Below are 103,442 nucleotides of genomic sequence, written 5' to 3'. Positions count from 1 at the left end.
TTCACCTACAACAATCCACCCAAATTCACCTACAACAATCCACCAATTCACCTACAACATCCACCAAAACAAATGGATGGTGGTGGTTCATTCCCAAAGCCTATAAATAGGCTCCTCCATCAAAGAATCAAAAGAGGATTTTTACACACACTTTCTCTACTCCCAAATTGGAAGAGAATTCACACCACACTAAAGACTTGAAGCTTCGAAACTTTGAAGCTCTCAAGCAAATCCCGAAGGATCAAGAAAGCCCTCTTCGTTCTTCGTGAAATCCTCCTTCAAGATCAAGCCCCAACGCCCCCTTGAAGAACTTCCACCCATTCAAGATCAAGCCCCGACGGCCCTTGAAGAAGTTGTTCATCATCCATCAACTGTTCGTCCAAGATCAAGCCTCGACGGCCCTTGGATCAACAACACTACATCTACACGTTTCAAAGATAGAATCAGAGGCTAAGTTTGTAGAAGAGATTGTAACCCCTAAATCATTAATACAAATATTATTTTGTGCACGTGTTCTTGTCTCTTTCGTTTCAGGAATTTCCGTGTTTACAAATTTGGCACGCTCGGTGGGACAGTCTCTACCTCTCATCTCTATCTTTGAATCCGCAACAAGCACAAATGGCGTCAAGGAAGGCCCAAGTTGTTCTCGCTGCCAATGCAAGAAACAAGAGCGTCATCACGACAGGGGGCATCACTTCAGGCATCATAACTCGAAGTAAGGCAAAAGCTCTTTCCGCCGCCTCTTTCGCCCCTTCATCAACTCCGCCGAAGGCACAAGAGCACCCGAGGTTCGAACCGGTGATCACCCTGGCCTCGCTCAGGGCGCCAAGAGAGGAAAGCCAGAGGAAGTACTCTGAATCCTTACTTTCCGATGCCGACTCGAGCAGCGGCATAGCTATGCAAGTCATGGTTACCGGAACAACTTCAATTGAGGAGCAGCTGGCTCAGATGAACGAAGCAATCGCAAAGCTCACAAGGACTGTGGAGGAAAAAGACCTGCAAATCGCAGCACTTGTTAACCAACTAGATGCAAAGCCCGATGAGAAAGCCAGGCAAGGGGATAATCCGGTAAAGAAGGAAAACGACGAGGATGAGGAACCTCCAGTGGAGAACGTCGAAGAGACGCTGAAGCTAGACCAAGCGGCGACACTCATGGGGTCCCTCTCTATCCAGCAGCTGCAGGAGATGATCGCCAACACCATCAAGGCGCAGTATGAAGGAAGCTCACATGATTCCGTACTATACTCAAAGCCCTACTCCAAGAAGATTGACGCTTTGAAGATGCCAAAGGGCTATCAACCACCAAAGTTTATGCAGTTCGATGGAAAGGGGAACCCGAAGCAACATATCGCCCACTTCATTGAAACCTGCAGCAATGCTGGAACAGAGGGAGACTACCTCGTCAAGCAGTTCGTGCGCTCGCTGAAAAGCAACGCCTTTGACTGGTACACCGACCTCGAGCCCGAGTCTATCAGCAGTTGGGATCAGCTAGAAAAGGAATTCCTCAACCGTTTCTACAGCACGCGCCGCACCGTAAGCATGCTGGAGCTGACCAGTACGAAACAGTGGAAGGAGGAACCCGTCGTCGACTACATCAATAGATGGCGTTCATTAAGTCTGGATTGCAAAGATCGGCTCTCTGAAACCTCTGCCATTGAGATGTGTGTTCAAGGCATGCACTGGGGGTTACATTACATTCTCCAAGGCATAAAACCAAGAACGTTTGAGGAGCTGGCAACGCGCTCCCACGACATGGAGCTGAGTATCGCCAATCACGGAAAGAATGAGTCGATCACCCACTTCAAGAAGGATAAGGTGTTCGCCCCGAGTGTGGACAAGACCGGAAAAAAGCCTGCAAAGGAAACTTTTACTGTCAACACTACCCCCATCAAAACCCCATCCGCGCCTATCAAGACCACCTCTGCACCTATCAAGATTTCCTCCAAGACCAAGGCAAAGGAGACAAAAAGAAGTGAGCCTCCTCGCACCCAAGACAAGTATAAAAACACCTTGAGAGAGTTGGAGCAAAAGACGTACCCTTTTCCTGACTCAGACGTGGATGCAATGTTAGATGACTTGCTGGAAAAGAAGGTAATTGAGTTACCAGAGTGCAAGCGCCCTGAAGAAATGAATCGAACGAACGATCCTAGGTACTGCAAGTACCATCGTATCGTAAGCCATCATGTGGGCAAATGCTTCGTCCTCAAAGAACTCATTATGAAGCTAGCGCAACAAGGAAGAATCGAGCTAGACCTTGAGGACACAGCCGCAACACATACTACTACAGTGGCGTTCGGATCCTTCGATCCCGTGCCTCTCCAAACGACACCCAACCATTCCTATTAATGTGCAAGCTACACGGCGCCTTCTACACAACCATCGCCGGGGGCAAACGAACAAGATGCGTATACCGATGATGATGAAGGATGGACATTGGTGACCTACAAAAAAACAAGGAAACCAAAACCACAAGCCACAAGACCAAAGGTGGAACAAGTGAGAAAACACCGTCGCCGCAACAGTAGGAAGCCTAAAAGAAACGTAAAAGTCGATAAGCCAACGTATGCTGGGGAACCCGTGGAGCAAGAGCCACGCATTCCTGTCTCCTTGCGCGAGTACTTCCCGAATGACTTCTTCCAACAGTGCACCATCGCTGCATGCCATATGGTCGAAGTAGAAACGGAAGAACCTTCAAAAAGCAAAGATACCACCACTGAGGGAGAAAAAACTCTCACGCTCGAAGAAGGTCTGCCAACACACTTTAGCATTGAGGAAGCGCTACGATTACCAAAGAAGATGCGAATAGCATTAGCAGCGGCCTTGGAAAGTCCCAATGAACATGAAGTGCAAGAAAGCAAGAACGAAGACTTGAAGCTTCGGCCACATGAATGTGCCACATGTTGTGCCATAGAGGACGCAATCCATTTCACCGACGAAGACTTGCTGCTAGGATCCAAGCCTCACAACCGTCCTCTCTTCGTCTCTGGGTATGTAAAGGGGCACAAAGTCAACCGCATGCTTGTGGATGGTGGATCAGCCATAAACATCATGCCAAAGTCGACAATGATTACAATCGGCATCAAGGCGGATGAACTGTCCCTAAGTCGTCTACTAATCCAAGGTTTTAATCAAGGAGGACAAAGAGCGATGGGCATGATCCGAGTGGAGATGACTATTGGTGAACTCAAGTCGAGCACGATATTCCACGTGATTGATGCAAGAACTTCCTACGGCTTACTCTTAGGAAGGCCTTGGATCCATGCGAATGGAGTAGTACCGTCCACCCTTCACCAATGCTTAAAATTCTACCGAGAAGGAGTGAAGGTGATCTATGGCGACACCAAACCATTCACTGAAGCCGAATCACATTTCGCAGACGCCAAGTTCTACATGGATGAAGACATGGTGCCCGAAGCTCTTCCAAAAGAGATCAAATCCACGGGCAAAGCAACACCTAAAAAGCAGGAGCGACAAGCCATGCCCAAGAAGCAAGAAGAAGAAGTTACGCCGTCTTCAAGCAAGAACGATAATGAGCTGGCTAAACGTGCAACAACAAAGGGGAGTAGGACGCCCTCAAATGGACCAAACACACCCGTCTTCCGATACATCCCGATGTCGAGAAGAAAGAATGGTCAATCTCCGTTCGAAACTGGAGCAAACAAAGCCGACGCACAGGGGGATATGGATAATGTAAAGTTGCTCAAGACGAATGCAGTTTTACCTCTGACACAGCTAGGCGGCACTAAGGTCGCAAGACTACCACAAGGCTTCATAAAAGCTTTACCAAAGGGGGTGGAACCAAGCTTTCTCCCAACCCAGAGGACCGAAGAAGGTTTTGATCCAAACGCCTATAAACTCATGTCGAAAGCTGGCTACGACTTCGCTTCTTCTTCGAATCATGGAAAGAAGGTTTCAAACACCGTTAACAATAAAGAACGTGACCTCACCGAGACTCAAAAGAAGTTGAAGAAGCATGGTTACGGAGTTGATAACAACAAAGCTGGACTAGGCTTCACATCAAATGCACCCGTGAAGATTTCAAGCAAAGCGAAAAATGCTAGCACTCAACACATCAGCGTGAGTATTGAACAAGATCATGATGAGCCTAAATCCACCCCTTGGACGTCAGTCTTCGATAGGATGAATCGTTCAAGACCCAGAATGTCAGCACTTAACCGCATTGGTGGTCAAAACCGAACCTCCGTCTTCAAGAGACTTAACATGCCAGCATCCCAAAGCTCTGTTTTTGAAAGGTTGTCAAAACCTAAGAAGCAAAGCAACACGACTAGCTCTCTTCCTCGTCAGTCAGCTTTGGAAAGACTTGAAGACAACAAGAAGTTTTCTAGAAATAGGAAGACAACTTCAAAGGAAGAAAAGCTCGACATGATAGCAGAAAAATGTGATATTCGAAGCTCGATTCCTTCAAGGATGAAGCGCCAAGCAATCTTGGAGGTGGACACAAATGGACCACTAAAAGTAAGAAGGCGCACCATCATCCACACTGAACAATCTTCATGCCAACCAGCCCAAGAGGACGACACCGAAGAGGAATTCCAAGATGTCTTCCACATCACGATCCAAGAAAGCAAAGAATATGAGATCCCCGAAGAAGATGTCACTGCTGCGCCACCGCAACTTGAGGATGGGGGGCAATCCACGGTCGATGATCTCAAGGAGCTCAACTTAGGCACAAAAGAGGAGCAGAGACCTATCTTCGTGAGTGCGCTGCTAAGTGCGGACGAGGTAGACGAGTATTACCAACTGTTATCAGAGTACAAAGACGTCTTTGCTTGGACTTACAAGGAAATGCCCGGCCTTGACCCTGTCATCGCTGTACATCATCTTGCAGTTAAGCCTGGAACGAGACCGATAAAGCAAACTCAAAGGCGTTATCGATCCGAGCTCATTCCACAAATCGAGGTAGAGATTGACAAGCTAATCGGAGCAGGCTTCATTCGAGAGGTGCAATACCCCAAGTGGATCTCCAACATCGTCATCGTCCTTAAGAAATCTGGACAAATACGTGTTTGTGTAGACTTTCGGGACCTCAATGACGCTTGCCCGAAAGATGACTTTCCCTTGCCGATCATCGAAATCATGGTGGACGCAACCACTGGCCATGAGGCACTGTCATTTATGGACGGCTCTTCTGGATACAATCAAATTCGTATGGCTCTCGAAGATGAGGAACTAACAGCATTCCGCACTCCAAAAGGTATCTACTGCTACAAGGTGATGCCCTTTGGTCTAAAGAACGCTGGAGCCACATATCAGCGAGCAATGCAGAAAATCTTCAATGACATGCTACACAAAAACGTAGAATGTTATGTAGACGATGTGGTGGTCAAAACAAAGAAAAGATCAGATCACTTGAAGGATTTGCGAGTAGTGTTCGAAAGGCTGCGAAAATACAACCTCAAGATGAACCCGTTAAAATGTGCATTTGGCGTCACCTCAGGAAAGTTTCTCGGCTTCGTTGTCAAGCACCGTGGCATTGAAGTGGACCAATCAAAGATCAAGGCCATTCGAAACATGCCCGAACCAAGAAACCTGCACGAGCTGAAAAGCCTACAAGGACGACTAGCCTTCATCAGACGCTTCATCTCCAACCTTGCAGGGCGTTGTCAACCGTTTAGTCGACTCATGAAAAAGGATGTCCCGTTCGTATGGGACGAAGCGTGCCACAACGCTTTTGAAAGCATAAAAAAATATTTATCAAGTCCACCTGTCCTGGGGGCGCCTGTGCCCGGGAAACCACTCATATTGTACATCGCCGCTCAGGAAAGTTCAGTGGGAGCACTCTTGGCACAGGAAAATGAATTCCAGAAAGAAGGAGCGCTTTACTACTTGAGTCGAACACTCACCGGCGCTGAGTTGAACTACTCCCCAATAGAAAAAATGTGCCTTGCCTTGGTGTTTGCCATCCAGAAGCTTAGACATTACATGCATGCTTACACCATCCACTTGGTTGCTAAAGCTGACCCGGTTAAATACGTCATGTCCAAGCCAGTTTTGACAGGGCGACTAGCTAAATGGGCGTTGATTCTCAATCAATACGAGATCATTTACGTCCCAGCTAAAGCCGTCAAGGGACAAGCATTAGCAGACTTCCTTGCCGATCATCCAATCCCAGCCGATTGGAAAATCTCAGACGACTTGCCTGACGAGGAGGTATTCTACATTGACATATTCCCGAGATGGACGATGTTCTTCGACGGATCTGCACGAGCAGACGGAGCGGGGGCAGGAGTAGTATTCATGTCGCCACAAAGGCAAATACTACCTTATTCATTCCAACTAAGCGAATTGTGCTCCAACAACGTCGCTGAGTACCAAGCACTAATCATCGGGCTCCAAATGGCGATCAACATGGAAATCACAACCCTCGAGGTATATGGCGACTCCAAGCTCATAATTAGTCAACTCTTGACTGAATATGAGGTGAGAAAAGACGATCTCGTCCCGTACTTCCGACTGGCAACTCAGCTGCTACAAAAGTTCGAGGCCGTAACACTAGAACACGTGCCGAGAAAAGAAAATCAAATGGCAGACGCTCTCGCTAACCTAGCCTCGAGTATGACACTAGGGGAAGACGAAGCTGCAGATGTGCCAATTTGCCAAAGATGGGTCATCCCCCTCGCCACCGAAATGATACTAGATGATACAAATGTCATCTCGGTACTTCCAGTCGATGTTGAAGAATGGAGACAACCATTGATTGACTACTTGGAGTATGGAAAACTTCCAAATGATCCGAGACACCGCTCTGAAATACGTCGACGAGCACCTCGCTTCCTCTACTACAAAGAAACACTCTACCGGCGCTCTTTCGAAGGAGTACTTCTGAGATGCCTAGGTGAGGAAGAAGCCAATCAAGCCATGGAAGAAGCACACTCAGGCGTGTGCGGGGCGCATCAATCTGGACCAAAGCTACATTTCCAGCTCAAGAGAATGGGTTACTACTGGCCAAGTATGGTGAAGGATTGCCTGGAACATGCCAAAAGGTGCCAAGCCTGCCAATTCCACGCCAACTTCATACATCAACCACCTGAACCATTACACCCTACAGCTGCTTCATGGCCATTCGATGCATGGGGATTGGACGTTGTGGGACCAATTACTCCAAAGTCGTCTGCAGGAGAAGCTTACATCCTAGCTGCAACAGATTATTTCTCCAAGTGGGCTGAAGCCATACCCCTAAGGGAAGTAAAAAAGGAAACTGTTGTCCGCTTCATCAAAGAGCATATCATCCACAGGTATGGTGTGCCTCGGTACATTATCACTGACAATGGAAAACAGTTCTCCAACCGACTTGTAGACGAACTCTGTGAGAAATACAAGTTCAAGCAGCACAAGTCTTCCATGTATCATGCTCCGGCCAACGGTCTCGCGGAAGCATTCAACAAAACATTGTGCAACCTCTTAAAGAAGGTGATCGGCCGAACAAAGAGGGACTGGCATGAAAGAATAAGCGAAGCACTTTGGGCATATAGGACGACGCATAGGACTCCTACCCAAGCTACCCCTTATTCTCTCGTATATGGCGTGGAAGCTGTTTTACCGCTAGAAAGTCAAATCCCCTCACTTAGGATGGCTATACAAGAAGGCTTGACTGATGAAGAGAATGCAAAGTTGCGCCTTCAAGAGTTGGAATCACTTGACGAAAGAAGGCTCGAAGCTCAACAACACCTGGAATGCTACCAAGCACGGCTATCCAAGGCATTCAACAAGAAGGTCCGCCCAAGGTCTTTCCAAACTGGAGATCTCGTCCTTGCATTACGAAGGCCTATCATCACAACTCACAAGACAAAAAGCAAGTTCACATCAAAGTGGGATGGACCGTACGTAATACGAGAGGTCTACACAAGCGGCGCCTACTTAATCATGGCAGAAGACGGCTTGAAGATCGGTCCCATCAATGGCAGATTCTTGAAGCGTTACTACCCCTAAAAGGCGACGACCAGACTCCTAGCCTGCATGAGCCTAAACTGCACACGGCACAGGGCTCCTGGCCCGCAAGAGCATAAACTGTGTACGGCAAAATCATCATCAAAATCACCATAAAAAAAAAAATAATAAATAAAAAAAAAAAAAAAAAAAAAATTTATCGCTCATTTGAACTACGTTATGACTTGATCTCTTCTTTGGGAGAGTACGTAGGCAACTTGAAACTTCAAAACTTCAAGTACAGTCATATCATCACCAAAAAAAAAAAAAAAAAACACAAACACTTTAAAGAATAAAAAGCAAATTCAAAATATGAATACTTTATTTCTTTAAAGGAATGATTTGGTTACAAAGCCGTATTACAAAGGTGAGCATTACGCCAACGTCACCACCGAGGAAAGTTGTGACCAAAAGGCACCACACAGCATAAACTCGCTGCAGTCTTTTGCACAATCCCACAAGGTAAAGGTGACGCACTGGAACAAGCTCCGAGCAGCAGCGGCAAAGAGCCCATGGCAAGCAGCAAGGTTAATGTGCACGGCAACGTCCCCACTAAGGAAAGTTGTGACTAAAAGGCACTACACAGCATAAACTCGCTGTAGTCTTTTGCACAACCCCACAAGTTAAAGGTGACGCACTGGAGCAGGCTCCAAGCAACAGCGGCAAAGAGGGCAGCTATAAGACGATCCTTCAAAGCACGTTACAGTGGCAGAGGAAACCAAAATGCTACGTAAACCCGCAGCGGGGCCCCGCTGCAGTCTCTTGCACAGCTCCACACGGCAGCACACCACCGAGGGAAAACTGTGATCAAAAGGCACTACACAGCGAAACCTCGTTGCAGTATCTGGCACACCCACGACCTGTTACCCCGGCTCTAAAAGCTTCGTGAAGATCCTGGCGTCAAGCTCTGCCTTCTCAAGATCAAAGATTCCTGGCATCATAGCAAACAAATCCATCAGTGGGAGCACACACATCGTGCATATAAAAAAAATAAAAAAATAAAAAAAATAAAATAAAAACATTATATTATGCATGATGATGAAACAAGTGCACGGTTTGGTGAGGGGACAAATCAATTTCCACATACATGTACATGTGTGCACGGTATCAATCACAACCAACTTCCATATATATGTATGCATGCAGAAGGATGGGACAACCGCCAGGCAACTTATATATATATATATATATATGTACGTACAACATGTCAAAAGCATCTCAGGGTTATATAAATATATATATATATATATATATATATATAAGTGTAAGTATGTGCGGCATCCAAGATGAGACAACTAATCTCAAGGTTGTGTATATATATATAAATAAGTGTAAGTGTGTGCGGCTCCAGGCTATATATATGTATAAAGGCTTGCTGTGTGCGGCTCCAGGACATATATATATATAAACGCCTGCTGCGTGCGGCTCTGGGACATATATATATATATGCATGGTGATGGGTTATACATATAAACGGACTCACGAAGTAAAAGCTGCATCCTGCCAGCCGACTGCCTTCTTCTTCCCGTCTGCAGCACCGGTCATCCCCTCCTCAACGCTTTGCACACCTTAAGCTCCAGCACCGAGACTCCCCTTGTCAAGCTCACTTCTGCAGCCTCAGACCACCGTCTCTGTCCATCAATGCGAAGCCAACCCGAACCCGTCGTTCGCCGTCAGGATCCGCATCCTACCTCCTCTCTGCTGCATTTCCTTTCAGCACCGAGCTCAGTAGCAGCAAACGAGGATCCTCCAGGAACAATAGGCGCACTGTTAGTAGCATGAGCAACAGAGGATGCTACATAAGAAAGCCCAGTCGACGAAGATGTAGAGCTGAAAGAGGTAACAAATACAGAGACTTACCAGCTAGCAGACGCGGGGAACGCAGGAAGCAGTGCACGCAGTCGTGATCGCAGCCAGGTAGCAGCTGTGTGGTGAATGTGCAGTGCCCTATGTGTGTATGTGTGTGCGTATGCCTATGTATATATATACAACGATCTCAACAGTTGCAAAAGAAACGGATCCGCATGCGATGCAGTGACTGTGTAAACAGCAATCCGCATGCAGTGAAGAATGCAGTACAGTGACTGTGTAAACAGCAATCCGCATGCAGTGAAGAATGCAGTACAGTAGCTGTGCAAACAGTGATCCGCGTGAAGAGAAGAGTGCAGAGAAGAATGTAGTATAGTGACTGTGCAAACAGTGATCCGCATGCGATACAGTGACTGTGTAAAAAAGCAATCCGCATCCAATGAAGATTGTGATAAGGTGATTGTGCAAGTGAAAAGATGGTCCGCATGCGAGAAGAACGCAATGCAGTGAGGAAGGCCACAAAAAAAAAAAAAAAAAAAAAAAAAAAAAAAAAAAAAAACCAACTGTGCTATCGTCAAGCCACTCACGAGTGTGTATTACTATTCGCAAGTCAATAATGGAAAAGGAAATGGGTGGTGATGACAAAATGATGCTTCCAGTCACCATCTAAAAAGAAATGGGTGCACTAGTCACCATCTAAAAGGAAGTGGGTGCATAGGAAAGTAATGCATCTTAGTCAGATATGTGTTTTGTTTGCGTTTCAACACAACATACCGAATAAAATAAGGCATGTCCATTAATATCTCCGAGAAATTACACGAAAAAAAAAAAAAAAAAAAAAAAAAAAAAAAAAAAAAAGCCTTCACGAATGTCACTTGTGTGAAGCCTCAGTACTTGGAGCCTTGGTACTCGGTGGAACCCTAAAGGAGGGAGGCACTGAAGATAGCTTCTTCGGAGCCTCAATACTTGGTCGAATTCCAGATGACGAAGGCAAAAAGTGCCTCCGGAATACATCCACAAACTTCTGATGGTCACTTTGAATTCGACCTTCGGAGTCCGTCAGCTGATCAAGCTTCCTCTTCATGCTCGTCGAATAACTATTTGCAAGCACATGCAACTCTCTATTCTCACGCTTGAGCTGCCTAATCTCTTGACTAAGAGCCGCCACCTCGGCTGTCAATGATTCAACCTGGCGAGTTCGAGCAAGTAAGCGTTGGCCCATGTTGGAAACAGAGTTCGCACACTGGACACTGAGAGCCTGGGACTCTTGAACAGCTAACTCATCGGACCGTCGTGAAAGTATCCTATTATCTTTAGGAGTGATGAGGTTTCTAGCTACAACCGTAGCCGTGGTTGCATCCCTCATCACAGAGTCCTCAACTGTAAGAGGGCCATTAGAAGAAAAAAAAGACGGGCGCCATACATTACCCTGACGCGGTGCACCTGTGTCACTGCTGAGACTCAAATCTAAGCAAATGTTAAAAGGGGAAGCCATTTTCAAAAATACTAAAAGAAAAGGGTTGGAGGAAGTAAAATCTCAGAGCAGCAGAGATAATTTTTCACGGGCAGGCAATCTTCAAATTGTGCGTGTTGAATACAATTGACACCTCTTTAAAAGGAGAGGCAGCACAACCATTCGTTCATAAATCGAAGAAACACCACTCTCCGAATTTCAAAACCCGGATTTTCCTGCGTAAAGTCCGTCGACACTTTTCAGACACAATCGCAGCTTTCGGCTATCACGTGCAACTTTGTCAGATATCACTGACAAAGTTGAAAACGCGTGAGGTCCATTATGCCAACTACCGCACTTCTGCCGACAAGCGTGGGTGACAAGGCCACGCTCACCCTGCCACTTGATGTTGAGAGCTCACCATATAATTCGACCTCCATCCTATAGCAAGACACACATCCAGCCTGACCCCTTTCTTTCTTGCCGAAGACATCTGCAACCAAAAACTCAGTTTTCTTCTTCCCTGAAAACACATCCAGCCTGACCCCTCTTCCTTGCCGAAGGCATCTGCAACCAAAACTCAGTTTTCTTCCTCGGCAACCAAAACTCAGTTTTCTTCCTCTCTGAAAACACATCCAGCCTGACCTTTCTTTCTTGCCGAAGACATCTGCAACCAAAAACTCAGTTTTCTTCCTCCCTGAAAACACATCCAGCCTGACCCCTCTTCCTTGCCGAAGGCATCTGCAACCAAAACTCAGTTTTCTTCCTCGGCAACCAAAACTCAGTTTTCTTCCTCTCTGAAAACACATCCAGCCTGACCTTTCTTCCTCGCCGAAGGCATCTGCAACCAAAACTCGGTTTTCTTCCTCCCTGGAAGCGCCTCGTCAACCAAGCCACACTAGAGCAAAGGTATCTCATATCACTGGGGTTGAGAGCAAGAGTATCTCATAGCATGCTTTCTCCCTATCCTTTTCTTTGTCCTCCCTCTTCACCGCGAAGACAAGGATAAAGAAAACAATATGTCGGAACCTCCACTCAAGCTCCTGGTAAGGAACCGACTGCTTGGAACCTTCCCTGATTGCTCACCTAGCCGTGCTCTCGAATACTCATCTTCGACATCTTCTGCTTCCTCTTCGTCTACCACGTCTGCCTGGAAAACAGATGATGCAGGTGAAGATGATGCAGATGAAGATGATGCATCGAAGCATATGGAGACAAGCGCGACGAATGCATGTGCTGATCGTCCACTACTTCTTCAAAAGCAAAAGTATCTCATATCACTGGGGTCGAAAGCAAAGGTATCTCATATCATGTTTTCCCCCCATCATTTCCCATGCCCTTGCTCTTGCCTGCAGAACAAGGAGAAGGGAAGCAATCAGTCGGAACCTGAAATTAAATGTCCGATCAAGAACTGATTGCCTGCAACCTTTGCCTGGTTGCCTACTTGGCGTTGCTCTCGAGTGCTCATCTTCAACTGCTGATATGTCTCGAATTCCCTCAGCAAATGCTTCAGGAGTGTGGATCTGTTGACATCGGCTCTTTGCACTGAAGCTGCCAAGCGTGAGTGAGTCGCTGAGAGGTGGTGCTCCGAAGAACCATTTAAAGGCAAAAGGTTGCACACCACTTCAGCTACGCAAGAGAAACAAGCAGAGAAGAATGCAACATAACAAGCTGGAACAAATCATGAAGCACGAAGCCCGCATAGCTGCATAATCCAGACGGACGAGTTCAAGTAAAGATCCAAACTGGACACCGTTGCTCTAACCAAAAGGCTCGAGAAGCTTTAACAACCTTTCGCTGGCACCGTCACCGAAGAGCAAAGTCTCGATAATCCTTAAAGATCAAGTCACCAACTGGAAGAAGAGCCCATCAATCTTGAAGATCATACTGCTGACCAAACTGCTCAGGGTTCATATGAAAATGCTGCGAACTTCCTTGATCTTTCAAAGCATGCATGTCCTGAAACTGCTCGTGGTCACGTTTAAGTTCGAGATCAAGCCTTAACAACCCTGACTCAAGATCAAGTGTCCACCACCCTTGAGTCAAATCCAGTTCAAAATGAAGTCTGTGGAAAGTCCTTTGGAGGAAACCAGAAAACTCCTCCAGCCTAGTTCAAGATCAAAGCTGTGGAAAGTCAACAAGCACAACAAAATACGTGCCGATTCATCCATCATCAAAGCCAAGGATCGTCTTCTACACGAAGCTCCTTGTAGTCCAATTTTATCCAAGATCAAGCCTCAACGGCCCTTGAAGAAACTTCAAACAAAATTCAAGAGCAAGCCTTAACGGCACTTGAAGAAACTCCCAGACCGGTTCAAGATCAAGCCTCAGCGGCCCTTGGATCGACAACTGCATTAAGGGACTTCAAAACGCATCTTCTACATGTAACGAGCACATGTATACAACGCGTCTTGAAGTGGGGGCATTTGTAGACATTGAAATTTTGGTGGCATAAATGTTAGCGCTTGCATTAAGATTACATTTGTAAACATTGAAATTTTAGTGAAATAAATGTTGACCATTGTGTTAAAACTACAACAATCCATCCAAATTCACCTACAACCTCCACCCAAATTCACCTACAACATCCATCCAAATTCACCTACAACCTCCACCCAAATTCACCTACAACAATCCATCCAAATTCACCTACAACCTCCACCCAAATTCACCTACAACAATCCACCCAAATTCACCTACAACAATCCACCAATTCACCTACAACATCCACCAAAACAAATGGATGGTGGTGGTTCATTCCCAAAGCCTATAAATAGGCTCCTCCATCAAAGAATCAAAAGAGGATTTTTACACACACTTTCTCTACTCCCAAATTGGAAGAGAATTCACACCACACTAAAGACTTGAAGCTTCGAAACTTTGAAGCTCTCAAGCAAATCCCGAAGGATCAAGAAAGCCCTCTTCGTTCTTCGTGAAATCCTCCTTCAAGATCAAGCCCCAACGCCCCCTTGAAGAACTTCCACCCATTCAAGATCAAGCCCCGACGGCCCTTGAAGAAGTTGTTCATCATCCATCAACTGTTCGTCCAAGATCAAGCCTCGACGGCCCTTGGATCAACAACACTACATCTACACGTTTCAAAGATAGAATCAGAGGCTAAGTTTGTAGAAGAGATTGTAACCCCTAAATCATTAATACAAATATTATTTTGTGCACGTGTTCTTGTCTCTTTCGTTTCAGGAATTTCCGTGTTTACACTTTTTCTTTGGCCTTGTTCTTACCTGCAAGACATGGAGAAATAAAGCAATTAGTCAGCACTTGGAATCAAGCTTCCAGTCAGGAACTGACTGCCTGGAACCCCTTGCCTAATTACATACATGGCATTGCTCTCAAGTACTCATCTTCAACATTTTATGCTTCCAGAGAAGATATCACATCTGCCTGAGGAACAAATAGGGCAAGTGAGAAGGATACAAGGAAGCATATGGAGACAAGCGTAACAGAACACGTGCCGATACATCCACTACTTTGTCAACAGCAAAAGTATCCCATATCATCAGGGTCGAACATACTCTAGATTTGATGGACTTGTTTTGACCCTCAAATTCTTGAGTCGGCCTTATACTCTAGAGGAAACCAGAAAACCCTCCAGCCCAATTCAAGAATAAGCCTGTGGAAAGTTACTTCTTCAAAAGCAAAAGTATCTCATATCATCTCTTCTCCATTTGCTTCTCCTTATCCTTGGTGCTATTTACGACACAAGGAAAAGGAGAACAATCAACCGAAAGCCGAAGTTAAACCTCCGATCCAGGTTGCTTGCTTGGAAGTCTGATTGCTTACCTTGTATGTTACCTCCTTCGGTAAATCTCCTAACTCGGCGACTTGGGGGACTCCTACTATAGGGTTTGTATCGCACTTGACCAAGCCTGAAACTACAAGTAAGCTTCAAGTGAAATTGATACATTACCTTGTGCATCTTCATCGGTTAAAGATACCACCCCTGGATGGAGGAAAAGTACTTCCAGAGAAGATGCAACATCTACATATGAGACAGATAAGGCAAGTGAAAATGATACCACACTTCGGTACTTAGAAGTTTCGTGATTACTCAATGGCTTGGATCTTGCAAGTCTCCAACCGAGGAGCTTCCCTCACTCGGGAACTTAGGGGAGCACTGTTTGTACCATACTTGACCAATCCCAAAACTACTGAGCACCGGTCAACGTTATACCGTCAAGGACCCAAAAGAGTTTCCCTCCAACCAGGAGGCCAATCACAGCACGACACGTGTCCACATCAGAAGCCAATCATAGCGTGACACGTGTTAACATCAGAAGCCAATCACAACACGACACGTGTCAATGTCAGAATGAAACTAGAAACTTTCTTCTATAAATAGAGATCATTCTCTCACAATATTTCCTAATGTCATTTATACTAAATCATTCACTAGTACTCACTAAAGGAGAGCTTGAACCTATGTACTTGTGTAAACCTTTCACAATTAATGAGAACTCATCTACTCCGTGGACATAGCCAATCTGGGTGAACCACGTACATCTTGTGTTTGCTTCCTTGTCTCTATCCATTTACATACTTATCCACACTAGTGACCGAAGCAATCTAGCGAAGGTCACAAACTTAACACTTTCTGTTGTACCAAAGTCCTCACTGATTTTGTGCATCAACAGTTTTGTTTCCAGAAATTATTGTAATTTAATGAAATAGAAACGAACGAAGGTAGGGGCAAAATGGTCATTTTGCTATGAATTTGGAAGGCTCCATATTTGTGGGAGCCTTGTCGTGAAAAAAGAAAAGAAAAGAAAATGAGCCATGTGAGTGGCTGAAAGAGGGGGAACCAATTAAAAAGGGAGAGGGGAGGAAGAGATCAACTAGGGAGAGAAAAGAGAGAAGAGAGGAAGGAGGAGACCAATGGGGAAAGGAAGATAGGAGGGGAAGGGAGAGAGATCACCGAATCATTCATCATCCCCGCCTATTTCCTTGCGACCCGACCCGACCTGATTGGAAACAATGGAACCGTTGGTTCCTCTGCCCACATTTTGGCGATTTAAGCCATGCCATCACTTGGGAAGTACTCCACGACTATCTCTTTGCCATTTCCACCCAAAATCCGAAGAGATTGGGCTCGAAATCACAAGGAATCACACATGTGGGTGAGACAAAGCACACCTGCAATTGGCCATTTCCGAATGCAAACATGTCGATCTTTTCCACCATTAGACTACCCTTGAGCCCTTAAACAAAGCCCAATTAGTTGTAGGGGCGGCGGAACACCGAGGAGGAAGAATTAAGGCCACCCAAATTATAGGGTTTTGGAGGGTTCAAAGGTTTTTTCAATCACTTCGCGGCCGAACTAGGCTTCGGCTTAGGTATGAAAGTTGTTCCTCTCATTAAGTTTTACTTGCCTGTAAAATTTGGTAATTTTTAGAGTTAGTTGAAAAAATCGGGTTTCCGTTCGTCGAAAACCGCCTCCCGCGGCGACACGTGGCCAGTGGGCCGACACTACCTTTTCATGAAAGTTTTGATATTTTAAATCCTTAATTGGTACACATTTGATGTGATTCAATTGTGAAAGCTAAATGTTGAATAATTCTGTTAATAGAATATTTTCGAAAATGGATAACATAATGGTTGGTGAACTACGAAAGGCTTGATCTCGTTCAAGAGTACGTAGGCAGTCTAACAGGATTAGATGCAGCCTTAAATAATCTAGTTTTGACCTCTTGTTGGGAATTTGAGTGAAAAGAAGCAATTGGTGATAAATTAAAAATATAAACGTGTGTTTTTATAAGATGATTTTGGTTGTAGATTATGTGAGTAATTAAGGAATGTTAAATTAAGAATAGTGTTTAATGGTAGTAAATTAAACAAGAGTTTAATTGGGCCTATCATCGGAATTATTTCCCGAAAATAAATATTTCGGGGGCGAGGCGTTACATTAATGGTGATGTTCCATAAGTCGTTGCCAACGGGCCAAGCCATCACCAAAGGTGATATGGATCCAGGTTCAATTCGGTGAAGGGTGTTGAAGTGTGTAAAGATGAGTGTATTGGGATTTTTTTTTTTTTTAGAGAATAGAGAGCAAATGAGGTATAAAAATGTGGACTGGGATTGGAGGTGATTGCAAGACTGGATTTTTGGGTTGACAATTTTTTTTATTAACTAAGCCTATTGTAATTTTTTTAAATTTAATTATACTTATGTGACCCATTTATGTGTCACATTAGCACATAACATAATTTTTTACAAAATTGTGACAGAATGACTACATTGATTTGAGACACTTACTTGCTGGATTACATTGATCAATTTTCAATTTCATGGACCATTTAGGTATTGCAGGCCAATTTCATGGATCATTTTGATGTCGTGTGTCAATTTCAATGATCATTTGTGAGAAAAAAAGACTTATAGGGCTCATTTATGTGCCACATCAGTACTTAACAGAATTTAACAGAATTTAACAGAATTGTGACGGAAGGACCACCTTGATTTACAACACCTATTTTCAGGGACTATATTGATTGATTTTCAATTTCAGGGACCATCTTGATGGTGAGGGTCAATTTTAGGGACTATTTATGATAAAAACCCTCTCAACATTAATCTGCTCATGAACCTTTTGTTTTGTTTGTTTGCTTTCCTAATTATGTGGGTAAATAGTGGTCTTGCAAGTTATATATTTTGGAAGAAATTTTAAAGTAACAATAACAATACTAAATTATATAATGACATATGGTGTTCTGCTCCGTGTTCTATACTGAAAAATTTCTAGTAGAGTAGACAAAACATTTCCCAGACGCACAACTTTAATTGGCGCAAGGAACCAACTGCTCGTAAGCCATCACGCACAAAAAGCCTACTGCTTTCTGTTGCCAATCTTAAGCTAATGGATGTTGCAATGCAACGCACTTCTTTCTTTTTTTTTTTTTTGGTCAAAGCCCCAGAGAGCAACATTTATTACAAACTAAAAACACAAACTTTACAAACAAACACAAACCAAAGGCCCAAAGGTAGCATATGAACAAGCAAAAAATGGGCCAAAGAAAAACAAACAAAAGCACAGCTTAAGGAACAGTTTGAGCCCAGAACTAAAACAACAGTTCGAGAAATCGACTGCAGCCACCGCTCCAACATTCCAGCACGATCCGTCCAATTCCACTCCTCCGAACTCACTTCAGCTCGTCAATCGTAACATCCAACTCCAAGCACCACTAGGTACACAGCCTCAATTGAAAAAAATTGAACAACCAAACAACCAAATGAAGAAATCCAGATGCCAGAAGAAAGAAGCCCGTGAGAATCCACAGACAACACTGCCGGTGAAGGCAGACAAAGATGAGAAGGTGGTGGTGTTAGGAACACCCGAGCCAGTGCAAGCACCGAAGCTCTACACACCATCTCAGTAAAGCAAGATTGCATATATGAGTAAGGATGAACGAGGAAGAGGGATGCATGTGGGATGAGAAGAAAATGGCAAATCGAAATAGAGAGCAGGGGAAAACGCAGCAAAGGGTAGAAAATGAGACAACGAGAGGAAGGGGAGAACGGTTAACCGACCCCAGCCGAAGCAAGGGTCGACACCACCAGATCTATGCAAATTTGAAGCTCTCACACAGACAGTAAGAAGAATTCTCAAACTGAGAGAAAGTCTCTCACAAGGAGAGAATAGTCTCCAATGCAATGCACTTCTTAACGTAACTAATTCTTCAGTCTTTATTATAATATATTATTTTTGTATCCCCGTACCCTCCGGGTGTGTGTTTGTGTCTATATATAGGAAACCATTAAGGGAAGGAATCCCCATTTTTTTATAAAAATGAGGATTAGTGTAGGGTTCACACCATATTGAACTTTAATGAACCGAACTGTCTATTTTTCAAGTTGCACCTCATAGATCATCTTTACAAAATATTAGTCAAATCCGAAATGTTTAAGACATCTAATTAAGTTCAAATAAATTAACGAATACTTTGTTATATAAGAAATAAAATTTTATCTTGATAATTAAATAAGTAAATGGTTTCAGATTGAATTGAATTTTTTTAAGTATGATCTATGAATCGAGACTTACAAAATGGATGGTTCGGATCATTAAAGTTCAATGTGGAGTGGATCCCACACCTAATCTCTATTTTTTGAAAAAAAAAATGAGAATCCCTTTACATAAAGAGCCCGTATGTATACATATACACACACACACAGAGATATATACAAGCGTGCATGCATATGTATTATAGTTATTATCTTATATAATCCCATAATTATTACCATTAAACTTTGGAACTAACATACGGCAAGAGAGCAGGAGGAGCTGTTTTCAGCAGAGATTGAAAACTGGGGCATTGATTCGAATCCAAATTCCGCCGCTGGATCATTCTTTGTCTCCGTGAAGGTTCGGCACGGGTTGCCGGATTTCGTTAGTTCGGTTAATCTGAAGTATGTGAAGCTTAGTTACAGTTATCTCATCAGGCATATGTTGTGCTAGAGCACCAATTGGAACAAATAAAATGAAAGAAATAACTCACAATTTATTAACTGATTAAGGTAACAAATGTACAAAGAGAATCTCACAAATTTGGCTCATAGAAATTATTTCTACGCAAGCTACAAAACAAATGGTTTCCCTTCTAGTATGTAAAGCCATAAATGTAGTTTGTGATGGAGAGAAAAACAAGGATAACCAATACAAAGTAATTGACCAAGGTTTCTATCGAGCCACATGTCAACAATCTCCACCTTGGAAAGATTCATAATCACAAACATATTCAAGCACATAGTATATGAGCTATGTTCAAACAATGCTCAAACTTGGCAAGTCTGAGCCCTTTCGTTAATATATCAGCTGGGTTATCAGCAATTGTAACTTTCTGAAAAATAATCTTTCTTTTGGACAAAATCTCATGAATAAAATGAAACCGAACATCGATATGCCTTGTCCTCGAATGATAAACTTGGTATTTAGACAAGTAAATAGCACTTTGACTATCACAATGTAGCTCCACCTGCTTTTGATAAATTCCTAGAGTCTTTATCAGTCCATGTATCCCAATGGCCTCCTTTACAATTTCTGCAATAACCATATATTCAGCCTCCGTTGTTGACAAAGCGACTGTGGATTGTAGTGCGAACCTCCAACTAACTGGCCCCTTGGCCATAGTAAATAAGTAGCTAGTAGTTGATCTTCTTTTATCCAAATCTCCAACATAGTCAAAATCAACATATCCAACCACAAAATTCTCAAAATTACTATCACTTTGCTGAAAACATAAGCCAACATCTCTAGTCTCATGTTGGTATCTTAGAATCCACTTAGCTGCTTGCCAATGTTCTTTTCTTGGATTATGTATATAGTGACTAACCAAACCAACAACATGAGCAATATCTGGTCGAGAACATACCATAGTATACATCAAGCCACCAACCAAATTAAAATATAGAATATTTTTCATCAGCAGCTTCTCTTCATTGTTTTTCAGAGATAACAAAGCACTCAACTTAAAGTAAAGAGCCATTGGAGTACTTCCAGGTTTGGTGGCATCATTAACACCAAAACGTTGAAGCAATTTACAAAAATATTGTTTTTGTGTGAGATACACCAAGCCTTTTTCGTGGTTACGAGTAATTTCCATATCGAGTATCTTTTTCGCTTCACCAAGATCTTTCATCTCAAACTTGTTCTTCATCTGTGCTTTCAACTTAACATTCTTTGATGCAATTAACATATCATCAACATACAATAATAAATAAATGAAATACCTATCTTGCAACTTTTTGAAATAAACGTAATGATCATATTGACTTCTTAAATAGTGTTGACCTCTCATGAATTCATCAAACTTTAAATACCACTGTCTTAGAGATTGCTTCAATCCATACAAAGACTTCTTCAATTTACAAACTCATTTCTCTTTTCTAATTACCTAATACCCATCAGGCTGAGACATGTAAATTTCTTCATCAAGATCTCTATGTAAGAAAGTCGTCTTAACATCAAGTTGCACTAGTTCAAGATTAAATTGTGCAACAAAGGCCAACATAATGCGAATAGATGAATGCTTCACAACAGGAGAAATACTTCATTATAATCAATACCTTCCTTTTGTGCATATCTTTTTGCTACCACTCGTGCTTTGAATCTCACATTGTCTTCTCCTAGACAACCTTCTTTTTTAGTATACACCCACTTGCAGCCAATAACTCTCTTGCTGGGAGGCAATTGAACTAACTCACAAATGTTGTTCTTCACAAGAGAATTCATTTCTTCTTCATTTCTTCATCCATAGCCTTACCACAGTCTGTATTTTCAGAGTTGTTCATGGCTTCCTTATAACTTTTTGGGCTTTCTGCATTAATAATAGGAAGAACATAAGCAACATAATCACTATATCTTGCTGGTCTCTTTATGTTTCTCTTGCCTTTGCTTGTAGCAATGCACTATATAACTAGAGGATGTTGGGTACGAGCCTTTTCTTCATCCTGGGAAGAGACATCTTCATCTTCTTGACCTTCATTTACTTTTTGTTCAATCAAAACAGGCAGTGGAGTAATGGTAGCAATCTTTTCAAACTCCACCTCCCGAAAACTTCTCTTAGGAACTTGAGTTGTATCAACGCTTGTCTTTGAGTTGTATCAACGCTTGTCTTTGAGTTGCTTTGTAACATAGAAGTTTCATCAAAAGTCACATCTCTGCTGATTACAAGTTTCTTCAAATCTGGACACCACAAACAGTAACCTTTGACATTGTTGTTAAAGCCCAAAAAAAATAGCCTTCTTGGCTCTCAGATCAAGCTTACTTTGAGTCACATGGAAATAAATAGGACAACCAAAAATATGAAAATAATAATAATTAGAAGCTCGTTTTCCAGTCCACTTCTCAATAGGTGTTTTACCCTCAATTGCAGATGAAGGTAAACGATTGATAATGTGGCAAGCATATGTAATTGCCTCTGCCCAAAATGTCTTACTTAAACCAGATTGAGCCAACATACATCTAACTTTTTCATGTAACGTTCTATTCAACCTTTCAACAACTCCATTTGTTGGGGAGTTCCACGAATAGTGAAATGCGTTATTATACTTTCTTCTCTACAAACTCTGCAAAATGGATCAAAGGTGTATTCACCACCATTATTTGACCTCAAAACTTTAATTTTCTTACCAATTTGGTTTTCAACCATTTTCTTCCAATTTAAGAAAATATTTAACACCTCATCTTTGTGCTTCATTGTATAAACCCAAGATCTTCCAGAGTAGTCATCAACAAAAGTTACAAACTAGTGCTTACCACTCAATGATGTAGTCTTGGTAGGTAGGGGTGGGTTCAAAAAACCGAAAACCGAAAAAAACCGAAAACCAAACCGAACCAAAACCGAAAAAACCGAACCGAACGAAAAAACCGAACCGAATTGAAAAAACCGAACCGAACCGAATTCTTTTGGTTCGGTTCGGTTTTAGTGATCTAGAAACCGAACCAAACCGAACCGAACCGAATTAATTAAATTAATTTTTTTTATTTAATTATTTGTTTTGGGTATTATTTTCTAAACCCAATTTGTAAGTTTAAATGTGCTAACCCAATGTGTTGCCAAACTTTAAGCTCAAAATATTAAAAAAAGGCCTATAAAAACTCTAAACCCTAACCTATTATTTCTCCCCCATATAAGGTTCCGGAACCAAACCTCTTCCCGAAGTACCTACATCCATCTCCATAGCACTGTCTACTTCTGCGCCAACTTTCTTTTCCAAATCTACTCTCATATAACATGTAACATAATCCATAAACATTTATTTCGGGTAGATTACTTGGGTAATTTGTGATGGAAAAGAATCCAACACACACTAAATAAATCCACCCACGCATTACCTTTACTAATCAAGTTGTCAACATGCAGTTACAAGCAAACAACACTGATCTTTGAACAACATCATACAATTTAACTTTTCTAAGTCATTTGTACGATTTTTGTGTGATTTTTGTGTTGTGAGGTTGTTAGTTTGGATTTTGAAAGACTTGATTGATGATTTTAGTTCAACTTTAAATGTTTATTTTCATTATCTTTGATTCTAGTTAGAATGTTTATGTTATGATTGTGTTGGATATGTTAAAATTTAAAATTTCAATGTTTTTCATTTTTTGAAAAAAAAATAAAAACAAAAAACAGAAACCGAACCGGAAAAAACCGAACCGAAAAAAAAACGAAAAAAATTTGAACCGAACCGAACCGAACCGAAATTTTGGTTTGGTTTCGGTTTTGGCAAAAAACCGAACCGATTTAAACCGAACCCACCCCTATTGGTAGGTACCCAAACATATGAATGCAGACAATCCAGGATTCCCTTAGTTTGATGCACAACAGTACCAAATTTAAACAGAAGTCAAGCTTGCAAGTTTTGGCTCCTTTCAGCAATCCCTGTTTCACAAGGGCTTGAAGAGCTTTTTCACCAGCATGTTCAGGTCTCATATGCCATAACTTGGTGTTGTCAGTATCTGGTTTTTCAAAAATTGTGGTTGCACAACCTAAAATTGTTTTCCCCTACAGGAAATATATATTTTGCTTTCAGATTCCCTTCATCGTAACCAAAGCACCTTTAGTAACTTTCAAAACACCATTTGACATATTTACATTAAACCCATTGCTTTCCAAGGCACCCAAAGAAATTATATTTTTTTTTCAAAGCAGGAACATACCACACATAGGCAACTCTTTAACGATGCCATCATGATGTTTCAACTTAACCATTCTTACTCCCTTTTTATCACATGCATAATCATTATCTAATAAAACAGTTCCCGCCTTTACAACTTCTAGATTAGTAAATCAATCTCAATTTGGACACATGATGAGAACAACCAGAATCTAAAATCCGTACATCAGAATCACAAGTAGAAGTAACAGCCAAAGCATAATCAGATTCATCATCACTAAGTGCAACATTAGCATTGGTGTTTCTATTATTCTTTTGCAACTTAGGGCAATCCTTTATTCAGTGTCCCTTTGTATGACAAAATGCACATTCATCTTTGTCTAATATTTTTCTATTTTGTGAATAACCTCGTGGTCGAGACTGAGATCTTCTTCTGTTATTGAATCTCCATCTTTCATTCAATCTGCCTCTAACAAACAAAGCATATGATGCTGTATTCTGGACTTGCTTATCTTTATGTCTAAGTTCATGGTTTATCAATGCATTAGACACATCTTCAAAATTTATGGTGTCTTTACCATAAATTAAAGTAGAAGCTAAATGATCATATGCCTCAGGTAATGAATTTAACAAAATCAAGGCTTTATCTTCATCCTTGACATCTTCATCTAAATTTAACAAATCAGCGATTAATTTGTTAAATGAATTGAGGTGTGTAATCATTTCGTGCCTTCTTTGTACTGGAACCGATACAACTGCTTTTTCAAATGGATACGATTTTCGATGCTCTTTGTCACGTACTTATCCTCCAATTTCTGCCATAGCGACTTAGCTAACGCTTCTCACATGACAAAATACTTTTGAGGCTTTGCAAGACATAAACTAATCGTAGAGCAAGCCATTCTATTTAACATATTCCACTCAACTTCTTCCATATCCTCCAGCTTGTCTTCTAACGTCAGGTCCAAATCTAGTTGAGCCAACACATCTTTAACCTCACATTGCCACATACCAAAGTTATTTGTTCCATCGAACTTTTCAACTTCAAATTGTGCATTTTGAACTATCGTTTTTGCCAAATGCGAAGCATGTGATTCCGGCAAAGGATGTGCGCCTCCTAATTCCAATTGATCACTCATATTTGTCAAACAGGTTTCAAATACAAACTTTGATACGAATGAGCCTAGTGACTCTGATACCAATTGTTGTGCTAGAGCACCAAATGGAACAAATAAAATGAAAGAAATAACTCACAATTTATTAACTGATTAAGGTAACAAATGTACAAAGAGAATCTCACAAATTTGGCTCACACAAATTATTTCTACGCGAGCTCCTTTTATTACAAAACAAATGGTTGCCCTTTTAGTACGTAAAGCCATAAATGTAGTTTGTGATGGAGAGAAAAATAAGAACAACCAATACAAAGTAATTGACCAAGGTTTCTATCGAGCCACATGTCAACAGCATAGGCTCTACTTGTTCACTGCACCACTTCTGATTGTTCTCTTGAGTAGTACTAGTACTGCTGAAATATAGGAAACCTCAAACAGACCATCATCATAGAATATTTGTTTCCAAATAATTATCCAAAATTAGAAAGTGGAAGCTCCTCCTCCTCTTTCTTCTTCTTCTTCGTCTTGGGACCATTGGGAATATTGTTACATATTTATCTAGATTTGACGTCTCGTTCTATATATTTACGTGATTTTGCTTGTTTTCGTCCACCAAATAAACTAGAGGTAATTAATTATACATGCATGTTACATATATTATATACCAACAATAGCTATATTGAAACGTTGTTTGATAACTATTTTCTTTTCAGTTTTCATTTTTTTTAACACTAAAAACTAAACGAAATAATTACCAAATGATCTCTTAAGTATTATAATGTACTTCTACACATACATTTATGTGTTGATGTTCAATGTTATTGATTACTTTTGAAATGTTTTTATTTCATTTCACGCTGGCTCGCTCGTGCACCACTAAATAATCAAAGATCTCAAAGGAGGGGTTCATTGAATTAGTGAGAAATTCGGGCAACTTCAACTATGCTGCCATTGATTTTCAAAAGCGAGTGCTCAAGAGTTCCGGCATAGGCGAAGAGACGTACATGCCCCGAGTGGTATTCTGCCCAGATTACAAGATAAATCTGAAGGACGGAAGAGAAGAGGCAGCTATGGTGATGTTCGGGGCCATAAATGACCTTTTCGGAGCCACCAAAGTCCGCCCAAAGGACATTAGGATCCTCGTGGTGAACTGTGGAGTTCTGAATACGACCCCATCGCTGTCATCCATTGTGATAAACCATTTCAAGCTGAGGCCTAACGTACAGAGCTTCAACCTTGGTGGAATGGGTTGTGCTGCAGGAATCGTAGCCCTTGATCTTGCCAAAGACCTTTTAAATGCTTATCCTGGCTCATATGCACTGGTGGTCAGCACGGAGGCTGTGTGCTATACATGGTACAAAGGCAATGATTTCGATCTGCTCCTTTCTAATTGCTTCCTTCGAATGGGGGCGGCCGCCATGCTGCTCTCTAGCTCCAGTCTCGATCGATGGCATGCCAAATATGAACTCAAACAGGTATATATATGTATATATACACACACGTAGATTTTAGTGATTTGATCTTAATGGTGGGCGATCGATGCAGCTGGTTCGAACTCACAAAGGCATGGATGAGAGGAGCTTCAACAGCATACATTTGAAGGAAGATGCAGAGGGCACACAAGGAGTGTCGATGAGCAAAGACGTGATTCAGGTTGGCGGCCGCGCACTCAAGGCCAACATCACCACTATCGGCCCCCTCGTTCTCCCCGTCAGCGAACAATTCCATTTCCTCACCAATTTGCTCTTCAGGAAGAAGAAAACTAATTACAAGCCTTACATTCCTGACTACAAGCTTGCCTTCGAGCACGTGTGCATATTGGCAACTAGCGAGAAGGTGCTCAATGAAATACAGAAGAACCTAGAGCTTACGGAGGACTACATGGAGGCATCCAGGAAAACCCTGGAGCGATTTGGAGACACTTTTAGTAGTAGTGTTTGGTACGAACTCGCTTACTTAGAGGCAACTTCAAAGATCAAGAGGGGTGGTCGGATTTGGCAGCTCACCTTCGGCTCAGGATTCAAGTGTAACAGCGTCGTTTGAAAGGCTCTTAAGAATGTTGGGACACCCAAGCAGAGTCCATGGTTTGACGAGTTAGATTTAACTCTTATGCATGGCAGCCAGATTACAAAGAGGACAAAATGACAAGTGTTTCTAGTTGTTCTAGCTTAAGGCTTAATAACCTGCAATTGTTTATCAGCATAGCTCCCACAAGTTTTAATTACTCAGCTTGATAATTTGATGCGCACAGCGCAAATGAACGTAATTGATATAAACCAGGGGATGCAAAGCCTGCCATAATCATATACACCATCAGATTCAATTCTCCTCTTCTATTACTCATCCTTCAGAGTCAGAAATTCAACCAAATAGAAACCTCAAAACCAAAATATTTTTTGACACCAATTCCTTATCTATCTTAACAAAGAAATGAAACCTGATAAATACACAGGGCTTACTATATAATTACGGTACCTTCTCTCTCTCTCTCTCTCTCTCTCTCTCTCTCTCACCTTTCTTTCCTATGTTGTTATTCATAACTGTTTTCTTTTCTAATTTTTCTTCAGGGGTCAGTCCGCTGTCATTGGCTGGGTAATGCAACACCTGAACCGGGCCTTGCGAACAGTCGTCATGATTTCTATCTCTGCATGCTCGAGCATTCTCACGACTTCAGTGAAGGATGGCCGGACTTCAGGGTTTGCATCCCAACATCTCGTCATGATCTCACAAAGAACAGGCAAGCAGTCATTTGGAATGATAGGGCGGACACCCTTGACAACTGCAAATGCTGCCTGTACCGCTGTCATGTTCTGGAATGGAAGCATCCCCGTTATAAGTTCCCAAAGAACAATCCCAAAGCTATAAACGTCAACTTTCTGTGTGTAATGCCTATGCTGGATCATCTCCCTGCACTCAACCAATCAAACAATGCAATTAAGAAGCCCACACAAAAAAACTTATAGGTGCATCCATGCCAACAATGTATGTATTGAGGAAACTCAAAACATCCTGCCATGCTATAGTTGCAAACGAGCACAGAAGCTGGTAATAATTGCCAAGATATAAATAAATAAAATAAATAATCAATCGTGCAATGCTACCCATAGTTCATATGATACACTTTAAGGGCATACAACATGCCAAACAAAATAAAAAATGTAGTAGATAGTTAACAGGTGCTAGTTCTATAGATACTAATAGCTAACATTTTCAAATGGGAGACGCTTTTAGCCCCACAGGAACATGACTTATCTTAATTAAAATATGTAGTTAAAAAAATTATTAGGAAGAAGGGGAAAGGATTATAAGAATAAAACCATTATGGAATTTGACATCAATTGTAGATTACATCATATGCAAACACAAGACTGAGTTAGAGAACTTGATCTACCTTAAAATTATAAAATCAATATCTAAAAATTTCCAACAGTGCATCACATATTATCCATATAACTATAGACTCCAGAGTCAAATTACTTTTCCAACATCTGCGTATAGGCTCCAGAGTCAAATTACTTGACCCCAACTTCATATCCACATTGTCACGACCATTACAGTCATAATCCATTCAATAGATCAGTAAGTTGCCACTAGCACAACCACACATGCATCATATGGGTCTCTGTCTAACCACAAGTTTCTTTTTCCTCTTTTTCTCTAAAAAAAGTACACCATACAACTCAGAGCAAGTTATCGAGGACGGTTGTAACACATGCCCTCCTGTGCTAAGAGAAGTACCCAAAGTTCAACCATGCAACCTTTCCCAGAAGTGATGACAACAGTATGAGCCATTGAGCTTAGTATCCTTTCTGAATTCAACCAATGATCCTCATACCTCTTTTCAAACAGTGCATGATACCATCAGACTTTCATGCATGAACTTCATGCTATTCTTACTTACTCCGGAACCAAATTATGGTTCAATTTCCATTGAGTGACTTATGAGTTGCTTGGAAAAAGTTATTCTAGGCTGATTCCTTTTCTTTTTTCTTTTTTTTGTTTTGGGGGGGGGGGGGGGGGGGGGGTTGAATCATGGGCTGAGTGAAATTCTCTTGGTTACTGTCAAACATGGTACGTTCTTTACAGTATACGTGTTTTCACATGTCCTAAATTAGACCAAATCTTACTATAGTATCATTAATATCAAAGGGTTGTTGAAGCAAGTAAATTGTTGCCTGGATATTGTTGTACAAGGATTTAGTTTTACAAGGTAAAAGCAGCAGAGAAACAAACATGTACAAGTCAAAGTCCTTCATTTCAAATTCAAACACAAATTTATTTTTCCAAAACAAAAAAGAAAACAAAGAACCTAAATGTATTGCACATTATGGAACAAGAGAAGAACGTCATATATGATTGAAATTATTATAAGCAGATATTGGAAAATGGCAAATTCATTATTTTTTTTTGAAACATTCCAAAAATAGTTCAATGCTGATTTTACTCATTTGGAGAAGTAGTCTCTAATATAAGTAAACTCAAGAACATCACAAACATAAACACAACTAAATCTCAAAAAAATGCAAGCAAAATATTAACTATTCATCCACCAACAAGGGAAGGCAAGAGTGGACACACGTATAACTTTTTCTTGTTTCAAACAGGGAATAGTAAATATACAGTAACAAAAAAGGGATAACATGAAAAAATCAATTAAAGACAATAATGATATACTTTGTGGCGGTAAATTAAATAAAATACTGAAATAATCATAGTACAGTACTGGGTTCTTTTTAAGTATGCAAAAAGAAAGATTATCCTCATAATTAAGAGTTTGCAACGTATAAGAGGTTAAGGTTAGTTGGGGAAAGACAAAGTGGTAGATACCAAATGAACCTGACATTTTCATAGTGTATAGGAGCAAAACCAACATGATGGTAGAAGAATATATGAAAATTTTCATCTACTTAGATTCTTTTTCCTTTTCTAGCGTTTACACGGAAACGTACTCATACCACCAATTAGATTTGAACCCGAAACTACATACTCATTATGTGAAGAGAATTCCTAGAATCCTGGGATGATTTTCATAGACAACCTGATGTAGGACAAAATAGAGGTTGATTAAAGTGGCAAAAATTAGAGAAAAGACAATGGTGGACGATTGGCAAGAGACGACGCAAGAAAATTCACATTCAACCTTAAAGTATTTTGTGATAAAATATGGAAAGAGCGTATCATTGGAATATTCGGGTTGCTTGAATAGGTTTTAGGAATCGTTGGAATTTCAGCCAATGATAGAAAAGGTAGTAGGTAAATCTTTTTGCTTAAGTTCTGTAACTTACAATTCCACTTTTTGAAATGCTATACACCATATGCTTCTTCTTTTTTTTCTAAGACCGGAAAATTAATAAAAAAAAGTTGCAAGAAAAATCAGATACGGGGTACATGTCTACAAGAAACAACGACAAAAGAACAAGGCAAAGAAGACACCAAATATTAGTAACGGAAAGCTAACGCTTATTTATATCTGCAAGAAAATAAGTACACTTAGCTGTAAGAAATTCATACAACTGTCACATACTGCAATAAATCTTGTCTAATAAAGACCAGACTGAGAATTGAGAATTCAATAGAAGATGACAAAGCCAATAAAAGCCATGAAATGTGCCCACAGATAAAATAAAGCAGATGAGCCAATGATAGAATCAATGGATAAGATATTTCAGCTAAGCATTAGAAGTCTTACGGCGCCATCCAGCGGTATGTCCCAGTCTCCGGAGTCATTCCTTCCGTCTGCACTTCAATACGAGCAACTCCAAAATCAGCAATTTTTATAGATTTGTCAGAAGAAATCAACAGGTTGTCAGATTTCAAGTCCCTATGAATCAGACCGAGCCCATGAACATAAGCAAACCCCCTTGCAACATCTAATGCTTGCTTGACTGCTAATTTCAATGGAACTGATTGGCTCTGCCGCTTCGCCAAGAACTGCCTAACTGAACCCCCCTTAGCATACTCTGTTACAATGCACCAAACCATTGGTTTACGGCAAGCACCGATGAAACGAACTATGTTTGGATGCTTCAAATTAGCCAGCATCTTGACTTCCTGTTGAAACTGCTGCTCCATCACCTGAGCCTTTTCTGGGTCATTTTCCGGACTCTCCAAAAGTTTGATAGCAACATCTTCACCATTGTAGGTACCTCTATATAGCTTCCCAAAAGCACCTTGTGCAAAAGCTTCACCCATGTTTAGCTTTCTTAAGTCAATTGTCCACTCTTCATAATTCTCAAGCCCTTCTGTCGAGGAATGGCTGTCAAGTAGAGCTTGAGCAAGCTGATCATTACTCAGAGCATGTGTGACTCTTCCTCGGTGGTTAACACTCTGTTGCACGGAGTAGTTATCCTTAGTACGTCGCCGCAGCCCTTGGTGGTTCAAGATTCGAGTGTGGGAATCATTAGTATTTGAAGCAACGCTGCTGTTGTCTATAGACATGGCCACAGAGCCTCCATCATTGCTCGTTTGCATACTGTCGATGGACATGTTGGTACCCTCACCCTCATGGAGTTTGAGGTAGAATCCTTGCGACAAATCATCATAGTTGTTATCATGGTTGTTTAGACCAATAATTCCAGTGAATTTGGCACCGCCCTCCAACATTTTCTTCTCTCGGAGAAAAGCAAATTCCTCAAAGTTGCCCTACTTTTTCCACATACAAATATCAAATTTCGAACTCAATACTCCCCCTTCTCTCTTTCGAAACCCTGAAACCAAGATCAAACCACAAAATACCTTAAGTAGACGGTTTTCCAAGTTGAATCAAATGAGGAGCAAAGAGCCCATCATTGGGTTTTGTTTTGGAAGTAAAACTACAGAATTCTGAGATGATTACTGTAATGTCCAATTCAATACCATATACATGTGGAAACTACCGAAAGACACGACAGGACTCCCTACGGCTAGCATCTAATAAGGATGAAATCCCGAAATTTAAGGGAACCGAGAATAGTAGGTTTTAGGTTGACTAAAACCACCAAATCAACTCAATCAAGAAAACATTTATGGAAATTTACTAATTGTTAAGAACAATACGCCAACTGCCAACCAACATATGCGAAATCAAACAACAGCAAACCCAAAACCAATTTAAAGAAAGAATCTGAACAGAATCGACACCTCAGATTATTCAAATGAAAAGTTTTTTTTTTTTTTTTTTTAAAGGAAAATGATTCAGAAGCCGGCATCAAAATTCGAGGAAACCCATGTGCTTGGATAATTCCAATGATCGATGATCAGATGAGAGAAGCACGTACCTCAATCAAACAAAATCGAGGGCAGCAGTCGGATGGAGGAAGATCGAATGGAATCGAGGGCGCAGAAAACAAAGACCTCTTCTTCCTCTCAGTCTCCCAAGTCGTCTTTTCTTCTATCTCTCTCACTTTCCTTTTTTCTATTTTTTTATTTATTACAAGACGGTCGGCGTGCGTGTGAGCACGCACCCATTTCATGCATCAAACTCAACTTTCTTCAAATATGTATTCTGTCTCTATTTTTATGTCCAAATATTCCATTCCTATAAAAACTACTTGAAAAAAAAAAGATTAATGGATAGCTGGATATTCTTCAAAAAAAAAATTTGATAGCTGGATAGAGTTAACTACTAATTTAGATGATAAATATGATCATCTCTTTATTTGGTTGTGCGTAAGGAAGTTATGTCTAGGCTTAACTTTGATATGTGCTATTTAAAGATTAGTACATGATCTTTTATGTTGTTTTAGAAACATGATGTCCCCTTTTTCAAATAGATAGGATGGAAAGCTAATAGAGTTTAGTTGACCTATATTTATCTTATTATTCTCTAATGTGTAGTATATGTAGGGATATAAGTCTTGTTACATGGTATTTTGTTGATGTGGAACAATAAGCCTATCTACTACTTAACTAATATATACATACAACTAGCAATACTTTTTCTCAAGTTGGAGCAAAAATGTCATGCATGTCTAACTTGTCAATCGAATTGAAAAACACACCACTAGACACAACCTTAGTAAGAACATCAACGAGTTGGTCTTTGGGCCCCACAAAGGAAAAAGCAATAAAAAACCTCTCATTCACTTGTGTTATAATATAAGGTTTTTTTTTTCTTTGTTCAAAGTGTTATCATATAAGTTTGTTTTTTTTGTTCAAAGTGTTATCATATAAGTAGGCGTTCAATGATGTTGATCAGTTTTGAAATGTTGTCGCTTCATTTTAAGCTGGTGCTCCAAATTAATGAAAGATGACAAAGGAGGAGGAGGAGTTGATAGAAGTTGGGGCAACAAAGGCAAAGGGACGATCAAATCATGCCATAATCATTACAACATGAATCTAAAGAAAACTCAAAACAGGGGAATACAATGCATGCCATAATCATATACATGATCAGATTCAATTCTCCTCTTTTCTATTACTCATGCTTCAGCGTCAGAAACTCGCTCAACCCAAATAGAAACCTCAAAAACCAAATATTTTTTTAATACCAATTCCTTATCTATCTTAATAAATAAATGAAACCTGATAAATACACAAGGCTTACAATATAATTACCCTCTCTCTCTCTCTCTCTCTCTCTCTCTCTCCCCCCCCCCCCCCTCTTTTTCCCCTTTCCATTTCCTTTTTCCTCTTTTATCTTGCTATTCATTACTGTTTTCTTTTCCAGTCTTTCTTCTGGGGTCAGTCCGCTGTCATTGGCTGGGTAATGCAACACCTGAACCGGGCCTTGCGAACAGTCGTCATGATCTCAGTCTCTGCATGCTCGAGCATTCTCACGACTTCAGTGAAGGATGGCCTCACATCAGGGTTTGCATCCCAACACCTCGTCATAATCTCACAAAGAACAGGTAAGCAGTCATTCGGAATGTTAGGGCGGACACTCTTATTAACAACTGCAAATGCTGCCTGTACTGCTGTCATGTTCTGGAATGGAAGCATCCCTGTTATAAGTTCCCAAAGAACTATCCCAAAGCTATAAACGTCAACTTTCTGTGTGTAATGCCTGTGCTGGATCATCTCCCTGCACACAGACAAAAAATCAATGAGTGCAATTGTGTAGCCGCTTATAGGGGGTATCCATGCCAACAACCTATGTATTAATGAAACTGATAACATCCAGCCATGATAAAGTCACAAAACGAATTAAGTAGTTAGTTAATCGATCCTAGTTTCATAGATACTAGTCGCTGATACCAACATTTTCATATGGGAGACACTTCTTGCCCCGCAGGAAAATGAATTATTTTAACTAAAATATGTAAAATCAAAATTATTATTAAAAAGGACGACCTGAAAAAAATTACAACAACAAAACCATTATGGAAGTGGACTTCAATTTTAAATTCCATCATACGCAGAAAAAATAAGGGTTACAGCACTTGAGCTACCTTCAGAATATAAAATTAATATCTATATATTTCAAACAGTGCATCACATATTAATCATGTAACTATAGACTCAAGAGTCAAATTATTTTCCAACACCTGAGTACACAGTATAGACTCCAGAATCAAAATAATATACCCCAACTTCACGTCCACATGTCACAACCATTGCAGTCATAATCCATTCAACAGTCCAATACGTTCCCACTAACACAACCATACATGCATCATATGTGTTTCCATCTAACCGCAAGTTTCTTTTTCCATTTCTTTCTTCTAAAAAGAGAACAACATAAGAGCACAAACAAAGATGCATCACATGTGTCTCCATCATCGAGAGCGGTTTTAACACATGCCCTCCTGTGATATGAGAGAAGAACCCAAAGTTCAACCTAAAGAGCCGCCTTCTCAATACAACCTTTCCCACAAGTGACTACAACAGTACCAGAAACAGAAACAACCCAGCACCATGACCCACCAGGGAACCAGGGCAGGAACACTGACATTGTGCTTGGTATCCTTTCTGAGTTCAACCGATGGTCCTCAAACAGTGCATGATAGACTCACAATGCACCTATATTCACAACCCACTTATCCACATCAACTCAGGGTTGTAAGATACTAAGATGAATGACGCACCACAACTGCTCTTATGCATGAACTCCATCCCCAATATTATTCTGACTTGTTCTGGAACCAAATTATGGTTCAATTTCAGTTGATTGACTTATGAGTTGCTTGGAAAAAGTTATTCTAGGCTGGTTCTTTTCTTATTTCTGTATTTTTGGGAGGGGATGCAGAAATGTTTTGAATGAGTTTGAGTTATGTGCAACTATCTTGTATAACGGACAGCAATGAATCATGGTCCGATTTAAATTATCTTGGTTACTATCAAACATGCTTCTTTACAGTGTACATGTTTTCACATGTCACAAATTAGATCGAGTCTCCTTATAGTATCAAAAATGCCAAAGGGTTGTTGAGGCAACCAATGCATTGCCAGGCTATTGTTGAACAAGTATTTATTTCAAGGAAACACTAGCAGAGACACAAGGAAAATCTTTAACAAAAAAAGATATGGTTCAGAGGAGACCCACAATGAAAATCATTGAGAGACACAAACACATATTAGTCAATGTCTTTCACTTCAAAGATGTGAATTTATGTTGTCCAGAACAAAAAAAAAAGAAACAAAGAACCTTAGTGTATCGCTCATTATGGAAAAAGACAAGTACTCTCCAATATAAGTTCAAGAACTTCTCTGACATAGACACTCTAAACCTAAATCTCAAGAAATGCAAGCAAAATCTGAACTATCATTCACCAACAAGAGGGGCAAAAGAGGAAGCGTGTGACTTTGGTTGTTTCATGCAACAGGGAGTGGTAAATATCTAGTAACGTACTCTCCAATAGAACTTCATGAATTTCTCAGACAGAGACGCTCTAAATCTAAATCTCAAGAAATGCAAGCAAAATCAGAACTATTCATCCACCAACAAGAGGGGCAAGACACGTGTGACTTTGTTTGTTTCATGCAACAGGGCATAGTAAATATAAAGTAACAGAAAAGGAATAATATGATAAAATAGAGATAATATCTGCAGGGAAGGAAAAGCCCGGGGGGGGGGGGGGGATTAAACAAAATATTGAAATAATCAAAGAACAGCATCAGGTTCTTTTTTAAGTATGGAAAAACAAAGATATTCTCATAACTAAGAGTTTTTCATGTATAAGAGGTTAAGGATAGTTGGGGGAACAAAATGACACAAAATGAATCCCTCGTTATCATAGTGTATAGGAGCAAACCAACATGATCCTAGGTGAATATATGAAAATTTTCGACTAAAAATCTATTTCTGCCGTTTCCATGGAAAAGTACTCATCATACAACCAATTAAATATGAACCCAAAACTACATATTATGTGAGAGTTGCTAGCATGATTTTCATAGACAACCCATTTCAGTCAATGTTAAAAAAAGTTGTCAGCAAATCTTTTTACTTAAATTATGTAACGTACAATTCCACACGAAACTTTTTAAAATGTTTCCAACGTGGTACACGTCTACTAACAAGCAACAAAGAGACCCAATAAATAAAAATAAAAACACGAGAAAAATAGAAGCAAAATCAGATACGGGGTACATGCCTACTAACAAGCAATGACAAAAGACCAAAGCAGAGAACACAACAAATATTAGTAACTGAAAGCTAATGCGCATTTATATCTGCCAAACAAGAAGTATACTTAGCTGGAAGGATTTCATACAACTGTCACATACTGAAATTAAAGTCGTCTAAAAAAAGGCAAGAGTGAGAATTGAGAATTCAATAGAAGATAATATCAAGTGGATGAACCAATGACAGCAACAAAGGATAAGATATTTCAGCTAAAGCTTTAGAAGTCTTACGGTGCCATCCAGCGGTATGTCCCAGTCTCTGGAGTCATTCCTTCTGTCTGCACCTCAATACGGGCAACTCCAAAATCAGCAATTTTTATAGATTTGTCAGACGAAATCAACAGGTTGTCAGATTTCAAGTCCCTGTGAATCAGACCAAGCCCATGAACATACGCAAACCCCCTCGCGACATCCAAAGCTTGCTTGACTGCTAATTTCAATGGAACCGATCGGCTCTGCCGCTTCGCCAAGAACTGCCTAACTGAACCCCCCTTAGCATACTCTGTTACAATGCACCAAACCATTGGTTTACGGCAAGCACCAATGAAACGAACTATGTTTGGATGCTTCAAATTAGCCAGCATCTTGACTTCCTGTTGAAACTGCTGCTCCATCACCTGAGCCCTTTCTGGGTCATTTTCTGGCCGCTCCAAAAGTTTGATGGCAACATCTTCGCCATTGTAGGTACCTCTGTATAGCTTCCCAAAAGCACCTTGCGCAAAAGCTTCACCCATGTTTAGCTTTCTTAAGTCAATTGTCCAGTCCTCATAATCCTCAAGCCCCTCTGTCAAGGAATGGCTGTCCAATAGAGCTCGAGCCAGTTGATCATGACTTAGAGCATGTGTGACTCTTCCTCGGGGATTAACACTCTGTTGCACAGAGTAGTTATCCTTAGTACGTCGCCGCAGCCCTTGGTGGTTCAAGATTCGAGTGTGGGAATCATTAGTATTTGAAGCAATGCTGCTGTTGTCTACAGACATGGCCACAGAGCCTCCGTCGTTGCTCATTTGCATACTGTCGATGGACATGTTGGTACCTTCGCCCTCCTGGAGTTTGAGGTAGAATCCTTGTGACAAATCGTCATAGTTGTTATCATGGTTGTTTAGACCAATAATTCCAGTGAATTTGGCGCCGCCCTCCAACATTTTCTTCCCTCAGAGAAAAGCAAATTCCTCGAAGTTGCACTACTTGTTCCACATACAAAATATCAAATTTCGAACTCAATACCCCCTTCTCTCTTTCGAAACCCTGAAACCAAGATCGACCCACAAAATATCGTAAGTAGACGGTTTTCCAAGTTGAATCAAATGAGGAGCAAAAAGCCCATCATTGGGTTTTGTTTTGGAAGCATAAATACAGAATTATACATATGATGATTACTGTAACGTCCAATTCAATACCATATATATGTGGAAACTGCACTGCAGACGACAGGACAGGACAGGACTCCCTACGACTAGCATCTAATAAGGATGAAATCCCGAAATCTAAGGGAACCAAGATTAGTATGTCTTAGGTTGATTAACACCACCAAATCGACTCAATCGAGAAAAACATTTAGGGAAATACACTAATTGTTAAAAATAATACGCCAACATATGCGAAATCAAACAACAGCAAACCCAAAACCAATTTAAAGAAATAATCTGAGCAGAATCGACAGCTCATTCAAATGAAAAGGGTTGAGAGGAAATCACACAACATGAAAGTATTCTAAAAAAAAAAAAAAAAAAAAAAAAGGGATTCAGAAGCTGGCATCAAAATTCGAGGAAACCCATGTACTTGGATAATTCCAATGATGGATGATCAGATGAGAGAAGCACGTACCTCAATCAAACAAAATCGAGGGCAGCAGTCGGATGAGGAAGATCGAATGGAATTGAGGACGCAGGAAACAAAAGACCACTTCTTCCTCTCAGTCACCAAGTCGTCCTTTCCTTTGTCTCTCTCTTACTTTCCTTTTTCTTGTTCTGTTTTCCTATTTTTCAATAATATGTTTTATTTTATTTTTTTTTTGACATTTTATTACAAGAGGAAGAGGGAAGTCTTGCGTGTGAGCAGAGCATCCACTCTTTCCATGCGTGTAACTCACTTTTAAATATGTTTTCTTTCTCTATTTTTCAGTCCAAAGTAATTTTTATTTCATTCCTTTGAAGGGGAAAGTGCTAAATAGTCAAAATAGTTCCTGAAATTTGCATAACTCAACACTTTGATCTCTAACATTTCAAATCAATAAAAGTGGTCCCTGAAATTGTCCACCATCCAGCATTTTGGTCATTCCGTTAAAAACTCCGTTAAGTGTCCCGAAGCTCTTAGCCGGAAGTTTGGGCAATTTTCAAAGTTTCGTAACTCAATCGTTTCTTAACCAAATTCGACCCATAATATATCAAAATGAAGATTGGAAAGTGTAGAATAAGATTATACCTATTTGGAAGCCCAATGGTTGCCGAAAATGGCTGGAAAATAGCCTTAAAGTTGACTAGTCCAAGGGAAAACTGGAAAACTAGAAAGCTCGCCGGAAACTGGGTAAACATTAAACGTTTATAACTTCTTCAATACTCAACGAAATCAAGTGATTCAAAAACAAAAATCATACTTCTCGATGAGATGAAGAGAATGACACCTTTTTAGACGGCTAAATAGCCGTGGTTTGGCCGAAAAACAGCTTGAAGTGGCTAACTCGAGACCAAGAAAGCCACTTTTGAGCCGTTTTCTGGCCAAACCACGGAGATTTAGCCATATAAAAAGACACCATTCTCTTCATCTCGTCGCAAAGTATGATTTTCCGGCGAGTTTTCCAGTTTTCCCTCTGAACAGTCAACTTTAAGGCTATTTTCCGGCCATCTCCAGCAGCCATTGGGCTTCCATATAAGTATAATCTTATTCTACACTTTCCTATCTTCATTTTGATATATTATGGGTCAAATTTGGTTAAGAAACGATTGAGTTACGAAGCTTTGAAAATTGCCCAAACTTCCGGCCAAAAGCTCCGGGACACTTAACGGAGTTTTTAACGAAATGACCAAAATGATGGATGGTGGACAATCTCAGGAACCACTTTTATTGATTTGAAATGTTAGAGACCAAAGTGATGAGTTATGCAAATCTCATGAACCATTTTGGTTATTTAGCTAAGGGAAAATAATAAACACATCTTTACCCAAAAATAATAATAATAAACACAAACTTATTTTTATCTCAAATGCCACTTTTACTCTTATCCGTTAATTGTGTTTGATTTATTTAATTCAATTGTCTATAAATAAAAGAATTAAAAAGATGATGAAAATCACTTCCCTTTAAAAACTACATGCTTAACAAAACAGCTTTCCATTTATTCAAATGGATAGTAATCGCAAGCCAATGGAATTTCTCATATAGATGAGACTGAAAATTTTGACAAGATTTTAGTAAGCCATATTTGTGCACCCTAGCCTATCTTGTACCGTTGTAGGGGTTCTATCCTTGTTACTTAGTAGAACTTGTAATGACTCATATTTTGTCGGATTTATGTCGTGTTGAGGCAAGTATATAACATATACACATCCAATCTTTCACCTTACCAGACCCCTAATTTCTTTCTTGATTCTAACAAATTCTTAGCAATGCATATGGTCAAAAAGTTCTTCAATATGATATCTCAATGTGCAATAATTTCAAGTGGTGTGACCAATGCATTAGTGACAAGAGCAGTACTCGTTTAGCCTTTTCTTGGCCAGATGTTTTGGGAGAGGTTCTGGCTGCTTAAGGAAAGCTTTGTCCTTAATGCTAAAGAGGAAATTGTTGATATTGGTGTTCAAAACTGTGTATTACATTGGCTTGGACAAAGCTGGTTTGTCCTTATGTCCTCTTTTATCATTTCAACGAGGTGAAAGCGGCGAGGTGTCACGATCTTCCCTCCCTCTTTCGATCAGATTTTCTGATATGGTCCTGATCGATGATCTTTTTCTTTGTTTTGTCATTCTAATTAGTGAGGTCATTCGCCACATCGAAGCATTATGCCAGGGTAGCATGGTCGTATTTCCTTTTGTTCAACTTTTGGGAGAGATGTGAGTGGACATAGAGTGCTTGCTTGAAAGCCATGGTGGCCAGCCTATCATTTGGCATTTCTACTTTGGCTAATTCTAAGCATAATCGCTTCAAGTATGCCTTGAGACTTTCATCCTTACTTTAGGCAGCCATGCTAAATATGGTTTCATGATGTTTGCAAACATAACGATACACCAAATAGGTGTTCGTGAAGATGTCAGCCAGGCTTTCAAAGCAGCCTATCGAACGGGCTGGTAACTTAGAGAACCATCTCATTGCAAGGTCCTCTAAGGTGGATAAAAATATCTTGCATATCCAACGACAAGGTGCTCCAATAGTACATAATGTGATAATTCGAGTCAAAATCTCCGCAAATGTACTTAAACCAAAGTTGAGAGAACTTCTCAAGCGGAGCGCCAATTTTTTTGTTGAAGAAACAAGGCTTCAAACTTTGGCGACAATCTTGTTGGAGTGCAAGGCTGAATTTCCCTTGGTGCATTCCTAGCTCTGTCAGGGTTCAAGGGTCAACATCACTCTTGCTCTTTCGAGGATTTTAGGTCATCGAAGTTTAGATGATAGGGTTCCATCTTTGGTACTCATGCAGTGTCGTCGTATATGATCTATATTCCGTTTACAGAGGTATTGTTGACAATTTATCCCTCGTGCGAGACGCTCGTAATTAGATTAGCAATTTTCACTGGGTGAGAGTAAAAATCGGCATGACGGGTTGCCCCTCTAGAGTTATGGTACTCATGTTACCATAGTTGAAGACTGAAACTTAGGTTTGTGGACTAGTTTTGCTAGAGTTTTCTAGATTTTTCATCCATTTGTCAATGTTCAAAAAGTTTACATGATTCTCTACTCGCAAAGCTGTATAGGCTCTTTGCAACTTATCAACAGAAGTGTTAATCTTCAGTGAAATCTCCCAAGTCTGTTCTATGGGGGATGAAGTTTAGTGACATGAGCTTTACCATTCCCTGGGATGGTATTAGTATCAGGGGTTTGGTTATTTACATTGGGAGTGGTGAAGACGTCAGGGATTGGGTTATTCCTAGTTGGAGTGATGGAGGCGTCGAGGAGTGGATTATCTCCCGTCACCATGCTAACATTAGCGCTAACAGAACTTTCTTCTGTAGACATGTTTTTGGTAAAGTGATTTAGTCAGGAGGAATATAGGTTCACTCTCTATGAAATCACTAATTGGTGGAACCAAATTCACGCAGCATGAAGAATCTGTAAAACAACAGACAATCGTAAGTAGTCAAAGACTAATGGATGTTGACCAAAGGCTCTTTGATGGCCAAGTTAGTAAGCAAATGTATGAGACTCAAGCATTAGGCAAGATTATAAATGTGTGGTGATAACATTATCAAAGATGAACCCTAGATGTTGTATTTATATCAGTCGAGATAGAGACCTTTTAGGATAGAAAATTCGTATTAAATCGGGAGAATCCCAAAGGATATCTAGGATTAGATACTGCATCTTCTTAGGAGTATGATTACTCGTGGCACATGCTAATCTTTAGATTGTAAGGATTCTAAGAATATAGGAAACCTGCTAATTCCTCACTAAATTTTGTTTTTGTGTTCTGCGTAACAAGCATGGTCAATCTCAACAAAGTCATATGACTTCGCCCACTACTCTAGAACAGGACGATGGTAGCATCGATGCTTCATATATGCAGCTCCGTTGTAGAAGCTGTTGAGTCCATGACCAGACTTCTAAGGTATTCGTGTTCCAATCCACCTTACTCCTGACTTCTGATTTTACTTTGAAATGCATGGTCTTTGGATAACTATTCATCCTCGTGGGGAACCTCCATTTCAAATACATAATTAGGGGCAACTGTGAGACCATCATTTTCTAAAGGTTGGAGTAAAGCGGATCAGAATACGAATACCTCATAAGTCCGGTGTAACGACTTGTCCCCAAAAATTATAGTTTTTATAATTTTAAAGCGTGAATTTACGAAAATACCTTTTGAGGCAAATACGTTAACTTTTGTTGACCGCCTTGTCGTGTCATGTAAAATCCTTTTTTGGACTTATAACGAAGAAGTTATAAATGAACAAAGTTGAGGGCAAAATGGTCATTTGACCATAAAACTGAAAGGCTCCAAATTTTCTTAGAACACCAATCTGATGCCACGTGTATGGCTAGGATGGAAAAGAAAGAAGAGAAAGGAGGGAGGTGTAGGGTTAAGATGGATGATGACCAATGAGAGAAGAAAGAAATGAGGAGAAATGAAGGAAAAGAGAAGCACGAGATCCACGACCCGTTTCTCCTTTTTCGACCCGACCTGAATGGTAGCTATGGAATCCGACGGTTTTTCTGATAGATCATGTCACCTAACCACCTAGAACCAACTCCATGACCTTCTTCTTCAAGTTCCACCCCAAATCTGATAGTTTTTAGCCTTGGTTTCGTAAAGGTACCACCAGCGGCATCATGGGAAGATCGACGAAAATCCGTCGTTTTTGCAAGCACCACCGTCAACCACCACCCTTGTTCAACTCCATTCAAGGTCTGGATCAAAGCCCAAACAAGTTTGGGCGCGGCAGAGCTACGAATTCGACGAATTGGGGTTCACTTATTTTGGGTTTTCCGGTGGTTTGAGGGCGATTTGGGGTGTTTCTCGGCCGAATTGGACTTCGGCCCATGTATGAAAGTTGTTCATCTCATTGAGATCTTCATTCTTGTAAATTTTGGGAATTTTTGGAGTTGTTCGATTTTCCCACGAGTCGAGGTGGCCGGCCGCCACGTACGGCGGCGAGTGGGGGAAATCCCGAGGTCACTCCTTAGGTTTCTCAACGTGCCGAATCCGAATCCGCCATCCATTTTTCCAAATTCTAACGTTTTAGTAGAGTTTTACTAAAAGGTCTCTAATTGTGTTTAGGCGCGTTGGTGGGAAGTGACGTCATCCTCGCTAGTTCGAGCGGTTCTCGGGCAATAAAAATTGTGAGTGGACCCTTTCATAACTTATATATTTTTATAAAATATTAGCCTAGCATGCATTGCATATTTTATGAATGGAGCATGATTTATAGAATGTTTTACAGATTTCATACTTTATTTAGATTGCTTTTACGGAATAATTATGATTTATCGAATTTATATAGTACTAATGGTCATGAATCATTGGATTTTCGGTTATGAAATTCTATGGTTTCACGTATATGATTATTATGGATTTATGATGATGGTTTATCATGGATTTTTTATACGAGTTTTGAGATATGTTTTTGGTACTTACCTAGCGGGTTATCATACGTCACATCTGCACACCACGGGTATAGATGTCTATGACCATAGGACATAGATGATGGAGGAGTGATATATGATATATGATATACCCCCAGTTTCACTACCGAAAGCAGTGTCAGACAGCTTCACTAGCCACGGCTAGTGTCGGTGTAGATGTATGCTATTTTATACAACTTCACATTCGGGTGATGGATAGGTTATACAGCTTCACCTTCGAGTGATGGACAAGTATTGCCTTCGGACGACTATGATACCCCTAGTTGAGTACCTCGCTGACGTGATTTACAGATGTTTTATGGATGTTTTACATGGTTACGATTTATAAAGGTTTGATGGATTTTCCTTCGGGTGACTATTATTATTCTAGAGCATTGGTTTACACATACATGTTTCATAAAGGGTTTTCATGGCATGCTAGGATTTTTAGAAAACCTATTACTTAGTATTATATATGTGTTTTCAAAACAGGGGGTTATTATGTTCATAATAAAATGTTTTCCTATTATTAGTATTATTAATATAAACTCTAGTCCACTCACCTTTTCTATTTTGCACCCCCTTAGGAGTTAGGATCGATGCACATGATCCCGACATCAAGGCGTTTTGGCTTAGTTATCCTCGAGTCTTCTCAATATAGGTATCATTTCCACGTTCATATCTTTTAGTTAGATGTATACTCTGAGCACGTTTCTGTTTGGTATAATCGTTCTAATTGCATATATTTTAGTTATACGCGCATTTAAAATGGCTTCGTCACCCTCGGGTGTCAGCCAGCACATGCCCATCCTGGTATTTGGGGAATATCGGGGTTAGGGCGTGTCATCCGGTCATGAATTCAATAGCTTATGTCGCAGAGCTTTACAAATGGATTAGCGATGCCACCATCATTTTGTCCCAGATAAGTGGGCGAAGTCCGTCGACTTCGCTGAAATAAACCATTCTTGTTCCGCAAGAAATAGAAACTTGATCCAATATGGAATCAACAGGTTTCCTATATTTTTGGAGTTCCTAAATCTAGGGTTTTGGCATGTGTGGAAAGTAATCACACTCATACGGGAATGCAATATCTACTCCTAGATGTCCTATGGGATTCTTCTGGTTTGATACGGATTCTATATCTTAAAAGAATTCCTTCTCGACTGGTATAAGTACACCTTTCTAGGGTTCATTTAGGGTAACACAATATCGCATACTCTATTATCTAGCCATTGCTGGAGTCTCATATTTTGTTTACTAACTTGACCGTTGAAGAGCCTTTGGTCAGCATCCCACCGGTCCTAAGATTACTTTACAATTTGTTAATGTTTTACAGGTAGAGTTTATGCACCTCATCTCCTCGCGACGGTGCGCAAATTTGGTTCCAACATTCTTCTTTATCATCCTTATGTTTATTTCTTTTGCTTTATGAAAACTCTTCAGTTTTGAGCCCTTAGGAGTTCTACATTGATACACCACCAAGTGGAGTGAGAGATTCAATTATAAAAATGTGGATAACACTTGCATTCCCCCTTTAGGGGATGTGCACATTCTTCCATTTGCAAAATAACATATCTTCATCGTATAAATTTCATAATCGAACCGCTTAATGTCTTAATCTTTAGTTGAAAATCATCCTACAAAAGACATTCGATTTCAATATCGTTTAGTCATCTAAATGTATCATATATGTTACAATTAATCATGAATATGCTATTTAATACCTACACCATTGATTTGGGTTGTAGCTCTCATTTAACACGGACCTTTTTACTCTTTTATATCTACTTTGTTTATGTAGAGCTATAATATTCCCGATCGTTAAAAACACCAGGGCACGTTTGTTTGACAGGATTAGCAAGGCTTGGACTGGACTAGACTATAGTCCTGTGTTTGGTGTGCAACCGGATTAGCTTTAATGGGCTTAGGTAGGACTCGGTCGGATTACACGCCTCCTTACGAGTTCTTAACGAAGAACCCCAATTTTGGGCGGACTCGTAAGCACGGAGAGAAAACCGCGAGGATCCCCAACGTCCTGCTCGTCCTCATCTCTGCGAAGATCCCCAACGTCCTTCGTCCTGCTCGTCGTTCGTCGTCGATCTTGCCCTGCTTCCTCGTCGTCGTCCTCCTCACCCTCATCGACGAAAGCTTCTCGTTGGTGCCCAAGTTGAGGTAATGCCGCCTTCTTCCAGCTTTTTTGTTTCTGGGTTTTTGAGAAATTCGGGTTTTTGGGCTGTGATTCTCGTCTATTTTGGGGATTTTTTATTTTTGGATTTTTTTTTATGGGTCAATTCGAATTTTTTGATAGTTTATGAAGTCAATTAAGCTGATTGTTGAATGTTTTGGACTTGAAGAGGCATGCATGGTAGCCGATTGCACTGGTTTTTGGTAAAATGTTTTTTTTTCTTTAATTTGCTGCAACATTCACTACTTTGCTGGCAGCCGTCGTAAGCACCCCAGGCGCCGCCGCTGGTTTTCTGTTAAATGGGTTTTTTTCTTTATTTGAGTTATTTTTGTTTTTGTGGGGAAGAAGATTGGTAGATGATGTGGTCCAATCTGGGAACCAATGCATTTTCTTAAACGGCTGAGATTGAAAGACTGATTTGGCCTGGTAGAGCATCCAAGTAAAAATTTGGGTGTGTAATCTGTGTGTGTGCATCTGTGTGTGTGTGTGTGTGTGTGTAATCTGTGTGTGTGTGTGTGTAATCTGTGTGTGTGTAAGTGTAATATGTGTGTATGTAATCTGTGTGTGTGTGTGTGTAATCTGTGTGTATGTAATCTCTCTCTCTCTGTGTAATCTCTGTGTGTGTGTGTGTGTGTAATCTTTGTGTGTGTGTGTGTATGTATGTAATCTCTCTCTGTGTGTAATCTCTGTGTGTGTGTGTGTGTAATCTTTGTGTGTGTAAGTGTAATATGTGTGTGTGTGTGTGTATGTAATATGTGTGTGTGTAAGTGTAATATGTGTGTGTGTGTGTTTGTGTAGTGTGTGTGTGTATTGTGTGTGTGGGTGTGTGTGTTTGTGTATTGTGTCCGTGTGTGTGTGTGTGTGTGTGTGTATTGTGTGTGTGTGTGTGTTTGTGTAGTGTGTGTGTATTATGTGTGTGTGTGTGTGTTTGTGTATTGTGGCCGTGTGTGTGTGTGTGTGTGTGTATTGTGTGTGTGTGTGTGTGTGTGTTTGTGTATTGTGGTCGTGTGTGTGTGTGTGTGTGTTTGTGTAGTGTGTGTGTGTATTGTGTGTAAGTTTGAACCAACTTAAGTTGTACAATTTGATTATGTATGCAGTGTATGTATGTATGCAGGGTGTGTGTGAGTGTATGTCAGTGTGTGAGAGTGTGTATGTCCGTGTGAGTGCAGTGTGTGCATCTGACCAGTGTGTGTGTGTGTGTGTGTGTGTGTGTGTGTGTGTGTGTGTGTGTGTATGTATGTATGCAGTGTGTGTATGTGTGTATGTATGCAGTGTGTGTGTGTATGTATGTATGTATGCAGGGTGTGTGTGAGTGTATGTCCGTGTGTGAGAGTGTGTATGTCCGTGTGAGTATGTGTGTGAGTGTGTATGCAGTGTGTGTGTATGCAGTGTGTGTGTGTGTGTGTATGTGTGTATGTATGTATGTCGTGTGTGTGTGTGTGTATGTATGCAGTGTGTGTGTGTGTGTGTATGTATGTATGCAATGTGTGTGTGTGTGTGTGTGTGTGTGTGTGTGTGTGTGTATGTATGCAGTGTGTGTGTGTGTGTGTGTGCAGAGCAATCAAACCGGAACTCAAGAAAGTGTTCATCCAAAGGCTTTTAAGCGACAACGCAAGCGGATGAGGATTTTGGCTAATGTTAACATGAATGTATTTTATTAATGTTAACATGGATGTATTTTATTAATCATACAATCTTATGTTATGGCTTATAACTTAGCTTTGCACTAGTATTTTGGCTTATGTTAACTAGCCATTTTGTAAATTATGGAGATCTATTTTGGCTAATGTTAACTAATGTTAACTAAGATTTTCTAAATTATGGAGATCTTCTTATGTACTTGTATTTGTTGAAGTTGCATGTATTGGGCACTATTATTTTTCTTCTGTTGGGTGATATAGTTTAAACCAAGCTACATTTGCAAATTAAACTCAATTCTATTAGCAGGTAATAGAAATAAAACAATTGTCAATTTTTTTTAAGATTCATAATATACATGGCAAAAATATGCTCCAATTAACCCATATCATGAGATTTGTAGCATTACTCTGTTACACAATGGCAAAAATTTGTAGTCCTAGTCTAAGCAAACACAAATCTGGTGAACAATACTGTTTTTCTTATCCTGCTTCTTAGTCCGACATTACACCAAACGCTTCACTAAGTTAGTCCAGCTTAGTCCAGTCTAAGCCAGTCTAGTTTAGTCCCGGCAGCTAGTCCAGTCCGAGACAGTCCGGCGCAATAAACGCACCACCAAAGTATATCATACTTCGGGAGCACTCGGGAACCTACGTTGAATGCTGAAAATGTCAACAACCTCAAACATCAAAAAAAAAAAAAAATGATGGCACGGTTTCTGAACCTTTTTGCTTTACTAATTTGTTTAGAAACTATCAGGATACAAGTATGGATTAAGAAAACAATGAAATCTAACTAGCATCTGATAAAGTTCCTTTGCTGTTATCCTTGTCATGTACTTGTATGGCGTGTTTACTAAGGGGTAATGAAACGAGCGGAAACGGAATTGCACAGAGTTCGAGCAATTCCCTTGTTTACTAGCGCGAGAGGATTGAAAATCTGGGTGGGACCCAGCTCAATTCGAGAATCACGTTCCGGAATTTCCCGGAGTCGGATTCTCTAACATTTGGTGGTATTTGGATTCCTTGAATTGATGTCCTCCAGCAATCAGACTTTTGTTCCAATATTGCCCTCAATTCGTCTTCTCCAGAAATCCACCAATTTAGGAGGCGGTGGGAGGGATCTGTGAATATGGAAAGTTGTTGGGGCTGGGGGAAGAAGATGATATGGAGGAAAGGGGGAGGCGTGAAGGACCTGTGAAAACGGGAGTTGATGGGAAGGGCTGGGAAAGAAAAGGGGGAAGGCGTGGAAGGGCTATGCAGGTTGAGGAAAGAAACAATTGGAGACCCACCTCTCGCTGAACAAGTCGCACCCTTTGTCGGTCTTGTCGACGGCGAACAGCAACTTCTCTCTCTTCTTCCATAGCCCCAAAACAAAAGACCCAATTTACCAAATTCCAAAATTTCAATTTTTTGCATCGGAAAAAAGGTTAATTCGGTGGAATGGGGTGGGTTGACTCACCTGTTTTGATGGCGATTGGGTTGGAGCTGGAGGTGAGTTGAAGCTGCTGGCCAAAAATGCAGGTGAGGTCCTCGCCGTAGAGGATGCAGATGAAGAGGATGAAGACGAGGAGGGTGAAGAGGTAGGGAGACAGTTGAGCCTTGCGGAAGATGACCAGAATAATTTATTTTAACAAGGACAATTTAGTAATCAAACTAGTTTTAATTCCGATTCAGGAAAATTAATAAACAAGTTATACGAAACTAATATCATTCTTACTCCGATTCTAGATAGTTTAGTAAACAACTTTAACAAGAATCTAATTCTGATTCCCTCTTAATCTAATTCCTCCTTAATCCAATTCCTCTTCAATTCAATTCCTCTCAATCTGATTACGGATTAGTAAACGAGCCCGTAGTGTAATCCTCTGTGCACTAGATAGAAGAGAAAGACTTCTTAATAACTAAACCTCTTCTATTTTATAATCTCTCCTTTCAATATATGATATATCTTTAATTTAAGAGAACTTTAACGAAAAGCTCCCGATACTGTTCATTTTAACGAAAAACCATATTTTTACACTAAAAAATCAATCCTGGTACTAATCACTTTTATCTTTTATTTTGTCCTTATCGTTAAAATTCAAAGTTTTCAAACCATTTTCATTAGTTTTTCTTTAATTTAATCATCTTCTATTTTATAACATCTCCTTTCAATATATGATATATGTTTAATTTAGTAAGTTACAGACAACATACAATTCTGGTTGAAACGATGCTTATTATTCCATTGATTAAAATAACGAAAAATATCACATTTCGTCAAGACTTTAATTCCTCCTATTGAGTTATAAAAAAAACCTAATTCTTAAACAAACCATATACGAATCTCGAACCTCAGTAGAAAAGAAGAAGCAACCCTAAATATCTTTTTTATTGTTTTAAAACATAAACTTCGTTGATAGAAGATGTTACGGAGGTTAAACATAAAAATAAGCTGCAATTAGGAAAGGATAAAGAAGCCCAAGCAAAGCACATAATGATCCAATTAGACTTAGTCCGTTAACACAAGTCATCACCGTCACAGCCACTGTACACCTTGCCATTCCATCACTTGGGTCGGTAGTCACCATTAGTTTCCATCACTCGGGTGGGCAGAGTCACCATAACACCAACAAAAACCAAAGGTCCTAGAACAAAAACACAAATACAAAGCAAAACTACGCTTAACATAAAAAATACTGCAACCCTAAATATCCTACTGGAAAACTCTACGACGTAAAAATACCACGCCTAACATAAAAAATAACAAAACTGCCAACTTTTGTTTAATGACAGCAGTAATAATTATTAAACAGGTTAAGTTTTCCAGTATTACTTAAGATTTTCATTGGAATTACTCTTAATCCCATCAACAGCGAGTCCTAATTTTAGTGAGCACTGAGCAGTACATTTTGATCAACCAATATACTAGTGAAGAAGAAGACGACGTGGCTGGCTAACAAAACCTTCTCCATGGTAAACCAATAATTCAAAGCAGTTCTAGTTTCAAATATGCAGACTGCTGACAAATTTGAACTACAATTATGCAATTGTCAATTGCTCATTACCTTCCACTACGCTATCCTACATCAAATGTGGTTCCTCACGAATTCAAAGCCTTGGAACTCACACAAGTGTTAGCATCAAGAAAGCGAAAAGTGCAACCAGGCTCAGAGGTTTTTGGAGATGCCCGGATCTCCTTTCTGCAGCTCCGTAATATGGTTCGATCATTATCTCAAATCTGCATGATCCGACAGATGGGTTTGTTTTGGTGATCATTGAAAGGTTTGGAAACTTGCAAGCTTCATCAAGTTGATTGTTCCTCTGGTAGTAACTGTTAACAGCATACGAAATGTTTGCTCGATCATCCAAGTTTCCACAAGATGTCCCGTAACCAAGGCTAGTACAATCTGCAAGTCCACAGGCATAGCTCACACTTAGTGCTACTTGTGGGTCATCAAGGCTTGCTGAAGGCTTCATCACGCACCACTTACGCTCCAAATAGTGCACACCTTTTGCTGGAACTAATGCCCCTGAATTTGTGGAACCAAGGTTAAGCTGGTATTTTGCTAACCCATCAAAGGTAAATATTCCCCAGTGTCGTTCAAAGTTTCCTGGATCAATGCTTTTAGCATCCTCGTCAATCAAACTGAACAGATAAGCATCAATTGGCCCTGGTCTCATTGGGGTTCCTCTGCCACCCAATATGTGGGACATGAAACCTTGGTTGAACCTCTGAGCATAAACTAGATTAGCATTCCGGTCGCCATCTGTCGGCCATCCAATCTCTCCAACTATGATTGGTAAATTTCCAAAGCCATTCTTCTGCAGGGTCCACACAAGAGTATCATAGTTTGCGTCAAACATATTGTAGTATGTTGCACTACCATCAGTAATAGGTGAGGCATTGCCATCAAAGAAGGCATAATCAACAGGGAAGTTGGAGTCAATGTAAAGGCTTATAAATGGGTAAATGTTCACGGTGAAGGGGCAACCATTGTCACTCAAGAACTTCACAATTTGAATCATGTAATCATGGATATCAGTTCGGAAGTCACCACCGGATGGAAATCCATTTGAACTCGCATACACGTCAGCGTTCTGGGGTACAGTCACCTTTACTTGGTTGCTAAGGCCAGCTTTTATCAGGGCAGACTGGACATTCTGCAGTGCAGGGAAGGTTGTTCTGAGGAAGCTACCGTTGTATGTTTCCAAGAAAGGCTCATTTCCAACAGCAACATACCTGAAGAAATAGGATGAACACATGCAAAGAGGTCAAGACTATGCAAATCTTGCAAGAAATAGAAGAATAAAAGGTTCCTCTGCACATTATACAGCATTGAAAAGCATAACATATAAAATTAATCAAGAAATCAGAACAAATAAGTTCTTGATTGTCCTTGCTGAGTTGCTAGACAGGAGATTTATTAATTTCGTGGTTCTCTTAGCTTTAGCAGACACCACATTAAGTATGTGACGCATCCACATATGAAAGAATCACAATACATAACTAAAATCCAAACAAGTTAAACATCTGGTTATCTTTGTAAGACAAGAAAAATAACAGTGGTCCAGGCACAACAAGCTGGGAGCTTATATAGTACAAATGTTACGGAGTCGAAGCAAATGGATCTAATCATGTATTAAGAGAGAGATTTGTTGCACCAAAGCCTTCTAAGATAAAACCCCACCATTGAATGCTTACAAAGGTGGTTAAGTAGGAAAGTGCAAGAAACGTGGGTCATCAAGAAGTGGTATTGTAACTAGCAAAAAAAAGAAAAAAAGAAAAGAAGTGGTATTGTAGTTAATGGTTCGGATAAAACCATAGAGAATTCATTTAAATTCACCCAGGCCTCTGAAGATAAAACCTCATACGTTCACAAGGTGGTTAAGCTGGGGATTATAATTGGTAATATTTCATCATGCATGGTGGAAAAAGATAAGATATTTAGAACACAAGGGACCATGTAATTTAGAAAAACCAGAACTTCAGGAGAGTTTTGATGAGTTTAAACCAAAAATAGGACATAAATTGAAGATAAGATTGGATAGTCGAGGAAGTAAGCTCATCAGAGACTGAAGTGAAGATTCAATTACTTCATGAGCATTCTTAGAAAACCGGGGGCATTGCTGTTATGGAACGATGAGACAATTCAACTTCCTTTTTTAACTTTTAGAATAAATGGGAGAGAAATACCAACAGACCAAGAGTTAGCTTGTTTTCATTATAACTATATATTCTGCAAATAATACTAGAGAAAATCCAATTTTCTACCAAATATAGAAACAGTAAGAGAGAAAATGATTGATTGAAAGTAAGAAATGAAATGGACAGAAAGGTGGGGTGGGGGGGGGGGGGGAGAAGGAGGGGGAAGTAGGGACCTGATCTTGACATTGTTGGAGGAGATGTGGGCAGAGACGTTCTTGGAAACCCATTTCTCAGCAGCCTTGACGCTGGTGGCGAGAGAGGCGAGCATATCGTTGGGAATGCCGACCATGACCTCAATGCCAGACTTAGCGAGACTGTTGAGAGTGTCGTAGTCAGCATCGAAAAGCTTAACCCGCTGAAAGCCGTTGTCTTTGAGAAGCCGGACTACGGTGTCTGGGGGGAGAGGGTGGGATGCCTGTGTCCCCCAGTTGGCTCCAATCCCGCTCACCATTCTCACCATTCTCAGTCTGCTGTTGGTGTTGGTGCTGCTGCTCCACATGAGCACCACTATCATTGTTACCAAACAGGCCACCCTTATCATCCTCATCATCCCCATCATCTTCAATAGCTGTAATTACTCACTCAAACACTGTTTATGGATGATGAGAGGTTTTTGTAATCAGTCAGTTATCAGCAAAATAAATGTACAACAAATAAAAACCCAGAAAAGCAGTGATTAGATAGTGTTTGGACCCCATTTTTAGTTTTTAGGGTCAACAGATAGATTGATGGATAATAGATACTGGTGTGAGAGTGATATTTCTAATCTAACAACTAATTAACTAACAAGGAAAGGAAGATCAAAACAGACAAGTAACTATTACTCTTACCCAGAAATGAATCAGTCATTAAATCATTGCATGATATATGTGATTGACAGCTCAGCCAGATGAGATATGGTGAGGTTCTAGAAGATTTAGACAGACAAGAAACAACTCAACAACTAATTAAAACCAACAGCGAGCCAGCCAGCCTCTCGTATAAGGAAAGGAACGCCACCCCAGGATAGATAGGATTAATACAAATCCCACTAGAATAGAGAGAGATTGGGGCAAAGGCGATGAAGATTGATTCTCTCTCGTCTTTCCTTCGTTTTGGCGATGGAGTTTGTAATCTAATCTAATCTAATAGATAAGCTCAACAATCTATCACTTACCCGTTCTTACTACTGGCTGTACATCCTTCTTCCTACACTCGCTGTTGCTACTTCTTATACTTGCTAGAGAGAGAAAGTTAAGAGAGAGAAAGGAAAGTGAAAAGTAGAGTAAAGGAGCTGCAGAGATGTCATATTCTTATTATACTGTAGGGGACAGGAGTACATAGAAGATAGAGATGCAACAATAAAAAAAAACCAAAGCGAAATTAAGCAAGCAACTAAACAAGCGTGTTTCATTGTGTTCTGTGTCCGTTTTCAATAGAGTAAATTGTAATAATGGTTTCTCAACTTTAATTAAATTAAAGCAATAATATTTCAACTAAAAATCCATTAATATTGGTTCCTTAACTTATCAAAATGTGTAACTATAGTCATTTTTATCAATTTCGTCAAAATTTTATCAAAATAAGTTACGTTGGAATAACCATTTATATAATTAGGGTCCCTCAACTCATCAAAATGTGTAATTATGGTCATTTTCGTCAATTACGTTAAATTTTTTGTCAAAACGAGTTATGTTAGAATGATCATTGCTACAATAGGGTTAAAGTTAAGGGATCATTTCTCTAGTTGAATTAAAGTTGAGGGACCATAGCTGCACGTTTTGATGAATTGAAGGACCAATGGTAATGGATTTTTAGTTGAGAGACTATTGCTCCAATTGAGTTAAAGTTAAAGGACTATAATTACAATTTACTCTTCACAATATTACACGCTGTATCTCTCTCTCCTCTTTTTTGCACTACACTACTGCACAGCGCATGCTCAAGTGGCAATTACTTTGGGATTTGGATCATAGGGATCAACGAACATGGATCATTGATCAAAAATCGTGCAGCCACAATTTTTTTTATATTTTTCACGCAAAACAATGATGCTTTTCTTTTAAAAATATAAAAAGTATTTAATTGGGACTGTATGATTTTTTATCAATAATCTGTGTTCGTTAATCCCTAAGATCCCCACGGAGGGGATCCAAAGAGAATCCAAATCCATTACTTTGATGCGACATCATGTTGTTTATTATTATTTTTTTTAATACATTAATATTTTTACACGAAGAAAAAAATATTCGGTTAAACCATACATGAGTAATTTAATTTGGTATCGAATTCGCCATTCACAAGATTTAAATTTAAGAACTCTCACTTATAAATGAAGACAAATACCACTCTATCGTAGTACTAAATGACATGACGTTGTTACTGTCTATGTTGCAATTGCTTAGTCGATGTCTTCCGTCATAGAGAGACAAAGGTAACTTGATTGTCTTTTGTTCTTCTAAATTTTTTAAAAACATGTTATAAATAGGCAAAATTTATAGAGAGATAACCTTTACTCGGTGAAGGAACGAATCAGTTGCAGAGTAATATACCGACACAAGCTGTTGCAGAGGAAGTAATGTATATTATTGCTATTAGATATATTTCTCTTTTCTTTCTTCTTTTCATTCACTACTCTTTGCACAATTGAAGTGCTCTATTTATAGAGCTACTTCAATGGAAAATTACAAAACATTACTATTTAGCTTATGAGTATATAGTATACACATGTGATACTTTACTATACACATTACTATACACATGTGGGCAAACATACCCATTATTTACAACACTCCCCCTTGGATGCCCACATATCAACATCAGTTGCCTCATTAAAATCTTGCTTGGAAAAACCCTGTGGGAAAAAACCATAGCGAAGGAAAAAGAGTACAACTTTACCCGGATGGTGTTGAGCATGCTTAGGTTGCCTCGTTAAAACCTTGATAGGAAAAACCCAGTGAGAAAAATCCTAAGCGAAGGAAAAAGAGTACAACATGCATGTATCATGGATGCTCCCCCTGAATTGTATCTCCCCCTGATTCCGCATTCTTCAAATCTGTAAGCCGACGTAATCCGATTCCCTGTACCAACTTCTGAAATGTGCACTTTGGTAGAGATTTGGTAAACAAGTCTGCTAAATTTTCATTAGAACGGATTTGTTTGACTTCAATAACTTTAGCCTTCTGAAGCTCATGTGCGCTGAAAAATCTTGGAGATATGTGTTTAATCTTATCACCTTTGATAAATCCTTCCTTCATCTGGGCGACACAGGCTGCATTATCTTCATGGATGACAGTTGGAGTGTCTGTCTTTGAAGGTAGACCACATGAATTCCGGATGTGATGGATCATTAATCTTAACCAAGAACATTCACGACTTGCTTCATGTAAAGCAATTATTTCCGAATGATTGGAAGATGTTGCAACTAGCGTTTGCTTTGTTGATCGCCATGAAATTGCAGTATCTCTATTAGTGAACACATATCCATTTTGTGAGCGGGCTTTATGCGGATCGGAGAGAAAACCAGCATCTGCGTATCCAACAAGGATTTGTTCATTTGTGGGCTTGTCTGAGTAGAAGAGACCCATATCTGTTGTCCCACGAAGGTATCGTAGAACATCTTTGACTCCTTTTCAATGACGAATTGTTGGAGCAGAGCTATACCTGGCTAACAAGTTAACTGAAAAAGCTATATCTGGTCTAGTACATTGTGCTAAATACAATAAAGCACCTATTGCGCTCAAATATGGTACTTCTGGACCAAGGACCAGTTCATCATCTTCTTTTGGACGAAATGGATCTTTCTTAATGTCCAAAGAACGAACGACCATTGGGGTGCTAAGTGGATAAGCCTTGTCCATGCCAAATCGCTTCAGTATTTTTTTCAATGTAAGCTGATTGATGGACCAAAATTCCACTAACACAATGCTCGATCTGCAGGCCTAGACAATATTTGGTTTTCCCAAGGTCTTTCATTTCAAATTCGCTTTTCAGATATTCAGCAGTTTTGTTGAGCTCTTCAGGGGTTCCAACTAGGTTCATATCATCGACATATACTGCCACTATAGCAAATCCAGTATTTGATTTCTTAATGAACACACAAGGGCAGATGACATTGTTGGCATATCCTTCTTTAATCAAATACTCACTGAGACGATTATACCACATTCGCCCAGATTGTTTTAGCCCATATAGTGATCGCCTTAATTTGATTGAGAACATACCCCGTGGTTTGTTAGTTGCTTCAGGCAACTTAAGTCCTTCTGGGACTTTCATATATATGTCAGTATCTAATTCTCCATATAGATACGCGGTGATGACATCCATAAGTCGCATGTCAAGTTTTTCTGAAATCACCAAAATTATTAAGTAACGGAACGTAATTGTGTCCATTACAGGAGAGTATGTCTCTTCATAATCAACTCCAGGTCTTTGTGAAAAACCTTGTGCAACGAGTCGTGCTTTATATCTTGCAATCTCGTTTTTCTCGTTGCGTTTCCTTGTGAACACCCATTTGTAACCTACGGGGTTTACATCAGTTGGGGTTTGGACTACTGGTCCAAAAACACTTCGCCTTTCCAAGGAATTTAATTCTGCCTGGATTGCATCTTTCCACTTAGGCCAATCTTGTCTCTGTTTGCATTCATTAACAGAGCGGGGCTCAATATCATCACTTAATATAATTTCAGTGGCTATTGCAAATGCAAACATGTCATCGATGATTATTTCATTTCGATCCCACAATTCATTAGTACATGCATAATTTATGGATATTTCTTTGCTTTCATGTACTTCTGTCTCTTCAGGGACATGTGTCTCATCAAGGACATTTTCTTTTTTCTGGAAGTACAGAGTCACGAATTGTGGATTTATCATTCAATTCCTTTTCTTGAATGATATCATTTGGGTTCAATTGGGCCCTCATCTTTCTCTTTCGAGGGGCTGAATCTTTTGAACCTGGGGGTCTACCACGCTTCAGGCGTGCACTGGATGAATCATTCACTGCCACTTTATTTTGTTCAACAGGGACATCAATTCTTGCAGGTGCGTTTGCAGGCGGTATATATGACTGTGTCACTTTCGAAGCATCATTAAATGCATCTGGCATTTGATTAGCAATACCTTGAAGATGAACGATCCTTTTCACTTCATTTTCACATTGAGTGCTTCTTGGATCAAAATGAGATAAGGTGGGAACAACCCATGTTAGCTCTTGTCATTCTTCTGGAACGGTCTTTTCTCCCCCTAACGACGGGAAAACTATCTCATCAAAATGACAATCAGCAAAACGAGCTGTAAACACATCACCAGTCAAAGGTTCCAAATATCTAATGATAGATGGTGAATCAAAACCCACATAAATTCCCAATCTGCGCTGAGGTCCCATTTTCGTTCGTTGTGGTGGTGCAATAGGCACATAAACAGCACAACCAAAAACTCGTAAATGTGAAATATTTGGCTGATGTCCAAACACGAGTTGTATTGATGAGTATTGGTGGTTGGCTATGGGTCTCAATCTAACCAATGATGCAGCATGTAATATGGCATGTCCCCATGTAGAAACTGGCAATTTTGTTTTCATGAGCAGAGTGCGGGCTATTAATTGAAGCCGCTTGATAAATGCCTCTGCTAAACCATTTTGAGTATGGACATGAGGAACAGGGTGTTCAACATTAATGCCCAGTGCCATACAGTAATCATCAAAGGTTTGAGACGTAAATTCACCAGCGTTATCAAGTCGAATGGACTTAATGGGATGATCTGGGAACTGTGCTCGCAACTTAATTATCTGAGCAAGAAGTCTCGCAAAAGCTACATTTCGAGTAGACAATAGGCAAACATGTGACCATCGGGTAGATGCATCAACCAAAACCATAAAATATCGAAATGGTCCACAAGTTGGTTGAATAGGTCCACAAATATCCCCTTGAATTCTTTGCAAAAATGATGGGGATTCATCATCAACCTTTAGTTGTGATGGTCTAATTACCAACTTCCCTTGGGAACAAGCCTTGCAAGGATTATCATTCGAGACATTAATGTGTTTGCTCAGTAATGGATGTCCATTAGAGTTGGTAATGATTCTACGCATCATGGTAGATCCTGGATGACCTAGACGGTCATGCCAAAGCATATAAACCTTTGAATCAATGAACTTCTGGTTCATGACAGTATATGCCTCAACTGTCTTTATGTATGTACAATACAATCCACTCGATAAACCATGCAACTTCTCCAATATACGCTTCTGGGTATCATTGGAGGTAATGCATAAATATTCCACATTTTCTACACTTTTCGTTTCAAGGTGGTATCCATTTAAACGTATGTCTTTAAAACTCAACAAATTTCGAATGGACTGAGTAGCATATAATGCATTCTTTATAGACAATATTGTTCCATTTGGTAACATAATCTGGGCTTTTCCTGAGCCTTCAATTACATCTGATGGTCCTGATATTGTTGTTACCTTTACTTTTGCAAGTACCAAATTTGAGAAATACTTTCGGTCTCGAAGTATTGAATGCGTGGTTGCGCTATCTGCAAGACAAAAGTCTCCGCCATTGATCTTGTTTTGAGAACAACCATAATTTTTATTCATGATCTCTGAGTAAAGAAAAAGCAGTTTATTCATACTGGAATACTACTTTTATTGAATTGAAAATGCGAGCATTAAACCACAGGTACAAATAACATGAGTACATTAAACATAAATAATTCAATCGGACCCATAAACTTCATTCCCTCTTTCATTAATAAAGTCTGTAGCATCCAGGTGGGTTGTGTTTAACTGTCCTGATAAATTGGTCACTGGATCAGGGGTTTCCATTGGTTTAGCCTGGTCAAGGAAATTGATCTCGACACCCTTTTCCTTGAAGGAGGCTTGATATAGTTCCACCAGATGCTTTGGGGTGCGACAAGTACGCGCCCAATGTCCGTTGCCACCACACCTATGGCAACCTCCTTCATGACTTCTAGGAGTGTTCACATGAGCTTTTCCTTTCTGGCGATTGGTATTTTTAAAGCTCGGGCCTGGATTATACCTTGGAACCTGGTTGTGAAACTGGACACCATGGTTCTTGCTTTTCCCTTTCCACCGACCTTGCTTGTGGCCACGTCCTCGTTTGTAATTATTGCCACGAGAGGATATGGTATTCCTTTCAAGGGAAGCAACATTCACTTCTGGGAACGGTGCTGATCCAGTAGGTCGGGAATTATGGTTTTTCATGAGAAGCTCATTGTTCTGTTCAGCTACCAGGAGCACAGATATCAGCTGGTTGTATTCAGTGAAGCCTCGCGCTCTATACTGTTGTTGCAGTACCATGTTAGAGGCGTGGAATGTGCTGAAAGTCTTTTCCAATAACATCTCCTCAGTGATAGTATCCCCACAGAGTTTCATCTGAGAGGTAATTCTGAACAACGCCGAATTGTACTCAGCCACTGATTTGAAATCCTGGATCCTCAGGTGTGTCCAGTCATAGCGAGCTTTTGGAAGAATCACCGTTGTCTGGTGATTGTATCTGCTTCTCAAGGCATTCCAAATGGCTAACGGATCTTCAACCGTTAAGTACTCGCTCTTTAGTGCCTCATCAAGATGACGACGAATAAAAATCATGGCCTTTACCCGATCTTGAGAGGATGAGCTGCTTTCTTCCTTGATGGTATCTCCAAGATTTGCTGCTTCCAGATGGATCTTGGTATCCAGTACCCATGTAAGGTAATTCTTTCCAGTAATGTCCAGGGCAGCAAAATCAAGCTTTGCCAAGTTTGCCATTTTCTTTTCTGAAAGAAAAATGAGGTGTGTAAGAACTTGCAATAATATGTGTACTGGAGAAATATATTGTTAGAACTTCTGGTTCTTACAAATTTTTGATCTTCAGGTCAAAATGATAAGTACTCGAAACTTCAGGCTCGAGATTTACACAATTAATGAGAAGGGCAATTGTACCGCACCATTCTCATCGAAATAAGTATAGGATGGGTGATTATTCCGCACTACTTTAAACAGCAGGAAAATTTAAATATGTAGAGCAAGGTGGACGATTATACCGCACCACCTAAAATTGCAATAAAATTTAAATATGCAAAGCAGGGTGGACGATTATACCGCACCACCTAAAATTGCGATAAAATTAAATATGCAAAGCAGGGTGGACGATTATACCGCACCACCTAAAATTGCGATAAAATTAAATATGTAAAGCAGGGTGGGTGATTATTTCACACCACCTAAAATTGCGATAAAATTAAATAACGGGAAAATTTAAATATGCAGGATAGAGCGGGCGATTATACCGCTCCACTTAAAATTTGCAGTAAAAATAGATCTGCAGTCCAAGATAGGCAATAGAACCGCACAATCTTGGATTGCATAAATAATCAGTGGGTTAGTAGTCAATATCTACACCAAACAAGAAATCAAAGATATAAGTGACTGTTAGTTGGAGAACTAGAAGTAAACATGGTGCAAACAGTTCTTCGCGAGGGTATACCCAGCAATTGAGGGATAGGAAGAAGAAGAACAGTAAAAACCTTAGAGGAAACATTTTTTTTTTCTTTCGGTGAAAGGAAATGAGAAATGATTAGAGAGTCGTGCTGATAACGTGTTATAAATAGGCAAAATTTATAGAGAGATAACCTTTACTCGGTGAAGGAACGAATCAGTTGCAGAGTAATATACCAACACAAGCTGTTGCAGAGGAAGTAATGTATATTATTGCTATTAGATATATTTCTCTTTTCTTTCTTCTTCTCATTCACTACTCTTTGCACAATTGAAGTGCTCTATTTATAGAGCTACTTCAATGGAAAATTACAAAACATTACTATTTAGCTTATGAGTATATAGTATACACATGTGATACTTTATTATACACATTACTATACACATGTGGGCAAACATACCCATTATTTACAACAAAACATTATAAAATTAAACTTTTTCATCTTTCAATTACGCAAGAGTAATATTATTCATATCATGTTTTTGTACCACATTTTCATATCATTTTAAGTGGTATTTGATATGGATAACCACATCATTTGAATTAATCAGATTTTTAAATTTAGTTCATTATTTAATAAACTAATAATTAAGAAAAACTAGTTAATTAAATTATGACTGTGGTATACGAGGAGTCTTTCTCATTCCTTTCCTTGGGTTTTGCAAATTTTTAAAATGATGTGGCCGTCCACATTAGATACCACCTAAGATGATATAAAAATATGGTATAAAAACATGATATGAATAACATTACTCATTATGAGTGCAATGAAATGCACATGTTGGGGTTCACTGAAAAGCTTGAAAGCTATCACAATCCCGATAAATGTAGCTAGTATCTTGGGTAAATTTGTCTGAGAGCATTTATAAGAGATGTCAAAATGTACACATCAATTATAACGGTAAAAAAAAGACCATACTAATATTCTCCAACCGAAGTGTCAAATTCTATGTGGCGATGACATGAATTGGCAGCAAAAGAAGTTGCTGTCAAATTTGACAACAACTTCAAATGCTTTTTTTATTAATTATTAAATGTATTTTATTAATTTTTAATTAGTTTAATCATTTATTATAATTAATGTTGAGTTGACTGATGCAATTATCATATTTTTTTTTTCTTTTCAATCAAGAAAGGTGAACAGATTACTAATTAAACTTTAAATGTCATTTATTAAATTTAATTAGTTTAATAATTTATTTTATAAAATAATAAAATAATAATTTAATTGGATATATCGGTTGGAGAACAAAACTTTAAAAATATCAAAGTGCCACATAAGCTGTCAAAATTAAAATTTTTGGTTTAAAATTTGAAATTACCTTTGGAGATGGTTTTGCACAAATTCAAACTAAAAATGGCCCATCACTCATGATTGGGGGAGAATTCGTATGGCACCAGTACATCGATATGCTAACACTCGTGCTAATAACACAAAGTAATATGAAAAAAGTGAACACATATTCTAATATTATTGGTACATAACATGTACATCCTTAGAGTAGTATCTCATGCCAATAACACAAGGATATGTAAAAAAAATAAAAATGACCACATATTATAATATTATTAACACAAAAAACCACGTCACAATGTCTCTGTGTCATGCCAGTCCTCTCCGAAATGGACTGGAGATGACCGTGCTTATTGATGACCTCACCTAGCGTTACGTTTCTTAGACACCCGTTGCGACTCACTCACTCTCACTCTATTTGAATTCTCACTAATCCAGCTCTGACACTCACCATTACCATCTCTCAATAATCACCCATTCAAAGCTTGTCTGTCCCTCGTCCCTTCTTTTTTTTTTTTTTTTTTTTTTTTTTACAATTGAATTCTGCGCACACTTTTAAAAGACCTATTATGATACACTACGTATCGTTGAATTATAATGATATAAGAATAAATGACAGATGAAAAATAAAAGATTTAAAAGTTGTGGAAGTCAAATCTTCATTCATAGCATTGAAGCCACACCCTATGATAGTGCCACAATATGGAGTAACTTACCTGCAATATACATTGTGTATATCTTTCTCCACACGCATACAATGTTTCTCTTGCAAAGAATAATATGTAGCTCATGCTACATTTTGTGCCCCTACCCCTGAGGAGTCATTATAGCACTTAATTTTTTTAGCCCATGCAATTTAGGACTGTAACCAATTAACTAAAGCCCAAAAGTCCCACCTTTTTGCACTCACGTAAATGCAAGCGAAGGTATGGATGGGTCAATGACACAAATTATACCTTTTATTTGTGATAATATCTTTTTTATAGAATACAAAACAAACACGTGAGCTTTAATCACAAATACATTTCCTCTTCGCAAGTTATCACAAATATTCAATCAACCTCTTTCCTCTTTGCCGACCGTAAAACATGTTATGGCAAGCTAAATTTCAGTTTCCGTATCGCACAAGGCACAACCTTGAGAGATACAAATTAGAGCTCAGAGACCAAATGATTACATAGGCTACTTTGAGTAAATTGCACTGTCAGCTATAGTTGCAAGGGACAAGAGGTTTTACTACTTCAAAAGTCACCTGATTTCGGACCTGGTCACCGTTTCAGTAAATTCTGCTCTTCACTCATCACTTGGACATATAGATGATGCACTGCCGCAAACTAGCCACAGGGATATGTTAGAAACCACTCTCCTCAACAGCATCTCCAGAATCCTTTGCCGATTGTACCATAGATCACATTTGCAGGATTTTCAATTGATTTTTGGCTTTGGTCGTCTTGGCCTTAATACAAGATACAGTACACCAAGCACAACCAAGTAAGCAGGAATCGTACTCAAATTAAACACCACGTGCACTTTTCTCTCTCTTGTGCAGTGGATTGGGTGGAGAACAGCGATGGTTGTATTTACTTTATCTACAAACCTGCAACAGAAATGAGAAGGGAAAAAAATAAACAGAAAATGAGTATGAGGGGTGATTTTCAGTTGGATCGGAAACAAGCATTCCAACCAATCCAAAAAGTTTCGGAATCAAACTATTAGCTCCAATTTCAGAATTTTAGATTATCGGAAAATTCAGAATCGGTTTTACTTTGGAATTTTTCAGAACATAATTCAGATCTCCTACATTATGCAAGACTTTGAAAACTTTTAATATGTATCCACCATTTTTTTTCTGAATTTTTGCGATATTTGTATGTTTTTTACATATGTGTATGACATAAAATCCTATTAGACAAGATAAAGTAGTATGTATAATCATACTCTTCATGTTTAATATATAACCGTATGATTAAATATACAAAATACGAAATAAAGCATATCTAAATATAACAATAAGCATTGATAAAATAAGGATATGCATGGTTTTTTCTAAGAGTACTAAGTTTGAGAAATTATCAGATCAGATAGGTTATAGGTATATTCCAATTGCCATCCAAATTTTTTGAAAATTTTTAGATTTGGAAATGTTCAGATTCGGAATGGAAATTTTTGGTTGGGATTAGAATTTCCAATCCAACTTGCACTCCCCTTTTCCCATATCAAAAGAAGATGCAACTTGGCAAACATTCAGGGTATCAATTTGGACTAATTGGATCAGTTTGAAATGGTTAACTTCTGTTAAGGACTGGAACTTTATAGAACAGTTTTTTTCACAAAAGAAAACAATAATAATAATTTGGACCATGAGCCATAGCTCAAGTTGAATTGGATGGGAGAAGTGAAGGCAGAGATCCTAGGTCCAAGTCTCCATGTAATACAAACGTAATAACGTGGACAGAGATATTTGTAGTTTAATAGTTTATTTTGAGAAGAATAGTTTAATAGTTTATCACTATCCATAACTGAACAATTGAAAAAAATAAAAGGACTTGGATAGCTAACCCTTTTGAGGCATCCTCTAAGGTATATAGAAGTCTCATGGCATCCGCATATCGCAATTCTCCCGTAACAGTTGATATCTGAAAACACCAACATTATCCGATTGTAAACTAGATGACTCCAGAAAATGCAAGACACTAGATTGTGACGTATAACAGAAAGTAATAGATCCTTTTACTTACACTTTTCCACCGGCTGACAACATAATTATACTTGTTAACTAGCTCGCCCTCCTGAGACTGAACAAGTTCAAAGGTTTTTTCAGCTAGTCTCAGTCAAGTCTGCAATCGTATGTACTCATGTTCCAATAAAATCGGACAACTGTTGATTGAACAATACAGTATTATGTACAAGGATAACCACATTTATGAGATTTCCAGAATGCTGCCACTCCTAATCACCATTAACTGATTATATTGCAAACAAAGTGAAAAGATAAACTGAGTGGTTTCAATTACTAATACACAAGGATACTTGTATGCTCCATGACTAGAAGATGAATGGCTGAATTGACCATTTGTATTGACTCTTCCAGAGTCGTGATAATATAGCTCCGAGCAATTGTATCAGACTGAAATTGTGAAATGTTCCAGCCTTGAGAAGTGATGGAATACGGGTTGCATCCGACTGACCACATCCAGTCCTGTCATGAAGCATGTAACAGCATGGTGAACAGCATTAAGCAACTATGTAATTAAACATGCATAAAAATGCAGTTAGAACTTCAACAATTTGGTAACATAAACTCATTATAGACTTCACTCAGTCCCAACCAAATGCATAAAATGTCTTTTAAACAAATTCTTCACTTGAGTTCTCGAGCCATCATTATTAGAAAAATTGTGACTAAATAATTCACACGAGTACAAAGCATTAGAAACTGTACATAACACAGGACAAGTCATAACACTTACACTATAAATCATAAGATACTGCATAGTAAAATAGAAAACTGTCACATTGTTAAGTCATGGGTGCCATACAAATCCCTCGACTGCACTATACCTCAATGTTTTGCATCCACTATAAATGAGCACAAGTAACTTATGTCAAGATTAAACAGACGTTTACAAAATGACTGTTTACACTATCAAGCAGAACATAAGGAGATAAAAGGTCGTACCCAGTGCACAAGGCTCCCGCTTTACGCAGAACATAAGGAGAAAAAGCTTTTTTTTTCCTACTTTCACAATGTGGCTTACCTCAATTGCAGTTTCATGGGCTTGACTGTAAGCTAGATGAAGGGGAAGCAAACCAGCTAGATGTTCAGAAGCAGCAGCCAAAGCAGCTTTGATGGGCCTCCTGCATACGGCACCATAGGCCATGAATATTATATGTCAATCCTTTCTTGGTTAAAGTAACGACTTTGGTTCAGAGTAATGACTTCAAATTGGTTCAGAGTTCAAATGCCATCTAAGATAATCAGGCATGCTAAGGCAGAAAAAGCACTTCCAGAAATGAATGACATTATCTGAACTTAACACATACTTTAAGAACGGGAAGTTAGAAGCACTTTTTTCAGATACAGACGTCAGTGAGATGCTCCAGCAGATTTGCAATTTTACAAATTTTTATTTATTTGGCAAAAGCCAATTGGTTTCAAGAAAATTAAAAAAAAAACACTCTTTGCAAACAATGGGCTCATAAGTCTACTATCATACAAGAAGTTCATCTAAGGAAATCCAAAGTAAAAAAAAAAAAAGGAGCAAAGCTACACTTCTAATGGAAAAAAAGCAGAAAGAAACAAGTAAACCACAGTTATTACAAAACTCCACTCCAGTGTAATCACACTAAAGAGACCGTCTCTTAGTTTTCAGACAAAGATACCCACTTTGCCAGAAATCAGGTGCTGCCCCCATAGAATCCGACAACAGAACACACTTGGTTAAACATACCATTTAAAACTATAGAAAATAGAATGTTTAATCAACAAGAAATACTATTAAACTAATAAGGGTAAAATTGTAAACAGTTGAGTTTGTTATAGGGTTGTAACAGTTCTGTAATTAGCTAGTGATTAGTTAGATAAAGATGTAATTAGTTGTTGGCACAAGTGAGTGAGTCACTAGTATATATATACACCAAACATGTAATCTTATTCTCTTATGAAGTATAACTTTCCTATTATGGTATCCTTCACCTAAGTCTCACGACCTTCGATCCTCTTTCTCCCACTTCCCGCTCATCTTCTTCTTGAAGCTTCAAACCTTAGAAATCCAGCCATGGCGACTTCAGGCTCTTCTTCCTCTAAATTTGCTTCTCCAATTCATCCTGCTCCGATGAATCGTTGCCCTAATTCTTCAACTTCCTCAACAATTTCGTCGATGATGATCTAGAATATTGGATCTATGGTTCCAATTAAGCACACCACAACGAACTATCTCACCTGGAGTGCTCTGTTCGCTCCGATCTTCCGCCGGTACAATCTCACCGGAATCATTGACAACACAATGACTGCTCCGCCGAAATTTCTTCTCGACTTGTATGGTAATCGCACCTCTACACTGAACCCTCAGTATGTTACTTGGTTTGAGAATGATCAGAACATTTTGATTTGGATTAACTATACTCTCGGATTCTCTCATTCTATACACTGTTGGAGTCAATTCGGCTTGTAACCTATGGTCAAAATTGAAATCACGACTCGCAACTGCATCGCAATCGCACATTCACAAGCTTCGTTCTCATCTTTGTAACATCACGAAGGGTGATTCTATGGTTGCGATCTATCTTCAACAAATTGAAGAAATTTCTGATGCATTGCAAATGTCGGAGCTTCGATCGACGACTCTGAGTTGATCTCTGTGATTTTACATGGTTGGCCCTTTGAGTATGAATCTTTTAACGATGCCATCCAATTTCCGCTTGGTTCCACTACCATTGATGAACTCCATGGCCTTCTTTTGAGCAAGGAGCTTCAGTTAACTACTTGCAAGAAAACCTCTCCGTTGGCATCAATTCAAGCCTTCAATTCTTCTACTAGTCTTCTTCAGGTTCTCATACTCAGAGTGCATCCAACTTTAATTCCTATGGTTCTCAACATCATGGCAATTTCTCCAACCCTAGGAATTATCATAATCGTGGAAATAAGAGGTATAATCAAGGCTTTCAGGGCAATCAAAGGTTTAATCAAGGCAATCAGGGTAATCACCAATACAATCGTGGCTCTCGTTCTCAATACAACAATTCTACCAGACAGATCTCTTGCCAAATGTGTCGCCAAATGGATCATGAAGCTGCAGAGTGCCCTCAACGCATGAATCCAACTTTTGGCACCAAGAATTCTCAAACTCCATACAATGCAACTACTACTCCTACATGGCTTCTTGATTTTGGTGCTCATTCTCACATGACTAATTCCTACAACAATCTACAAAACCCTGAGGCATACAATGGAGCTGAGCAAGTTTATATCGGTGATGGCAAAGGTTTGCCTATACTCAACTCTGTTTCATCTACACTTAATACTGCCTCTTATTGTTTTGATCTAAAAAATATCTTACATGTTCCATATCTTAAGCAATATTTGATTTCTGCAAACCAATTCATACTTGACAATTGGTGTTCTAGTCATTTGTATCCTTTTCACTTCCTTGTGAAGGATCTTTCTTCGGAGAAAACGCTCTTTAAAGGTCCCGTGAGAGCTGGATTCTACTCATTTCATGCATCTACTATTGCTGGAAATCAAGTTTGGGCCATTTGCTATTGGCATCAAAGATTGGGCCATTTCATGCATCTACTATAGCTGGACTTAGATGCATCTACTATTGGCATCAAAGATTGGGCCATCCTGCATTCAAAATATTAAATAAGCTAGCATCTAAGTCTTGTATTCCAGTTTCAAGTTCTTTAAATAAATCAGTGTGTTCTAGTTGTGCTCCAGGCAAATGTTCAAAGTTGTCATTTGCTCATGTTTCTTGTACATCAAGTAAGCCTCTAGAGCTTCTGCACACTGATGTATGGGTCCTGCACCACTTTTCTCTGTCAATGGATATCGATATTACATTATCTTTGTTGATGACTATACAAAATACACTTGGTTCTTTCCTCTTAAATCTAAGTCTGATGTGTTTGATACATTTGTGCAATTCAAAGCTTTGGTTGAGAATTTGTTAAGTTCCAAAATTGTTACTTTGGGGTCTTTCACATCAGTTAAGCTACCCTCACACACCAGAATAAAATGGTTGTGTTGAGCGCAAGCACATGCATCTAGTTGAAACTGCTAGAACTCTTCTAGCAGCCTCCAAGGTTCCTAAATCATACTGGGTTGAAGCTTTTGCCACAGCAATCTATCTAATCAACAGGATGCCAACAGCTACAAAATCATCTCCATGGGAATCTTTATTTCACAGACCTCCAGATTATACATCTCTGAAAATATTTGGATGTTGATGCTTCCTATGGTTGAAGCCTTATACAACTTCTAAACTTGATCCCAACAGCAAGGAATATGTCTTCTTGGGTTACAGTTTGAATCACAAAGGATACAAGTGTCTTGATCCCCTCACTGGCAAAATATATATCTTGAGACATGTGATTTTTAATGAAGTTACCTTTTCTTTTGTTCAAAAGGATCTTATTCAATAGTCAAGTTCAAGTTCTTCTCTATTGCAGCATAACAATACCGTTCCAACTACATTAACCTTTCCCACTATATCTCCTCCACCTCCCCCTACACCCCTACCTACATCTCTACCCACACACTCTCCTATCCATATATCTAATGCTCCATCAATGTCTGAATCTAATCATGTCTCTGTACCTATTCCCATTGTTGAACCTTCATTACCTCTCAATACTCATGCTATGCAAACCAGATCAAAGTCTGGTATTTTCAAACCAAAAGCTCTTCTAGCAACCAAATACCCTCTCCATTCTGATATATCTCCAGATTATACACCATCTACTTACCTTCAAGCATCCAAATACTCTCATTGGAGGCAAGCAATGCAGGAAGAATTTAATGCCCTCATTCAAACTAGAACTTGGTCTCAGGTCCTGCTACTTCTTCTCAAAATCTAGTTGGTGCAATATGGGCATTTAGAATCAAACGGAATCAAACGAAAACCTGATGGTACCATTGACAGGTACAAAGCCAGGCTTGTTGCCAAAGGATTTCATTAGCAACAAGGCTTGGACTACACTGAGACCTTTAGTCCAGTTGCTAAGCTAGTCACTATTATGCTTCTTCTCACTTTGGCTGCCAAGTTTGATTGGTTTCTCTATCAACTTGATGTAAGTAATGCCTTTTTACATGGCAACTTAGCTGAATGTGTGCTTATGATCCAACCACCTGGGTTTGAAGATCCTTCCAAGCCTAATCATGTCTGTCATTTACACAAGTCCTAGTATGGTTTGAAGACCCAGGGCTTGGTATGACAAGTTAACCACTGCTTGTCTCTTGGTTTATTGTCACTGGTCCCAATGCTCAACTCTATCAAGAAATCATCTCTTAGCTCAGTGCATTATTTCCTGTTAAAGATCTAGGCTCATTCCATTACTTTCTTGGTATTGAGGTCAAGATATCATCCTCTGGTATATTCATATCTCATAACAAGTATATCCTAGATCTACTAAAAAAAGCTCATATGGAAGGCTCCAAACCTTGTGTTACACCTCTCAGCATAGCTAAATTGGATCGTGAGTCTCCTCTACTTGATAATCCTAAGAATACATGTCCTTGGTTGGTGGATAGCAGTATTTAACCTGGACCAGGCCAAAATTATCCTTTACAGTGAATTTGGTATGTCAGTTCATACAAAGTCCAAGACAATCACACTTTCAAGTAGTCAAGCGCATCCTCAGATATCTAAAAGGCACATTGTCCCTTGGTTTATGGTTTCCAAAATGTTCTAAGCCTCACCCTCACTACTTTCTCAGATGCAGATTGGGCAGGGTGTAACATTGATCGAAGATCCACTGGTGGGTTTTGTGTCTATTTGGGAGACTCTTTTATAAGTTGGAGTGCAGAGAAACAACCTAATGTGGCTAGATCTTCCACCGAGACTAAATATAGATCACTTGCCAATACTGCAGCATAACTGAAATGGATTTGCAAACTATTGGTTGATGTTAGTTGATGTTGGTCTTGTTCTTCCTTCTTCCCCCCCCCCCCCCCCCCAAAAAAAAACTTTGGTGTGATAATATTTCTGCCATTTCTTTGGCTAGAAATCCTATTTTCCATGCAAGAACTAAGCATGTGGAAATTGATTACCACTGTATCAGGGAAAAAGTGCTAGCAAAACACATGACTGTTCTATTTGTTTGTACTCAAGATCAAGTTGCAGATATCTGCACCAAAGCACTATCCAAGCACAGATTTCTCTTTCTCAGGGACAATCTCTCTTCGGTTACCTCAGTTAGGTTTGAGGGGGGATAATATGGGTAAAATTGTAAACAGTTGAGTTTGCTATAAGTAGGGATGGGCAAAATACCCATGGGTTTGGGTAACCGCGGTTACCCGCCCATTTAAAGTTAATGATTACGGTTATGGGTAACCGTTTAGACGAACAAACAGTTATGGGTATAACCGTTTATCCGTGAAATTTAAATGGGCAGTTATAACGGGTATCCATCGGTTATGGGTATTATCCGCGGTTATAACGGATATCCATTTACCCATTTAATTTAATATATGTAAAATTTAAAAAAAAATTAAAAACCTTAAATTTTCAATTTCTCCGCCAGAGTCTGAAACGCCCCATCCCCACTCATCTCTCCCTCCTTGCTGCCTTCTCTCTCATCTACGCCGCTCATCTCTCTCTCAAGATTCTTACCTCGAAAAGTGTCTCCGTGCGTTCCCCTCCTCTCTCTCTCTCGGTTTCTCTTTGATTTCAGTTTCCATATTTTCTTGCATTTTCTCAGAAACCAAACAGGGCAACAAATTTAATTTTTCTTTTTAACTCTTATTCGGTGCTGGGTTTTGATTGCTCATTATTTCAAGTTTCATGAATTGGGTTTCTCCAAGAACTGCGATATTTTTATGAATTTTTGTGCTTTAGCAATTGATGAAGCTTGAATTTCTATATAATTAATTACGTGTTAAAGAATAATCATACTTTTTTTTTTTTGTCAATGGAGAAAAAGGGGTCTAGATATGATTTTTACATGTTCAATTTATGCTGGGCAGCCTTCTAATTTGTATTTTATAGGATTAAGTATTATGTTTTCTATGGTTGATGAGCTAAAATGTAGAAAAAAATGGGTCTTCGTTAATGTTGTATATGTTGTGAAACAAAATGCAGTGTGTGACTGTGATGTTTAGTCGTCTATCGAGCCTTCGAAATCCCCGAATTTTGTAATTTTCAAGTTGTTAAAAAAAAAACATGTAGACGGGTGAAAAAAATGGTAAATGGTTATGGTTAAATGGGTAAACGGTTATGGTTATGGTTAATAGGTAAACGGTTATGGTTAAATGGGTACACGGTTATGGGTATGGTTAACCATTTATAAACGGTTACGGGTATGGGTATAGCCGTTTATGCAATTACTCAACGGGTAAACGGTTATGCGGGTATGAACATAAACGGTTATGGGTAAATAACCGCGGTTACCCATCCGCCATAACCATTGCCCATCCCTAGTTATAAGGTTGTTATAACAGTTTTGTAATTAGCTAGTGATTAGTTAGATAAAGATGTAATTAGTTGTTAGCACAAGTGAGTAAGTCACTAGTATATATATACACCAAACATGTAATCTTATTCTCTTATGAAATGAAAGTATATCTTTCCTATTATAAACATTCCATTTTCTACAGATTTTCCAAGAAATCTGAGAAATGTTATCAGCAGGGTTGAAGATTCAGAGATTACTATATGCCCGAAATAAAATTCTAACCTCAAATCCCACAAAAGTGGCTGCCCATTACATTGCAGATGGCTTTCCCAGGATGAAGGCTCTGACTGAACAACAATAACCATATCATAAAGAGCCTTTGCCTGATAATGCTTGTCCACCAACAATGGTTCACCATGAATGAACCAAAAAATTGGAACTTCTAGTGTAGACCGGCTATGGGCAAGCTTTCCTACATAGTTCGTTAAAAAAAGAATGCATGTCAATTTCAAAACATAAAATGCATTGGAATATCATCTCAAAAGATTTTAGAACAAGTATACGCAGGAGGTCATTTGTCAAACAATCAAGGAAACGAGTAAATGAGTGCGCGCACACACACACACATGTTTAGCTACAAGGGTCAAGATTATGATCTATCATAGAGTAGTGAATCAGAGCTAATCTCAAGCGTCTGGGTCAATGGGCATGTGTCATGCTAAAAAGCAACGGTCCAATATCCAAGTTACAAAAACCCCTCGGGGTCACCATCAAGAGATGTCCCCAGAACTAATGAGCACATGTCAGAAAACAGGAAAATTGTGTGTTCCAAGTATTGGTCGGTACTCTAGGAGGACTGAATATCTTGTGAAATTAAAATAAAATATAAAGACTCAATTATAGCCATTGCTTTGCCTAAAAAACAGTACCAATACAGTTTGTTACCAACATTATTCTACCAATAAGCATCTAGAAGAAGAAAACTTCCTTAATAACATATGAACCTAAATTCATTGCTAATATAAAAGTGTGATCTAAAATGTAAAACATTTGTTTTAGAAGTTGTCATATCGCACTATACTTGAGAGGTTTCTGAAACAAGACTGTATGAACTGGGCAGACAGAGCCTGGGGCAAACATAAGACAATCACTACAGATTGCACAGGTTATGCATGAAAAAGGCAGGTGAAAATGACCCAGAAAAGGCATCTTCAGTTAAAGAATTCCAAATAGTACATAAGGAGATCATTTTAATACATATTTAACCTTTTAGTGAGCCATGATCATTCAGTCTCTGCAACTGATGCTGAACAATGGAGGAATCGAGATAGGTACGGACAGATTTCCTGTAAGTTCCATTAACTAGCAACAGTGGTACAGCTGCAGCTCTTCGTGCCACTGAAAAGGCCATTGCCAAAGCAGGATCTTCTGAAAGTGGTAACCTACAAATCTCTTCCACATTAATACAACTATGACCACAAAGAACTTGCATGGAAGAAAAAGACACCACAACAAAGTCCCAACCAACATTAAAATTCCGATTTTGATTGCATATGATACCAAATACATAACACCAATATCCAAAACGATTACCCATGCAAGAAAAGAAAAGTATCTGATATAAACTAGAAATCCAATGCAAGACAAACTTTATCACTAATTTGGACAAAAAAAGAACAATATTAGTTACATACAAGTGCTGACTGAAAGCAGGTTTTTGAGAGGGTAACAACAAAGAGGAAAGTCCATCCATAAGAGCCTTGAGGTCCACAGGCAACTGTTTAATGTGTCCAACTTTCTGCATTAATTAGTAGTTAGGAAGAGTGGTTGAAAAAAAATTCTGCACTAATTGTTGAAGCTTCTTTGAACTAATTAAGATACTCATACCTCCTGTGTGATGAAAAATAACTGAAATGATATCTCATCATAATAATGAAATGCACCATCTGCGATGGAAGGTGATATGATGTGTCTCATAGACCCCCACAAAGTTGCACCTAAATGTGAAAGAAAAGTATCACGTGCAACTGTGTAATTTTGAAACTCCTGCACAAGAATAAATAAAATTATATAAGAAATCGCTTCACATTTAACAAAGAAAAAAGATAAATAAATAAATAATAAAATATTCATTATCCAAGGGAAATTCAGTGTTCAGTGTAGAAATAACTGATTAGCAGAAGTCCCCAGTGGAAAAACAACTTACAACACCCCCTCCTTGAAAAACCAAATGGCATACCTCATGAGTATCACTGAATAAATTCCAATTCTCCATTCTCTTTAATGCCTCTATTGCCTTTCTCTTATGACTTTCGTCATATTCTTCACCTTCAAATGATTGGAGCTCATTTTTCAAGTCCCTCATTCTCTCATCAAGTTCTGAAATCAGCAAAGAAAAGGTACAAAAATCCTTACTTTTGAGCAAAATAACAATCCTAGGGCAAAATAACTCACATTGCAAACACCACCATGCTATCAAACATAATTGGTAAGAAAAAGAAACTGGTGCATTATGATGTTGCTCAGAAGAAGGGGATTACCTTCACACAGAGCAAGCTTTACTTTCCTGCCTTTGCAGTGTTTGAAAGCAAAAAGCTCGTATATATCAATCTCCGCAAGAAGAATATCAATGGCCTGATGATCTTTCTGCAAATCTCACAAGCACCACCAATTAAAACTCAAAGTGGGAAAAAAATCCTATAGTTCATTCCCCCTCTCCTTCCTCTCTACGCACACATGCTCACACATATATATGAATCATAGCTAGTTTCTCTCTTTCTCTTGCTTTCTCCCTCACTCCCAGACACAAAACTATATAGGGAAAGAGTAGCATCATTCTCCTTTTAGTTGGGATTACAATACATAAATCCGACAATTGATTAGTTGGTAAAAAAACAGCAACATTCTCCCTTTAGTTCAAAAACATGAAGATTACTGTCAAAATAAAATATTATGCACAAAATAATAAATGAGATTCAAATTGAGAAAAAAAAAGGATAAAATCATTTTTATCACAGAGTACATACATCACCAAATACAGCAAATTTTTCCTGAATAGCATCTTGTAAGCGATCTTCTGCTTCATCTTCTGAAATTTCTGCACACCCGACAGAATATTCAATACAAGCAGGGCAAGAATAAAATATGAAAATCTGCAAAGAATGAAAATATATGGATGCAGAATAAAATAATGGTCATGCTTACAGAATACAGGGCCACAAGAATTTTTCCTAAACTTCAATTTATGAAATAAAGTTTGCAAAGATGTGTCCTCTATGCCGTAAATTCCTTTCATAACTTTTATAAATCAAAGGTGTTTTCACTATCAAAACAAACTTTTGCGTTACTGAATGTAATTCATCCAAACAAAAATAATTGCTAAACCCTGTTTTCATATCTTTATTAGTTACAAATTAATGACTAAATAATTTCTCATCTGGCTCCTGTTTTTGCAAAGCATGATGCTTGAATGGGGACCTAAAATATTAATCTTTTAAAATATGAGCAGTAAAGATCAGCACACCCATATTAAACATTACCACATGATCAAGCATAATAATTTGATAATTACTGATGAAAGATTTGCAGTACCTGAAACTGCACCAATCGTTTTTTGCACATTGGGAGAACTTAGTTCTGTCCGAACACCTTCCCCACCAACAGCTGGTCCCCACGAGAAAGGACCTGCACTTAAATCAATAAAAGCCCACCTGATCCAGAATATATTATTAATTAGCATGAGTATGATGAAGGTGTGTATTTATTCCAGTGTTCATGTATGGATCTGCATGTGGACATCTGGATATGCATTAGGGAGAGAGAGAGAGAGAGAGAGAGAGAGAGAGAGAGAGAGAGAGAGACACACACACACACACACACACACACACACACACTCACTCACACAGAGACAGAGGGATTTACCTCTCCTTTCCAATCCATGTATCTGTAAGACATTCACCATGAAGAACATTCGCATCTCCAGATTTTAGTTCCTTACTGAAAAGAAGCTTCATATCTTCATTCTTCCCTTTCAATAACTATAATAGAAAAAACCATTCTCATCAAACATGTATACGAAATAGTCAAAAAGATTTAATCTCTCAAGTTTTAGTTTTATTTTGCTCTGTCTTAGCAGTACACTCGTAGGACCAGAAAAAGGTATATATACCTGTAAAACTTTGTTCTGCACGATTTCCGCAGTTTCCTTTCCTTGATACAACTTTGCCACATTATTCAATGCCTCTTGGCATGCATTGTACCATTCCACCTGAAGAAAATAAGTGAACCATAATACTGTAAATTACCTTAGCGAGCTAATTTAAAAACAATGAAGAAAAAGATATATGCTAGCAAAAATTCAGCATCATGCTAGTTAAATAATAGCCCTTGCAGGAAGCAATGGAGAAATACGTAATCTATATTTAAGAAATATGACATGCATGGTGAATAGTGCACAAAAAGTAAGTATGAACTTCAACTTGAACTATATTTTATAAAGCATCTTTAGTTCAGAGGATACTCAATGTTCCCTAACCATATCTTTTGGAAACTCATTACACGAATTGGAGGAAAAAGTTCTTAAGAGGTTAGAATTTTTGTAAATGAGATTCCATCTTGATCCAAACAAAAGCAAACTTATTTTACAATCATTTATTGACAGCAAACATAATGTTACTTAAACAAGGAAAAAGTTCTTTTTCCCCTATAAATATCCCAAATGATTAAGATACACCATTTTGTTACTTGGAAATATCACTATCTCTTTACTGTTGCAACAAATACTTAGGATAATTGGGATGGGATACTTAGGTTTCTTCCTCTTGATCATGATACATCTAGTCACTCACTCCAGCCTTTCTCTTCAGCTGAGAGAGTAACCAGAGAGTGTTCCCATTCTTTTGATGCTTAGAAAATACAGAAACATATAGAATACTTGGGTTGTTTAACCATTCACTGATTGATTAAGCCTGTAGCAGATTAGACTTCTCAATTTTGTACTGCATTTGTCTGGTGTGGGAATAAACAATAGCAGACTTTAAAATTGAGTAGCCCAATCTAATTTCCATGAAATATGTTCACCATGTTGCACGAAAAACATGTTTGTATGTTGTCATTCACCAAGAAGTTTTTGTAATGTGATATGTTAGACATTATGGCATGTACCCGCTTGATGGAAACAAAAGATCCATATATATTCTTCCCATGTGTGGAGCAACAAACATAACCAGAGAGGGCCCAAATAAAATAAATCTGAAATTTTAGGATGTTCTACCCTTTACCAAAGGACACAGACATGATCATCTTCATCTTCCCTTTTCTCTATTATTATTAAACAATACATCCTCATGTTCCAATTATTTAACTAGCAAAACTCTAATGAAAAAATTCCTAGTCAGACAAACTACAGTGAATGCCACTACTTTCATCAATATAAGCAGGAGATGCAAGAGAAGGGGAAGGGGAGGGGGGGGAGAGAGAGAGAGAAATACTGTATCAGTGTCTTCAGTTACAGACCACGCAAACTTTGCCATTGGATGCTTCTCGTACAAAGGTCTCTTTATCTTATCAAGAGCTACAAAATTAAAATTTTGAATAACCTTATTCAGAAAACTAAAAATTGAATGTGCAGATAAATAAAAAGGTTGCATACAACTCCAGGAAAGAAAACATGCAAAAACAAAAAGTAAGTATCAGCTGAAAGAAAAAGGGGGGGGGGGGGGGGAAGAGAAGAAACCAGAACATAGGTTTAGCATACCAAGAACAGTTTCCGGAATGCTTCCCGACTGAAGAATCTTGGTTTGCAAATTCTTGTTCTATAAAAGAAAAAAGATATTAAAGTTTCTCCTTAAAATATTAAGGAACCAACAGAGGAGTCAAAGAGAGCATGAACTATCTCGTCGAAAGAAGAATGATGTATAAGACATGTTAGAAGAATGACATTGGAAACAATAAAGCCAAGAAATAGAATAAAAAGTACACCTCTTTGAGAAATTTTATCTCTGACTCCGATAAACCTCTCCTGCAAAATAGAAAATAACTGAAAGTAAGAAAATCAAGCAACAAGTGTTTAAATAAATAGAAGGTACGAACACAGAATAAAAGAGGAGACTTGAAGGATTTAGCACTGTGATGCAGCTCTACTAATACGAACTTGACCCAGAGAAGAATTAAGATGTTCATTGCTCACTCCAGTTTGAGCAGAAATTGTCGTTCAAAGATACTGAAAAGCTTCTATTCAGTTATTCAGTACTACTAACACAATGTCACAATATAAATCTAACTAGTTGATATTAGGAAGAGTCGAAGGTGGAAAAAAGTTTTAAAGTAGTTCTATCACCACAAAGCTTAAGACCCTCATTATTTCTTTCAAAAGAAGATTACATGTCCAGTATAAAGAGTAAGGGAGACGCATGGGCCACACGTATGGTTGGAGATACTTTAGCCACATCTTAACCCATGGTTCAAGAACAACGCAATCAAGAAATTCCGCCCCCCGAATTGGATAAATGCATAAAGATCTCTTTCGGTTTTTATCCTAACAAAGGGAAGGCTATAGTAACTGCTTAAGAGTAAAATCATGGGCAGTAAACAAACTACTGAAAGGCACCATACCTCCGTAAATGCAAATTTTAATTAGGAAAAAGGTACATCATTCTAGCTTTGTGAAGAAAACTGTTCTGTTCCATGATTGCATTAATACTGGAAGTGAAATGATTATCATAACAATTCCTTCATTTCTTCTACAGCATATGATATTCCACTCAATTATGTTGTAAAGCAGATGTTTTATGTTTCAGTATACAGTCCTTTTAATATTTGATTGGGGCCTATAAAAAATTTGGTTACATAAACAAATAAGCCATCATATATATCCAAGTATCTAAACTATCTCTATATTGTGTTAGAGGCACTTCATGACAACTTATGTCAATCTGAAACCCAAAGACACCAAGAAGACCTCATGTAAAAGACGTCAACTTTGAAGCTTGAGGTAGGTCCGGTTTATGTATGAGTTACAGTGCTCTCACTTCTAATGAACATTAAAATAGAAGTAATTCCTAATATACGCACCGGTAACCATATTTAGCTTTTTTTGAGTCATGCTTGGGATTCAAGATGAAAACATTATATGCATTTTCAAGTTCAAGATATCCAACAAGGCTAGTGAAAAGAACATCCATCATGTCCACATCTACTTGCCACAAAACACCACTGCCATCCCTGTACACAATAAAAACATATGAATCAATCACTGAAAACAGCAATAAAGAGAAAACTCAAAGCTGCCAAACCAATCTGAACCATGCTAGTTCAACACAAACCAATTGAACTAAAAGAAGAAATGGATATACAGAAAAACACACTCTTTTACCCAAATATGCAGATTAATAAGAAAAGAAATACAGAAGGAAGCCCAATCCTTCTCAAATCGAGCAGCCAGATGTACGAGGAAAAAGAACACATATAGGATGATGAAATTACCTGTTACCATATGCATCATCCTGACGAGAGAAAACATCTATGGCTTTCTCAAATATTGAAGTAACCTTTTCACCCATTTGTATTGCATGAACAGAAAAACTGTAAGAATCACATTCGTCATCAATTTGTCATATAACAGCAATAACTAAAATTAATAAGTTCCTACAAAGCAGATAAAAAGTACCAAGAGGTATTACTTGTAGTTTATGTGACTGACAATGGGAAGATGGTGTCGTTGTTCTTTATCAACACTAATCCTGTAAAACGGAGTGAGGACTTCTCCAATTTGGGGAACCCGTGTATGTTCAAAGATATGATCAATTTTTGTAAACCACCGCTCAAGTTCCTCAGGGTGAAGCTTGAAACCTAAAAATATATTGACAGGAAGAACCATTAAGGAACATGCAACCATTTTAGTAAACAAAAGAAACACAAAATTGATAACATGAAAGAAGAAAATGAACACCGAATTTATATACCTTGATTTCCTTTCCCATCAAATCCAATAAAAATGAAATTCACAGGGACAGGGAGGTACATAGAATCAACTTCCAGAAGCTTGAGATAATTTGCAATATTCCCTGGAACAAGATAAAAAAAAAAGAGACATGGATTGATACTTTCATTTAGAACTGAGAGACGAAAGTTCTTATCTTTGTTCTCGAGTGGTCTACCAAACCAGGAGAACAACTCTTTGTTGAAATAGAAGAGAAAAATAGCTTGATGTGCTTAGGGCTTACGATATGGAGAACCATATCAACGTTCATAGACAAAAAAGAGTTTTTATATAATATTTTGAAAAGAAACGGACTTCAATTGCAACGTGTATGCTATGGTATCTACAATCTGAATATATTGAGCCTACAATACAAAACCAGACCTCTCAAATAGAGCTAGTTACAAAAGCCTCAAGACTTGAAACCTAAACTCATTTCTATAACTCAACATCCCAGCTCCTTAGCTTTACATGACTCAAGGACACATGCAAGAAACAGCAATGGGATCTATCACCTTTTCTTATAAAAGTAAAACCATAAAAACAACTGCCGATCATTAAATGTCACTCCATCATAGAACTGTGTGCTCTATAAGCAACAGTAATCAATTATTGAATTACTCGGCACCTAAGTTCAAACAAAATTAATTATGTTATCAACAGACACAAAATCGCTGAATATGCCACTGGCAGATAACTTTCATTATTTCCAAAAGTTTGAAAGAAAAAACACATCACTTTAAAAGTATGCCTTGTCTTCGAATCCAGGACCCATAAAACTTAAAGAACTCCTTTCTTTCATTTTCTCTGCCCCAAAAAACTAATCAACTTTCAAACCAGTACACAAAATAAAAAACCTGCAAACTTGAGACATAGAGAGAGTATCTATAAATATATTATTTTATTTTTCTTTAAAATATATTATTTATTGCTTTGCTTTCATTTTTTTTTTCATACACAAAAACAAATAATAAAATAAAAACGTCAATTGACAAGAGGCTAGTAGGCTTTAAAACAAAATCCAATGATTATCTCATTCACTGTTAGTTCAACCGAAAGATAAGATGCTGGCTGTTCTACTTTATCCTAATATCATAACTATTTTCCTTGGAGAATATAAATAAATTAAATCAACAATGAACCATCCTCTATAGAAGTTATCACAATTCCCTATCCAAAGTTTACCAAAACTAACAATCAATAATGACCATGTGTGCATAAATATTGCTAACAAGGGCCACTATAGAAGTTTTCTAACTCCTACCTGCATTAGTGAAGTTGGCAACACCCTTTTTTCTGGGACTGGAAGATTCCAAATCATCAAAATCTGAAAATTAACAAAAACAATGACATTAAAGGAAATAAAGCAAGTCATTCCTTAACATAATTGAGCAAAAGGTGTGTTTAATAAAAGAGAACAAGCAGTCCTACCACCACGTATGACAGCCTCACTCCAAAACCTACTCTTCTCTTTAAGGTTAAATAAAGAGAAGACTGATGACTTGCTGCTTTTACCAATTCCAGAGGGAGATCCAGCAGATGCAGAAGCCAAGAACTGAAAAAAAATGACACCAACAATCAGGATAACATGCATAATCTCATCCTTTAGTCCAACCACAGAGAGAGAGAGAGTGTATGTGTGGGTTTAACATTCATCTGCTATTGTTTAAAAGAAATTTAAGCTTCTATAACTCATAATGATATTCATTGAAATTAGTCAGGTGTAGAAATCCATTGAAAAAGATAAATGAACCAATGGTTATTCAGAGGTAGTAATTATGGGTAGCGATACAATCAGATCAACCAATACTATATCATCTACAAAAAGCATACACCAAAGGATATCATCTTGAATAGAGCTCAAGGGAAAGTTTTATAGGACGGCAATAAGGCCAACAATGCTTTATGGCACGGAGTGGTCAAGCATCAACACATGTAAAAAAATAGTGTAGCAGAGATGATGATGCTTCGTTGGATGTGTGGGCACACAAGAAAGAACATGATTAAGGACGAGGATATCCAAAGTAAAGTAGGAGTGGCCGCAACTGAAGACAAAAAAAGGTCGTACCCAGTGCACAAGGCTCCCGCTTTACGCAGGGTCTGGGAGAGGTGAATGTCGACTAGCCTTTCTCCCATTTATGGAGAGGCTGCTCCTCCAAGTCTCGAACCCGAGACCTACCGCTCATGGCCGAAGGCACTTGCCATCGCACCAACTGAAGATAAGATTAGAGAAAATCGGTTGAGGTGGTTTGGACAAAACGAAGACCTATAGATGCTCTAGTTAGAAAATGTGATTATAAGACATAAGACTTAGACGGAGATTTTGAGAAGAAACATGGAGTACTTGGAACTAGCAGAAGACTTGGCAAAGTACCGAGCGCAATGGCGGTCTAGGCCGACCCCACTTAGTGGGATAAGGTTTGTTGTTGTTGTTGTAATCTTCCCAAAAGTTCCATCCCATTTACATTTTCACCAGATGAACATGTGGGTTTTGCTCCAGTGGGAAGATGTAAATTTAAATTTGTGTCCGCCTCCTATTCAACTCACAGGGCTACTGCCTTCTTTTCTGTCTTGGAGATGTAAGTTTACATAAACATTTATATATTCCGGCCAAGATGGGTATTAAAATTCCCAATTGGAGAGTTTTACAGCCAACAAGAGACGTATATGTGTGTTTACACATCTCCATATACACAGATGCTGTAAGTCCATCACAACTAAGAATACATTATGTTTTCCCCACACTCACACTGTTGTATAAATTGAATGTCACTAATTGGGCTGCTGAGCATTTCAAATAGAGATTTGCTTTTTCTCTCTCATTTCTAGGTTTAGCATTTAGGGTTTAAAATCAGCAAAACAGTAAGACTATCAAGCCCTTAAGCATCTGCATATTAAATCAATAATTTCCTAATCCCAGAGCAGAGATTAATACATAGAAAGAAAAAACAACAAATACATATGCTTTGTAAATGCATAGAGTGAGTGTGGAGAGAGATATAGAGAGAGAGAGAGAGAGAGGACAGACCAGTAAAAAAGTGGAAATCATGAGGATGATTGAAGGCAGAGGAGGAAGCGATCCCCGACGAAAACAAAGACGAAGACAAGAATCCATCTCTTCCGGAATTGAATTACGGGCGGCTACCGTCGCCAAACAGATTTGCTACTCCGGATAAAAATGCCCACGCAGCGCAGACGCAGACGAACCAAATAAAAAATATTAACCAATAAAGGAAAAATAACTCTGCATTAAAAGAAAATAGAAAATGATCTCTCAGACCATCTCCAACCCTGGGCTAAAAGCCAAATTACTCCCCAAATTACCCCCAAACACTCTTCAACCCATGCTAAAATTTTAGGCTAAATGCCAAATGCTATTTCTGGGCCAAATACCCCCCAGCTTTCCCCCGGACTAAATGCGAAATGTTTATCGGAATTTAAATTTTTTTAGATTAAAATGTTCATAAAATTAATTTACAATAATCTACATATTTATTTTTTTTTAAATTGATTTAAGAAAAAAAATTAGGCTAATTTCATTCTTTAATAATTCCGGGCTAAAATTTTAGGGTAGAAGGGTTGGAGCAGAAAAGATGTTTCTGGGCTAAAAGCTAAATTTTCTGGGCTAAAAAATTTGGCTTTTAGCCCAAGGGTTGGAGATGGTCTCAGTAGTCAGTACACGTCATATGCGTTGATTTGATAAAAAAATATATGCGTTGACGTGGAGCGGACAAGTATCCTGCATTTTTATCTTAGGTAAATTACACTTTCATACATTAGATTTGGTGTCTATTTCAATTTCTTACAATATCTTTAAAATATTTCACTTTCATACTTTAAGTACTATTTTATTTCAAAATAATACTGTAGACATCGAAATTTCGGTAAATAAATGTTGACCGATAAATCAAAGTGTCAACGCTCATGTATTACATAAATGTTACACGTAGCATGTGAGTCAAAGAAAATTGAAATGAGTTGGAAAAGTCATCAAATAGGACACGTGTCAACACCTGGCAGAAACGACTTATTTCATCTGGAATATTATATTCAAAATTAGGCATTGGAAAATTCTATAAATACAAGCCCATTTCATTCATTTGGGGGAACCAATTCATATTACACCTTGAAGCTCTGAAGCTCTGAAACTCCGAAGCTCTCAAGCATCCAAGTTCCCGAAGAATCAAGAAAGCCTTCTTCGTTCTTCGTTCATCGTTCTTCCAAGATCAAGCCCCGACGGCCCTTGAAGAAAGTGTTCTTCGTTCATCGTTCTTCCAAGATCAAGCCCCAACGGCCCTTTGGATCAATAACATCACCAAATCCACATAACTGTTCATCCTAAGATCAAGCCCTAACGGTCTTTTGGATCAACAACATCAACAAATCCACACAATTGTTCATCCTAAGATCAAGCCCCAACGGCCCTTTGGATCAATAATATCACCAAATCCACATAACTGTTCATCCAAGATCAAGCCCCAACGGCCCTTGGATCAACAACGTCGACAAATCCACACATCCAACCGTTCTTCAAGATCAAGCCCAAAAGCCCTTGAAGATCCGTTCATCACTGTTCTTCAAGATCACCAAGCCCAAAAGCCCTTGGAGATCCGTTCATCACTGTTCTTCAAGATCAAGCCCAAAAGCCCTTGAAGATCCGTTCATCACTGTTCTTCAAGATCACCAAGCCCAAAAGCCCTTGGAGATCCGTTCATCACTGTTCTTCAAAGATCAAGCCCAAAAGCCCATTCAAAGATCCGCTCAAATCCACATTCAAGATCAAGTCCACGGCCCTTGAAGAACGTTCATCCTTAGATCAAGCCTAACGGCCCCCTTTGGATCAATCATACACCCACAAATACACACCTTACGGAGATCGAATCAGAGGATCAAGATAGAGAGAGATTGTAACCCAAAATCATCAAATACAAATATTTGTTTGTGCACGTTGTTCTTGTCTCTTTCGTTTCAGGAATTTTCCGTGTTCACAAATTGGCACGCCCGGTGGGATAATCTCTACCTCTCATCTCTTCCCCCGTTCAAGGAATATAAGCACACTTCCAAAATCAATGACGTCAAGGAAGGCTCAAGCTGTTCCCATAACCGGCGCAAAGAACAAAGGCGCCCTCGTCGCAAGTGGTGTCACGTTGGGTATCACGACTCGAAGCAAAGCAAAAGCTACTTCTGCCACCTCTTTCACCTCTGCATCAACTCTGCCATGGGAACGAGAGTACCCCAGGCACGAGCCTGTGATCACCTTAGCCTCACTAAGGGCACCAAGGGGGGAAAAACCAAGGGAATACTCCGAATCCATGCTCTCCGATGACGATTCAAGCGGCAGTTCAGCCATGCAAGTCATGACCGCTGGAGCAACTTCAATCGAGGAACAAATTGCTCAAATGAATGAAGCAATCGCAAGACTAACTCGAACTGTGGAGGAAAAAGACTTGCAAATCGCAGCATTAGTCAACCGACTGGAGGCGCAGGACAGCGAGAAACCCGACCCAGAGGATGATCCACTAAAGAGAGTTGGCGGGGACGAAGAACCCCCGGTGAAGAAAATCGATGGAAAGCCGAAACCAGACCCAGCAGCGGCGCTCATGGGGTCTCTTTCTATCCAGCAGCTGCAGGAGATGATCACCAATACCATCAAGGCACAGTACGAAGGGAGCTCATATACCTCCGGGTTGTACTCAAAGCCGTATTCAAAGAAGATCGACGCCTTGAGGATGCCGAGGGGTTATCAACCACCAAAGTTCATGCAATTTGATGGAAAGGGAAACCCGAAACAGCACGTCGCCCACTTCGTTGAAACTTGCAACAACGCAGGAACCGAAGGGGATTACCTCGCCAAACAGTTTGTGCGCTCGCTGAAAGGAAACGCCTTTGAGTGGTACACGGATCTGGAGCCTGAGTCCATCAACAGTTGGGAGCAATTGGAGCGGGAATTCCTCAACCGCTTCTACAGCACCCGCCGCACTGTGAGCATGCTAGAGCTAACAAGCACAAAGCAGTGGAAGGACGAGCCAGTCATGGATTACATCAACCGATGGCGTAACCTAAGCCTCGACTGTAAGGACAGACTCTCCGAGATTTCTTCAATCGAGATGTGCATCCAGGGCATGCAATGGGGTTTACAATACATCCTTCAAGGTATCAAACCACGCACTTTTGAAGAATTAGCCACCCGTGCCCACGACATGGAGTTGAGCATCGCCCACCACGGAAAGAAAGAGCCAATCACCGATTTCAAAAGGGATAAGGTGTTCACTTCAAGAGCAGACAATCATGGAAAAAAGCCCGCCAAGGAAGCTTTTACCACCAATACCACCCCTATCAAGACCTCGTCCGCGCCCGTCAAAATCTCTTTCAATAAAGCAAGGGAGACAAAAAAAGGTGAGCCTTCCCACACCCAAGATAGGTACAAAAACACCTTGAGGGAATTGGAGCAAAAGGTATACCCTTTTCCGGACTCCGACATGGACGCAATGCTGGACGACCTGCTGGAGAAGAAGGTGATTGAGTTACCCGAATGCAAACGCCCTGAAGAAATGAATCGCATCAATGATCCCAAGTACTGCAAGTACCATCGTATCGTGGGTCATCATGTGGGCAAGTGTTTCATCCTAAAAGAACTCATCATGAAGCTGGCACAACAAGGACAGATTGAGCTCGACCTAGAAGACACAGCTGCGACGCACACTACTACAGTCGTGTTCGGATCCTTTGATCCCGTGCTTCTTCAAGAAATGCCTGACCATGCCCGGCAATACTCAAATCACTCTGCACATTCTGCACCACCATCACTGGGGGCAAGCAACCAGGACGCACCTACTGACGATGACAAAGGATGGACATTGGTAACCTATAAGAGGACAAGGAAACCAAAACCGCAAGCTATAAAGCAAAAGGGGGAACAAGGGAAAAAGCACCGCCGTCGCGGCAATAGGAAGCCTAAGAGAAACATAAGAGCTACTAAGCCAATATATGCTGGGGAACCTGCGGAGCAAAAGCCACGCATTCCCGTCTTATTGCACGAGTACTTCCCGGAGGACTTCTTCCAACATTGCACTATCACCGCATGTCACATGGTCGAAGTAGAAATGGAAGAACCCTCAAAGGAAAAAATTGTCGCCGCTAAGGGAGAAAATACTCCGACACCTGAAGAAGGTCTGCCAATACACTTTAGCATCGAGGAAGCGCTACAATTGCCAAAGAAGATACGAAGGGCGTTGGCAACGGTTCTAGCGAGTTCAAACGACCACGAAGTGCAAGAAAGCAAGAACGAAGGCTTGAGCCTTTGGCCACACGAGTGTGCCACATGCTGTGCCGCCGATGACACAATCCACTTCGCCGACGAAGACTTGCTGCTAGGATCCAAGCCTCACAACCGACCTCTCTTCGTCTCTGGGTACGTAAGGGAGCACAAAGTCAGCCGCATGCTTGTGGACGGTGGGTCAGCCATAAATATCATGCCAAAGTCAACAATGACCGCAATCGGCATCAAGGTAGATGAACTATCCCTAAGCCGTCTACTAATCCAAGGTTTCAACCAAGGAGGACAAAGAGCGATGGGCATGATCCGAGTGGAGATGACCATTGGTGAACTCAAGTCAAGCGTGATGTTCCACGTGATTGATGCAAGAACTTCCTACGGTCTGCTCTTAGGAAGGCCTTGGATCCATGCGAACGGAGTAGTACCGTCCACCCTTCACCAATGTTTAAAATTTTACCAAGAACGAGTGAAGGTGATCTATGGCGACACCAAGCCATTCACCGAAGCCGAATCACATTTCGCAGACGCCAAGTTCTACATGAATGAAGACACGGTGCCCGAAACTCTTCCAAAAGAGATTAAATCCATGAGCAAAGCAGCACCTAAAAAACAGGAATGGCAAGCGATGCCCAAGAAGCAAGAAGAAGAAGCTATGCCATCTTCAAGCAAAAACGACGATGAGTTTTCTAAACCTGCAACAACCAGAGGAAGTAGGACGACCTCAAATGGACCAAGCGTACCCGTCTTCCGATACATCCCGACGTCGAGAAGAAAGAATGGTCAATCCCCGTTCGAAACTGCAGCGAGCAAAGCCGATGCACAGTGGCACATAGATAATGTAAAGTTGCTCAAAACAAATGCAGTTTTGCCTCTGACCCAGCTAGGCGACACTAAGGATGCAAAACCGTCACAGGGCTTCGTAAAAAGCCTGCCAAAGGGGGTAGAACCAAGCTTTCTCCCAACCAAAAGGACCGAAGAAGGTTTTGATCCAAACGCCTACAAACTTATGTCGAAAGCTGGGTATAACTTCACCTCCTCTGCAAATTTGGGAAAGAATGATTTGAACACCGTCAAAGACAACGAACGTGATCTCACTAAAACTCAAAAGAAGTTGGAGAAGCATGGTTACGGGGTTAGCAACAACAAAGCTGGACTTGGCTTCACACCAAATGCACCGGTGAAGATCTCCAGCAAGGCAAAAAATGCTAGCGCTCAACACATCAGCGTAAGCATTATACAAGATAAAGAGGAGACTCAACCTGCCCCCCGGACATCAGTATTCGGTAGAATGAATTGTTCAAAGCCCAGAGTTTCGGCACCTAAACTCATTGGCGGTCAAAACAAAACTTCCATCTTCAAAAGGCTTAACACGTCAGTATCTCGAGGCTCTGTTTTCAAAAGGTTATCAAAACCTAAAAAGCAAAGCAATACGACTAGCTTTCCTCCACGACAGTCAGTTATGGAAAGACTTGGAGAAGCCAAAGAGCATTCCAAAAGGAGAAAGACTACACCAGAAGTAGAAGAGATCGATTGCCTGGCAGAAAAGGATGACGTTCGAAGTTCCATTCCTTCAAGAATGAAGCGCCAAGCAATTTTGGAGGTTAACACAGTTGGATCACTGAAAGTGAAAAGGCGCACCATCATTCACACTGGACAATCTTCATGCCAACTAGCTCGAGAGGTTAACACTGAAGAAGAAGCCCAAGACATCTTCCACATCACAATCCAAGAAGATGAAGAAGATGAAAGCCTCAAGGAAGATGTCATTGCAGCACCGTCACAACTCGAAGATGGGGGGCAAGCCACAGTTGACGATCTCAAAGAACTCAACTTAGGCACAAGTGAGGAACCGAAGCCTATCTTCGTGAGTGCATTACTAAGTACAGACGAGATATGGAAGTATTACCAGCTGCTATTAGAGTTCAAGGATGTCTTTGCGTGGACCTATAAGGAAATGCCCGGCCTCGACCCTATCATTGCGGTGCATCATCTTGCAGTCAAGCCTGGAACGCGACCAATAAAGCAAACTCAAAGACGCTATCGATCTGAGCTCATCCCACAAATTGAGGCCGAGATTGACAAGTTGATCGAAGCAGGCTTCATTCGAGAGGTGCAATACCCCAAGTGGATCTCCAACATCGTCATAGTCCTTAAGAAATCCGGACAAATACGTGTTTGCGTGGACTTCCGAGATCTCAATAATGCTTGCCCAAAGGATGACTTCCCCTTGCCAATCATTGAAATCATGGTGGACGCAACCACTGGCCATGAGGCACTATCATTCATGGACGGCTCTTCTGGATACAATCAAATTCGTATGGCCCTTGAAGATGAGGAACTAACAGCCTTCCGCACTCCAAAAGGTATCTACTGCTATAAGGTGATGCCCTTTGGTCTGAAGAATGCTGGAGCTACATATCAACGCGCAATGCAGAAGATCTTCAATGACATGCTACACAAGAGCGTAGAATGTTATGTAGACGATGTGGTGGTCAAGACAAAGAAAAGATCAAATCACTTGAAGGATTTGCGAGTAGTGTTCGAAAGGTTACGAAAATACAACCTCAAGATGAACCCACTAAAGTGTGCATTTGGCGTCACATCTGGAAAGTTCCTTGGCTTCATTGTCAAGCATCGTGGCATTGAAGTGGACCAATCAAAGATCAAGGCCATTCAAAGCATGCCCGAGCCAAGAAACCTGCACGAGTTGAAAAGTCTACAAGGACGGCTAGCCTTCATCAGACGCTTCATCTCCAACCTCGCAGGGCGTTGTCAACCGTTCAGTCGACTCATGAAGAAAGATGTTTCGTTCGTATGGGACAAAGCATGCAACAATGCTTTTGAAAGCATAAAGAAATATTTATCAAGTCCACCTGTCCTGGGGGCACCTGTACCAGGGAAACCGCTCATATTGTACATTGCTGCTCAGGAAAGTTCAGTCGGAGCACTCTTGGCACAGGAAAATGAGGCCCAGAAAGAAGGAGCGCTCTACTACCTCAGTCGAACGCTTACCGGCGCTGAATTGAACTACTCCCCAATAGAGAAAATGTGCCTGGCCTTGATGTTTGCCATCCAGAAGCTCAGACATTACATGCATGCTTACACCATCCACTTGGTTGCTAAAGCTGACCCGGTCAAATACGTCATGTCCAAGCCAGTTTTGACAGGGCGACTAGCTAAATGGGCATTACTTCTCAATCAATACGAGATCATTTACGTCCCAGCTAAAGCCGTCAAGGGACAAGCGCTAGCAGACTTCCTTGCCGACCATCCAATCCCAGCCGATTGGAAAATCTCAGACGACTTGCCCGACGAAGAAGTGTTCTGCATCGACGTATTCCCGACATGGACGATGTTCTTCGACGGATCTGCACGAGCAGACGGAGCGGGGGCAGGAGTAGTATTCATGTCGCCACAAAGGCAAGTACTACCTTATTCATTCCAGCTAAGCGAGTTATGCTCTAACAACGTCGCTGAGTACCAAGCACTGATCCTCGGGCTCCAAATGGCAATCAACATGGAAATCACAGCCCTTGAGATATACGGCGACTCCAAGCTCATAATCAATCAACTCCTGACTGAATACGAGGTGAGGAAAGATGACCTCGTCCCATACTTCCGGCTGGCAACGTAGTTACTACAAAGGTTTGAGGCCGTAACACTAGAACACGTGCCAAGAAAAGAGAATCAAATGGCAGACGCTCTCGCCAACCTAGCCTCGAGCATGACATTAGGAGAAGACGAAGCTACAAACGTGCCAGTATGCCAAAGATGGGTAATCCCGCTTGTCACTGAAATAGTACTAAGTGATGCAAACGTTATTTCAATACTTCTGGTCAACGTTGAAGAATGGAGACAGCCTCTGATCAACTACCTGGAGCACGGAATGCTTCCAGATGATCCGAAACACCGCTCTGAAGTACGTCGACGAGCACATCGCTTCCTCTATTACAAAGGGACACTATACCAGCGATCTTTTGAAGGGGTACTTCTGAGATGCCTAGGCGAGGAAGAAGCCAATCAAGCCATGGAAGAAGCACACTCAGGAATATGTGGAGCGCACCAGTCCGGACCAAAGCTTCATTACCAGCTCAAAAGAATGGGTTATTACTGGCCAAGCATGGTAAAGGACTGCCTAGAATACGCCAAAAGGTGCCAAGCCTGCCAGTTTCACGCCAACTTCATACATCAACCGCCTGAACCATTACACCCCACAGCTACTTCATGGCCGTTCGATGCATGGGGATTGGATGTCGTAGGACCAATTGCGCCAAAGTCATCTACGGGAGAGGCTTACATCCTGGCTGCAACATATTACTTCTCTAAGTGGGCTGAGGCCATACCCTTGAAGGAAGTCAAGAAAGAAACTGTCGTCTGTTTCATCAAGGGACATATCATCCATTGATATGGGGTGCCTCGCTACATTGTCACCGACAACGGAAAGCAGTTCTCAAACCGACTCATGGACGAGCTCTGCGAGAAATACAAGTTCAAGCAGCGCAAATCCTCCATGTATCATGCTCCGGCCAACGGTCTTGCAGAAGCATTCAACAAAACATTGTGCAACCTCCTGAAGAAGGTAATCGGTAGAACAAAGAAAGACTGGCATGAAAGGATAGGCGAAGCCTTATGGGCATACAGGACAACATATAGAACGCCTACCCAAGCCACACCTTATTCTCTTGTATATGGCGTAGAAGTTGTTCTACCACTCGAAAGTCAAATCCCCTCGCTAAGGATGGCTATACAAGAAGGCTTGACTGACGAAGAGAATGCAAAGTTGCGTCTTCAAGAACTGGAGGCACTAGATGAGAAAAGACTCGAAGCCCAGCAACACCTGGAGTGTTATCAAGCTCGACTTTCTAAAGCCTTCAACAAGAAAGTTCTCCCTCGGTCTTTTCAAATGGGAGATCTCATCCTTTCATTGCGTAGGCCTATCATCACAACTCACAAGACAAAGAGCAAGTTCACGTCAAAATGGGATGGACCATACGTAGTACAAGAAGTCTACACCAATGGTGCCTATTTAATCATGGCGGAAGATGGCTTAAAGATCGGCCCTATCAACGGCAGATTCTTGAAGCGCTACTACCCCTGAAAAGCAACAAATTCATGCTCCTTGTTCGCACGAGCCTAAACTGCACGAACCAAAGCTCCTCGCCTGCACGAGCCTAAACTGCATGGCACAACGCTCCTGGTCTGCACGAGCTGAAACTGCAAACGGCACAAAAAAAAAAAATATATATATATATATATATAAAATGTATTTTGAACTACGTTATGACTTGATCCCTCCTCAACAAAGGGTACGTAGGCAACTCGAAGTGTCAAAACTTCAAGTACAGTCACACCATCTAAAAGAAATAATAGTAATAATAAGTAAACACTTTGAGGATCGAGGAGCAAATTCAAGAACATAAATGCTTTATTTCTTTGAAAGAAGGAGTTGGCTCCAAGGCCTTATTACAAGAAATATTACTTGAAAACTATGTCTCTAAAGCTACGAAGGCAATCTCCAAGCGAGCCTTCCAAGGTCTTCAAAGTCTCTACCTCGGTGGGAGACAAGATGGGTAACTCTATAGTCGTGTTTTTCTCTCGTTCTAGGCGTGAAATCTCTTCTTGGTACTGAGAAAGTGCAGTTCCCTGCTCTGCGAGGACACTTTCAAGTTGTAATGCCTCGACTACCAACTGCTCTCGCTCTCGCGCCAATGCATCTAGACGCCCTTGGACAGAAGTTAACGAAGCCTCCGTGACTTGATAATCTCCTGAAACAGCTTGCTGAAATGACCAGACTTGAGCCAGTGAGGAGTCTATCATGGTTAGCTGATGAGCTCTGACATCTGGACTCAACTTCTCTAAGGAAATAGCACGCAAGGAAGAATATTCAGTTGAGGCGGCCATGAGTTCGGCAATCTTGATCTTCAAGGGGGAGGAATCAACGTTAAGGTTGTCAATCACCGAAACAAACTTCGACAAATCCTCATTAAGCAATGGGAGGTCTTCCAGTGGACACTTAGAAATCCTCGCCTCAATATGGCCCTTGATCTCCATTGCCGCACCAAGACTTATGCGATGGATGAGTCGCTCAGTACCGCTAAGATTCGGCCCTCTCAAAGAGATCTCAGAGCTGCTGGCAAAGGCGTTGGACACATGACGGGTTCTTGCATACCCCCACCCACACGTGGCAAACTCGGGAAGTTCGACGGATTTGGAACAAGCTCTGCACCAGGAGGATCCCCGATATCCCCGTCTGTAGGTAGGTTACCTGCAAATAGCATCCTCGTATAGGAATAAACATCTGCAGTTGCCAAATCAAAATGACGGGAAGGCCCAACCTAAAGAAGACGGAGAAAGAGGTTAGAAATAAAAGCCAAAACGATAAAAGCAGAAGAAATCGTGAGAGAAAATAAAGGACATACATCTCTCTCAAATGGCGCACGGTCATCGAATTGAGGAGTTCTAAGCGCTTCTTTCTTCTTGTGACGAAAATTGACATCACTGTCAGCCTGAGCATCCTCAAGTGATCTCTTGGTTGAAACTTGTGGACGCTGCTGCAAAATGAGTCCATCTTCGGGCGAGTCACCTTCATCCCCTGCCTCTTCGGAAGCATCCGGATGTCGAGGGGACAAGCATGGACGTTGAAGAGTTAAAGCTACAGGTCTATCTTGTAAGGGAGCCGCACTTGCACAATCAAGGGGTACCAGTTGCATAGAAATCACAAGACAACCCTCTCTTGACGTATCATCTCTTAAGTGAGAAGAACGGGTGCCACTTGCCGTCCCCGAGTTCTTATAATGTGTCTTTGACCACCAACGTGCGTAAACACTGGTCACTGGATTACTCCTGAACTCATCCTTGGCCGGCAGCGTAATAACAGCATTTGTGCATGAACGGGTACAAGACTCCCAATGCATGTACACGGCTTGCAGGGATACCGATGGGTTCCTTTCCTTCAACTTGCCTGGCTCGCTTTGGACAAAACCAAATTGCCTGCTGAAACGGTGGGGGCTATATGACTGGATGATACATCGGTCTTCTTGCCGCAAAGAAACAAACCCTGAGCGAAGGCTTATAAGATAAGACAAGTCCGAGAAGCGGAGATGCGAGTTGTCTACAACGCCTCGCCGCACCGAGCCAACTCTCGCTAAGAGGTCCATCCTCAAATCTTCACAACTTTTAAATAGCGCTCGCGCTTGCAAATCGTCAAGGCTCTTCGCGGAAAGCACACCAGAATACTTCGTCATCAAAGGCACTAACTTGGCTCCGGATGATGAAGAAGGCCTTGACTTATCCAGAGTCGACAGAGAAAAATGAGTGCCAAAATATTCACCCAACCAACCATACACATAGTGGTAAGGGAGCACCGCAACACGATCTTCAGTGTTTGCCGAGTCAGAAACCACGCTCAAGCCATTGTAAATGTTGGCTAAGACCGGAATAGCGAGGCTAAAAGACTCACCTGCAGCCATCTTGCTAGCAACTTTGAAAACTTCAGGACGAACTAAGTTGACGTCGCCTGCGGGGAAAACAAATTTACAAAGCCAACAAGCTAAGAAAGCAGCCAGGTAAGACTCCTCCACATGCTCTGGTGTTATGCCAAGATCCTCGAATGCTCTCAACTCGTCAGAAGAGCGACGCCTGGTTGCGCCAATAACACCGGACGGGTCTGAGTCGCCCTTTGGCCTAGTGGTCTTGTTACGACCAATTTTCTGCAAAGGCTTCTTATACCTCATGGCCTCCCAGTACCAGAATCGGATCCATGAGGAAATCCTCACGCCTGATTTACCTCGAGCATCCTGGAAAAGCCTGTGATACGCCCAGAACAAATAGCGGCAACTTGCAGGCAATCCTCGGTTATTGCAAAGCGAAAGGTCCTCTGCGCTGAGAACGACCTCGTCGTAAAACTTGCCTTGGATCGGCAAACCTCCTATCCTGTGAAGATCCCAAAGTGAAATTGACATCTCCCCTTGCGCTGTGTGAAGTGTGTTGGTGGCCGAACACCAACACTCTAAGAACGCACGAATAACAGAAGGATGACGATCGTAACTAAACAAGGATGCATACACAGCGTGGTAAAGGCCCACCTTAGTAAGCATATCCTTGGATCGGCTTAAGACATCTTCGAGCCACTCCCAATAAAACTCATCAAAAACGGCCTCTCCAGCAGTAGACAGGGTACCATTCCAAGCCATAGCTCCGATGCGGATGTGATCACCAAGAAGCTTAAATGAGGCCGAATGATTGTCACCGGCGTGGTGCGACGGATTCAAGATAAGAATCTTCGAGAGGCGCGCCTTCTTCTTCGTATCTGCTTGGACAGAATCCACCACATCCCAAGATACTTCGGAAGACCACGACTTAATATGCATGGAGTTATCTTTCGCGGGAAGAGCAAGCGCTTTAGGACCAGTCAGGGGCTCGTAAAGCTTCAACGTCGTTCCTCTGTCTTGCGAGTCACCTGCCTGCGCAAGAATGGTAAGGGTGCCACCCTTAAAGCACTTAAAAAATACCATGACCTCGAAAAAAAATGAATCAGCAGCAGCACGGCAAAGGGGGTAGCTGCGAGACAGTCCTTTCAAGCGGCGACAAGAGGCACTTCGACGTCGTCACCAAGGAAAGTTATGATCAAAAGGCACTACACTGCGAAACCCCGTTGCAGTCTCTGGCACAAACCCTAGGTAGTAGAAAGCATAAATATGCTCACGCCCCGCTCACTCCAAATGCCTTGTCTCTGAAAGCTTCGTAATTAAAGATCCCTAGCAGTATGACAAGGAAATCCATTAGTGAGGATGATAAGGCAAACAAATATACATATATATGCATGCAGCTCTCGGGACAAATGCAGGCAGATGATAAGACAAACAAATAAACATATATATGTATACGCACGCAGCTGACTGGACAAATATGGTTCCTTCGTACATACAAAAAACAGACAGAGAGGAAGAATGGCGAGTTGCAGGGTGCCAAATGTGGTTCCTTCTCCAGTGGAAGACGCTGAGCAGCTCAGGAAAGCTTTTGCAGGACGGGGCACAAATGAGGGATTGATCATATCCATTCTGACTCACAGGAATGCAGCTCAGAGAAAATTGATTCGGCAGACATACGCCGAAACCGATGGGGAAGATCTTCTCAAGTTGTTGGACAAGGAACTATCGAGTAATTTTGAGAGGGCTGTGGTGCTGTGGACTCTGACTCCTGCTGAGTGAGATGCATTTTTTTTTCTTTGGCTAATGAATCTACGAAGTTGTTGACAGAGCCCACAGTGATGAGGAGCTCATCAGGATCCTCACTACCAGGAGCCAAGCACAGCTGAATGCAACCCTCAATCAATACAACAACGAGTTTGGAAACGCCATTAACAAGGAGTTGAAGGCTGACAAAGATGATGAGTTCCTCAAACTACTAAGGCTAACAATCAAAAGATTGACCTTCCCTGAGAAATACTTTGAGAAGGTTCTTCAACTGACCATCAACAAGCTCGAGACAGATAAGGGGGCAAACAGATATATGTACATATATGCATGCAAACAAATATATATACCTATATATACGCATGCAAACAAATATACATATATATGCATGCAGTTCTCGGGACAGATGAGGGGGCAAACAAATATATGTACATATATGCATGCAAACAAATATATATATATACGTATACGCATGCAAACAAATATACATGTATATGCATGCAGCTCTCGGGACAGATGGCATGCAAACAAATATACATATATATGCATGCAGCTCCCGGGACGGACAAAGGTATATATATATACATATACGTGCAGCTGACGAACAAACAAACAAGACACCAATCTAAGGATCAGACCTTTTATCCATTCTTTTCGAAATGATTCAGAGATCAAACGGGTCAGGTCGCCGGGTTCTGACATACCCGGCAGTTCATCCGTGCGAAGCCATATCTCCGCTGCATGGCGAATCAGTTCAGGGTCTCGAGTCGGGCCGCGAGCACGGCTCTCGATGTCCTGCCTCTCGCGTCAGTCGGCGCCTCCGTTGAGGTCAAGGAGCACGTGGAATGGATGGCCAGGCAAGCACGAAAGGCGGGGTACGAAGTCGACCCGGATGATATTCGTGTCGTAGAAGCGGTAAAGCCTGTTTTGGCCGAGTTAGAGAAAGGAGTTGCTCCGGGCAAGGTGGATTTGGAAGTTGGGTTCGAGAATTCGAGCCAGAAAAAAAAAAAAAGGATGGAAATGAAGGACGATATTTTTATTTGAGGCTCGCCGCGCCGAGCTCCGGTTCAAGTCCGCAAAGGGGGAAAGGATTGAATGCCTGCCTGGAAGCCTTACAGGAAGGCTTACTTATACACACCCAAAACAGACCAACACTACAGTGCACATGCCGCCGAATGATGATATTCACATGCAGCAATCTTTTGTTAAAGATGGAGAGACTTTAAACGCCCATACCTACCTGCCAGAAGACAGCATATTTGGGGAGAAAACAAAGGACATACAGCTTTAGCTGTATGTTTCAGATCAAATAAATCACCACGTAGGGCACTTCCTGCTGAAGGGCCGTGATAAATTAAGAAAGAATTTAGAAAGGCCCTTGGTAGAGTTAATTTGTAGCTTCTTTGTTGCATCTTGGACTGGGGTTGTGAAGTACCACGGACCACGGCCCAGCAGGCCGCCTAAGCAGGTCTTTATGGCCAATCATACTTCCATGATTGATTTCATCACCTTGGAACAAATGACAGCATTTGCTGTAATTAAGCAAAAGCATCCTGGACGGGTTGGATTGTTGCAAAGCACTATTTTGGAGAGCATAGGGTGCATTTGGTTCAATCGTTCAGAGGCAAAGGAGCGGGAAATTGTAACAAAGAAATCAAGGGACCGTGTGCTGGGGGTAGACAATAACCCTCTCCTTATATTTCCCGAAGGAACGGATGTAAACAATCACTACACTGTTACGTTTAAGAAGGGTGCATTTGAGCTTGGCTGCTCAGTTTGCCCCGTCGCAATCAAAGTACAACAAAATTTTCGTCGATGCTTTGTGGAACTGCAAAAAAAAAAAAAAAAAAAAAAAAAAAAAAAAAAAAAGTATATAGACATTTAGAGAAATAAAGTTCATTTATTAAACGTTTTGATAAATTGCAAATATACATAAGTCAAAATAAACAAACGAGAGAATGAGAGCCTTCACAAAGGTTGCTCAGGCGGAGCTTCAGCGGTCGGCGGAGCCACAGAAGGAAGAGGTATCGGAAGTTGATCATTCGGAGCTTCATTACGCGGTGCAGCCCCAGAAGACGAAGGCAAATGTTGCTGGAACAAACCCACAAACCTCCGATGATCAAGTAAAATCTGACCATCAGATTCCTGCATCTGGTCGATTTTCCTCTTCATGTTGGTGGCATAGTTGTGTGCGAGCTTGTGCAGCTGTTTATTCTCATGCTTGAGCCCTCTGATCTCCTGTTTGAGACTCATCACTTCAGCCGCCAACGATTCAACTTGACGGGTTCGAGCAAATATGCGTTGGGCCATGTTGGACACAGAACCCGCACACTGCACACTGAGAGCCAGAGAATCCTTAACAGCCAACTCATCAGACCGTTTGGAAAGTAGTCTGTTATCTCTGGGAGTGACAAGGTTCCGGGCCACCACCGCAGCAGTCATATCATTCTTCACCACCGAATCCCCAACGGTAAGAGGACCAGTAGGGGATATGAAGGATGGGCGCCATATGTTGTCTGGAGAAGGCGGGACTGCCTCTTCACCAAGATTCAAGTCAAAACGACGGTCGGAGGGTCCAGACATTTTCAAAGTGTTGAAGAAATAAGAGATCGGACAAATCAAGATCTTAGAAGTGCAAGAAGGGAGTTTTCACAAAGTGAAAATTCAAGTGTGCTTTGAAACGAACTGCATGCCTCTATAAAAATCAGCGCTCGACGGGATTTCAGAGCTCGAAGAGGCGCGCTCAGAATTCAAAGAGGCCATTCAAAAATCGAAGAGGCAAGCTCAGAAATCGGAGAAGCATCTTGCTTTTCTAGACGCGTCGCACCCATCACACGCAAACTCAGCTTTGCGGAAATCACGGGTAATTTATCGAAGCGCCAATCCCAGATATCGAAGAGGCGCCAGTCATTTTCAGCCGCGTCATCACCTGTCATATGCGCACTCAACTTTGCGCAAATCGCGGGCAATTTGTCGAAGATTTTCAATGAAGGAGAAAGCACGTGAAAGTTTACTGTTCAATCACGCGTTAGTTGCCGACACAAGTGAAAGAATAGTACGTCTGCAGGTATTAAGGGACCTCCTATAACTGTCCACCTTCACCTTCCATAGCAAGGCAAACATACAGAGTCTTTCTTCATCTCCAAATATGCTTTCTCAACGAAGCCTTTCGAGTCATTCAGTGTTCCTTATTCCTTGGGGTACCTCGGCAAACAAATGACACCAAAGCAAAAGTATCTCATATCACTAGGGTAGAAAGCAAGAGTATCTCATATCATGCGTTCTCCATGTCCTTTCCTTTGTCCTTGTTCTTACTTACAAAGACAAGGATAAAGAAAACAATATGCCGGAACCTCCACTCAAACTCGGGTAAGGAACCGACTGCTTGAAACCCTTCCCTGATTGCCTACCTGGCACTGCTCTCAAGTACCCCCCCTCCCATTGCTGCTGTACTTTCAAAGAAGTTACCACATCTGCCCAGAGAACAGATAAGGCAAGTAAAAAAGATACCTTGAAGCATGTGGAGACAACGTGCGGAAGGAACAAGCAGAGAAGAATGCGATCTGCACAGTCAACTCAGCAGAAGGAGTCCGAACTGAGGAACTCGAGAAGCTGCCATATCTGCCTGAAGAAACAAGCAGAGAAGAATGCAACATGAACAGTCAACTCAGCAGAAAAAGTCTGAGACGAAGAACTCGAGAAGATGCCACCTCTGCCTGAGGAACAGATAAAGGAAATGAAGATGATACCTTGAAGCATGTGGAGACAAGTGCAACCAAGCACGTGCTGATTCATCCGCTACTTCTTCAAAAGCAAGAGTATCTCATATCATCAAAGCTGCAATCACTCTGACGGTGAATTCGTTTTGACCCTCAAATTCTTGGGTCGGCTTACTAGGCGTTGTGGGCTGCACGTGCCGATTCACCAACCTTGAATCAAATCCTTAAAAATCAAGTCACCAACTGGAAGAATAATCCATCAATCTTGAAGATCATACCGTTGACCAAACTGCTCAGGTGTGAATTGGAAAGATTGAGCAAAGCAACAAGTCGTCACCTTCACCTCGTGCCTGCTTGCCATGTGTTCGAGTCAACCTTCAAGAATCAAGCCTCAACGGCCCTTGAAGAAGTTTCCAACCAAATTCAAGATCAAGCCTCGACGGCCCTTAAGGAAATCACAAGTCTGATTTAAGATTAAGTGTCTACCACCCTTGAATCAAAACCTAGTTCAAGAATAAGCTGTGGAAAATCAACAATTGAAGAAATCTCCAGCCCAATTCAAGATCAAGCCTCGACGGCCCTTGGATCGACATCTACAGTAAGGGACTTCAAAACGCATCTCCTACATGTGACAAGCACATGTATACGACGTGCCTTGAAGTGGGGGCATTTGTAGACATCGAAATTTCGGTAAATAAATGTTGACCGATAAATCAAAGTGTCAACGCTCATGTATTACATAAATGTTACACGTAGCATGTGAGTAAAAGAAAATTGAAATGAGTTGGAAAAGTCATCAAATAGGACACGTGTCAACACCTGGCAAAAACGACTTATTTCATCTGGAATATTATATTCAAAATTAGGCCTTGGAAAATTCTATAAATACAAGCCCATTTCATTCATTTGGGGGAACCAATTCATATTACACCTTGAAGCTCTGAAGCTCTGAAACTCCGAAGCTCTCAAGCATCCAAGTTCCCGAAGAATCAAGAAAGCCTTCTTCGTTCTTCGTTCATCGTTCTTCCAAGATCAAGCCCCGACGGCCCTTGGATCAACAATCATCCACCAATTCAAGATCAAGCCCCGACGGCCCTTGAAGAAAGTGTTCTTCGTTCATCGTTCTTCCAAGATCAAGCCCCAACGGCCCTTTGGATCAATAACATCACCAAATCCACATAACTGTTCATCCTAAGATCAAGCCCTAACGGTCTTTTGGATCAACAACATCAACAAATCCACACAATTGTTCATCCTAAGATCAAGCCCCAACGGCCCTTTGGATCAATAATATCACCAAATCCACATAACTGTTCATCCAAGATCAAGCCCCAACGGCCCTTGGATCAACAACGTCGACAAATCCACACATCCAACCGTTCTTCAAGATCAAGCCCAAAAGCCCTTGAAGATCCGTTCATCACTGTTCTTCAAGATCACCAAGCCCAAAAGCCCTTGGAGATCCGTTCATCACTGTTCTTCAAGATCAAGCCCAAAAGCCCTTGAAGATCCGTTCATCACTGTTCTTCAAGATCACCAAGTCCAAAAGCCCTTGGAGATCCGTTCATCACTGTTCTTCAAAGATCAAGCCCAAAAGCCCATTCAAAGATCCGCTCAAATCCACATTCAAGATCAAGTCCACGGCCCTTGAAGAACGTTCATCCTTAGATCAAGCTCAACGGCCCCCTTTGGATCAATCACACACCCACAAATACACACCTTACGGAGATCGAATCAGAGGATCAAGATAGAGAGAGATTGTAACCCAAAATCATCAAATACAAATATTTGTTTGTGCACGTTGTTCTTGTCTCTTTCGTTTCAGGAATTTTCCGTGTTCACAAATACCTCAGTTACATTTTTCATCAATTGATCCGTTAAATGCTGACGTGGCTGCCATATATATGCCACGTGGCAAATAAAATAATTTTTTATTTTTTTTAAAAAACCTTTCAAAAAAAAAAATTGAAACCCATATCTACAAGAAGAAGAAGAAGAAGAAGGAGGAAGGGAGTTGGGTCGGGGTGGGGGGAGGGTCGTCGGGTGCCGGGAGGAAGAGGGTTATGGGTTCTTCTTCTTCGGGGTGGGGGAGGGTCGCCGAGTGCTAGGAGGAAGGGAGAAGAAGAAGAGGGAGGAAGGGAGCTGGGTCGAGGTGGGAGGAGGGTCACCAGGCACCGGGATGAAGGGGGTTATGGGTTCTTCTTCTTCTTCTTCGGGGTGGGGGGAGGGTCGCCGGGTGCCAGGAGGAAGGGGGTTATGGGTTCTTCTTCTTCTTCTTCTGGGTCATTTGGGGGGGGGGGACAATTTTTTTTTTCTTTCTTCTTCTTCTTCTTCTTCTTCTTGAAGAAAATGGAGGAAGGGAGCTGGGTCGGGGTGGGGGGAGGGTCGCCGGGCGCTGGGAGGAAGGGGGTTATGGGTTCTACTTCTTCTTCTTCTTCGGGGTGGGGGAGGGTCGCCGGGCGCCGGGAGGAAGGGGGTTATAGGTTCTTCTTCTTCTTCTTCTTCTTCTGGGTCGTTTGGGGGGGAGGGACAATTTTTTTTTTCTTTCTTCCTCCCTCTTCTTCTTCTTCTTCTTCTTCTTCTTCTTCTTCTTCTTCTTCTG

The 103,442-nt window shown here is 40.3% G+C and overlaps 7 protein-coding genes across 9 annotated transcripts; 1 reads left to right on the top strand and 6 right to left on the bottom strand.

Annotated features, from left to right (window-relative positions):
* The first annotated feature begins 25,845 nt into the window (after nucleotides 1-25,845).
* LOC103429304 (3-ketoacyl-CoA synthase 15) lies at nucleotides 25,846-27,178 on the top strand. The gene is made up of 2 exons (XM_008367451.4): nucleotides 25,846-26,429; nucleotides 26,500-27,178. The coding sequence occupies exons 1-2, from the start codon at nucleotides 25,959-25,961 to the stop codon at nucleotides 26,995-26,997; spliced, it is 969 nt and encodes a 322-aa protein (XP_008365673.1). The 5' UTR covers nucleotides 25,846-25,958; the 3' UTR covers nucleotides 26,998-27,178.
* Nucleotides 27,179-27,260: 82 nt separating this feature from the next.
* Nucleotides 27,261-32,410, bottom strand: LOC103411594 (serine/threonine-protein kinase STY13-like). Its single transcript, XM_070820361.1, has 3 exons — nucleotides 32,211-32,410; nucleotides 30,644-31,661; nucleotides 27,261-27,861 (listed from the first exon to the last, which is right to left on the bottom strand). Exons 2-3 carry the CDS (start codon nucleotides 31,555-31,557, stop codon nucleotides 27,525-27,527), a joined length of 1,251 nt encoding a protein of 416 aa, XP_070676462.1. The 5' UTR covers nucleotides 31,558-31,661; nucleotides 32,211-32,410; the 3' UTR covers nucleotides 27,261-27,524.
* An 822-nt stretch (nucleotides 32,411-33,232) lies between these two features.
* LOC103421795 (serine/threonine-protein kinase STY13-like) lies at nucleotides 33,233-38,553 on the bottom strand. 2 transcript variants are annotated; one of them, XM_029100722.2, is made up of 3 exons: nucleotides 38,326-38,553; nucleotides 36,730-37,746; nucleotides 33,233-33,955 (listed from the first exon to the last, which is right to left on the bottom strand). In XM_029100722.2, the coding sequence occupies exons 2-3, from the start codon at nucleotides 37,641-37,643 to the stop codon at nucleotides 33,616-33,618; spliced, it is 1,254 nt and encodes a 417-aa protein (XP_028956555.1). In that variant the 5' UTR covers nucleotides 37,644-37,746; nucleotides 38,326-38,553; the 3' UTR covers nucleotides 33,233-33,615. The 2 variants fall into 2 exon arrangements, with proteins under 2 accessions (XP_028956555.1, XP_070676461.1); XM_070820360.1 differs by lacking the exon at nucleotides 38,326-38,553 and adding an exon at nucleotides 37,899-38,014.
* Nucleotides 38,554-50,523: 11,970 nt separating this feature from the next.
* On the bottom strand, nucleotides 50,524-54,167 carry LOC103443523 (glucan endo-1,3-beta-glucosidase 6). 2 transcript variants are annotated; one of them, XM_008382393.4, is made up of 3 exons: nucleotides 53,614-54,167; nucleotides 52,957-53,372; nucleotides 50,524-51,817 (listed from the first exon to the last, which is right to left on the bottom strand). In XM_008382393.4, the coding sequence occupies exons 2-3, from the start codon at nucleotides 53,340-53,342 to the stop codon at nucleotides 50,701-50,703; spliced, it is 1,503 nt and encodes a 500-aa protein (XP_008380615.1). In that variant the 5' UTR covers nucleotides 53,343-53,372; nucleotides 53,614-54,167; the 3' UTR covers nucleotides 50,524-50,700. The 2 variants fall into 2 exon arrangements, with proteins under 2 accessions (XP_008380615.1, XP_008380617.1); XM_008382395.4 differs by having other exon boundaries at nucleotides 53,940-54,119.
* Nucleotides 54,168-59,387: 5,220 nt separating this feature from the next.
* LOC139195220 (uncharacterized) lies at nucleotides 59,388-61,052 on the bottom strand. Its single transcript, XM_070820359.1, has 2 exons — nucleotides 60,626-61,052; nucleotides 59,388-60,544 (listed from the first exon to the last, which is right to left on the bottom strand). Exon 2 carries the CDS (start codon nucleotides 60,534-60,536, stop codon nucleotides 59,481-59,483), a length of 1,056 nt encoding a protein of 351 aa, XP_070676460.1. The 5' UTR covers nucleotides 60,537-60,544; nucleotides 60,626-61,052; the 3' UTR covers nucleotides 59,388-59,480.
* A 2,449-nt stretch (nucleotides 61,053-63,501) lies between these two features.
* LOC103455293 (uncharacterized) lies at nucleotides 63,502-83,917 on the bottom strand. The gene is made up of 25 exons (XM_008394879.4): nucleotides 83,680-83,917; nucleotides 82,083-82,206; nucleotides 81,916-81,978; nucleotides 80,635-80,736; nucleotides 80,353-80,521; nucleotides 80,156-80,254; nucleotides 79,745-79,894; nucleotides 78,653-78,692; nucleotides 78,429-78,486; nucleotides 78,163-78,245; nucleotides 76,842-76,940; nucleotides 76,595-76,710; nucleotides 76,265-76,383; nucleotides 75,700-75,770; nucleotides 75,214-75,319; nucleotides 74,913-75,052; nucleotides 74,561-74,719; nucleotides 74,368-74,471; nucleotides 73,940-74,115; nucleotides 72,956-73,145; nucleotides 66,319-66,418; nucleotides 65,591-65,759; nucleotides 65,299-65,381; nucleotides 65,120-65,196; nucleotides 63,502-64,157 (listed from the first exon to the last, which is right to left on the bottom strand). The coding sequence occupies exons 1-25, from the start codon at nucleotides 83,764-83,766 to the stop codon at nucleotides 63,986-63,988; spliced, it is 2,856 nt and encodes a 951-aa protein (XP_008393101.2). The 5' UTR covers nucleotides 83,767-83,917; the 3' UTR covers nucleotides 63,502-63,985.
* A 9,485-nt stretch (nucleotides 83,918-93,402) lies between these two features.
* On the bottom strand, nucleotides 93,403-93,978 carry LOC139195386 (uncharacterized). The gene has a single exon (XM_070820912.1). The coding sequence runs from the start codon at nucleotides 93,976-93,978 to the stop codon at nucleotides 93,403-93,405; it is 576 nt and encodes a 191-aa protein (XP_070677013.1).
* Between the last annotated feature and the right edge of the window lie 9,464 nt (nucleotides 93,979-103,442).

The sequence above is a fragment of the Malus domestica genome, chromosome 04 (genome assembly GCF_042453785.1).
Source record: "Malus domestica chromosome 04, GDT2T_hap1".
Taxonomy (NCBI): domain Eukaryota; kingdom Viridiplantae; phylum Streptophyta; class Magnoliopsida; order Rosales; family Rosaceae; genus Malus; species Malus domestica.
This window is presented reverse-complemented; position numbering and strand designations above follow the sequence as displayed.

What these genes read in the sequence shown, in the direction of transcription:
- LOC139195386 (XM_070820912.1), bottom strand. Translation starts at nt 93,978, where the DNA reads ATGGAGATCAAGGGCCATATTGAGGCGAGGATTTCTAAGTGTCCACTG.
- LOC103421795 (XM_029100722.2), bottom strand. Translation starts at nt 37,643, where the DNA reads ATGTTGGAGGGCGGCGCCAAATTCACTGGAATTATTGGTCTAAACAAC. An exon ending in ACATACCGCTGGATGGCACC is followed by an intron (nt 33,956 to 36,729) that starts GTAAGACTTCTA and finishes GTCTGTGTGCAG; the next exon opens with GGAGATGATCCAGCACAGGC.
- LOC139195220 (XM_070820359.1), bottom strand. Translation starts at nt 60,536, where the DNA reads ATGGCAAACTTGGCAAAGCTTGATTTTGCTGCCCTGGACATTACTGGA.
- LOC103411594 (XM_070820361.1), bottom strand. Translation starts at nt 31,557, where the DNA reads ATGTTGGAGGGCGGTGCCAAATTCACTGGAATTATTGGTCTAAACAAC. An exon ending in ACATACCGCTGGATGGCGCC is followed by an intron (nt 27,862 to 30,643) that starts GTAAGACTTCTA and finishes GGTTGAGTGCAG; the next exon opens with GGAGATGATCCAGCATAGGC.
- LOC103443523 (XM_008382393.4), bottom strand. Translation starts at nt 53,342, where the DNA reads ATGATGGGGATGATGAGGATGATAAGGGTGGCCTGTTTGGTAACAATG. An exon ending in TCCAACAATGTCAAGATCAG is followed by an intron (nt 51,818 to 52,956) that starts GTCCCTACTTCC and finishes CTATTTCTTCAG; the next exon opens with GTATGTTGCTGTTGGAAATG.
- LOC103429304 (XM_008367451.4), top strand. Translation starts at nt 25,959, where the DNA reads ATGCCCCGAGTGGTATTCTGCCCAGATTACAAGATAAATCTGAAGGAC. An exon ending in CCAAATATGAACTCAAACAG is followed by an intron (nt 26,430 to 26,499) that starts GTATATATATGT and finishes CGATCGATGCAG; the next exon opens with CTGGTTCGAACTCACAAAGG.
- LOC103455293 (XM_008394879.4), bottom strand. Translation starts at nt 83,766, where the DNA reads ATGGATTCTTGTCTTCGTCTTTGTTTTCGTCGGGGATCGCTTCCTCCT. An exon ending in TGATGGGAAAGGAAATCAAG is followed by an intron (nt 80,522 to 80,634) that starts GTATATAAATTC and finishes ATATATTTTTAG; the next exon opens with GTTTCAAGCTTCACCCTGAG. An exon ending in CATTCCGGAAACTGTTCTTG is followed by an intron (nt 78,246 to 78,428) that starts GTATGCTAAACC and finishes TTAATTTTGTAG; the next exon opens with CTCTTGATAAGATAAAGAGA.